At 42.1% G+C, this 142,052-nt stretch overlaps 12 protein-coding genes and 2 long non-coding RNA genes across 20 annotated transcripts in view; 8 read left to right on the top strand and 6 right to left on the bottom strand.

The window, feature by feature from the left end:
• The window catches only part of susd6 (sushi domain containing 6), a 41,520-nt gene extending 29,406 nt beyond the window's left edge, over window positions 1–12,114 (top strand). Inside the window, exons 3-7 of the mRNA XM_083790988.1 lie at window positions 4,732–4,926; window positions 7,212–7,406; window positions 7,632–7,770; window positions 8,648–9,111; window positions 9,446–12,114. Coding sequence (XP_083647114.1) covers window positions 4,732–4,926; window positions 7,212–7,406; window positions 7,632–7,770; window positions 8,648–9,111; window positions 9,446–9,471 — 1,019 coding nt within the window. The 3' untranslated portion in view covers window positions 9,472–12,114. The remainder of the gene's footprint in view (window positions 1–4,731; window positions 4,927–7,211; window positions 7,407–7,631; window positions 7,771–8,647; window positions 9,112–9,445) is intronic.
• The window catches only part of srsf5b (serine and arginine rich splicing factor 5b), a 327,173-nt gene extending 307,362 nt beyond the window's left edge, over window positions 1–19,811 (top strand). Inside the window, exons 2-9 of the mRNA XM_083790989.1 lie at window positions 13,098–13,163; window positions 13,480–13,611; window positions 15,389–15,459; window positions 15,747–15,902; window positions 16,312–16,384; window positions 17,933–18,006; window positions 18,271–18,378; window positions 18,529–19,811. Coding sequence (XP_083647115.1) covers window positions 13,480–13,611; window positions 15,389–15,459; window positions 15,747–15,902; window positions 16,312–16,384; window positions 17,933–18,006; window positions 18,271–18,378; window positions 18,529–19,027 — 1,113 coding nt within the window. The 5' untranslated portion in view covers window positions 13,098–13,163 and the 3' untranslated portion in view covers window positions 19,028–19,811. The remainder of the gene's footprint in view (window positions 1–13,097; window positions 13,164–13,479; window positions 13,612–15,388; window positions 15,460–15,746; window positions 15,903–16,311; window positions 16,385–17,932; window positions 18,007–18,270; window positions 18,379–18,528) is intronic.
• Window positions 19,812–21,810: 1,999 nt separating this feature from the next.
• slc10a1 (solute carrier family 10 member 1) lies at window positions 21,811–29,445 on the bottom strand (the record flags this gene model as incomplete). Its single annotated transcript, XM_083790561.1, has 7 exons — window positions 29,350–29,445; window positions 28,394–28,480; window positions 27,918–28,030; window positions 23,051–23,255; window positions 22,595–22,773; window positions 22,167–22,360; window positions 21,811–21,881 (listed from the first exon to the last, which is right to left on the bottom strand). Exons 1-7 carry the CDS (start codon window positions 29,437–29,439, stop codon window positions 21,811–21,813), a joined length of 939 nt encoding a protein of 312 aa, XP_083646687.1. The 5' UTR covers window positions 29,440–29,445.
• A 4,689-nt stretch (window positions 29,446–34,134) lies between these two features.
• On the top strand, window positions 34,135–48,862 carry max (myc associated factor X). 4 transcript variants are annotated; one of them, XM_083790993.1, is made up of 5 exons: window positions 34,136–34,302; window positions 34,625–34,651; window positions 44,462–44,569; window positions 47,014–47,152; window positions 47,355–48,862. In XM_083790993.1, the coding sequence occupies exons 1-5, from the start codon at window positions 34,267–34,269 to the stop codon at window positions 47,540–47,542; spliced, it is 498 nt and encodes a 165-aa protein (XP_083647119.1). In that variant the 5' UTR covers window positions 34,136–34,266; the 3' UTR covers window positions 47,543–48,862. The 4 variants fall into 4 exon arrangements, with proteins under 4 accessions (XP_083647121.1, XP_083647119.1, XP_083647120.1 ...); XM_083790992.1 differs by having other exon boundaries at window positions 34,137–34,302; window positions 47,014–47,164; XM_083790995.1 differs by lacking the exon at window positions 34,625–34,651 and having other exon boundaries at window positions 34,135–34,302.
• Window positions 48,863–51,320: 2,458 nt separating this feature from the next.
• Window positions 51,321–67,949, bottom strand: fntb (farnesyltransferase, CAAX box, subunit beta). 2 transcript variants are annotated; one of them, XM_083790362.1, is made up of 12 exons: window positions 67,693–67,949; window positions 66,790–66,854; window positions 64,690–64,762; window positions 63,649–63,740; window positions 59,858–60,004; window positions 57,403–57,486; window positions 56,324–56,410; window positions 56,086–56,215; window positions 53,815–53,950; window positions 53,382–53,493; window positions 52,769–52,883; window positions 51,321–51,825 (listed from the first exon to the last, which is right to left on the bottom strand). In XM_083790362.1, exons 1-12 carry the CDS (start codon window positions 67,786–67,788, stop codon window positions 51,658–51,660), a joined length of 1,305 nt encoding a protein of 434 aa, XP_083646488.1. In that variant the 5' UTR covers window positions 67,789–67,949; the 3' UTR covers window positions 51,321–51,657. The 2 variants fall into 2 exon arrangements, 1 of the variants encoding a protein (XP_083646488.1); XR_014570765.1 differs by having other exon boundaries at window positions 51,686–51,825; window positions 53,386–53,493.
• A 907-nt stretch (window positions 67,950–68,856) lies between these two features.
• On the top strand, window positions 68,857–79,969 carry rab15 (RAB15, member RAS oncogene family). 2 transcript variants are annotated; one of them, XM_083790364.1, is made up of 8 exons: window positions 68,857–69,036; window positions 75,065–75,125; window positions 76,434–76,494; window positions 77,764–77,841; window positions 77,990–78,079; window positions 78,277–78,342; window positions 78,849–79,013; window positions 79,126–79,969. In XM_083790364.1, the coding sequence occupies exons 1-7, from the start codon at window positions 68,913–68,915 to the stop codon at window positions 79,008–79,010; spliced, it is 642 nt and encodes a 213-aa protein (XP_083646490.1). In that variant the 5' UTR covers window positions 68,857–68,912; the 3' UTR covers window positions 79,011–79,013; window positions 79,126–79,969. The 2 variants fall into 2 exon arrangements, with proteins under 2 accessions (XP_083646490.1, XP_083646489.1); XM_083790363.1 differs by having other exon boundaries at window positions 78,849–79,969.
• Window positions 79,970–82,575: 2,606 nt separating this feature from the next.
• Window positions 82,576–88,809, bottom strand: LOC310876636 (uncharacterized protein). The gene is made up of 10 exons (XM_083790222.1): window positions 88,740–88,809; window positions 86,461–86,540; window positions 86,242–86,291; window positions 85,980–86,149; window positions 84,713–84,930; window positions 84,438–84,583; window positions 83,821–83,962; window positions 83,319–83,454; window positions 82,805–82,886; window positions 82,576–82,708 (listed from the first exon to the last, which is right to left on the bottom strand). The coding sequence occupies exons 2-10, from the start codon at window positions 86,537–86,539 to the stop codon at window positions 82,634–82,636; spliced, it is 1,098 nt and encodes a 365-aa protein (XP_083646348.1). The 5' UTR covers window position 86,540; window positions 88,740–88,809; the 3' UTR covers window positions 82,576–82,633.
• Window positions 88,810–92,171: 3,362 nt separating this feature from the next.
• On the top strand, window positions 92,172–96,539 carry LOC310876770 (akirin-2-like). Its single transcript, XM_083790420.1, has 5 exons — window positions 92,172–92,721; window positions 93,134–93,277; window positions 94,020–94,169; window positions 94,276–94,347; window positions 95,477–96,539. The coding sequence occupies exons 1-5, from the start codon at window positions 92,529–92,531 to the stop codon at window positions 95,485–95,487; spliced, it is 570 nt and encodes a 189-aa protein (XP_083646546.1). The 5' UTR covers window positions 92,172–92,528; the 3' UTR covers window positions 95,488–96,539.
• Window positions 96,540–97,070: 531 nt separating this feature from the next.
• LOC310877082 (putative arginine--tRNA ligase, mitochondrial) lies at window positions 97,071–115,179 on the top strand. Of its 2 annotated transcripts, XM_083790767.1 has the most exons (20): window positions 97,071–97,168; window positions 97,344–97,417; window positions 97,509–97,611; window positions 99,497–99,580; window positions 99,703–99,791; window positions 99,882–99,937; window positions 100,353–100,436; window positions 100,717–100,793; window positions 100,971–101,129; window positions 101,561–101,667; window positions 102,045–102,140; window positions 107,769–107,829; window positions 108,080–108,156; window positions 108,589–108,713; window positions 112,093–112,160; window positions 112,681–112,790; window positions 112,875–112,970; window positions 113,312–113,386; window positions 114,146–114,209; window positions 114,693–115,179. In XM_083790767.1, exons 1-20 carry the CDS (start codon window positions 97,133–97,135, stop codon window positions 114,777–114,779), a joined length of 1,728 nt encoding a protein of 575 aa, XP_083646893.1. In that variant the 5' UTR covers window positions 97,071–97,132; the 3' UTR covers window positions 114,780–115,179. The 2 variants fall into 2 exon arrangements, with proteins under 2 accessions (XP_083646893.1, XP_083646894.1); XM_083790768.1 differs by lacking the exon at window positions 112,875–112,970.
• Window positions 114,310–114,760, bottom strand: LOC310877084. Its single transcript, XR_014570780.1, has 2 exons — window positions 114,653–114,760; window positions 114,310–114,611 (listed from the first exon to the last, which is right to left on the bottom strand). It is a non-coding gene; the product is annotated as an uncharacterized lncRNA (long non-coding RNA).
• Window positions 115,180–115,256: 77 nt separating the features above from the next.
• On the bottom strand, window positions 115,257–122,490 carry slc35a1 (solute carrier family 35 member A1). The gene is made up of 8 exons (XM_083790769.1): window positions 122,323–122,490; window positions 121,070–121,247; window positions 118,562–118,721; window positions 117,792–117,944; window positions 117,312–117,378; window positions 116,990–117,166; window positions 116,762–116,896; window positions 115,257–116,363 (listed from the first exon to the last, which is right to left on the bottom strand). The coding sequence occupies exons 1-8, from the start codon at window positions 122,330–122,332 to the stop codon at window positions 116,230–116,232; spliced, it is 1,014 nt and encodes a 337-aa protein (XP_083646895.1). The 5' UTR covers window positions 122,333–122,490; the 3' UTR covers window positions 115,257–116,229.
• A 3,001-nt stretch (window positions 122,491–125,491) lies between these two features.
• Window positions 125,492–126,682, top strand: LOC310876911 (regulator of microtubule dynamics protein 2-like; the record flags this gene model as incomplete). Its single annotated transcript, XM_083790560.1, has 1 exon — window positions 125,492–126,682. One exon carries the CDS (start codon window positions 125,492–125,494, stop codon window positions 126,680–126,682), a length of 1,191 nt encoding a protein of 396 aa, XP_083646686.1.
• A 4,486-nt stretch (window positions 126,683–131,168) lies between these two features.
• On the top strand, window positions 131,169–132,798 carry LOC310877288. The gene is made up of 3 exons (XR_014570795.1): window positions 131,169–131,252; window positions 132,199–132,318; window positions 132,734–132,798. It is a non-coding gene; the product is annotated as an uncharacterized lncRNA (long non-coding RNA).
• Window positions 132,799–136,890: 4,092 nt separating this feature from the next.
• Window positions 136,891–142,052, bottom strand: part of kif3ca (kinesin family member 3Ca) — a 24,196-nt gene continuing 19,034 nt past the window's right edge. Inside the window, exon 8 of the mRNA XM_083790187.1 lies at window positions 136,891–139,834. Coding sequence (XP_083646313.1) covers window positions 139,747–139,834 — 88 coding nt within the window. The 3' untranslated portion in view covers window positions 136,891–139,746. The remainder of the gene's footprint in view (window positions 139,835–142,052) is intronic.

Raw genomic sequence — 142,052 nt, 5'->3', positions numbered from 1 at the left:
GTGTGTGCTTGAAAACGGGCAATTGTTGCTGTAACTTCAAATACTGCACACACTACAAAAAATACTTAATAACTTCACACATACAATCCTACAAAACAAGATAGAAACAGACACAACCAAACAGAACAAACCTATGGCAATTAAAGGATTTATCTTCCAGTTCACCTCACTAACTGACACAAGAGCAGTCTTGACATGTCATCTGTTCTGATTGTTTTCCCACGCACATAACTGTTTTTTTGTACTTAGCAATTCCTTCTCCACCCTCAGTTTTTGGTCTTATTAATCATCAGAGGAATCAGTGAGTTTTCAGCTTGTGTTGAACAGTGACTCATTCCAGGCCTCATACTCGACACAGGCACAGGCATGTGCCAACTCCACTGCACACCAATCCACATGTAGATTAGTGCTCCAATAATAAAAGTGCACCCTCTTATTTGCATAAGCATAACACATAGATAGACAGTACATTACAATCCTCTCAGTGTTTATTTAAATCCATTTGTAAATCGGGAGTGTGTACAAATGTACCCGTGTGGGTCCATGTGGTTACATTTGTACACACTCTTTTTCTTTTTTTTTTAAGATATTTTTTTGCGGCTTACGCCTTTTTATTGATTTTTGAAGGGACAGACAGTAGGCTGACAGGAAACGGGAGAGAGATGGGGGGATGACATGCAGTAAAGGCCGTGTCGGGTCCGGGAGTCGAACCCGCGGCACACCGCGACTGGATCACCAGTCCGGTGCCCAGACCGTTACGCTACGGCCTGGGCCATTTGTACACACTCTTGAGTTAACTGTACTCTTCCCTCCCTCCCCCCAGTGTGGTATGTGCTGTGGCTGGCTGCCGCCTTCTCCCACCATTGTTATTGTACCGAGTGTTTCCCTCACTTCTGATCTATCGGTGGGCCTGCCACAGCATGCTGCTTCCCTTCGCTCAGGGCCACAGGGCTGTGCCAGGCCGTCTTTTACCTACTCTCTCTCTCTCTCTCTCTCTCTCTCTCTCTCTCTCTCTCTCTCTCTCTCTCTCTCTCTCTCTCTCTCTCTCTCTCTCTCTGTCCTCTTTGTTTGCCGTTTCTCTTCTCTCCCTGTCTGTCTCTCATTCTGTCTCTATCACACACTCTCACTGCTGCTGCTTTCCCTCTGTGCATTTGTGGTTTTTTAAATCTCTTTGTTTCTTAAGACACGTCATGTGCAACACACACACACACACACACACACACACACACACACACACACACACACACACACACACACACACACACACACACACAACTTTGGTTATACACTTTTAGTTCTCATTCACACTCTTCATTAGGTGTTAAAGATTGGATAAGACTAAGATAACAGTTGTAAAAATCCCCTTTGCACACACACACACACACACACACACACACACACACACACACACACACACACACACACACACACACACACACATTGATTAAAGTTCTCAGTCGCCATGACTAATTTCAGTCATTTGGATTCCATAGAAGCCATGTCTTCTATGAAACCATGCCATGCACCTGAATTTTCGGTTATTATTATTTTAAGATGAAAGAGTATTTGTACTTGGAGTGGTCAAACTAGCAGTGTTGTTAGAATATGAATGGTCTCATAAATTCCATACAAGCAAAAGTGAACTCAATCTGTGAGTTGATCTCAATTGTCTTTCTTTTATTCATTTTTTTGGGGATTTCCACAGTTGCCAAGTAACAACACCCCCATTTATCCTCAGTCTGTTTTACTTTTCTGTGAAATCACTGGAGGGTTGCCACCTCTCCTGTTGACATTTAAAAGGACAGATCGTCCCCAAAAGATTGCCAACTCACTGTTGGCAGATATGATATGGATTGCTCATCCTCTCTGACACACCACCTCTCACTCTTAGTCGACTTGTGGTACCTTTTCACAAGTGTGTTTTTTACATTTCATTTCATTTTTTTGCTGAGCTGAACAGATGTTGAATTTGTGCCTCATGGCCTCGATCATCATTAGTGTCTACCCAGACTCTTACTTCCATTACTGCCATTTCCCCATGGAAGTGTCATCCCACACAGGGAAGTGGTTTGATGTCGAAATTCTGCGCTGCTCGCAACTTTCCCACTGCAGTCTTTTCTCTGACATCACGCTATCAATGTTACGCTCCGTCTCTGCCGTTCTTGCTGTGAGGTTGTCATGGATTTTGAGTTGTGAAGGTCTTCTTGGATGTGTAGCCATGCATGCGTGCAAGCATGTGTGCATGTGTGTGTGTGTGTGTACAGATCGGCTTATTATATTATACTAAGGATTTTTATAGGAAAGACCATTCAAATCCTGCGTTAATATAACTCTGAGAGTGTACACATGTAACCAAATGGACCACTGAGAATTTCACCATGTATACTCACCCCTCCATCAGAGTGGTGCATATGCATGCCTTTCTCGTATGTGCACATGGTGTGCATTTATCCCCATGGCAACCCCATCGGTTGAGTGAGAAAGCTCCACGATAGCGCAGCGGTTTCCATTAGCACCCATCTGTCACCTATACAGTTCTATTAACCACAATACATCAATGGAAAGGCCCACAGCTAAAGGCTATTGTCCCCTTCCTGTTCTAAACTGTCCCCGAGGCCTGTTTGTCCCTCTGCTACCTTGCAGCCGGAGGCATCAATTCATCAGCATGTCCATTATCACCAGGGGGTGGGGGTGGGGGGGATGGGGTCATGGTGATTATGGCCTGAAGCATCTTAAATGAAGGCCACTTGGGTCATGGTGTCAGATGTCATTCATGGCCAGAAATGGCGCACGTGCGAGTGTGTGTCCAAGTGCATTAACCACTTAAACCCTATATACTTTGTTGGTCCCCCAGGCGACTGTGCACTTGGCCCCCCTCCTTTCCCCTCTACAACAAACGTTGTTGCCAAAAAGGCCAATGTCCAAGCTCACAATGTGCCTCTTGCCTATTTTTGCAGAATGTTCGCCTGTTATGCTGCACCGAAGAGAGTGTGTGTGTGACCTTTGCAGTCACACACACACTTGTGTTGCTTGTAATGGTTTCCAGTGTGGCCACACACCTGCGTGTGTGTGTGCGTGCGTGAGTGAGTGAGAGAGTTAAAGACCTTTGCTGTAACCTTGCAATGGTTTCCAGTGTGGCCACACTGAACATCTGTTCCAAACACTGGTGTCACACCAGTCCTTGCTGGCAGTGACGACGACTCTGTGGGGGCGGCGGGGCTCGAGCCCCCATGATGAATTGGACCTGAATATGTAGGCCTACAGTATATTCGCCTAGTCTGTTCGTCCCGTTTGTACCACGCCAGGTCGCGCCGCGCCCGTTCGTGCAATTCTCGTCTTTGCATTGACTTCGTATGTAATCGCGCAGCTCTAACCATCCAAGTCTGAACGCACGTTAACACTTATTTTGTCCGGGGGAGGGTGGGCCACGTTGCCTGTCCCCTTGTACACATGCAGATCAGGCATTCAAATGCTAATCTTGTTTTTACCTGCCAGGTAGGGTACAGTACTGTACTCTGCTTAGGCTACTTGTTCACAATGAAAAGGACTAGCCTACCAGATGACTTGGGGGCTTAGCGGCGGGAGGAGGGGCGCCCACATGGCGATTATAAAAACATTTCGTCTCTGCTTGCTGGGCAGGTTTTTGTTACCAACTGTTGGTTTTAGAATGTGGGTGCACACGCAGGCAAACCAGATTTCACATCAAATGAAACAGTGAAATGAACAGGATAGGGTGGAAATCATAGGATTGTTTTGCGATGGAATAGAATTCGACCATTCTGAAGGATGAACTCTACTCTAGCACCAATGGTTTCATTACCAACTGTACCCTTTTTTTTGGCGCTCCAAATAATCTGGGTCAGTCTGTAAAATCAGTAGCACTGACAATATATTCAGCCACCTGCATGGTCTTGTCTCTGCGCAGGTGGTGTAACATTACCTCAGACATGCAGGATTTAGGTTGTGCTGTTCATGCCAGATTGTAGCTCTGAGGGAAATTAAGGCCTAGCCTAGCCACCACCACATGCATGTATGTGGCTAGGCACTGTGATAGTTTCCTGGCATGAATTCCTACAGATAATTTGTCCTTCCATACATGAAACAAACAAGCACGCACGCACAAACACACACACACACACACGCACGGCATGGGAAAATGAATCGAAACACAATTAACTTTGCGACGCCGAGCTTTGTCCCGTTCCTACAGTATTGGCTCAGTAGAGCTTCGGCTTCTAAAACTACTGTCCTCCTCGCCGTCGGAAACAAATCTTGGCACATGATGAAGAGCGCTCAATGAGCAGAAGAGAATGGAGAGGCTTAGTTAATTGAGACCTGGATGGTATAAGTTTTGACACTTTAATGCACCATAGTCATTCCTGGAGCCAGTGCTGATAAGCATGACTGCGTACGTTTCCTGGGGACGTGCATTTGTGCCAGCTAATTTGGTTTGCATTCTTGTGTGAAGTATGCACCAGGCTCCAGCCTTCACACTCCAAAAAATGTTTGGTTATAGAATTTACAGTACAATTGTCTAGATTGACTATGAGCTTGCCTTCAAGTAAGGTCCCACATGACAGGAGTTAAATTTGGTTAAATTGGCCCCGGAGTCAGAGAGACATTATATCAATAATAATTTAATCAAAAATAAAGATACAGTCTACCCCACTTCACATTTAGCCTGCTGGTCAGAAGACACCCACTAACCGTGCCCCTTAACTCTGTCTGCAGGTTGTCCGCAGCCACCCGGCATCCAGCATGGAGACCTGGTTAACCAGACGGAAGCTAACCGGGGCTCCTTCCCCCTGGGGACACTGTTGATGTACAGCTGTGACCCTGGCTACACCCCAGAAGGAGCCACCTCCATCACCTGTGTCGGCTCTGGAGAATGGTCCCACCAGTCTCTGCGCTGCATCCGCAGCAACGGTGAGGAAAAACACATCCATACTGTATACCTCAGTGTTTATTCAACTCTGAGAGTGTGCAAATGTAACGAAATGGACCTGTTAGGGTATGCTTTGTTACATTTGTACCCTCTCAGAGTCACAAAGTGATGAATTAACACAGCTTCAGGATACAAGGAATACGTAACATTGCCTTATTATGAGAAAACACTTTAGCTTTGTTTGAATTTAGGGTTTTGTACTGAAAGTTCAGATTCGCTTTTGTGGTCTTGTTATCCTTCCATGATCCTTAAAGTACCACATAAATATAATTTGTGTTGTGCTTATTTGAAAATACTAAAGGCCCACTGAAATTTTGTAGTTTTAGTTATGTCAAATGTTCATACTCATTACTGGTAATGTAAACCTTCCCCAATCCTAAACAAGTCATGAGGTTGAGAATATGCACTCTCGTCTCTCATACCTGTACTTTGCCTGAACTCCCTGAACCCACCCAATGTAGAAATACACCCTCACAAACACACAAACAGTGAGGATACACTTATATTAGTCTCGCCTAGTCAGACATTCAGAGATCTCTGCCTACTGATACGTCGGGGAGAATCTAAATTCAACTAGCACTGCACTCTGTCGAGTGCATACTTGCTTGTTGCACACTAGTAGGCCATAAATGGCCAACTAGTGCGCAAGCAGAGCGTGCAAGTACTTTCGACCGCTACAAACTGTCAAATCTCAGTTTCTCTGTGAAGGAACGTTTGAAATGTTGATTAGGTTTAACTATTTGCTACCTACCTACATTATGCATGTTACGTAATGACTACTTGTGCCTGATATGGCAGTGGTGCCGAATTACATACATGTATACATAAGAGCATTACCTTGTCTTTTAATTCTCCCAACACTAAAACATATCGTCATTACGTCACCATCGAAAACCAATTACACTCTGGCATTGGGTCCTTTAATCCACATCTTTATTACGTCATCATTGAGAGCTAGTTATACATATACTATGTATATGTATGTATATGTAATTTGTAAGTTGATTAGCGGTATATTTTATGTTTACGTCATCATTGAGAGCTAGTTATACATATATATGTAATTTGTAAGTTGATTAGCGGTATACTGTGGTTACTTTGCGCCAAAAACCATCCCAGCCAGCCCGCCACTTTTGATGCGTATGCAAATAAAACAGCAAGTTGTGCCTGATTTGCTGGGACCAGATTACATACATGACCATATTTCTTACGTCATCATTGAGAGCTAGTCATACATATACTATATATATGTAATTTGTAAGTTGATTAGCGGTATACTGTGGTTACTTTGCGCCAAAAACCGTCCCAGCCAACCCGCCACTTTTGATGCGTATGCAAATAAAATAGCAAATTGTGCCTGATTTGCTGGGACCAGATTACATACATGACCATATTTCTTACGTCATCATTGAGAGCTAGTCATACACATACTATATATATGTAATTTGTAAGTTGATTAGCGGTAGCGGTATACTGTGGTTACTTTGCGCCAAAATCCGTCCCAGCCAACCCGCCACTTTTGATGCGTATGCAAATAAAACCTGTGCCTGATTTGCTGGGACCAGGTTACATACATGTATACACAGGACATTACCTTTAATCCTCCCAACACTAAAACATATCGTCATTACGTCACAATCGAAGACCAATTACACTCTGGCATTGGGTACTTTAATCCACATATTTCTTACGTCATCATTGAGAGCTAGTTATACATATACACACCATGTACTCTTGTCCCAGCAAATCAGGCACAATTTGCTATTTTATTTTACAAATTACATATATATATGAATGACTGTATGACTAGCTCTCAATGATGACGTAAGACATATGGTCATGTATGTAATCTGGTCCCAGCAAATCAGGCACAATTTGCTGTTTTATTTGCATATGCATCAAAAGTGCCGGGTTGGCTGGGACGGTGCATACGGACCGGGCGAAACTATTACTTGCGCGCTCTGCTTGCGCAAGTAATGAATGGACTTGGAGTAACCAGTGCTAACAAACGCCCACTGCTCTGAAAACCAATCCTGATACCACCCATATGAAGCACCACCCTTAAGTCTTTGTATTGTTTCTGTAAAACTGTTATTTTTGAAAATTACAACGTCTTTTGCCCAGTTTTAGACCCGTTTTTGGTTCTTGGGTGCTCTGATTCTGAGACAGTACTGTATGTCACAGTTGCATAGTACAGTAATAGTGTACAACAACACAACAACTCTCCTCCTTAAAGCGATTGTCCTAACACTCTCTCTCTCCTCAGTGTGTATGCCCCCCACGGAGCCAGAGAACGGGGGGTACCGGTGTCACCCGACACCCTGCCACCGCCTCACCCAGAAGACGGTCATCGAGTACTTCTGTGACGAGGGCTACGCGCTGAAGGGAGACTATAAGTTCCTCACCTGTGAGAACGGAGAGTGGGACGCCCCCATGCAGATCAGCTGCAGGCTCAGCCAAGGTGTGTGTGTGTGTGTGTGTGTGTGTGTGTGTGAGCTTTGTGCAATGGCAGGCGGGTAGTTTTGGACAGTTTTATTCAAGGTGTGATTCAACAGATTTTTCAATGTCAGGACTGTCCTCGCATAAGCTAATCATTTTAATCTCTCTCTCTCACCCTATCTCTCTCTCTCTCTGTTTTTCTGCCTCTTTCTCACAAACTCTTTTTCTTTGTTGTTGCGTCCCTCAGACAAAGAGCCCAGCTCGCCGCTAGGCATGCCAGCTCTGTCTATTGTGGCATCCACAGCCAGCTCTGTGGCACTCATCCTGCTGCTGGTGGTGCTGTTTGTACTGCTGCAGCCAAAACTCAAGTCCTTCCATCACAGCAGGTAAGCTAGTGATAACCAACCAAATCTGCCATTGTCAACATTTTTGCTGTATTGGCTCCTCCACCCGCAAATCAACAGTGCTAACTATGGCATGAAGACTTTGAGTGGATGACATGTCTTATATTTATAATTACAGCACTTTAGGACATACATTACCTCCATAGTAACTAATACACTCAGAAGCCTAGCAAACCCTTGAATCATTAATTTTCCTGGAGGTCAGTTGAGTGGCTGTATCCCAGACAAGATAAGAAAGCTTCACATCAGGGGACCGATTTATTTGAGAAGAGTACTGCCGAAGCAGACTGATTTATTTCAAACACAGTCCCAATGGGTCCCATTTCAAAGTGAGGACTGACAGTATCTCTGTTCTTTTGTAAAACATGGCTCATCTTTCTTTTATTTTGAGAACATTCAGTTGTGAGAACACAAGAAAGCATATTGTCTCTGTCGGGTGGAAACCTCAAAACCTAAAAAAAAACAGTTTTCAGGTTCAAATTCTAAAATAGAATCACGGCTCTAAAATAGAATCGTTGAGCTTGTAGATCTGCTACTTTTGGATGCTGTAGTATGATCAAATAGTGTGTCAATTTATGAAATAACACAAATGGTTTAAATATGGAGATAAGGTTTCTGCCCGACATCAATGATATGTAGTACTCCAGATATAGTAGACAAGCTAATCTATGGCTAGTTCCATAATTGCACACAGCTCAACTATTGTAAAAGTATTACTGTAGTTAAATAATTATTTCAGTCATATAGCACTATAATTAGGGCTCCTGTCCTAGAGGAGATTGAACAATCAAACCTTGATCACTTGCATAGAGACACGACACACAACTGGCTTACACTGCTGTTTTTGTGTCCCCTGCAGAAGAGAGCAGGGTGTATCGGGCCAGTCCAGCTCCATAATGGTGGAGGGTGTCCAGGTGGCCCTGCCCTCCTACGAGGAGGCAGTTTACGGCAGCAGTGGAGCACAAGTCGGTACCGTGGCTCCCCCCCCACCCCCTCCCGCCACCTTAGAGTCCCGTGTCCCCATTGTGCTCTCCGAGGGCCTCCCCCGGGGGGCGGAGGGTGGCGCTGGTCCCAGTGGAAGCCGAGGCCATTGTGGAGATTTGGACTTCTGCCTCCCTTCCACTTCCTCTTCCTCCCGACGTCATGCAGAAACGGCACTGGTTCATCAGGCCCCCTCCACATTGTCCTCGTCGTCCTTATCGTCATGGGCCAGGGAACACCACAGGGGTGCGTGTGCGGCCCCCATTCCCCTCCGTAGAGACTCTGATAGCAGCGACCAGCACAGTCTGCTCTCAGTCACCTCTGTGGATGAGTTCTCTGACGGTAAGGCAGACTCCATAAGACATTAAGATCAGGTTATTTATGTGGAATTGCCAATAAAACGGTTTCTCTTGTGCCTGGGCCATGGCTCAGCGGTCCAGTCACCTTGGCTGGGGACCATATATATAAAATAAAGGCGAAAGCTGCAAAAAAACATTTAAAAAAAAAAATAAAAAATCTCTTGTATGGATTTAGAAATCATTCTCAGCTACAACACAGCATTTGTATTAATGTTCTAGGCTATTACCTGAAATGGATTTAAGGATTCTGAGATCCCATAATACTGAGCTGTCTAGTTCTCTGTGTCTAATAAGTCTTGTGTTGTGGTCTGCCGCAGATATTCCTCTGTTGAAGGAAGCATGAAGCCTGCCAGCAGCTGTCCAGGATGGACTGTGGCCGCTCCCGTCATCCCTCAGCCCACCTTCCTAATCTTCCTCCTCCCAGCCTGTAGAGCAAAGACAAGAACTATGCCCATTCCCCATCCGACACTCCTATGCCATTGATCCGCCCCACACCCCCCTGCACAACGATGATGGCCACCAAAACCGTTCTTGCATCCCTGTTCTCCGCACCCGCTTAATCGATGGGATGGAGGCACTGGAGCCGCTGTGCTCCAAGATACCGGACCGAACACAAGACGGACATGCGAACATTAAAGTGGGAGTTGAGCTCACAATGAATCCTGTAGATGTAATGTACATGAGCAAAATACATATTGAGTCAAGGTTTTGTATTTAAGTAGGCTACCATGTAATACTATGTGCACTCTACTCTGCCCAAGCGTACTTCTCAGGCAGTAGCCCACTTTACTGGACACGGCTACAGCAATTGAGACCTATCAAAGCCTGCTTTATACTTCATTGTACAGCGGCATTGAACATATTTCCTTCTTCAAAAACAAAAAAATCTGCGAGTGACACTGTCGTACGGCTAAGTATAAACCAGGTTTGACCAGGAGTACTGCAAATAGAACATAATGTGTGCGTTGAGCTTCCCTTAACTCCTACTGTGGTATACAGAGACTGTTCTTAAAAAGTGACAAGATGCCCGGGCTTGTGGCGCTCTTTGTGAATGCTGCATGTTGTTAGTAGTTACCACTGGCACAGGCACACAGTGACACACTTGGTTCTCTCTCTCTCTCCCTCTTGTCATTCTGTCTCTCTGGGCATTTCTCTCTCTCACTCTCTCCTTGACTATCCTGGCGCATGTATAATGAGAAGGACAACCACATCACAAGATCAAACAGCAGGGCTCAGGCTTTTTACACTGCACCAAATCTGTGACAAAAAATAAGAAAAACGACCTTGCCTTTTCTGTTTCTGTCGGCCACCAGTATCTTCACCTTTTCTCTCGCATTAAATGGTGTTTTTTAACCACATGCAGTGTCCCTATTATGGGGGCGAACATTCAGCTCATTTATAAACTCATAACATCACATTGCAACGGGTTGTGAGCTTGTAGATTGACTATTTTTGGCAAAGAGTTTTGGTGTTAAGGGAAATACTAGCAGAGCTAGTATAGAGCCCTGTGGGATCCCGGTCAACTAAGTATACTATGGGGTCTAAGTGTTTTAACTAAAGCACATCATGTGTAGCCATTTTTTGTGTTTCGAATCATGTAAAAGGGGGTGAAATGTGGTTTTGTTTGAGAGCCAGTCGAACAGGGTCATCTTTGAAACTGTTGGTTAAGCGTGGGACTGAACTTTGGGGTTGCTTTGTAACTTTTTGGTTTTTATTCTTAATTTTCCCCCTCACTCTTACGGTATTTATTGTTTGCCGTGTGGCAAAATGTGGTCTGCTGAGATGCTAAATCTGGCTTTGCAACATGGTGTCTGTGTGTCTGTTGATCAGTTAGGTGTGAGAGAGTACACATGCAGTGTACCAGCCCCCCAGTAGAGAAATATGCTTTACCAGATGGCTTAACAAAGACCTGCTGTCTTGCAACACTGGGGAAATCTCCCTTCTCTGCTTTGAATAAGTCACACGAATAAACCAGCATTTAGGTAAGCAATGAAACGAGTACACAATATGTGTATTATTAGTCTGCTTCACAGACAGAGACTAGAACAAGTATCATTTCTGCTGAGTGGCTGGAAAACAAGCATTGTTAGTGTAACTGGGTCACATCCACCTTCACTGAGCTCTTGGAAAATGTCCTCTTCTGAGCATGTATGTTGTTGACACTACTGCAACTGGTTGCAGTGAAAGAAAGTAATGTTTTATGTATTGCCACCCACCCACATACACATTTTCTCTATTGTCAGGTAAACACAGTTTAGTCTCACCTTCCAGTTATAATCTCTTGATAATATGCATTAATTGTGGTCACCCCCAGAAACACACAACTCTGATGAGGACCGATGAATCTATTATCATTTTATCATTTATTTTCATCAACTGTGGCCATCCGTCATTGTCAACAGTTACATGGAAGCAAACAGAAAATGGTTGCCTTAGACTCGCATGTACATTTACTTATTTTAGTTTGATACTTTTTGAGCCTCCACATTTGTTGCTTTACAATGTTGCGATGTCTTCTGTATTCCCAAATGGCCTTACTCTATTTCTTTTCTATTCTCTATGCATACAACTGTTTTTTATTTTATTTTTTCAGTGAGTTTACTTTTTGTTTTGGACACGGATACAAAAAATGTCCATCCTTCTCTGTCCTCCCTAAGGCTTTTCCAGCTACTGTGACGGTGAAAAGCCCTATCGGCCCAAATGGCCAAATATATTTCACTATCTTTGCTTCTCTTATGCTAAAAAGCATTAAAATGGGGGATTGAAAAAAAGAAAAAACGTCCAGAACTATGGTCCAGAAGCACTGTTGTACAGTGTTGCTTCCCTCTTCACATCTTGACTCTTATGTTTTATTTCTTTCAGCTTTGGTTTTTCCTCTGTACATGGCAGTGGGTGTGAAGATAGTAATTTAATATTTGTATAAAGTTTATTTAATTCTACATTGTGTATATAACTTTCTAATTAAAGCTTTCTTTTGAAGTGTGAATGATGATCAAGTCTGTTTGTCTATAGCCTACCCAATTTTGATCATTCACAATCAAACAAAGTGTAGACAGCTGATTCATAGCTTTCATACATTGCCCCCAATTTGGGAATCCAATAGGCCTATGCCTTAATTACACTCCAGAAACAAATAACATGGATTGCGATATTAAAGTCATGTTGATAAAGTGAAGTCAAATATTTGCAATCCCAAAGTCAACAACGCCCTTTAAATTTGCATGTAAATTACATGCAACTTTAAAGGGCGTTGTTGACTTTGGGATTGCAAAGGTTGCATTACATGATGTAATGCAACTTTCGCAGATAAGTAAGCCTGGGCCTGCTAGTCATGGTAGTGTTATGGTAGAGTTTACAACCCATAGTCCATGGGAATGGTCGGAATGTACAACCACTCACGACTCAGTAACGACTAGTACAATCATATGCCTACTGTGTAAACTTAGCTGTTAAACAAACGCAACAACAAAATCGTTCATGACGTATGCCTTTGACGAAGACAAAATATTGCGAGCCTTGCTAGGAGTCGAGGACACGTCCTCGGGACACAATCCATGCTCTCGTCTGGCACTGAAGAGCAATGAAATCAAGAAAATAAACTAAAGTGTAGTTTTATATACAGTGACTATGGCTTGCCGCTTTAGATGTTCATGTAAAGTCTGAGAGAGTGTTTGTATAGGCAAGCTACTCACGTTTGTGTGTAAGTGTAAAGTAGTTAAACTTTACTCTAGTAACTATTTAATAGTCTTTATTACGAGGTATATAAATCAGACATCCCTCCGGGCTATGGGATGTGAACTCCGAAGGACCACAGGAAAGGCCTGTATATGAGCGACACCAAGTGGTCATAAAAAGAAAACGCATCCTTGTTTTTTCTTTTTTGGTTTCTTCCCCCAGGCATTGGTCCCGCCTCTCCTCAGTGAGAAGAAAACAGGCTCCATTTTGTGATTGTACTTGCTTGTAGCTACACACACACACACCTTGCCAGTGATACACCAAGAACAAGAACGTAATTTCGCCTGGACAACAGAAAAGGTATGCTTTCACACAATAAATTCACGATAGGACGAGAATATAAGTTATATAACCGTTGCGTTTGGCTGTTTATTTATCGTCAGTATTCCATTGTGAGAAATGTTGTGTCGCGTGGATATATCTTAAGACTGCTGTAGGGGAGAAGGCCCGACTTGCGACCTGACTCTTTTGTTCAAGCGAGAAAGTAAAGATCGTGTTATAACTGATTTTGCAAATGAAATGCATTTCTCCTTGTCTGTATTGAATTCCATCGGCAGCCAGTGAAACAATTAGCGTTTGTTTTTTAACGCATTTAACGTTCCCATGATGTCGACAGATGAGTGGTGGTGGCTCTCGTATCTTCATCGGCCGACTGAACCCGTCGGCACGGGAGAGGGATGTGGAGAAATTCTTCAAAGGCTACGGTCGCATCCGTGATATCGACTTGAAGAGAGGATTCGGCTTTGTGGTGAGCGTTCATTTAAGGCCACAATCAGTTGGTTTCATGTTCTACTTTACCCTGGATTGGATTCGATGAGATGAACCACTGTAACCCAGGCGCGAGGCCAGCCCCCTTCGCAGGGCTCCATACAGTTCACTGATTTTGTCCTCTCCAGAGTCCACACCAAATGTTTTCGCCGAAAATAACAAATCTAGCAGCTCTGAGTTTACTTGCAGATGTTCTATTTTCACCCTAGTCCGTATTCTTCTGTACGACCAAGAATAGGGGTTAAATGTATCAAGAATGAACGACCCCCTCCCCCATCCATTGATTCAATCAAAGATGGTGCCCAGTAGCCACTAGAGTCGAAATGGGCCATGTTTACTAGATCCCACGAGTGTTGCTGGCACAGAAAGTTCCATAATAAAGTTGATTTTATCCTGAAAAGTGTCAACATATTCTACATAGGCCTATATCATAGATTTATTTGATCAAGTCTCACTTTTGCTTGGTTTCACTTTCTACCCCTAAAAGCAAAAGTCAGACTCACTATGTATATTAATAATAATAATATTGTCAATAAAAGGAATTGAAATCTGAAATGGGTAGCACATCCAAAATTACAAATGGAGGACGCATTTCACATTTCCACTTTTTATTTATTTATTGGCACACACAAATAAAGGAACATCATGTACGCGTTATGGCTAAGAGCCTTGATCAGAACAATTGCTCTGATACGTCACACACAATACTATATTTTTATGTATATTGGATTTTGTGTCTACTCCACTGAGGCCCCTTTTCCACCGGTTGGTTCCCGGTTCAGTTCTTTTTGGTTCTTAGTCCATGAGCCAGAGCTCCAAAATTGGAACGTTAATTATGAATAGAGTGCAAAACCACATCTATTAGATTGTTATCGCCATGAAACTTCCCCAATTGAGTACTTGCACGAAGACAATGATTTATTGTATTACACTTTACATTTTTAAATATGTAAATGAGGCATTATGTAGGAAAATATGCAAAATAATCTGAAAATATGAGAAGGCTACTACTGTGGAAGGGTAGGATTATCATTTATTAATTTATTTGTATTGATCCTATAAACAATTAGAAAAAATAACTGAACCGGTTCCCATTGGGGACCAACCGGTGGAAAGGGGGTCTGAGAGAACCCATTGTGCACGACCTCTTGTTCTTATTTAGCTATGTATATTTTGTGGCGAGTGGGTACAATATGTAGTTCAGTCACCATGGGGTAAAGACTCGTTCAGAAGCTCACCTTCATTTCTCCCATTAGAATGAATAAACTCGTGCTTAATGGCTTCCCAAACAGGAAGCCACCTACAGATAAGGAAGTAAACTGGTGATGTTGCATGTCTTTTTTTGTTGTCTTGGGTTCAGTGGACAGGTGGTGCCATCTTGTGAGCTTTTCAGCTATTACATGGTGTGACCTCAAGTTCTCTTTCTATTATATGGCTCATCCAATAATTGAGGAGGGAATCCCTGCTTGGCCAGGGAGGGGATAGATATTATACTTGTATTCTGAGCTTCACATACTAATTGTCAACTAGCACCAAACACTGACTGCTTACATTTCTAGTAGCATGTAGGGAGACCACCACCAACCACTGCATGTCAGGTGTGCTATTTATATTGTATGAACATACTCTACCATACACATTGGTTAGCAGTGTTGCCGACACCAGAATCCGTCTTAAGAGATTACAAATGCACAAACCAACACTGAGGACCGTATTCAGTGTTTGTACTGAGGTAGGTTTGTTGGTTCTTTCTGCAGGAGTTTGATGACCACAGAGATGCTGAAGATGCTGTGTATGAACTTGACGGCAAGGAGCTTTGCAACGAGAGGTAGGTAGTCTGCCATAGACCACGTAGGCATGTATGGTACAAACATAATGGGACCTCACTTACAATATGGTTAAGGTGTTACAATACAGTGAACTGAATACAATGTTAATTATAATTATTTGTAACTGAGTGCACTCACAGATGGACCGGTTTCATTTGTACACTGTGTTAGATCGCCGTGTAGACTACTGCTTTTTGATCTCTGTATTCAGCATTTTGGGCCTATAGTGTGATTAGAGTTATTGAGCTGATGAGCGTTTCTGAGTTTAGTACTCTGTCCTTCCCAGAGTGACCATTGAGCACGCACGTGTGCGTCTGCGTGGCGGCAGAGGTAGAGATGGCGGAGGAGGAAGAGGTGGTGGAGGAGGAGGAGGTGGTGGAGGTGGTGGAGGAGGAGGCCGTTTCTCCGACCGCTACGGACGAGGTTCTCAGGATGGACGCAGGTTGGTACCCTTTTCACCATTTCTACATTTTGAGCTGACGTACGACATTTTGAGGCGATCGGAGCCCACTTAAATGTATTGTCTGTGTTTTGCCCCCTCCTTTTTCCCAAGGGTTAGCCAAAATTCTTTGGTGAAGGTATCAGATCTTCAAGCACACTAGGGGCCCTTTTCCACCAAAAGCTTTGGTTGTAAAACTGGTTCCTTTCTGTTTTCACTGAAAACACCCTGAACTGGTTCAATATTGGGTGGGGAAAAAATAACCAAACCGGTTCAACCCCAGTGGAAAAGGGGCCTTTGTCGTTTTTGCATAATGTTTGTCTATTATGACACCTGCAATAGGGACACTAGGATTCATCCTATGCTGAGATGTCTATCCTTTATGTGATGGAGCCATAATTCTGTATTTCAGTCGGAACCCGCCCCCCATGCGCACAGAGAACCGTCTGATCGTGGAGAACCTGTCCTCTCGTGTTAGCTGGCAGGTGAGTTTTCCCCTCATGTCTCGGAACCCCTACATGACTGTTCAACATAGAGCAGCCTCTCTGCTGCTGCAACAACAGCAAATCTTGTGTCCACTCAACAGAATATAGTTCTTAATGCCAAAATATCAATTCTTATTTGCAATCAAAACAGTGATCTCATGTAGAGCTAATATGATCAAGAAAATCTATTATGATGTGGCCCAGTGTGTTCTTTTAAAAATCTGCAGATGCTCTATTAAATCCACATTTACACAATTAATTGATGTAAGAAGTAAACAAAGACAAAAAAAACGTAATTTGTTCGTGTTTTTTAATTTTAACCAATTCTTCACCCCTTTATTTGCCAGCCTCACTGTTGTGTCGTATGGAAGAGTTGCCTTATGGTGGAGCAAACCCCCTCAGGGTCCGTCTGTCTGGGTTGAGCCCATGGCGTCAGCCAGTGTGTCCCCTACTACCCCACTCCTAGTTGACACCTGATGGTCACGGGAGCGCTCGCTCGCCCCTCTAGAGGCGCTGGTGACAACCTTCGCTCGCTCGCTCGCACGCACCGTCCCCCCCTTTCCACCTTCCTGAGGGTGGGGGAAGAGGCGCCAGGTGTGTGGGACGGCGGGCAGGCCTTGGCCCGAGAGCGAATGTGAGAGAGAGAGGGAAACGCAGAGAGTGGCAGAGAGAGGCAAGAGAGTCGATGGTGCTGGTGATGACGATGGTGGCAACGGCAACGACGGCGTATTGATCGATGGGTTTCGTTAATTTGAGAGGCTTCGATCGATATCTCTGCCCCGCCCAGCATCCAACCCACCCCTCCTCCCTCCCTTGACCCCCACCCTCTCCCTCCCTCCCCCACACTCTCCCTCCCTCCCCATGCCCCCCCCCCCCCCCCCCACTCATGGTGTGTTCCCGCAACGTCACAAACGAGAGAGAGACAGAGAGAGAGTGTGTTCCACCCAGGGTGATCGAGCGAGGATAAAAATGCTGCTGTTATCCTGAAGGGTACGGTCTTTCACAGGTAGTAGTTTCCTCTCTTCCACCCTGTTCACTCTCTTTACTGAGGCGGGGTGCCGAGGAAGGGGCGGACACGGGCTCGGAGTCCCGTGCCCTCCTCACCGCGGGACAGTGGGGCTTTTAGCGCCACACGCTGCCCGCGTGGCGCCTCTGCAACTCATGCAGACGGTATATTGACCTCTGTGTAGTTTTGTACAAGGAGAGGAAGGGCGCAAATACCCCAGAGCTGAGGCACACATTTGTAAACATGCCTTTAGCTTGGCACACATTTGAGGTGATTAATTCTAGGCACATGCGCTCCTCTTAACGCACCCACACACAGCCAGTCATTGACAAAACCCAGCCTAAATTTTCTGGTGTTGAATGGGGTCCTTCAGGTTCTTGCTCCCTTCCTCTTTCTGATCTGCAATAGCTTGCGTAGTAGCACCTCAGCATATCTAACCCATCTTTCTCTTTTGGATAAATTACAACATGTTTTAAATAATGATTCAGCCTGTGCTTGTGTCCTGAGCGCTGCTTTAACGTCAATGCTTTTCATGCGGGTAGGACCTGAAAGATTTCATGAGACAAGCTGGAGAGGTGACGTTTGCTGATGCCCATCGCCCTAAGCTCAACGAAGGGTAAGAAGATGAGACTTCTTTATCCTGCTAATGTTGCTGTTTCACTTGACTTCACTCATGTGTTTTAACCACTTAAATCCTACATACTTTGTTGACTGGGATCCCCCATGGCGCTATACTTTGTCATCTACCTTTTTCTCTCTTCACCAAAGTATTCAATTTAGAATAGGGTTCATGTGGTTAAAGTCGAGACGCATTCATTACTATGTCATGAAGCATCTTTCTCGTACTAAAGTACTGCACACCATGATTTTATTTCTGCAGAGTGGTTGAGTTTGCCTCTCACAGTGACCTGAAAAATGCCCTTGAGAAGCTGTCTGGAAAGGAAATCAATGGCAGGAAAATCAAGCTCATTGAGGCAGCCAAGAAGAGGTGAGGTTTTTCTCCACTTTCCCCTCAATCCACAGTGACTTATTGATGGTGTTTCAGAGAAATTAACCCGTTGATGCTGCTAAGCTAGCTCCTACGACTTACCATGGTTTGTCCCGGGGAGAGAATAAGTGATCTTTCTCTCTGCTCCAGGTCCTCCCGGAGTCGTTCCCGTTCCCGTAGCTCCTCTCGCTCCCGCTCCCGTTCCCGCTCCCGTGGGCGTTCCCAGTCTCGCTCACCAAGGCGGTCACGCTCCAGAAGCCCCAAGGCGTACAACCGCTCCCGGTCACGATCCCACAGCGGCACGCCGCCCGCCACCAAGTCTCCACCTCCGGGCCAGAGAGACAAGGAGCCTGCCGCCAGGCACTCCTCCAACGGCAACAAATCTCACACGCCCTCGCCTCCCCCTGCCCAGAGAGGCTCCCGATCCCCTCCGAGAGGCTCCCGATCCCCTCCGAGAGGCTCTCGCTCTCCCCCGAGAGGCTCCCGATCCCCCCCAAGAGGCTCTCGCTCCCCCCCAAGAGGCTCTCGCTCCCCCCCAAGAGGCTCTCGCTCTCCCCCAAGAGGCTCTCGCTCTCCCCCAAGAGGCTCCCGCTCCCCGAGAGGCTCCAGATCTCGCTCCCGCTCTCGGTCTGCTGATAGCCGCCACTAAAAGCAGGTGGGAGAGAATATCAGTCTGCGTGCCCACACACACACACACACACACATGTGCACACACTCACTCACACTCACACACATCTATACAGTTCATGGTATTTTTGTCAGTCATCTGTGAGAATTACTTATCTCATTGGCTGATAGTTAAAATCTGTAGTTTAGTAACACCAAGATGGCCAACTGATGTGATAGAATACTGTGAATTCACTCAGGCACACCTGTTCTATATAACATACATACGGTATATACCTATTCATATCTCCAAAGGAAGCGATGTGCTCCTGTAGTTCTGTTTGGGGTGTCAAATTGACACAACTGTCCTTTCCTTGTGGACACTTTTAGTGCATTGGTTCATATTTTGATGGCAAGTTAGGAAGTATTTTGGACTCATTCAAAAAAGGTTGCCACATTCTGCAAAAATCGTGTCTTCAGATCTCTTCGCATAAAATGTGCTAGTTAGCTTTTTTGTTTTTTCATTGATTTCTCTACAATGGATGTAATGAAGTCCAGCTAAGCAATGCTTGACTTTGCTTTGCTTTTGATTGTTTTTACTAGTAATGATGGGATAGTTTTTTTTATTCATCTTTCCAAGTACTATCGTGAATCCTCTTTGATAGCATGAGCTACTGAAATTGTGCTTAGTTGTGGTCGTATTTTTGCGAAGGGTTTTGGTTGCAGCTATTCTATAATAAAGGTTTTGCCGTTTGTTGCCCTTTGTGAAAACCTTGTATTGTGGGGGGGGAAAGGATAAATTTCAAGATTAAATAATGCTCTTCATTGACAGTCTACAATTGCAGTTATTTTTTCCCCCTTCTATACATTGCATTTAAGAATGTTTTGCTTGCTTTAGGGATGTTGTCTAAAGCATCATAGTTAATATATATCTCTCACTCACACACAGGATGTGCCGATGAGACATTTTGGCTGATATCGATATCCGATATAATTAATTGCTGTTATGGCCGTTAACTGATTACCAATGTCGGTATGATCTCATTCTGTATTGAAAATTTATAATTAATTTTGTCCATTCTGAAAAAACATGTAACAGGGTGTCTGCACTGCAGGCTTAAGCAAGTCAGGTTTAACTTAAATACCTTCATATTTAATATTGTGAGCTTGTAGATCTGTTCAAGCTGTTATACTTTGGGCTTGTTTATCTGTAAAGATAGACCGATTAATCAGACAGATTAATTCAGTCTGATTAATCAAACCGATGCCGATTTCTTTTTAAATCGGCCGATACCGATGTGTTTGCTGATTAATCTCTCATCACTAATATATATTAAAAAAAATATTCCATGTACGAACACTAAAGAGTGCTTAATGGTAAAGATGAGTAAGAACATGTAGAAAAAACAACTTTTTGTACTGCAGTACATTTGTTTTAATTATAGGTACTGTTGGAATGAAATGAGTTATCAGTTTGGCTGAACCTGTAGGCCTAGTTTAGAAACATCTTTTCCATACTGAGAAGGCCAAATGACAGTGATAGAGTACTGCTACTTCATGCAGGCATGTCAAAATACCTGCTATAATTTGAGTGTTGTAGCACTAAGAACATTTTGGAGAGAATATTTAGGTGAAAAATAATTTTATACTAGTTTTAACTACCATGAACCCTGGCATGTCAGTTGGCGAAACAAGGCAACCAATTGGTGGAAATTGCTCATCTACAATGGTGTGAGCTTGTATATGTAGGTCACAGTGTGTATGAACTGTACCATAAACATAATTTTTTTTTAACAATACTTGATAATTAATTCAACGGTCAACAAAAACTTTTTTGAAGTTCAAAGTAACTTATTTCAGAGTAGTAGCTGTGATTTGAAAAAGAAAATATATACATTACAAAATTGCACAGTTTGAAGCCATAGCTCTCACAAGGTCAGTTACAGCATGGGACAGTCATACAATATGGCAAAAAAACACTGAACCATGAAAGGAAGATGCACACAAGCAATGTTGGGCAATCTACATTAAAATGTTACTAGTCTAATGAAACTAGCAAGCTACACTACAAGTTACATTTAGTAAAAGTAGCTAGCTACAAGCTACTGTATACCTGCTTTTGTCAAGTTAGCTGATGCCCAACACTGCACAAAATAACTGTTTGTTGCCCAACTTAAGACATTGTTCTAGAACTGATGAAGGTTGAGATGACTGCAACGTTTGGGTGGAGGCTGAGTTAAGCAAAATCAGAACTCCCTCTTAATGCAAAACGGGTGTAGTCTCACCATGTTATGCATTGAGTTAATCAATGCATACCAGATAAACCAGCCATCCCAGTCTCACATTCAGAGTCATGACTCATGACATGTCTCTGTCATCATGACATGATTACAACTAAGGCAAGCATGTCTGTTACTTCGAAATAAATAACTTTTCTATCCAAGAACCTTAGCTACTGTCCGTGACAATTCGAGTCTGTCACAGTCGGTATTACAGTTCGGAATTGATTTCTGTGCGCCGTGGGAATTGTTTTATGTTTCTAATGTCAGCTTTTCAGACACTGCATACAGTACATAGTGATTTTTTCACATCAACAGTAATGCTGACAACTGTCAGTGACAGCCTATAATGGCTGCATTTATGCGGTCTCACAATGCTGTTCATTTTCCATTCCAAGTTCGTTGAACAATACACAGTAAAATCCTCAGTGTATTTTATGGTTTAGTACAACAGAAGGAACAGGTAACAGCTATTTCAGTATGCTTGGTTAGCAAAAGAGTTCACACAGCTGGAGAGAATGTTGAAAGGTTCTGTGAGATGCATCCATCATACAGAATGATCAGCGGGCTCCTTTACCTCCTCCGGAGTGGTGGAGGCTGGCTGGTACGTCTTCTTCTCTGTAGGAGGGCAGAGGAAAGAGAGTTCACTGTGGTCAGATTGTTCTGGAGAAGCCAACGGCGTAAACAAAATTACTCATGTGAAATTCAACTATTCAACAATTTAAATACCGGTATGCATGTGTGCTTTTTCAACTGGATTTTTGTTAAGTTGCAGTTTTTTGTGCTATCGATTATGTTTAGAACTAACTTTGACACTAGACTGACGTTTATTTCTCAATCCTCATGGCCGCCAATTTATCACAGTTTAGCTGTGATCTATGGTGTGCATAGTGGATGACCCACCTTTGACCTTGAACCTCTGGTGACATCTAAACAGCACAATGATCATGGCTGCTTCCATCAGCTGGAAAACTATGTAGACCATGGGAAAGATGTACAGAGGTCCAATCACGTCTGGTGGAAATGCTACCTTCAATACAGTGGTGCACAGCTGGATGTTCTGACAGCCAGTTTCCATGGCGATGGTCCTCCGGCCCCTGAGAGGAAAATAGGCTCATTCATAAGTCATAGAAACACAGAGAGAGGTACATGATTATTTCATGTGTTGTGGCATGATTAATGGGTACATAAATAACGGCTTTGGGCCAACCTGGAAAGCTATAGAAAAGTTGCACAAAACAGATTAATCTAAACGAAATAAATAAACGAAAAAAAAATTGTGAAAACGTGTTCTTTTCAATCTTCCACATCTACTGTAAATCACTACTCACGATCCATTGAGTCTGAAGATGGAGGAGAGGACGTAACCAAACGTATAACCTATGAAGGGCATTAGAGCAGCAATGGCCATGAGCGGAGGAGACAGCACTGTCAGGATGGAGCCACCGACCCCAACGCTGGCCATAATTCCCACAACCAAAGTAGCAACACACATTATAGACATTCCCACCTGAGGAAAGAGGAAAAATTAGACTGGTCTCATGTAACTAATACTTTGGGTGTTTTTGTCAGAATGTTCAAGGGACAAGGACATAAGACATGGCCGAGACATCATGTGATGGAACATGGCAGCTGGCAACCGGCGTTAGCTTAAGTAACAGACTGGGGTCAGTCAACATTTTGCCCTTTTGGGAAAACAAAAAGCAAATTTAAGGTCTTAAGCAAGGCTATGCATCACATCGCCATGTCCATCTTACTTCAGTCTCCCATGTTGTTAACGCTCTGACCTTGGTGATGGTCTTGGAGTACTGTGGTTTATAGTAGTTGATGAGGATTCCGATACCGCACGGTACGAGGGTCATGACCAGCGCCAAGATGATGCCACCGTAAGGCACAGCGTTCTCCAGACCAGAGAAGCCCTGGCAGTACAGGTATAGCAGCAGGGGCATCATTCCCAGAGCCAGCACAGTGGAGCAGGAGGTCATCACAATACTGAGACAAATACACACACAAAACAATGTTCTCACCTCATTTGCTTTTCAAATCGGTCACTTAATTGCTTCAGTCCTGGCTAGTGCAAACTACGGCTTGTTGGATATATTTTGAGTAGAGATAGTAGAGAGAACAGAAGCGAACACAGAGTGATGAGTGACTCACTAACCCCCCACCCACCCCCCACACACACACACACACACAGCAGGAAACCAACAAATCTATACTCCCATGGAAGTATATTGTGAAAGACATAAATACACATGGACCACTGGAATGTACACTACTACGGATCCCCTTAGGGGACATTGCTAGGTAGATTATTTAAGAGCTGGTGGTTTATGTTTTCTGGTATGGAAAAACATTTTAGATGTTGGCAGAAAAAAAACAAGGCTATAACATTTTTCTTTTAGGAGATGAAAATGTTTTGAAAGGGGAATTGTTTTTGGAGGGGGTGACAAAAATAAATCAAGGCTGTGACTTTTTTTTAGGAGATGAAAATGTTTTTAAAGTGGAAAGATATTGTTTTTGGAGGGGATGACAATTTTTTTTTAGGAGATGAAAATGTTTTTAAAGGGGAAAGATTTTTTTTGGAGGGGATGACAATTTTTTTTAGGAGATGAAAATGTTTTTAAAGGGGAAAGATATTTTTTTTGGAGGGGATGACAATTTTCTTTTAGGAGAGGAAAATGTTTTTAAAGGGGAAAGATATTTTTTTTGAGGGGATGACTTTATTTTTATTTTTATATATATATATTTTTTTTCACTTCCAAGTTTTCTTTTCAAACTTTGAAAAAAAAAAAACATTGTGCAGAAAAAGAAAAGAAAAATCACCTAATTTTTTTTTATTCATCTCCTAAAAAAAAACACCTCTTGTGCGCAGACTTTGAACCAAACAAAAGCACATGGCTACTTGTCATGCAACCAAACAAGCACATGGCTACTTAGGGACCAGGGACCCCCAAATGGTAACTCTGTCGTGTCGCCCCCCCAGGCCCCCCAGGCAAAACGGTAGAGAAATGACAGAGTTACCATTTGGGGGTCCCCGAACCTTGAGACCCCCAAAGACGCCCCCTGGGGGGCGACACGATTCAAATGAGCCCACCCCCATCCAAAACGGTAGAGGAATGACAGAGTTACCATTTGGGGGTCCCTGGGGGTCCCCGAACCTTGAGACCCCCAAAGACGCCCCCTGGGGGGCGACACGATTCAAATGAGCCCACCCCCGTCCAAAACGGTAGAACTGGTAAGGATAACTGCTGTAAACGTTTCTTGTCAAAAGATGGTTCTTTTACTCAACATATTACTGTGCTAATTATCCAAATACTCACTGTTGTAGGCTGGCTGACACTGAATATCTCTGCTGTCGGGCAGAAACCAGCTCAGTCCAAAATGTAAATTTTCAGGAAATTAAAAATAATAATAAAAGAAAACCGTATATTTTTAAAACAAAGCAATACTGCCTCATACAAGTTTGTATTGTGACTTTATATTGTCAAGTGCTTGCATGAGCAGGGGGGAGATTGTGGAGTTAGTTGCTTTAGCTTCAGCAGACAGTTTTGAGGGTCAAATGGATTTAGCTGGTTTAGTCAGAAGCACCTTTTAATAATTTTCATTGGTTCAATATTTTTTCAACCAACACACAGATTAATTGGGGGGAAATGGAGTTATAGCTGGTTTCTGCCAGACAGTGAGCAACAATATATTATAAATCTTCATTTACTGTAGATAGTCTGTACATATATCCATTCATAAATTTATGATTTATGTTCAAATGATAGATTATACATATTTATGTTAAGGGATAGAATATACGTGCAAATGGCTAGGGTCATACTTCAAAAGTATCTTCGTGACCTACATCCAGGCTACTTGTTCATTTTCACACATTTTGAGTAAATGGATGCCTAACATTTGTTAGTTCAGTATTTTGAGTGATTTATTAAGTACATAATCCCATCTCCCATAATCGCATCTCCCATCTGTTTTTTTTTGCCATTATAAAATAATTTACAGGCAATTTAATTTCATATTACAGAACATGTTCCTTTTCTCTGAGTTCATTTGTTTTAAGTGTAAAAGTAAAATAAATGACATTACAAGAAAAAGAAAGAGAAAACAAAACAAAGTACATAGTAATATATAGTATTGTTTGCCTTGCGAGTGCCTTGGGGGTAAACCTTTACTTTTCACTGTGATATGGGAGGTTTTAATTTAGGGTACCTGGGCAACGTCTCTACCCATTTGTAGAATCTGCTTCCAGATATTCTGCCATCTGTCTTAAACAACAATCTTACAGTATGCCTGAATATTCTGTGCTACAAGGACATGGCTCAAGGCCAGTTCTTTATAATGTTTATGGGAGCCATTCTGTTGCCTAACTGTGACCCTGACATTCCTAAAATGGACTTAATGTAATTAAGTGCTAGCATGCAGCGACATCAGAAGATAGGAACCAGAAGAAGGTCGATTTATTAAGTAGAACTATATTTCTTGCAATATTTCCAACTATTCATCTGGATGTAAGTTAACATATTAATCTATCAATGTCAATACTACTAATACAAGTGATCACTGCATTTAACTCGTTAGTCAGTGGCTGTATTAATGGATACAGTTCTTTCTGACCTAATCAGATTAGAACCATAGAGATCTGATAGAAATGGAATGTACGTGTGCCACTGTGTCCTGACGTGTTGTACCATAAAGTATGTGTCTAGGAACTCAAATCAACCAGGAACCTAATGGGGTGACTGACCTGACGGTTAAAGTTAAAAAGCATTATCCTATGGCATTATTATGATAATTTCACGGCTTGATGGCCAGGTGGGCGATTGTGGGTGTCCAGCAGTTCATTCAACTCTGATAATAAAATGAGAGCTGCCGGTGATTAGTGGTACATGACATACACATTTTATTTACAAACGGCATTAGGGCTGCAACTATGATTATCTTTCTAATTGTTTTATTTTTATTTTTATTTTTTAATAATGAACTAAATCGATTTGTCTGATTAAGCACTTAGTCTCTATTTCATATACCATACAGCAGTGTCATACACATCGCAACTTTTGTAGTGTTGTTATAATTATGGAGTAATGTCTAGTAATCTTATAGAGCTTTTTTGTGTGCTATTTTTGCTACTATACCTAAAAACAAATAAATAATTTCTATTTAAATTAAATGTTGCATCCCTATGAAACAGCATTTTGGATGGTTGCTCCTAATATGATAATTTCATGGCTTAATGATCAGGTGGGCGATGAGATGTCCAGCAGGTCATTCAACTCTGATAATACGATGATTAGTGGTACATGACGACATGCACAGGATTGACGCAAGGCGTCTTTGCTTCTTGTGATGTCAGAAATGAAAAACAATCCCACAGGCCAAGGCTACTGAACATCGCCATAACAGAGATGGCCAGGAAAGCACATGATGTGCAACTAATTATCAGCCTGGCCTTTTATGAAGTGATAATGCATGTCTGGTGGGGATGTGAGAGTGATAAATGCTATAATACATAATGTCTGGCTCCCTCCTTGGCATGCAGCCTACTATTACATTGTTTAATGGTCTGGCAGGAACCAGCCAATTATAGTTATTATCATATTCATCTCTTTCATCAGACAGCCACCCCAGCCCACATATAGAATGCCCACAACCGGAAGGTCAAAAACTATTCTAGACTTTCATAATGTACTGTTAGCAAATAAATTCTCCACATATTCTTAGCTGTTTTTTATTGTCTCCACCAGGCCGAAGGCATGGGGAGAGAGTATATTTGCACTTCGTCCGTCCGTGTGTGTGTGTGTGTGTGTGTGTGTGTGTGTGTGTGTGTGTGTGTGTGTGTGTGTGTGTGTGTGTGTGTGTGTGTCCGTCCATGTGTGTGTCCGTCCGTCTGTGTACAGCTAATCTCCGGCACCGTTAACCTGGTCGATGCCAAATTTGCCAAAACACACACACTCCCTGGATGCCAACAATGAACCTCTGCCCCAAAACTTCCAGAACGGCCTGTTATAGCGACTTTTGAAAAATTTCTTTTTTTTATATTGCTCCTCCAGATTCTGTCCAAATATCCCGCAAATCGTTACACACTATCTCTATAGTCATGAACGCAGCGTGCAATTTACTTGAAATCTTTCACTGACTTTCCTACTAGGCTGAGAAATATATCCCACCCTTTTCACATTGGTCTATTATAGCGCCACCAGGAGGCCACAACCTGACCTGCCCTGGTGGAGACCTGTGCCCCGAGGGGCACTTTATTTAGTTCCATTCTCTTACTTTATCCAACCAACTCAGGTTGACTGATATACAGTACTGATATTAGAAGACACATGATGACATTATGGGGATATGGGTACATTTCCTAATAATGATGATACAATCAGGCAAGCTGATGGTACACTTCTAACTCCCTTTTCTGTCTGAAATTTCTTAATCTCAGACTTCCCAGTAACTGACAACATTGTCGCACTTCCACTGAACAGAAAATACAACATCTTCACTTTGCTTCATTAGGGACCACATGCAATACCTTCACGGACCACCAGTGGTCCACGGACCACCTGTTGAAAACCCCTGCTCAGGACCATTCGCAGCAAATAACCTCTATAACAAAATCACACATCAGAGATGGAGCGCATGCACTGTATATACCTGAGGTTCATGTCTCCTTGCAGAGCCAGGGCCAGGATGTTGGAGAGGTTTCCTCCTGGACAGCATCCACAGATCAGCACTGCTACAGCGGCCATTGGTTCTAACTGGAACACCTGGAGCACAGGAACAGTACATGTAAGGGTCAGTAGCAGTCAGCCACTGACATATTGATAAAGGGGTCGATAAATGAGATGGCAGCTCGCACACAGAAGTTCAAAGCTTCAGGTCCTCTTAACGAGGCCGGGCTGCCATGATCATGATATGATCATCAACATACAATGTCCACATTACAGTTCCTTACCTTAACTGACGTTTCACCTTATCAATCCATTTTTCAACAGATGAATTTGTACATTATGCATTTGTACAGATGAATGGAGACGATTAAGCAAATAATATTTGCGATTATCTCGAATAGTTGCTACCAGCTGATTATGTAATATAATTGTGACAGGCCTATCAGTGTATATACTAACCTTAGCCAGGCAGAAGGACGTGAGAGGCATGACTCCATACTGGGCCACCACAGCTATAGCCACACCCTTGGGTCTCACTATGTGGGCCTGAAGGGAGAAGAGATGGTTCATCATACCAACACCATGTCTTTCTTTTTTTTTTTTTTTTTAGATTTTTTTTTGCGGCTTACGCCTTTTTATTGATTTTTGAAGGGACAGACAGTAGGCTGACAGGAAACGGGAGAGAGATGGGGGGATGACATGCAGTAAAGGCCGTGTCGGGCTCGGGAGTCGAACCCGCGGCACACTGCGACTGGATTACCAGTCAGGTGCCCAGACCGTTACGCCACGGCCTGGGCACCACCATGTCTTTCTTAACCTCATCCATGCAATGTACATGTACAAAAGTACAAAAATATCATCATCGAGATACAAAAGTAAAAGTACTGATTGTGCACAATGTCCTATTTCCTTAAGTTCAAAATGTATGAAAAGATCTGTAGTGGTTAGTATGTTTTGTAATAATAATCTAAATCTATAAAGTGTTACTTTATTTCAAAAACAAAACAAATTGCAGAGCTACAAGCTCACAACGTTTCACGATACGATGTATTGTGATCTTGAGCTATTTTCGCTATGCATCATACAAAATATGACAAATACCGTTAAATATACTGTCTTTACATTACTTTTGTACCCTCTCTGAGCTACAAATGGATTAATTTACACTGAGGGATTTTATTGTGTATCAGTTAAATTTGTCTATGAGAATCATTATGACACTTTAGTGCACTGGCCAAAACAAAACATGAAATCATAAAATGAAAATTGTCTTGTCACACACTTTATGTACTGTATGTTAGTGTAGCTACATCCTCCCACATTTCATGTATATTTTGTTTTGTTTTGTGAACTTTTCCCCCTATAATGACATGACAAAATAGGGACACGAGGTTGAAAGTAGGGGGCAAGATTACCTTGATTTTGCCAACCTCCATGGTGCAACCCAGTGATATCATAGTAATGAACAGGATGACCACAGTGATGAGGCTGATAGCCTGGTCCATGGCTGCTGATATGAGCCGAGGCTCTAACAAAACACTACTGGTATTAGCAGCTGTGATGTTATACGAGAAGCTGTCATTCTGCCACAGATCTGAGTCGTCATATAGCAGCTCCATTGAGTAGTCCTCCATGATGGGTCGTTTCTTGGTAGCATCGGTTCTTGGGGTATCCTGAGAAAGGTGGACATACAGGTAGACGGGCACGCACACATAGATGGGGGTGCATACTTAGTTTTAGGTTAGGTTTAGGTGTGCTGCCCCGTGGGAGGTTAGGTTTAGGGGATTGGACACACATTCATAGCAAGGGAGAGAGGAGAGATCAGTAAATTGTTCTTAGAGTTTGAAAGTGTAATTACATCATCCACTGTAATGATTACACAGGCACATGTAATGCCTCTACTGTTCTCTGTACAATTAAATATTTAGAACAAGACATGAATTCTTAAATATGGCTTGGATCCCCTTTTTCTTAATTTTCACAAGGCATTGCTTTCTCGCTTTCATTTCATCATGGCAGCATTGACAAGCTGCTATGACAAGCTAAAGATTGAACAAGAGATCATACTGTATGTCTCATCTCATCCTTATTAGAGAGAAAGATTTGCAGTTGGTCAGCCCACTGAGCCCAGCATGCATCTAATTTCATGGTCTTTCATCTAAGAAGACAATCATTTTGCTTTGGTCACCCCTGATATATATATTTTTTAACAATTTATATTTTAATTGAACAAATATATCTAAGCATTTATTCCTTCAGTTTATGCCTTGAATATGTAGTTTTGAATACACTTTGATGCAGTTAACTCAGCTGACTGTTTAATCTGTGAATGAAGAAGATAAGCTACAGTTTTCTTAAATTTTCCTTTTTCAAAAGATGAGGATAACAACCATCTGTTGCCGGATTAACCCTCCCTAGGGCCCCCGGGCTAGAAAAAAGTCAGGGGCCAGACAGACAGAGACTTTTTGTGTAATTTTGGGGTACCCAGCCCCCCGCCCCAAAAAAGAGAGGGAGGCAGGCAGGCAGACATACTGGTCGCTGTCCATGGTGCTGAATGTATGCAGCCACTAGTAGCCAGTAGTGCACTAATGCAGTTTTACAGCAAAATATTTCACAATGTGCTCTGAATCTGATATACGGAAGTGGTGGTGTCACTGCTGGTGTGTGTGTGTGTGTGTGTGTGTGTGTGTGTGTGTGTGTGTGTGCGTGCGTGCGTGCGTGCGTGCGTGCGTGCGTGCGTGCGTGCGTGCGTGCGTGCGTGCGTGCGTGACAAACATTGCATTATATAAAGCTGATATAACCTAGAAAACCTCAGTGAAAATGCTGATAAGAAACCTATTTGGAGGGACTATTTTATGTGTGCAAACATAGAATGAGTAAACAGAAACAAATGCAACATTTATCACAAACTTCAAAGATTGTCTTACCTGGTAGGACAGAGCACCTTCTTTCCTCTGATCACTAAGACAAATGTGCTCCTCTGTGAGGTTTCACGGTTTATTACTTTTGAAATTTGGTTAATTATTATCAACAAAGCCTATAGCCTATCACACAGGTAGTACTAGGGTCCACTCACCTATTCATCTTATCTATGCTCTTCCTGCAGATAATGACACCCAGGGCAGCTGCAGACAGCCAAAAGCATACCTATTGTTTACCTCTGGTGACACATTCTCAACAGTCACTCACAGGAAGTTGGTAAACATGAATATATGCTAAAACAGAAAACTCGATGATGATTCCAAGTCAATAAATCGAACAGTTGCTGTTGTTTGCAGTGCCTTGCAAGTAATCAGATTGCTGCTTTAGCTTCTGCAGTGCTAAACTTGAGGTTGCTTTATGTGTGTATATACTGTATATATATGTTAGCATGTAGTGAACAAATTTGCGATGGTATAATATATTCTTTACTTTCTTGGTGTCAAAAATGTTTGAACAACATTTCCCCACAGCGGTAATCGCTAATCCAGTTGGTGTTGACTTTGAGGTGTAAACATGGATGAAGCCAAAGCCTCTCAAACTTTTGCGAGTTTATGGCTTAGAGATTATGCCATTGAAGTTTGTGAGATGCGGTATTGCACAGTAGCCACAGTAAGCCACTACAGTGGTAAAACATACTCTCTCCCCATGCCTTCGGCCTGGTGGAGACAATTACAGTACACCCATCAACCTTATGATAATTATGCTTGGAAGCACCATCTAGTGGACACTTAATTTAAACATGTTGCTTAAAGTAGTTTTGAGCAGGCTAAAAAAAAAGGAATATGAAATATCCAAAAATGAAATATGTCATATACATGGCTGTTTTGAACATCTTCTTTTTGAAACATTCTATCTATGCTATGTGTATACTTTTTACATGGTAAAAACAATTTAAAAGAACATTACAATAAAATACATTGAATGGTCAGCAAGATGGAACGATGGATGATATATAAAATCAAAGCATTTGACATGCACGACCACAAGAACTTGTCACTAATTTGATGCTGTGAATAATGTTGGATGGATTCCCACCACATCCCCTATACTCTCTCCTCCCCCTTCCATAAGTCATCCATAGAAAACAATAGCAAGGGCAAAAACATCCAGGCCTAACATTGACTTAAGGCTGGGGGGTGAAAAGCCACAAAAGAAACTGCATTTTATAGGTTTATCAGGCCAGCCCCATATGGGGGGAGGGGAGGGCGACTCCATGTGGCCTGGACTGATCAGTAATTACAGGCCTGCACTGGACATGCCCACATGCCTCCTCCAGTCACTGCCCGTGTCAGCCACAGCTAATCAATGTCTGCTCCTTACTTGCCCTGTGCAGGCAGGCGATTATGAACTGAAGGGCTGATCAAATGCAATATAACTCACTGTGGCCTGTGTGTGTGGCGTGCGTGTGTGCGTGCGTGAGCATACCGGTCTAGTTTCCGTCAGAAAGGTGTCATGATTGATCCCACAAGGGAGAATCAGTTGTCACACAGCACACAAATAGAGGTAAAGAGACATATCTGCTTCAAGAATAAATAGAAATTTGAAATAATGTACCAAAAACTAAAGGGAGTCTCAGAATTTACTTGGTGTATGAAATCAAAATTGGTTTAAAAACAAAAAAGAAACATGTCATTGCAAGCAAAAGATGATGCTAATCTCTTTTATTATGCAAGTAGACCTTGGTTCAAGTCCACAAGTTTCAAGTGACCACCCTCTGGTAAAGCTCAAAGAAGAGAGGTGGGGGGCGTCATGTCATGATGACAGTAGATGCATTATTGAGGCCCAACCTTATTGTGTTGTCATGCCTTAAATAGGCTATACTGTTACAGACCTAATTTCTGGGTGACCCTGTTTGTCTGCACTGCTGCAGGACATAGCTAATATGATAAAGGGAATGAGAGAGGGGTGGACCAGAGGAATGGAGAAGGAGGCGAGGGAGAAAAGGGGGATGATAAAGACAGAATGAGAGAGGGAGACCGAGGGAGGAAAAGCTAATAGGAGGAGGAGGGTCATAGTAGGTTGCTATTATGTACTGGCAGTAAGGGTGTCAGCAGCATCTGCTGTGGCCTGCTGACCTGCCAGGGGAAGGGTTGAGGCTGCTCTAGGCTTTGTTTTTACACATTTGTTGATCCACTGTTGCAGGGCAAATAATCCACTATGTAAGCTCCTTATGTACAGCATGAATTTTGAGGAGAAAAAAAGAGAGAAAATAAAACAGATTATCTGCAATTTGGTCCAACACATAGACTGTAGAAGGTCCAACACCACCCCCGACCCCCACATGCTGTTGAGCTACTAGCAAAAGGAGAAATAGTAGTGAATAGCAGAGCTCTACAACAAGCAAGCGTATAGATCTGATATCAGTGTGCAACATGTCATATGACAGAATACATTAGGCATCTTGTGAAGGCTGGGTTGAAGAATAATGGGAAAACAAAGATATACAAAATTACTAATCAAAAAGAAAGAAAGAAAGAAAGAAAGAAAGAAAGAAAGAAAGAACAGAAGGGCACCCATAGCTGAAGGGGTTTGACAATTTATTGTGTGTGTGTGTGTGTGTGTGTGTGTGTGTGTGTGTGTGTGTGTGTGTGTGTGTGTGTGTGTGTGTGTGTGTGTGTGTGTGTGTGTGTGTGTGAGAGAGAGAGAGAGGGGGAGAGAGAGAGAGAGAGAGAGAGAGAGAGATCTCTATCAGAAAAAACATATATTATATACATATCGTATAGCCCCTGGCCCCCTATCCATCATCAGCATTCAGCAGCCTAATTGACCAAATTAACAATAGAAGGAGCAGCTACGTGAGACACGTGGATAACGTAGCCTGACACAGCGACGAACTTGAACTACAATTTCCGTGGTGCAGCGGGTAGTACAACTCATCTCAACGATGCCTACAGCGTATAGGCTCCTGGGTCTTGTAGTTTATCAAATTAAAAATATATGTTAAGTAAATAAAATACACCATTTCTGGAGTCGGCCATCTCTCCATTTTTATCCGCACTTCACCTGTGGCTAAATAAAAGACGAACGCAACTATGTTATACTAATGCAGAGTTACGTCCCAGGGTTAGAAGTTGAGAACTACAGCGCAGCGAAATGAAACTAGTGTCCCGTGACTCCGTCGACGCGTCGATCGGGACGCACAGGCGTGTCGCCGGAACAGTGTGTGTCCGTGTGGAGTGAAGTCACGTGTAATCCATCCAGCTCGCAGCTCACTGACTCAGTGCTGTCTAAACAGAACGCTCTGCCTCCTCTAGTCTGGCTGCGGGTCTGGAGCGCCTGATCGGTGTTAACGTTGATCCATGTTGTTTTTCACTCGCCCGTTCTTTTAAAATAGACCCTTTCGCCGAAGAATGAGTGATAATGAAGATATCGATGTTGATAGTGACGTGAGTATATTCGGCAATAGTTTATTTTTCTCCCCCTCCCTCTGAATATCATTTTTTTGCTAACCTAGCTGGCTAGCTGGCGTTAGCCAGCCTTTAAGCAGACTAGCTTTGCTGTTGTTTTCTGTGTGAGAGAAGTATTTCTGCGAGGTTCTCTGGGAACCTCGGTTCGTAATTTTGGGAGGTAATGCTTCTTTTGTTGTTGCCTCATTCCTTTTGCTAAACTGCTAAACTGTTTTAGAACCTAGTTACTGTAGGCAATTGGTCAAGTGTGGAGAAAAAAATGTGGCTACAATTGCACTTTTTTGTTCTGTTTTCTTTGCAGGAAGACTCACCGAGATATCATGGTGTGGTGCGTAATGCCGGGGGAATTTAATGCCCCAACGCCGACATTCTTTTTACTGTACATTTGATCATGTTGCATTTATCATTCTGTTAATTCAGTTGAATTGAATCTGCTGTTTGTTGGTTGGTAGAAATGTGACTTTACACTAAAGAATGGGAGACCGGAGACGTGCAAAACTACTGCTGCGTCTGATTAAGAGTAACTAAATTCTTTAATGAAATCAATATCAATACTATATTAACTGCATGCCAAGTTAATGTGTGTGTTTGCTTTCAATTGGGGGGGACTATACAATTCTGCCGCGATTTGAACACGGTGCAAAGCTATAACCTTAGTGCAATGCAGGGTATCCCCCACGATCCATCCGTATGTTTACGCGGGCATAGGGAGTTGGTGACACGACATCTATATTTAGACCAAAGCTTTATAATACTGAATAGCTGCATTGGTTTAGGAATGCACAATAAAGCATGCTGTGTGAGTAGCTGTTCCGATCAGCGTTCCCTTCGTTTCACGGGGATTCCGTTCATGATCAGATGCGCCAAGCACATTACACATCTAGGTCATCTCGGTACAGAGTCACCATTTGCATTCATGTTCCATCGATGATTTGTTTGGTTCTACTGAAAATGAACGTGTGTAGAGCTGCAGCCGAGCCTGCTACTCGTATACAAAGTGTCGTGTCAGGAAGGGTGCTGCAGGATGTTTTCCTGTGTTGCAGCCAGTGATTAGAGCCATCTTCTCTCGACAGGCCATTGAGTCCTGGCAGGCTAAATGAATGACGTAGCCGCATCGCATACCGGCGAGAAAAACACCCTGCACGACATTTCTTTTGCACAGCAGAACATAAAGGCATAACCCCGCTCAAATAGATAAATCATATGCAAACTGTGAATGCAAAGGGGCATATAGGGCAGGCCATCACCTGTGTGTTGCTTTCAACTGATACTATTGTGTTGTTATAATCAAACCTGTTATTTTATTGCCCTCCAAAAAGCATGAGGTCATTCTGTCAGCAATGTTGGCTTTTGCATTCATGGGTTTGAATGAAAGCACATTTAGAGCACATTAATTAACATTAATACAAATACAAGAACTGTACCTGCTTTCAGTCTAACAAATATGTCACAAATGCTTTATAATTTAATTTGTGAACACATGACTAAATTGACTATATGCAACGTGAGACCCACCACTACAGTATACTTGAAAGTCAGGCAATTGCATCTAGCTTGGCCCACCTAGTCCCTTAGGAATGTTGCTGTGGAATAAACACTTGGCTTACACACAATTGAGATGAGAGGAACCATTAGTACACAATTGAGATGAGAGGAACCATTAGTACAAACAGTGGACAGAGAATTGCAAACATGGGTGGATGGGCATCTAAAATGGCAATTGGTGTGTGCTATATATATATATATATATATATATATATATATAGAGAGAGAGAGAAATTTAAACTGTCAGTGCACCATGGCATAGATTGTACAAGTCTCGAACACTGGTCCAACAAAATATATTCCCTCATTTGGTGTTTTAATGATGGAGGTGAAGACGAGAGCGCTGTCTAAGGTGCTATTTACACGAGGATGGTGTTCATAAAAAACGGCAAAAGAAAGTATCGTTTGCTGCTGTCATTTAGACGAGAACCGTGTTCACAGGAGGTGAAAACGCAACGAAGTGAAACCACCTCCCAGAGTGGAAATCTTTTAGAACGCCGTTTCCTATGGTCTCCATATAAACAGGCAAAACGGTGGATCCGCAAAACTTGTGACATCATGGCTTACGTCAGCTCTGGTCGGCTCGCCCCGTGTCCTACGTTTTTACATGGTGTCATAGGCATGCGTCAGTTGCTAGGGGAAACGAACAACAACAACCATGTCGGATAGTCCGGTTTGCTGGAGGTGTGATGAGGACGCAACGTTTGTTTGCTTTCTGTGTAGAAGAAGAATGGAAGTAGTTCTACGCATGCGTGACTTATGTCTATGGTTTATATAAGCGCTGCGTCACATGGACCCCACAAGGACACGCGCCACCTAGCGACGTGGCATATATATGCATGCACTTTGTAGCGTGTTCATTCAAGTGTGCGTTCTCATGTAAATGGTCCAAAGAAATGAGAACGCAACGGGACTTTGACGTGTTATATGGAGATGGTCGCCGTCTAAAAGAGGCCTAACATGTCAGTTCAAAATCTGTAGGTGTTCAAGTGAGTTGAGATCTGGTGACTGTGAAGGCCATAGCATATGATTCACATTTTCGTATGACCATTCAGTGACCCCCACAGCATGTACCGTTCTCTACGTGTATACAGTGTACAGTAAAGTTTATTCACTGCAACACAACCATACTTTTAATGTAGTTGTCATTGGACTTTTTTTTGTTTTTACTAAAACAGTCTGATGCATCCTGCATTGACGTCTTTGTCACCTGAGGAAGCGTTTCTCTTCTGTTTTTCGTTACATATCGCACAAGCATGATCATCCAATGTGTGCCTTTGGCCACAATTTCTGACCCCATTTACTCGTATCTTTCCCATAGATTAAATTGCAGACGCCACATTCCTATTGAGATACTACTAGTTGAGCAGTCTTTGTGAGTCTCCTGCCAGCTGTGCCTCAATCACGAACTACTGTAGCTTGTCCGATATCTTTACCTTACCATCATGAGGGATGGTGATAATTGCGTCATGCGGTACACCTGTATGGAAACATCTACATTTCTACACTCAATTATGCAGACTTTTACTTAATTTGACACATGGCCTGTCTGTACTTCAGTTATCCATCTGTGTACAGTAAAATATACAATTCATTTATCTGTGTTTATACATTTTAGTGTAATCATATTGGTCAGAGATAAGTTATCTATATGCACATCGGAAAAAATATAAATGTATCCGTCTACACAAGACACTTAATGTATCTTTTGTCAAAGAGAGAATTCATTTATGCAAATCTAAGATATGCATTAATCTGAGATACATAAATTAAGTGGTCTCAACTCCATTAAAATGTTATGCTAATTTGTTGTTTTCTCCTGTTCAATGGGCTATATCTGAGATTGAAGTGTTTCTGCTGTATGATTTATCATGCTTTAGTGCTCAAAGAAATCCCTGCAAGGGAAAAACAAAAGAACATCTTTAATATTTCACTTACTAAACTGAATGGCAAAAGCTTTCAAGATTGCAAGGAGACCACTGGTCTCAACAGTAGCTATGAGCTCTTCCATTCAGCACCTGGAGTAGTAGTTATATAATGTCTTTCAGCCAAGTATGAATAGAATGGGAAGGCAGGTTGGCTGCCATGCCCTCTGAGACAGCCAGCAACAGGGATCAGTTATATGATGACAGGCATGATAATGGTTGCACTTAGGAAATTTGACACCTGTTTTCGAGGTGCTTAATGACCCAGATACCATATCCCACTCACAACCTAGGTAGCATGAAGTGACACCTGTAGTAAAGTTAACCTGACAGAGTAGCAATATACAAAATTGAATGTGGTGTGTTTGCCCAGGCTGTCGAATACGGCACCTCGAGCAAATGTTTGTGTACTCATTTTGACGTTTGAGTATAACATTGAGATTCGAAATATAACCTCATATGTTGCAAACAAGAAAGGCACATTATTCAATTGCTAACAATTGTATTTGATAATTGTTCTGATGGTAAATTGATTATAATGAATTGTCTCCACCAGGCCGATGGCATGGGGAAAGAGTATGTATTGCACTCCATCCGTGTCTGTTTGTGGACAGCTAATCTCACACACATACACTCCCTGACATTTTGCATGCACATTCCCAGTAGACAGAGGAAGAAATACCACTTGAAAATTTTCTACTCAGCCTCATGGTGGCGCTATAACTGTCCGATTAGTGTTTTTACCTATAACTGCACCGATCTGTGTAAAACCTTGTATGCATACTCCCTAGAGGCCAAGGAAAAACATTTGCCTGGAATTTTCACATCTGCTCTTTATAGCGCCACCAGGCCCGACATATGTAAAACAATTTTTTTTATATTACTATATTTTATCCAAATTTCACGCTAATCGGTACACATGATCTCCATAGTCATGTGATCAAGACGGGTTTGTTTGATTTCTCATATTCCATCCTGATTGGCTAAGATTGGCTTCCAAAGTTTTCAGGAGTAGCCCGTTTTGTACCCGTTCTGTACAAAATGCTGTGTCAATGCAGTGTCCGATTGCGATGAAACTGTACGCATATTCCCACTAGGCTGATGAAGAAATGTCACTTGACAGTTTTCAAATCAGCCACATGGTGGCACTAGAACAGGCCAAGTCGCGTCTTCACATAACTGCACCGATCTGCGTAAAACGTTGTATGCACAGTGTTGCACACTCCCTACAGGCACAGCCCAAGGAAAAAAATCTGGCCTGCATTTTTGTATTCTGCCTTTTCGAGCACCACCCATTTATGTGCAACACTTTTTTTAGTGTCTTTCAGATTTGATCCAAATGTCAATCCTGGTGGAGACCTGTGCCCCGAGGGGCACTTCTTCTAGTTGTATATTGTCTACGCTAAAGTAGAAACATGACAGGGCAGTTCTGGTTTATGGTGGATTGTTTGTTTTACATATTTCCACCTGATACTAGTTGGATGTCACGTGAGAAACCATCTACCCTGCCTCATATCAAAATGGCTGCCAGACTCATAATTGTGCATTCCATCGATACCAGTCATCTGCTTGTTTACAGTAGGGTTAATGGAGGGAGAGCTGTCACGCCTCATGGTTGAATTTGTGTATATTATGAAGTAGTGGCACATGGCTCTCATAGTGGAAACGCCTATCCTAAACGGTTTTTACTGTTGTGCAATAGGCAGCAGCAGCTGTCTCCATACTTGCATTCCACACTCTAGTGCCTTGTCATGAAATGGGCATGGTGGCTGGGTATTGCAGATCAGCAATTTTTTTTTTGTATACAGTCCACAGTGGGTTGTAAATGGCTAAATTAGCCAGCCGATGGCAGCCACTTTATTGAAATAGGATTGTTTTTCAAGTCCTCAGGTCTCAACTCTTATCCTAGGCGCCCAGAGTATACTGTAGCTGTTTTCAGTACTGCCCTCTAATGAAGGAGTAAAGCTTAATTTATAGTGCGATTGTTTGCATTAAAGTCAGGTTAGAGACACATCATACAAGGAAGTATAAATAGACGTAATAGTGTCTTTGGGTAACCAGGTGAATCACTCACTTTAATCATAATAGATGCTGAAGTCCTGCATCCATCCTCCACGACTGCATATAGGGCTGCATATATTTAGATATAAAGCCCTCAGTCTTATGTGAACTGTGAATCTGCATAGACGCTGTTTAAAATATTCTTAACTGACTGTCCTTAGCCTGAGCTAACGTGTTAGGTTTTTGGTCTAGAGGGGGCGGGTCGTGGCAGAGATTTGTGCCCTGATGAAAATGAAAGCCTGGGTACCGAGGCTAGACTCCTTGACATCGGACACGGTGATGATGTTGTCAAATGCCCATACCTAACTGTGCAAAAATGTCAGCATGTTTACTTTTCCTGGCATTAGTTGTGCTCGTAGAGTTGCGAGAATATATACGTCCACGCCCACCATTTGCCATTAAGCGCGTTCTGATGAGCTGTCACGTTCTGATGAGCTGTCAGCTTTTTGTCAGGTGAAACCTGACTTATGAACGCTCATGAAATGTAAGCGATCAATTTGCGACCTAGTCATACTGATCTGATTGGCTCCTCTGGCAAATGGGACACCAAGCAAGCAACGGCAAAGCTGCCCTCTGGCCAATGGGAAGGGGATATCCCTGGCAGCCACACGGTGTTGTTGGGTGAAATCAACCCCTCCCCTACTGGGTGGGGTTTTGCATTACTGGGCGGGGTTTTTCCTTTTCTTTTACATGCCTTGGGCGTGTTATAATGAAGTAGTCTCTAGAAAAGCATTCCAGCAGCCAGCTCGTAGCATGCCTCGTTAGGCAATAGACTTTCAATGAATCCATACCTCCTGGGTTGAGTGGGTTCGAATGCTCCCAAATTTTTTTGCGGATAAAGTGCAGTTAGCTTTGGTCCGACATGTGTTGCAACGTGCTTGTGGGTTATGTCTAGGTTTGGGGTAGGGTTAGTTTTATTTTTTATATATATTTTTATCCCACGATTTTGTAACCCATTATTCACCCCTGTGTCAATTATCTAATGTGATCCTGGGCTCTACACACCCTCCACCAACCTGGGGAGAGCAACGGACTTGAACTCATGCTTCCTTCATGCCTGAGTGTCCAAGTTGCTCCTTTACAACTGACAGGGGGGAGTTTCCCTGGTTGGACATAGCGTGTGGAAGGAACACGTTATTCCAACCAGTTCCTTTCCCCTCCATCAGGCGCCCCGGCTGGCCATGGGGTAGGGTTAGTAATAGTAATGCTTGACATACAGTACATGTTCACCCACATGCGTTGTGACGTGCTTGCGGTTATATTTAGGTTTGGGATAGGGTTAGTAATAGTAATGCTTGACACATGCATTGCAACGTGCATTAAAAAGCATTAAAAAATAAGGCTTTAATTGACGGAGATCTATGGCAAATGGCAATTAGGGTTGGGTGACTATACCAATCTATTGTCAATCGTGATTTTACGAGTCCAATCGCAGATTATTTTTATTAGGCGATTTGTCGTGGCAATTATTTCTTTTGCGAAATGATATTAACCTACAGCGAGTAGTGTGAGCAAAATGCGAATCAATTTGGGCCAGCAAAGTCGTAACAGCGGCCGGGTGGAAAGTGGAAACCCCCTCCTTTATAATGGTATGCTCCCAGAGAACAGCTCACACACTCACTCTGGGCTGGCTGCATAGAGTAGGCTGGCTTCCTGGCTGGGACCAAGGCGAATGTACTAGTGTAGCCTACATGTTGTTGCTCCGGAGTCCGCAGTTTAATAATATACAGTCACACCAGAATGCACACTGCTGTCTTGTGTCTCATCACAACCCAATGTGCGACCTGTGAAGTAAAAAAAAAGACGGGAGTGACAAATCATTAGCAAAGAGCTAACAGGCTGGTGGTGGTGTTAGCTCGCTTGTTGCTGCTGATTCAACGCACTGATTGAACTTCACTTCATCTCCGCCTGTACACCAGCGCTGCAAAAACAGACAGATCTACAAGCTCTCAACGCGTTGCAAACGGGGCTGCAGAGATGCTATATCGCCCAACCTTAATGGCAATGGCGCGGAAACGGTTAACGTGCGGATATTCACTATTATACTGATAATGGAATTATTGAATAATTGTCACAATCCATAGCATTATCTTGAGTGTTTTTATGGCTATAAAAGATGGAATCTTATATCCTCCCATACCCATCCCTAATTTTGCCATCCTGCACAATGTAATAACTCATAACCGAACTTCGTTATGGGGAGTGTGGAATGAGGAAAGGTGGTTTTAAATTGGCAGTTAAATATGAATGCAACCAAAGCACAATTTTAGCATGTCCCGTGACTTTAAAAAAGTTACTTTGACACCATAATTTGAAAATGATTTATGATGGCACAGAGATACTATTAGCAGCTCATCAGCTCTATTCTTTGGGGAGAGTCCTGCTGGAATAGGAATGAATTTTAACTTCCTGCCTTATGAAAAATGAACAAACATAGATATATAGATAAAGATAGCCTGATGAAGGCTATTTCACTGCATTTGAAGACAGTGTATTGTCGGGCACCGTACCCTCTCCTACACACCTGTCGCCTGTAGGTGTGCAAAAGCTTTGCTTTTTATTTATAACTTCCTGCCTTAACCTTCTTGTTAGTCAGAATGTAATACAAACGTTTAAGAGGTGACACAGCAGATTTCTTTTCTTTTTATCTCTTCTACTTGTGGTTAGTTTGGTTTTGTGATGAAAGGAAAGTCATAAAGCATGAGAAATGAAATTGCCACCAGCTGTTATGCTATTATACCAGCAGCTTGGTAAAATAACAAAACGTTCCTAATGCACACACACGATCCTAATGATGGTCACGTGACTTCTACCACGTCTCAAGATAATGACTTGAACACATTACAATAGTTGGCTGACTAACCTTGTCTTTTTTGGGAGTGTATTATCATTTTGATTAGACAAAACATCATTGGGCCCTTGACTTCTGTCTCAAACTAGAGAAGGCTGGATTGGTTAGTGCAAAACTGTATCTTACTGGGTGCTAGTAAAGAACTGAGATAGGGTATTATTGTGACATTTTTTGTGGGTCAGCCACTAGCGCTCCAATGCATGGCTTTTTAAGATTAGGTCATATGGCAGCCAAGTCTATGGGATTTGTAAGGTTTGTGCCACTTATGACGTAACCCGTTAGCCAAGTCTATGGACTCTATGGCCAAGTAGAATGTTTAGAAGTTTTAAGTTTAAGGGCACTTTGTTTAGGGCACTAAATGACGAGTAACACGTCATGTGGCCGATATAAATGCAGTGGGCACCCATCACTTCACACAAGTGTGATTTTTTTTTTCCTAAAAGCTTGGACTGCAGTAATAAGTGAAAATTGTTGAAGCAAAAATAGCCGATCTGCAAGTCATAGTTCCTTGTACATCGGCAATTTTCTTTTATGAACAAAGTATATATATATATCAAAAGTTATACTTTGCACTAAAAACTGTACTTATTTGCATGTAATTGTCAAAAATAGCACTATAGGTTTTCACAGGAATGTATGAAACTGCTGAAAAATGGAAAAAAAATACTAAAAATGGGTGTTTGAAGAACATTGCAAGTGTTTATTCCATGTGCAACAGTCTGCAGCTAGCCAACAGGCTTGCTGGTTTATTCAGTTGATGTAATCCTCAACCAGGATCTGGCAGCCTCCAATTCCTCGTCTCAATAGCTTTAGTGTCTTCACTTTGACTTGATCATGACTTAGTGCAGACACTCCTGTATGGCACACGTAATGAAGGGCAGTGGTGGTGGGTAGAGACAGTGATTCCAGAAAGTAGGCCAACATTGACAATAGTCAATTTAAATTATATTAAACGAAACAAGACTAGTACATGGATGTCTCTCTTGATTACATTGTCTTACATTATTTGACTAAATATTTCAGTATAAAATATACATGCTTCTGTGGCCTACTGGCAGTGTGCACAAGATATTTGGCAATGACAATGATTGGTCCAGCGTTTTGCAAGATTAGATCCGGACACACATGCATGCAGGCCCAACAATCCTAAAGACGGCTAATTCTTTATTCACACCCGTGTTGTGAAGTGAGGGGCGCTAATATATTAAAGTCTAACTCGTGTTGATTAGGTGATGTAATGGTGAAACAAACATTAAATGCCATTTACAATAAAGAGACAATATGACGTAAATGACATATTATGACATAAATTTTCTCTTCATTGTCAATGGCGTTTACAAAACATACATTGAACTAAAGACAAACATTAAACCTGTGTATAGGAGGAAATCATTAATAAACGTTAACAAAAAAAAGACTCCTAGACTACTTAAAATAATTTGGGTATAGGTTGCTTGGACTTTTCAACATTGCTGTCACATTTCTGATTTCTTAACCTTTGAACAAGCTTCCTGCAAGTTCCTAGTTAGCCCATCTATATTGATGTAATGGCTTCACATTGGTAATCATGAATTAGTTAAATGCTGACTGTAAACAGAAATGTAGACTGCAGGTATATGGTGTTTAATCTACCTTGAGGGTCTCTGTTTTGAGCCAGTGCAGGGGACTGGGGGGCAGTAGGGAGTCCTAACCCCCCCCCTCCCCACACTGGTCTGCTGCCAGGCTGAAGGACCCCCTTGTGACTTTCTCATTGCAGGCAGACAAACGGGCACACCACAATGCACTGGAGCGCAAGCGTAGGGACCACATCAAAGACAGCTTTCACAGCCTACGGGACTCCGTGCCTGCCTTACAAGGGGAAAAGGTTGGTAAAGCCTGCACTGGGCAGCTGTAGCCCTGCAGGAGGTCAACCCAACCCGTTTTGGAGCAAACTTTGAGCGGTTTGGGATTTGTATAAGATTATTTGTCAATTGTGTTTTGCTTATTATTGTTGACTGCTTAATCTTTGCTAGATTATTTAACCTGCACGTTTAGTTACAAAACGTAATGCATTATCTAAGTCAGTGGTTTTCGAGGTCGAGGTCCATTATTTATTCGACATTTGAGCCACGGACCTCCATTTGATGAGATTTAGCCTCTCAGACTCTAATCTTAGGATTTTGTTCACAATTACATGCTGTATTGATGTGGTACCAATACGAGAAATAACAGGCAAACATTGATCAAAATAACAATTCTTCTACATTCTCTAATTGTACAGATGTTTAACAATAATTCCACTCTTGAGAGCGTAAAATGAAACCAAATGGACTATTACGGGTCCATTTGGTTTTATTTTACTCTCTCGAGTTAAAGATCTATAAGGCTCAACTCCATCATTTAGCTGGGGACCACCTGGAACCCTCTGAAGGATCACTGGTTGAAAACCACTGACTAACACATTTTATCAATGTAATTCTTCTGGTGTTAACTGCTGTTGTTTCTGAACCTGTATGCTAAAGCTTGAGTTATCATTACTTGAGCTCTGGTGTCGCGTACCGAAAATTGCGGGACTACAAGCTCAGAGCGCAACACGTTGTGAGCTTGTAGATTAGCTGTTTTTCAACACCAGCACGCAAAAAAAGGCATATAACGCAGAGAGACCCACCCAGCTGCTTGTTGCTGGGTACACTTGTGCTCGTCCATGGAGAATAGGAGATGGAAACCAGAGACTAGGATGAGGGCAGATGGTAGTAGAGTACAGAATGGCAGCCAGAGACACAGTGATGTGGTCTAAATACTTGGCCCAGCATCAGGAAGTTATTATGAGGACATTTTGTTGGTCTTTTCCTGTTTTGACATCCCCGACATTGAGAGCATTTAGATCTTTCCCTCCACCGCACCCCCCCAAGTGCTACGCCTCCCTTCAGTACAGTAGACGGATGTGCTGAGATATATAGGGTGTTTCTCAATAGTGTTGTTGCATTAACAATATATATATTATATGGAGTTCATCTGCCTTCCCCGTTCCAAGTTAATTTCTAGTGTATTGTCCAATTGTCTGAGAAATTCCTCACATTTAATGTAGCAGACATCTACATATTCCATCAAAAAGCAGTAGAGAATGTATTATATTTGATGGAGATTAAAAAATGTCATACTGTATATAAATATATTAATGAACATTGCAAGTGGCAAAATCAATAAAAATGCTTATATTCTAATAAAGGTTGATGGGAGTGTTTCCACCTTTTTATTTCCACCACAGAATTATGGGAATTATGGGTTTCCCACAATTTGAACTTCATGGGACGTTGGGGTGTGGCAGGGGTAAAGTACCAGCCCACTGGTTCGAATCCACTGCGGTGCAACCGGCTTGGCCGACTATGTCTATACAAACACAATTGGGCCATTCCTAGGGGAAGGGAAGCTGGGAGGGTGATATCTGTCACAGTTCCTATGGGCTGTGTTGGTGCCTGTCGGCGGGGAATGTTGACCGGGAGGAGCAGGACGAAGGGTCTACGCGTCCTCTCTCTCTGGGTTCCTCACTGTCCAAGCAGTAGGAGGAATTCATTGCCATAATGACTACAAATTGGGGAGAAAATAAAATTGTTTAAAAAAATAATGGGCTGCAGCGCTGCTCAATTAAAAAGAAAAACATATTCCTACCTCAGCATTCTGGGAATAAGTGAGTCTTGGTGATAAAAGATAGGTCACATATATGGACAATATCATGGTACAGATGTGTTTGATTGGCATTGATTAGAGATCTTGCAAGTGTTCTAGCCATCAATCAAACCCAAGGCCTTGACCTTGTAGTTCTAGCCAGCATTTCCTAGTTGATTGTTTAGGCATGAGTAAGTAAGCCAGCCTATAGGTTTTGTTCACCAAAGTGGCTTAAGCAGTATTTGGTTAATGTGATACGTAAACACAGGCATTCATAACGGTTGCCAGAGTCAGACCGAATGCCCCCGTCATGTCATATTATGCCCAATTCATACTTGAAAATGGGCAATCTACAAGTTAACGGGTTGCAAATGTGGCACACAGTGAGCTTATAGATCTATTTTCAGTCTATGAAGCATAAATTAGGCTCTGAACTGTTCAGAGGAGTTGTGTACAACTTGCCTCTGAACAGCTGGATTATTGTTGTCCTAGATTTTCTGCACTCTGCTGCAGTAAAGTTGTCCCACCAGGCGGACTGCAGCTTTGAAGCCTGTGGTTCTGTCTTATGTTGTGGTATGGCAGAAACAAGGGCTTTGTGTTAGAAATGTGATAAGGACACTGCAACCTTGCGTCATGCTTTAGGTTTTCATTTGTCGCTGACAGCAATCTATCAAACAGGCGTCCCGAGCTCAAATCCTAGACAAAGCCACAGAGTACATCCAGTACATGAGGCGGAAAAACCACACGCACCAGCAGGACATCGACGACCTGAAGAGGCAGAATGCCCTGCTGGAACAGCAAGGTAAGACCATAAGTAAGTTGCGCTTCTATGAATACCATGCACATACACCCTAATGTTCAGTTGTTCACCACTTGTCGGTCTGCTTGATGGAAGCATCTCTATGACCTACCTCTTCCCCCACCTTGGGTGGTTGTTTTTCCTCTCTCCTTTGATGGTCTCACCAGTCATCACTGCATCCTTCCTCTTGTTTTGTCCTGTGCAGTGCGTGCTCTGGAGAAGGTGAAGGGCTCCACCCAGCTCCAGGCCAGCTACTCGTCGTCCGACAGCAGCCTCTACACCAACCCCAAGGGCAGCGCCGTGTCTGCCTTCGACGGAGGCTCTGACTCCAGCTCCGAGTCTGAGTCAGAGGAGAGGCCCAACAGGAAGAAGCTGCGTGGGGAGACCAGCTAGAGAGCACAGCTGACCCCCGACCCCGTCCTTTTCTCTCTCTCCTTCCATCTCTCGTCTGGGGTGGACTCGCTCTGGAGACTCAATGAGAACGGTCTGTCCGACCCCCACCCCCCCAGCCCTCCACACAATCTCAAAGAGAGGAGGGGGGAGCCAGCAGGGTGGTAGACGACTGCAGAAATCCACATACAGTACAGTAGAGCTTTGAGTTTTGTCTTGATTATCGCCCCTTCCTCTTATCTCTCTTGTTTTCCCTTGGTCTCTCGTTGACCCTCCAGCATTGGTACCTCTCCCCAAACAACATCAACAATCCAAAACCCCAAATGAGGCAGCTTGGCTACTTAAGGACTTGATGCTTTTTGTACCCTTGATTCACTCCCCTTTTTCCCAATGAGGGAGAGAGGGCGAGCCAGGCAGGCGTACCCCTCCAAGCACTGCTATATATATATATATATATATTTATATATATATATATAATTTTTGTTGATTATTCTTGATAAGAAACCAGTTTAGAATTTACACACACACCTAGATGACATGTCCTGGAGAAGTTTACCTTTTTAAAAATGATTTAAAAAAAACATTTTTAGCCTACTTTTCCACTAAAGAATGTGAAGATGCTTTGAAGCAAATGTTGATGTTAAAAGTGACAACCCACCTCAGGCCCACTGGATTGCAGATGTTTTCCATTTTGACACGTTTGTTAACAGATGACAAAAAGGACATATAGCTCCTTTGTTAAAATTGATGTTTTGGAAAAAGAGGAGAAACTCCTCAACTTGTATTGTATTTTGTCCTTTAGCTTGAACTAGTGAATGACTTTAGATGGCTGAATACGTTAGGCAATATCGGTTTTATATACTCTACGGCATTAATTGGATGTTTTCAAGTTCTCTAAAAGTATGTTATGCATTTTGTAGTATTCTCACAAATAATGGGGAAAATACCAATTTGTCACGTGTTGTTTTCCTTAAGGGTATAAAATAGGTATTTGAATGTCAAAAAGTAGTTCCCATTTTTCAGTACGAGAAGAAAAGTCTGTTAATGTGTTGTGCTTTACAAAGTCAAATCTGTAATGTTGCTGAATCTCCCCCTCCCACCTGAGGAAAAAAGGAAGCATTTTTGCTTGTCTAGGAAATGTGTGTGTATGTATATCGTTTCAATTTTATTTCCATTTAGGAGGATATAATTAGTGTTATAGTCTGTTTGTCCGATTCCATTCCATGGAAATTACAGGTATGTTGTACATACTGCCAACAATTGTCTTGCAAGTTAAGGCCTACCTTACTATGAGACTATAAAATAAACTATTTTATCCTTTAAGACGATTCGTGTAATTATTATGGTATTTTTAGCTAAGCATTAAACTGTTCCAAAACTAAGGTTAATTTGGGTTAGTGGGAATGCTTTTTAGTCTCCTATTGCCTCATGAAAATTGTGACATAATAGAAAACACCCCTCAAAACCAGTAGCTTGCCACCGTTTTGCGGCTTTGCCCCATTGCTTACTCTTGAGCACAGTAGGACTTTACGAGGCTACCTGAAATGTGATCACCTGCGTGCTACAGTGTTGTGTAACTACGGCGCACAGACAGCGTCAGGTTTTTCTGGTTTATGTCGAAGCCGACACGTCTGGTGTGGAGAACTAAGGTAGACCCATGTACTTTGCTGCATGATAGTGTAAAGAAAAACGCCAGTTTGATTCAGGTCACCTCTCCACTCTTAGCATTTCTATGCTGGATAGAAACAAATGCCATAATCATATAATTTCATTCTATGTTTGACCTTTCATCCTTGGAACGTGGCATTACCATGGCAGTTATTTTACTTGTCTCAAAACATCCCTGTCAATTCAAATTCTGTCCGGAGCAGAATCATGGTCTGCATCTCCACATGCAGTCTAGTGGCCTCCTGGTCATTCATGACATGTAGGGCTAAAGATTTAATTCAGATTTAATTTCAGAACATATTGAGGACACGGGTGCAGGTATTTGTTCCCACATACCAAGAGTCTGACAGTCATTAGTCCGACACCCTACCCAGACACTAACCTAACCGCAGGCGGATGCCATTGATGATATGCACACGGCTGCCAGCTTGCCAGCATCAACTTCCCATAGACGGCCCATTCATTCAAACAGAACAGTCCTATCTAATTGTATTAAATAACAAACTCACCAACATTGCAGCTGTACGGAAAGCTTGAATTATCCTCTTTCTATCTGCAATGTTTGTTTAATAAAAATCCACTGTAGACATGTTATGAGCTACTCCCTGTCAAGAAATTCCTCGCAGATTTGGAAGTGCTCGTTGACTATCACTCAACAGCCCATGTGTACCACCTGTTTAGAATTTGCAAATGATGCAGGAGGCAGCAGGAGGTTACTTTACTGATGAGTGCTTCCAAACTCTGACACTTAGAAAAATAATCATCTGCAAGGAATTTCTTGACAGGAAGTAGCTCATGTCTATGGTGGATTTTTATGAAACAAACACTTTGCAGATGGATGATAATTCAAGCTTTTCGTAGAGCTGCAATGTTGGTGAGTTTGACGTTATTTAATACAATTAAATAGGACTTTTCTGTGTTTGGATGAATGGGCTGTCTATGCCTATGGGAAGTTGCAAATAGGTAGCACCTTGCTGGCAAGATGGCAGCCGTGTGCATATCATCAAAGGGTGATTTTAACTGGCAACGCATGTCTGAAGCCATGGGTGATTTGTAAGCCGCAGTGCATGTCAGACTTTTGGTATGTTGAGCAAACGTCTGCACCCCGAGGACACAAGGTCCATTCACCATATTCGCACGGTGGCCATTTTGCTATTAAGTTAATATATTCCCAACACGCAAATATGACGTGAGAAGAGTCAGTTTTTGTTACAATTGATTCACATTTAGGCCTAAAAAGGGATATTTTATTTAAACATCTTTAGTCTACTCAGGCCTTTGTGAACACCCCAGACAGTTTTGCTCAATTCAGTATTTAGATATCTATTTTACCGCCCCCTTCCTATTACAAATACAACTCTATTTTAACCATGATGGATTCATACTGCCCTCCGTGGTGATTCATACTGCCCATGTGAGTGGGCTGTATTTTACTTAATTTTTTGAGGGGGAAATAAATCGCTCCCAACTATAATTCTTTTTAACAGTCCCCTCACGACCTGTCAGGACAGTATGCTTCAAGAGAACCAAGGAGGTGTTTTCAATGAATCAATCGAACATAGTTAAAATGGAGTTTGAAGTTACACTGGGTTTGTAACTTTGTATAGGAAAGGGCGGGGCAGCTAAAATACTGAATTGAGCAACTTATAAATTGTCTCGGGTGTTTACAAAAGCCTGAGTAGACGATGAAATATCCCTTTAAAATGACTGGACCTTCCTGTCACTCTAATCCATTTAGTTCAACCTTTGATGTGTATATGCAGCAATAGGCTACAATGATTCAATACTATAATCTAATCACAATGCAGGGCTGTGAAATTAAATAGACCTCAGTCTTACTAACCATCTGACGTGTTTAAGGTCAAGTTCAATTATGAACCATTCATAGGATTCACAAGACCGACTGCATACAATTTCAAGCGCTCAATACACACCTAGGTTGGCTTTGCTATCCCCTCCTATATTCAGCTATTGGTGTACGGTAGATGTTCGTCTTACAAACATTAAATTCCCATTGACAATGAATGGAGAATTTACGTCATGTCTGAGCAATAAGAGCGCCCCTCACTTGTGATTATTCATGCTCAGTTTGATAATTTACCTTCTCACACCATTCTGAAAAAGCACATAGTTTATTACTACCATTGTTAGACTGAAACTCTTTACAGGTACTGTACATTTTACTTAACACGACCTTACAAAAGAGGCCCTTGAGGAAACCTTATGGCTTTACAAACAAATGCAGTCAAACAGAGCTTCCCACACGATTCTACTCCTTTATTCAGACCGCCCACCACCACCCTACAATCCTGACCCTCAGTCTGTTGAGCGCCATCTGAACATTTACTGGAGCCTTGTCTACACCTAGGCCTGACCGCTGTAGGTGGCTTCAGGTGCACTTCCCAGAGCTAGCTGGCTAACGGCATGGTCTGTGACACATCCACTGGTCCCTAGGGCTGTCCTTCTGCAGAGCCACAGGCAGCTTCAGTCTCTGATGGAGTGTGAGTGTTCGAGGCTCCTCGTCTCTGGTCCTTGTCAGGGACAGGCAACTGGTGAAAGTGCTGCAGGGCCTGCGCCACCTTTTCCGGGCAGATGTTGTAGACCGGATGGGATGGGGCCTTACATCAGGAACCAAGGTAGAAAAGAGACACTCATTTACCAGTTTGCTGTGTTTAAATCACTTAAGACCTATATGCACACTTCAATGACAGTACCTAGTTTCAGTTTTTCCTCAGCAGTTCTACAGTACAAGGTCACATGTAACTTTCATTTTTTAAAGATTTTACATCATATTTGATTTGGCTTTTGTTCTAGATTATTTTGAGACCGATACGGCATTTGTATGTATGTATGTAATCTGAAACCTACATTTATTACGTCACCATCGAAAGCTGGTTATATCCCGTCATTGATACCTTCATTACGTCACACTCAATCAGTATATATACCACGGCATACGCATAGAACAATCCAAGTGACCACAATATACTACTTTTCAACTTACATATACATGCATACGTTACCTGTTGGCTAACCAATATTGAAACATATCGTAATTACGTCATCATTGACGGCCAGTTATAACCCGACTTTAGTATTTCATTCTAATGTTTTACAGAGAGGCTGAGATTTGAAAGTTCGTAGCTATCGACACGACAGTAATTGCGCCCTGCTTGCGCACTAGTACTAGTGTGCATCACGCAAATAGGCACTCGACAGAGTGCAGTTCTAGTTATTTTATTAGAATCAAGACCTTTCAGCTCATTTGCACTACATAAGCCTAACTTTATTGACAGCAGATATTAATCATGTATAAAATGTTGAGGTATTCCATCACTAAAGGTGCACACGTGATAAAAAAAACATACATATGTTTGTAAAAGAGGGAAGAGATCATGAGTGGATAACTACTGAATCTTTAGACACAGTGCTGCGCCAAGTCGGACTGAAACCCAGGCCTCTTATCTTGAAACTCGATCGACCATCCCTATCAATCCATGCCTTCATCCAGCTATTCTCTACTGCTCCATCCCTCCAACCCAATCCCTGCTGGAACCTCACCAGTCTGTTCTCCTCTTTGCCAAGGATCATCTCATGGTGGAGGTCCATGTTCCCAAAGTGTTGCGCCACAGAGAGGCCACTCAGGCAATAACAGGTGTGATAAAAATCCCTGGACCTGGACAGAGGAAGACGAAGCGCAAAACACTTTTAAGAGAGACCATTTACACCATCACTACTGATTGTCTGAGTTGCTGACAGCCAGAGTGAAAAAAGTATGTGTTGGTGCCTTCCATGTGTTTATAGGAGGATTTTACCAAAAATAGAGCGAAACTGATATTTAGAATCTATAAATGGATAATCGAGAAGCAAGATTTTTTTGTTCACATATTTCAACAACTCGACACAAAATCATTTTAATAGATTATTTATAATTGTCTAAATTGATTAGTCTGATTAACCACTTAACCTTGTACTTTGTTTTTCTATGGTGGCATACATTAGCCGATCTACAAGCTCACAATGCATTGCATGTGCTATTTTTGCAATTCATTTTTATGTATAAATTGTTTATTAGTCGTAATCAAGGCAAACATTTGATACTAATCTTAATACTGATTTGAAGTCCTATCGGCCAACTCTAGTCTATAGTGTGTCCAGATGGCGTGGTACTGACTTGCCAGGTTTATCCAGAAGGCCTCCTGCTGGGTTCTGACAGCACAGGAGGATGTACTCCTGCAAAGCCTGCTGCTCAAACATCCATTTCTCTCGGCTCAGATCAGACCCGCCTGCAGAGGGATAGTTCCATAAAGCATTGACCTGTGATATAGGGCTGCAACTACGCATCCATTAGATAGATTACTTCATCTATAGATTTTTATTTTTTTCATATAACAAATTAACGTGATTTGTCCGATCACGTTATTGTTCTAAAAGACAGTCACTCTCACTGTATGGCGAAACAGGGCTCAGGATCAAACTTTTAGCACATAAATGAACACAGACAAAACAGATTCATGGTTGGTGTGGACTGACTGTATTAATGTTGTACTACTTAATGGAAGTTCTTGCAACATCAGTGAGTTATGTTTTAGTCAACATAGAAGTACCTTTTTCTTTGAAGAAGGCTCTGTGGAGCAGAGGCAGGAGTCCAGCCTGCCAGAAGGAATAACAGCCATCCACCAGTTTGTTACAACGGCCCTGGAAGCCTCCCTCAAAGCGCATCTGTCTACTGACCACCCACCCCTGAGGAGACAGGGCAGTCACACAAATACCATTTAATGAGAGTACTATGCTAAATCACAGTCACCATCCCTCTGCCATGGAGGGATGGTGACTGATTTTGGATGCAGGCCTGTCGTTGGCATTCGACAGAATCGTAATGATGTCGTTATACACTTAACATATCGCCGCCTATTTGTGCATGGGTATCAGACAGCTACTGATATCACACCTGTCCAATAACGTAATCCTACAAGCTCAGGACGTGTCACATTCTGAGCCTCTAGATCTGCTACAAACACCATAGAATGACGGTGAAACAACGTTTTATTTTCAGCTCATAATATCACTATGATTACGATTGTATGCAACCCCTCAGGCTGCCATTACAACAGGGCTTATCTGTTAACCCATTCTGACCTGAGATCAGATTCTAAAAATGTCTATTACATCCTGACAGTTTCATTATTAACCCATTCTGACCTGAGATCAGATTCTAAAAGTGTCTTTGATTTTTCAAAAATAGCAGACCTACAAGCTCGTATCGCGCCACTCGGTGGCGCGATATGAGCTTGTAGATCTGCTATTTTTCAATAGCTAAAGCATAACATGATGCCAACACCAAAATGGGTGCCCGGTCAGAATGGGTTAAACAAGGTAGTTGAAATCCCATGAGGTCACACAGCACCAGGGATACAGACACGATGGAAGGAGGAGGAAAAGGGGGAATTCATTATTAGCAAAATAGCTGGGAATCTGTCATATTGTCACCATAGAAACCGGTAATTGGAGCCCTCCCAGTCTGTGTGGAATAGACGGTCATTATGGGATTGGGTTTTAAATTTTAATACCAGCTGGGGTCCTAACTGTCTGTTGGGAGGGGGGGGTGAATGTTTAGATAGCTAGCCCATGAAGTCATTTTAGCACAAAACTACTGTAGTAATGGAAAAATCATAGTGAAAGATTCCACACCAAGCAAAGTCAGTCAGTGAACACTGGGCGCTTGCCGTTATCTCGTGTCTCTCATGGAGCCCAAGTTCAGTGTGTCAGTACAGTTACCTGCCTCATGCACTTTACTGGATGTGGTGGATTCTAGTGTATTTTTGTTAGTCATATCGGAGTGCATAAAGGTACGTAATTTGACCAGAGTTCCTCAGTAAATCTTCATGCATGTGGACTGTTGAGCTTAGGGCAGTTCTTGGGTGACGTGACCAGGTGCTGTATATTTCGACTACTGACTGCAAGACTGGTCAATTGCATTATATTGCTACCCTTTCACTGCAGCAAAGATGTATTAGCAGCTTCTGCGCAGTTCCTCGTTGATGTGTTTTGTCATCAGTTTGTTGATGTGACTTTCTTTGCGCAAGCTGTTTGAAGACTACCTGTGGGTGTTGGTTGTTTATTTTTGATCAGGTCAAAAACGTAATGGAAGTCATGCCAGTAGCCAGGATTCTAAAATGGTACGTCATGACAAGTTTAACTTTAGCCGTCTCTAGTGAACATGCTGTGCTGAACACCAGATACACAGCTAAATGAACGCACACCGTTCCCCTTTAATCATATCTACTTCAGTACGAGCTTTCTTCTCTGATGGCTGATAGGGATAGCATCTCTGATGGCTGATAGGGATAGCATCTCTGTGGCTGATAGGGATAGCATCTCTGATGGCTGATAGGGATAGCATCTCTGATGGCTGATAGGGATAGCATCTCTGATGGCTGATAGGGATAGCATCTCTGATGGCTGATAGGGATAGCATCTCTGATGGCTGATAGGGATAGCATCTCTGATGGCTGATAGGGATAGCATCTCTGTGGCTGATAGGGATAGCATCTCTGATGGCTGATAGGGATAGCATCTCTGATGGCTGATAGGGATAGCATCTCTGATGGCTGATAGGGATAGCATCTCTGATGGCTGATAGGGATAGCATCTCTGTGCCTAACCGCTGACACAGGGAGTATTATGGGATTGGCGTGTTTCCTATCAACCCAACAAATTAGTCTTCCTTTCATTATCCACTTAGTATTGCAACTATACTTTGTGTGCTCTTTTCCCTCTATACACCAAATGTCTTTGCTGAAATTAGCCGATCTACAAGCTCACAAGTGCTGAGACGTGTTTTTCTTATTATTTTGAAACTACACAAGGACCCTCACCAGCAGGGATTTGAGATCCAGCATGTGCTCCTTGCCCAGGATGACCATGGCAGCTGTACCACAGAAGGTGTAGCCTCCGTGGGCTTCTAAGCCCGGTACTCCTCCAAGACCACCCTCCCAGTTCTGACACCTAGTCACACAAAGAGTCAAATGAGAACCACGTCACTTGTATTTATTTGACAGTAGTATTCGGGTTGACTGTAGAATGGGACAGTCACGATGGCGTTGTTAGTGTTACCTGACGATCCAACTCGGTGTGTCTTCAAAGAGTTTGGACGAGAGAATGTTGGTAAGTGATGCCACCGATGCCGCACAATAGGCGCTCCTGTGGAAACACGTAAACCCAGACATAAATTATGGCCATTTGTCATTCAGTACCACGTCTTTACAAATATTTAGTTAGCCTGTAGGTAGTGTTTGGCCATGTCAATCTCTAATGTCCAACAGACGGACATTACTAGTAACTTAGTAATGCATGTATGTAGGCATAGAGAGGCAAGTGGCATGCCAATGCCTGCAAATTCCTGGGATGCTCCTGTCTACGTACTGTACAGTACATCGCTGGACAACAAGTGCTGTCCCAGTGGGACACTGGCGATTTTAATTAAGATAATGATGGGTAATTGAAGATACTTTCAGTGAAAACATTTAACTAATTTATTGCGACTGTTAGCATAATCCCCAGTTCCAGGTGCCACCATACGCGTTTACTTTAAAAGACCTCCCTGCCCCCCACACACACTAGCTACAGACACTCAAGTATCATTGGAACAAGCACACACTGTTTACCTTTCGTCAGAAGCTTTTACATGGCGGGAGCGTCGCGGTACAAAGGCACAAATTAAATCCGAAATTTGGATGGCAGAAAATCTGTCAAGGACAACTCTCCTGGAATCCGATTTATGGAGTTTGAAATTTTTCCTTTTGCTTTACACCGTGATTATATTTTCAATCCCCTAGCTGGAACGGTGGGGCGTTGCCATAAGAACCGGACCAATGTTAAACACTGCAGTGGGACTCAACCATTATATAGACGGGAGTATTATGTTGGTGTTACGTATACTGTAGATACGGACCTGGGATATGATGCCCCCTAGCGTCAGGGTACGTATATATACAGACTTAAGAATTAATTTAACATTTCTTTGAGGGTGAAACTGATTCATGTCCTATCTGCAATTCTGCATATCTGCAATATGATTTCAATCTCATCTCAGAGAGACATCTGGTGTATCTCTTGAGAGAGAGAGAGAGAGAGAGAATTGAAAAAAAAAGAGTAGTGTTATCTCCCAGTGAAACCATGGCGATGGCCCTCACCTGACATCCACCTCCCCTCCTATGTGCATCACAAAGGAACCATCTGGCTGCTTCACTGACCACAGGAAGTCTAGCAGCCTCTCCCTGGAGACGGAACACATCAAATGTAGAGTAAGGAGAAGAGGGGAGATGACCACGTCAAACAGGTTGAGCGGGGTGTCAAACAAAAGTGATATGTAGAAAAGGAATAAATATAAATACAGGACAAAACAGGACAAACGGGAAGGAAGGTGGGTGGAATAGAGGAAGACTGAGCGAGGAACAGAGGAGAGGTGCGGAAGCAGGGAACGAAGAGAGATGATACAGACAGATGGCGGTGGAAGGGTGAATTAGCATCAAAATACACAGTAAAATCCCCTGTAGGAATCAGGGCAGGAATTTCACGGCGGCCATGGCAGTCGTTGCCCCTCTCTTTGGCTGTGTGCCCCTCGAAAAAGTATATGCCCAGATAGCCACAGTGGCCGTGGTGCCCTGACCAGCGCCCACAGCAGTTCATTTTACCGTTTTTCCTCTGCGCAATTTTCCTGTCATTACGGTAACCAATGTTCCCCTCACGTCCCGCGCAGAACAAATCTGTGTTGTAGTTGTGTTGCCATTTGCCAAGTGGTTTGAATATTTTGCGTTACTTTGCTTTAATAACTACCCCCGCTGGTCGCCATGACACACACACGCACGCACGCCTCCTCCTCCGTGCCACACATACACGCGTAAGAGAGTAAACAGAGGGCATTTAGCCCACACGCTGCCTACTAGTGTAGCTAATCTAGCTATCCGGTCAAACTACAACTATCACTCAAAACTTCCACACGCTACGTCCAACCAGGGAAACTCCCCCCTGTCAGGTGTAAAGGAGCAACTTGGACACTCAGGCATGAAGGAAGCATGAGTTCAAGTCCGTTGGGTGTGTAGAGCCCAGGATCACATTAAATGATTGACACAGGGGTGAAAAATGGGTTACAAAATCGTGGGATAAAAATATATATATTAAAAAAAAATGAAACAATTGTTCCCCTCTGCACAGCACACATTACTCCAGGTAAGAATAAAAAACTGATCTGAAGCTGCACTTTCACATTTCACTTTGTGTTTATCTCAGTCCTGCAGCCCCACAATGGAGAAATAATCTCATCTGTCACTAACCTCGATCTCTACAATGCCATGTTATTCAGCTTTTCTAAACCAAGCCCTTATTCAAAAGTTATGTAGGCTGTCATTGTATTTTCTGTGAATTAACTCAGTTTAACCCAGTGATCCTCAGCCATTAAAATTTCAAGGACCCCCAAATTAAATGTACCGGTATATGAATTAGCCTAGGGTGACGGGGTCCTAGGCCATTTCATTATGATTTTCATCTCTGGACTGGGACCCCAAAACATGTTTACAATATAACAGTAGCTACTTATATTTTGTTATTTAAAGCTGTGATTATTTATTTAAGAAGCACTGTTCTGAACCAATGTTCGCATTGAAAAAAAAAAGTAATCATCCTTAACCATTAAGCTAAAAATAATTATGACAGGTGACATAAAATCATGGTTTTAATTGATGGCCTTCATGCCCTGGCACTTGGCCTTGTGCCCTCAAAAAGTTGACCACACTAAAGGCCAAGTGGCCTTGCCCCTAAAATGATGAAATTCCAGGCCTGGTAGGAATACACAACCCCACCTGCTTCCGTTTACACCTGGCTCATACTGAAAAAAACAGATCAATAAGATATGAGTGTATATCCTGGCTCACACTAAATAAATCAATATCCCATGTACAACCGCCGGGAGTCCAGAACATCTTCTCATGCAACCCACCATCTTAGATGTAATCTATGATGCAAAAACTGTTTATGTCTCAAACTCTACTAATGTGATAGTATCATATTTGGATGATTAATGCTCTCTGCAGGTAATCCACAGCACAATCCTGACACTATCTCAGTCTCAGTCAAACTTGTAGCATTTCCCTGCTAGCCAGGAATGCTCTACATCAGGGTCGGGGTGTGCAACCTTTATCCGCCACATGATCACTTAGTCGTTATCCTATGCCAGACAGTGAAAACCACCATTGTCTTATTTTATGCTTAAAACTAATGCACTGAATAATTAAATGAATAATTTAGTAATAAAATCTAACAACGAATGAGCCAATAATGTAATAATAATAATGTAATAATAGTACATTCCCGGCTTTCCATCGACGCTTCACTTGATATTGTCCAATAAGAATTTAGAATCTCATCCTCAACCACAGACAGTGCTGAGGAGTAAACGGTGAAATCAAGTAGGGCAGTGCAGGCAGGGATCAAGGCCTCTGTGGCCGTGGGGCACCCATTTCTTCGAGGGGCACACGGCCAAACAGAAGGGCAACGAGATGGCCATCGCCATCGTGGCTGCCGTGAAATTCCTGCCCTGGTCGTCGACGTGTTACGCAGTCAGAGTAAAATGCAGATGGTGTTGTACAGTACCTGTTGATGACATTGTAGGCCTCCTCTGTGCCGATAATGCAGAGGGCGTTAACAGCGGCGTAGGTGGGAGCCAGGTGGGCGTGCTGACCAGGTCCCCCGGCAAACCCCCCCGTCGGGCTCTGGCAGCGTGCCAGGAACTGGCACACGCTAGAGAGAGACACAACCAAAGACATAGACCACAACATGGTTAGAGAGAGAGAGACAAATACACACATGTTGTGTAGTATCTTCATGGTTAGAGAAGGCCTGATTTAAAACCCTACAATCTGAGCAGGGGGAAAAGGGGTATAGTTATATACTGTATATTGGGCAGAAACCTTGTATCGCCATATTTAATCTTTTAGTGTAATTTATGTATTACTTGCGCAAGTACTGCGATCGGCTGGGTATGTATGTATGTATGTACAGTATGCATGTATGTATGTCGGTGTCCTCCAATGGTACGTTTCAAGGTTGATATGAGGTCAATAACGGGTCTAAAGGATTTAGAATAGCAGAGAGCTCTAGGACTCAGAGCAGCAGTCGTACCTGGTCCCAGACAGAGAGCTCTATAGGGACTCAGAGCAGCAGTCGTACCTGGTCCCAGACAGAGAGCTCTATAGGGATTCAGAGCAGCAGTCGTACCTGGTCCCAGACAGAGAGCTCTATAGGGATTCAGAGCAGCAGTCGTACCTGGTCCCAGACAGAGAGCTCTAGGACTCAGAGCAGCAGTCGTACCTGGTCCCAGACAGAGAGCTCTATAGGGATTCAGAGCAGCAGTCGTACCTGGTCCCAGACAGAGAGCTCTATAGGGACTCAGAGCAGCAGTCGTACCAGCAGTGGTGCTACTGCAAGCGCTCTGCAAGACGCAAGTTGTCATCTCGACAGAGATGACAGTTAATTAATGCAACTATTTGAATTTATACTACATCATATGACACTGTTAAAAAAGCAGCAAATACTTTTTGAACATCTTTTACATTTTTCATCTATAACTACATACCCAAAATGGGGATGGGAGGTTGAAAAGTCTTGTGACTAAATAATAACTACACTAGATCCATTGGAACACAGGTGCATTTGGTTTCCACCCGATAGCGACGATAGCCACCCTCATTCAGTGACTTACTGACTTTGCACTGAGAGACCGTTGAGCTAGAACAATAGAATAACACATACTGTAGTGATGTTGGAAATCTCCTGGGGGTTAATTTGCAACTGAATGAGAGTAATGAGACGAGTTGTTGAACAAGAACAAGCATGCTCAGCAAACCTCTGCAAAGATCGAGTTAAAAGTACTTTATTTTGCTTAGGGAGATTATTTTAAAACTGAATTTATGTTTGTTACTTCGTTCCCTTTGTTCTCTTTCTTTCAGAGGCAATTCTGCTACTCATTATCTCAAAAACATTCACTTGCAAATCGGAGGTCAGAGCTTCTCTGAGGGCTGGCGCCTCTCTAGCTGACGTGGCAGCGAACAGAGACCATCTGAACCACAGTTTCCTGTCAACGTGGCGCTGGTCTCCATGCACCAGTCTGCTGCCCTACTTTAAAGTGCAATGGTCATTTAAACCCCAGTGCAGTGTTAACATTGACATGCCTCGGCAATACTGATCCAGTGACGGGCTTCAAGTCAATGCACAGTGGGAGGAGGTGAAATGACTGACGGTGGGGGGTTTCGGTGACAATTCGAACAGAGCCTCTGTGTGCAGTTCATCCGAGTGCAAGGGCCTAACCCTGGCACAGGGTAGTGCCAACCGGTGGGTTGGCATGCTTCACGGTTACTGAAAGAGCAGAAGCCAGTGGGTTGGGCAACCTGGCATGGCTGTGCTCCCTTCTCTGCTTGCTGCTATACTTTCTAGAGGCTGCCGTTCAAACAGATGGGTGACATTATGGTGGCAATAGTGCCTTTTGACATGCTTATGTTTTGACCAGATTTGATTAAATAAAACTAGACTTTAAAACTGCACCTAGAATCATGGCTGCTTTCAAATACGGTCAGTAGTGAGTCAGAGTGCATATGGGCTTTTACGTGTGTGCGTGCGTGTGTTTGTGTCGTGTGTGTACAGAGTGTGTTTCTATGTAATTTGTAGGCATGTAAACATATATCGATATTAATCCAGACGATATGAATCGATTTAATAAAATAAAATAAACGATTTTCAAATGTATTTATCATAAAGAAAATTAGGGGGGCTAGTGAAATATGGTGTGTGTGAAATATGAGCTTTAATCATATTCAAGTGCTTTTGGAGAGAAATTAGACTTTCAGTAGTAGAGCACTGTAGAGGGAAGCTGTGTGTCTGTGCCCAGGTCAGGTGATGGTCATTGATGCTCATTAATACATCAAGGAAGGCAATTATGTTTCTGCACTGTCAAATATATCTATCTATCTATTCTATCCTAAGATGCCATTAAAGAAAGCTTTTTTTACATGTTAACTCGAGCTAGGTTCTAAACAAGAAAGCATGTTTACAGTTGTTGCACAGAATTTAAGTAATTTTACAGAAATGAGACAGACTCCATGCAGTCACTTTCAGTAGTAGAGTTCTGTAGAGGGGAGCTGTGTCTGTGCCCAGGTGATGGTAGTTGATGCTCTTTTTTTTGGTGTTGATTGAAACCTTTATTTCAGGGGAATTAATACATCAAGGAAGGAAATTATGTTTCTGCACTGGCAAAAGTAATGCTATTACTTTTGCAGTTTCCTTACTTAAATTAAAAATGTGAAAAAAGGAAGGGATAAATTATATTAACCGTTTCCGCGCCATTGCCGAAGCCCTTCGGCAATTGAAGCCTAATTTTGATACTGACGCTTAACGCCATTGCCGAAGCCCTTCGGCAATTGCGCTTTTATAGTGCATTCGATCGAGCGACCCATAATGCTACTCACGTTAGCCGGTTAGCTAGCTGTGTTGTTAGCACAGCACTGGATCGTTCATCTTAGATCGTCGTCGCCATAATAATCCATTCTATCCGTTTCTTTCAATCGCCTGCATCTCCTATTCCTTGTCCCAGATGGCATTTTGGTCAAAACAGCGTTTCTTTGACGGCACAGAGACAGCGATGTGGAGCTCTCCAGTGCTCCGGCATAGATCGATCATGTAAACAAAGGTTGTCTTGGCAACGTCTAGCTGGGAGGGATAATCCACTTCCGGTCGAGTGAAAATGTGACTTTTCTAAATAAGAGCTCGACTGGAAAGAATGCTGGCGTGAATTATGGTAATTTAAAATGGTACTTTTTCTGGAAAATATTTTGTTTAAAATATCGTGAAAAATCGTATCGTGAACATCATATCGAGTTGAGTGAATCATTACATGCCTAGTAATTTGGTTTCAATTATGATTTGCTTTCTTATTTTCCATTAATCTGCTGATCTATCTTCTAGAAGAAGCCATTGAGGACTAAATTGCTTTATTTAGTTTCTCAACTGATTCAATCCACTAAGCGACTCAAAGCAACAATTTGTGGGTACAACCACACCCACACGGTGCAACCCACTCGTTTAGCAGTGTTGCTCATTCCACAAACGCCTGGTTCTTACAAGCTGTACCTCGTTGTAAAGGTGACTAATCAACGATTACAATGAATGATATAAAATATAATATGGTATTATTAAAGTGGAGAAATAATGGACCAAAGTTATGTTTCTGAACTTTTTGTGCCGAGTTCTCACACACACACGACTATCTGTGACAATCTGTGGCAGTAATTTTAAGTTGTTAGCATGAAGCATGAAAGTACTGCAGAGGCGTTGTGTGGGCACCATATTATTAACATGTTACATTTTTCAGAGAGAGAGAGAGAATGACTCACTCGGAGGCCACAGCAGTGGGGATGGGCTCTTCCAGCAGTTCTAGACTGTGCAGGATCCAATAGCACAACCACGGTCTGCTAGCATCCAGACACTACACACACACACACACACACACACACACAAAAGATGACCAATTACAATGGAATGAATTACATTTCATCGTTAAGATCACTCAATCAGAAAAAAGATGGACTGACATGGGGGAAAAAACACATACCGTCTGCCAGAGGCAGAGGAGAAGCTGAGCTTACAGGAGGAAAATTAATGGGTCTGCACTGTAAATAACCATCACATAATGGTTTGGAGTGGTGAGATTCACCATGGCACACCTTCAGTACCAGAACTACTAAAGAGGTGGCGGTCAATCCACTATATTAAGATGGAAACTGCGGTCAAATCAAGAACTCAACAACTACATTTCGTAACACAAACTACCATCAACGATATTTAAAATACATACAGTATGACCAAGAGCTCAGTATGTATGTCATTACTCATTGTAGGTCTGTAATGATATCACGCAAACCTATGTCTCCCATTTCTGGCTAGAGGGAATGTCAGGCACTCACACAATTGACTGAACTGCCCTTAGGGTAGGACATAGGAAACACAGTAACAAACTTGAGTGCTAAGAAGATTCCATGTAATGTTCATTTAATGGAGTGTATAGCAGACACACACTTACCAGTGAGCAGTAGTTTTACAGGCCCATCATTAGTAAATTAGTAATAATTACTATCACCAAAGGACTGAGGTAACTGTATGCCATAATGTAGCGTGAGATCTTAGGCAAACTGGCTGGGATTTTAAAGGGCTTGATAAACATCGCTACGCATGGTGTTCGTACCGAACATAGCCAATCTACAAGCTCACAACACATCACGATGCTACGTGTTGTGTGGTAAGCTTGTAGATCTGCTACATTCAGTACCCAACACTGGCGCACACCTACGTACAAATCTGGCTTAAGGATTGGGATGTAGGTATGTCACCGACCGGACACCGCAGAGCTAACCCTGATGTGAAGTGTGCTTCTGTACCTCATAAGCGTCTGACAGATGACGTAAGCCCTTCTTGAGATATTGGTAGTGTTGTTCTCGCAACAGAGTTGGCCTAAGGAGATAAAAACATTATTATTATTATAAGATGCCTAGCAGGCATCTTATGTCATAATGGTCAAAGGCAAAGAATTCTAGGCACACATTAGGGAAAGTCATAGTTTTATAAACATTCTTTGAAACTAATTTGAACCGTCTTTGGAAATACTGTTCTTTGGCTTTATGGAGGGCACATTTTCATACAGGGGCTTGATCGATAGCATGGGATGAGAGATCACGGGACTCATCCTGATAAGTTGTTAGAAGTCCTTGTGTGCAAAAATAACACCATGGAACACTGACTCATAAGCTTGTAGATAGCACCAAATTAAACTGTATATCTTTCAAAATGATCAACCCTCCCCTCCCCCAAAACGACTGCTCGCCCATGCCCAAGGATCAGACATATATTAGGTATATCATATTTGAGTTTATCATTCCATTGTGGTGTGACAATTTGTGAGTGCATTTGGGCTCCGAGATGCAGCAGGCGCTAGTTCTGGCTGTTTGTATAAGCGAAGGGAGGTTCAGATCTCCATGAGTCACCCACAGCAGAGATGATACTCCCCCTACTCCTAACATCTGCTGTTTGCCCTTTTCAATCTGTGGTGTGCCAAGTCTCCTGTAATTAGTGTCTACCTACTATGCTGGGCTAGTCACAGATCATTGCCCCAAAGGATTCATAGCAGCAGGACCACGCTGTGGCAACAACAAACAAACAAAGACGACAGGAGGACACCTCATCCGTGTCACCAGCCCAGCTTTTACTTCAGCTTATCCACCCGTTTCCCAAAGAGCTTACTGGGGCTTCATTTTGTGTGCTTCACTTCCTCCACACTTCCTATTCAGTTGTCACAGCCAGTGTTGCCATGTCTGTTTATTTTTGGCTTGTTTCTAAAGTGTACAGTAGTTTTGAGCTTGCCTTGACCAGTGGAACCAAACCATTCAGTTCACCACATTATTTCACGTCAAGGAACCCCAGATTAATATGTAATTGTCCTCTCCTCTCCTCCTGTGTTGTAAAAATCTTTCAAAAATACTCAAAATATTTCTATTTATTCTCAATATGTTTTTAAACAACAGATGTACAACCTCCCAATGTGTCGCTGTGAGCTTGTAGATCTGCTATTTTCAAATAGCCAATGTAAAGTAAAACATTTGGGCTTATTTTCATAGACCTGGCCACTTGTTTCTCTTGCAAAATTTGGCAACACTGGTCACAGCAGCAAGAGGAAGGCTTTCCGCTCAGAGCTGGTGGATGGAAAATGAAGCTCGAAAGCTCTTCAATTTGCCGCGGGGGCAAGCGTTTCCGGGAATCTGGCCGTCGCTGCATTCAGCCGCGTGGGTGGAGCTTAATTTCCATCCACCAGCTGACTAAAAATCCGGAAGAGGTGCCTTGCAAGGTGCCTTGCGATAGGTGCTGGGTAATTAATCACACCACCTGCCAATTGTGTGAACCAAACTTTTGTGTTTCCCTGGTCAATTGGTGATGACTTTTGCGGTAAACAGGACGTATTCATAAAATCAGTCCAGCGATCATTCCGGCCCCCCCTCGCCCGGAGAGAAAGACATCCGTGTGCATCTCGTGAAAAAGTGGAGTTAATTGACTAAATACACGTTTTATGCCAGAACTTTCGCATGGATATAAAACTAGAGGACCATCTTTCACTCCACGTCTTTGGAATTATTTAATGGGTGAGTACAAACGGGAGTATTTATCACATTTAGGCCGCCATTTTACAACCCGAATAGAAGTTAGGCAGACTTTTCTATGGCTCTGTATGTGAAATACTGTACATACTGTATGTAACAACAAGAGCCATTCTAGGGCTAATTGATTGATTGAATACCCTGTACTTAGTCAAAATTCAAAAATGTAAACAGCACAGAGGTGCAGTAAAACACTTTAAAGAATGGGTGGTGTTCACTGCATGAATATACCATATAATATGGCCAATGCAACAATTTCATCAGTCCTTATTTTGTTCATAAGGTAGAGGACAACATTCATAAAACAATTGAATTCAACAATGCCGTACTTACTGTGGTAAACTGTGCATTTGCTTGTAAACACTGATGACTTCATCGATGTTGGTTTCAACTTTTCTCTATTCAATGAATGTACAGACATGGAAGAGAAAGTGAAGACAGTGAACAGTTTGTGTGTGTGGTAGCAAAAGAGCAGAACACACATGGGCATTTCCCACATCAACCTCGCTTTAGATTTTAATCCCTACATTTAGAGCTGCAAGCAACAGTTAATTAAAGTAATCGATTTGCCTCTATTCATTGATATATAAAAAGTTAATCAAGCAATCATGCTTAATTATTCGGTTAATTTGAAAAATACATGACAGTTGTAGGCAGCTCTATCTACTCTAGATGATTAACAAGCATCCTCCAATGCCACAGATGTTGCCTGAGCCTGACTCAGACAGCGAGTCTCACCCCCAGGACTTCTGCTATAGTCTTCTTTTTGGCCAGTGTTCTTTTGTCACTAGCCGTGTGGATGCAATTATTTATATATAAATCTGGTCTGGTGCCATTATTTGAGTACGTAGAGATACTGAGGTATAGCAACAACAGCTAACAAAAGGGGTCTTTCTTGTCCTTTGTTGCATTCATTAACAACACCTCTCCAAATTAAATGAACATGTACACCTGCTACGTGGGAACCGCAGCGCCCAATCTTGATTCCTCATTAATCTTGTTAAATGCTGGCAAAGCTCTAGCTTGCTATGGTTAAAGTTAGCAAGCTAACGCTCGAAAAACGACTCGCCCATTCACTAGTTGTTCTTACAACCGTGCCAGCCAGGGACGCGCGCTCTGCCCCAGGATCTGTGTGATGCGTTTATTACATCCTTATTACATTTATTTATCAGACAAGCCTATCCCTTCATTCCTCGCGTCTCCGTTAGCCACACGGCGGCTGGCTAGGCTAAGCACCTGCTCCACAGAAGTCACTGTTTCCACGCCGTCGTCGGTGAGCAGTTCCGCGGGGTGACATTCTCTGAAGCAGCGGAGAGGCGGCGGACTGTCCATGGCGCTCTGACTGGTGGTCGCTGGACGCAGAGCAGATGTTTCTGCTTTGTGTGTGTAGCGAGGCTGAGCTGTAGAGTTATATTTCTTTGACACACCGGTGACACCGCGGTATGTATGTTGTTGCTGCTACCATAGAGCCTGCTACTGCCGTGCCGCCTACTTCCTGCTGACTGTGCACAGTGTGCAGTGGTGGGCGGAGACTGCGCGCGCAAACATCACGCACTATACACACTTGGACGTGTACGCACGCCGTACGCGTGATTTCTTTCTACGTCCGAGCATGGTCCTTTATTATAGTTATTTAAACATATCAGCGTGCTTTTAGATCACATTTTAACGCACTGATGTTATTATATACCTTTATCTTCTGGATGATTGAACCTCAATGGAAACGGTGCCACTTGTGTGTGTGTGTGTGTGTGTGTGTGTGTGTGTGTGTGTGTGTGTGTGTGTGTGTGTGTGTGTGTGTGTGTGAGACGCAACTTGGCCTGTTGTAGCGCCACCATGAGGCTGATTTGAAAACTGTCAAGTGGCATTTCTTCCTCAGCCTATAGTCGGAATATGCACTTGTATTGATCCTATAAACAATTTATATATGTCTAGTTTTTCCCACCAATTTTGGAGCTCTGGCTCACACACACACACACACACACACACACACACACACACACACACACACACACACACACACACACACACTGTACACATGCTATTTGGCCATATTTTATTTTGGGGACTATTAATTGTTGGTGTATGAACCCATGTAGCCTAGTAGCCTTTTCCTATATCATTCCAGCAATATCCATGTAAATAATAATAATAATGGTCGTATATTGTCCTCCCATTGCTGTGTGTCACTCAGTGTTGCTGAGGAGCGCATCTCCCCACCGCGCCCACTGGAGACAGTGGATGCTGGAGGAGCACTTCTGCTTTGTTATCCACTGCCGTCACCGACAACTGGCAGCGTCACTGATGATGATCATTGATCAAAGGAAACTGTCTGGGTGTAGAAGAACGAGCACTCACAGTCATTTGTATTTCGAGCAGACATGGCATTTGTGTGGGGAAGGTTCAGTAATTCGTCGCTGAGTTAGCTGGCCGTGCCGTGCGTATTTCTTAACACTATGGCTAAGCAGTATGATGTGCTCTTTAGACTCCTGCTCCTCGGGGATTCCGGCGTTGGGAAAACATGTTTATTATGCAGATTTACCGACAACGAATTTCATCCGTCTCACATCTCTACAATCGGTAAGAAGATCGCCCGCGTCTGCATATGTCAGCATGATCGTTTTCGTAAATAATTATTCAGCAGTGTGTTGATCAACACATTTCATCCATCTGATCTGACTGATGAAGCTTCTCCAATCTCCACAGACCACAACTCGCATTGGTGCCCCGTCACACGTATTGATAGGCTAAGGCTACCTACCTCACTAACAAATTAATGTCGTAGCCTACAAATTAAATTAGCTTTGCAGTGTATTGCAGTGTATTCTCGTGATCAAAATTTCTAAATTAACGTCACATTCAGGATTATTTTGCATGAATTCCTTCAGGATAATGATCAAACACATGCAGGTGTACAGGGTAGCCTATATGATGATGTTACATAGGCTATTGTTTCAAACCCAAGCTAGTATAGTGTGTTTATTGTACAGTAGCCTAATTAAGTAGGCTACAAATGTGGGATTATTTATTTGTTAGATTTTTTTGAGTGATTCAAATTGTCTTTTTACTTATTTATTTAAAAAAGAAGGTTGCCCGACCACCACCATCATTAAGATTGCCAGAGCAGAACTAATTGATAGTAATACTACCTGTGCACCTGGATTAGCCCCCTCTATGAAGGATGCATTAATGCAGCAGAACTATTCTCAATTTCTCATAGCTAATATGGACTGATATCTCTGACCATTGTATGACTCAAAGCATGAGCCACAAAAACACTGTAGCCTACTGCATGCACAGGTAGGCTACTATGACTGTGGAAGCCATCATTTGCAGTAATTGGCCTTTCCTTGTATCGCTTTTAATCACCAATTTGATAGATGCTAGTTACTATTACAGATATGTTGGTTACTTGTTCACACACCTGTACTTTGGCATACAGTTAGCTTGACCACAAATTATAAAATAGCATTTTATTATCAATATGCTATTTTCTTTTAAGCATTATGCATTTATTCGCTCAGTATAAGGATGTTCTAAATGAAGACCAGGGGTCACGGTCGGTAGTGCTGTCGCCTCACAGAAGGTCCTGGGTTCGATTCCCGCTGGGTACGCTGTGGGCGTGTTCCTTCCTCCGTGTCATCAGTGCCCATACCCGAGGGGGGTTTGGCAAAAGGGCCCTTCTGTGTGGAGTTTGCATGTTCTCCCCGTGTCCCTTAGGGTAGGTATACCCTCACAAAAACATGCAGTAATCCTGGTCTCTAAACTACCTCCCCCTGGCCAGCCGGGGCGCCTGATGGAGGGGAAAGGAACTGGTCGGAATAACGTGTTCCTTCCATGCGCTACGTCCGGCCGGGGAAACTCTCCCCTGTCAGGTGAAAAGAAGCCGATTGGACTCCTCATGCATAGAAGGAAGCATGAGGTCAGTCCGCTGCCCCCCCAGTTTGGCAGAGGAAGTGTAGCGCCCAGGATTACATTAGATAATTGACACTGGGTGAAAAAATGGGTTACAAAATCGTGGGATAAAAAAATAAAAAAATAAAAAATAAATGAAGACCAGACAGAGATTTGTGCAGCAGATGATCCCTGAAAACATCTGCTCCTTTAAATATAATGGGTTCACCAAAAGCAAAGTGTTTGGTGCTGTTGTTTGTTTCCATCTCTGTTGTTAGCATACAAGCTTTACCAGAGAAACCCCACAGCTTTCATGAAATTGGTGAGATGAGACCGAACCAACACACCTATAATATTAAGTTAACACCCTGCCCTTAATCAACACACTTAAAAATCTGACTGTATACTAATTAAGTTCAAACTTACCATACTGTGAGGTGAGCCTCCCGTTTTACAACTTGTTAATTGTAGCTGCTTAAACATACCTTGTGAGGATTTAGGGAAAGGCTCACTGGCACCATTGTGTTCTCCTCGCAGTATGTACTGTGTATTAATCCATTTGTAACTCAGGGAGTGTACAAATAACCAAATGGACCCATCACCCATCTCAGAGTTAAATTAAAATGTACATTTACAGTGCTCCGGGTGATGTAAATAGGCCACTTGTGCAGGCAGCTTGGCTAGGATATTGTTGTTGTACTTTAGGGTTCTATTCAACAGCATCCGTTCATAAGCCATAAGAAATACTCCCAGTGTCATTTTCATGACCTGGCACTATTTCAGGGACCTCTCCTCTAGCAAAGCTAAACAAAACCCAAGAAGGTCCACAGAGGGAAGATGACCAACATCAGTACAGCCCCTAGTACACCCCCGATCAATAAATAATTTCCCAACCTTCAGGGAGACAGAGAGATATACTGTACATTTTCTTCCATGTCCTCCTCGTGGCTACCTCTATAATTCATGGATTAATAAAGCCCATCGCCTCTGATGTTCATCTCAACTCTCTTGAAAACTGCTGCAATATCTCAATAGTTGTGCTTGTTTCCCCATAAATGGTCTCGGGTAAAAAGCTGATGCACATCTTATTCAGCAGACATACTAAAGACTTTATGTCATGCTGTAACTGTGTTTTTGTGGAATTGCCCAAGGCATTAAAGGTTGCAGTGGCAGGTCAGGGCCAAATCGATGCTCTTTTTCTTTTCCTTTTTTCTTTGGCTACTACTACTACTACTACTGGCTAGTGGCTACATCAAATAAATATATAACTGTAGTGTATTCCCACCAAAACATTCCAATATGCAGTATGTTATATGTTATTGGAGGCAGGGGAGTCTTTTTCGATGTCCACAATATTTTATCACAACTGAATGTTGGCCTACTATGAGCTAAAATAACACCACATTTGTCTAGGTACCATATGTGTACATGAAGACATCACTCCAAATGAAACACCCTAATGACAAATACAATTTACACAATGTAAGATGTGTGAGACATTCAAACGTGTGTCCTTGCTATTACTACTACTTAATTCATGGCCTGTCATACGATGGTGTTGTGCGCTGACACCGTTGCACAACAAAGGATGAATCGGGCCTCACAAGGAGTTACTTTTAATACTGTCATCCAACAACATTCTGTACTTCAAGACCATCTGCTCCTAGTGGTGCGTACTTCCTTGACAGTAGCTGGAGAGATGATTTAGTGATGGTATTCAGTCACACTGCTGATTTTAATCTCCTCCCTCACCTAGGCAGTCTTTTAACTGTTCTCTTTGGAGCTTGTGGCTGTCACACTGGCTATGAGGGATGGCCTCAGGCCTTGCCCTAGATCATGGCTCAATAAGCACCTGTCCGCATTCTGTTGATCTTTGCTCTCCCAGAGTCCCACGCCACAATTTAACTATTTATCAGACGCTGTTATCCAGACCGACCTACAACTTCCTAAATCGGGCCCCACTGCCCCAGGTTGAGGAGTTCATTAGCTTTGAGGAGATGGCCTTCATATTGGCATGGATCATAGCCACACAGACCTATCCAGTGCCAAGGTTAATAGCCGGTGTTTCCAATGGTCTAACTGGGGCTCTTCTCTATAGCATGCTGTATGGTGACTGGTGAGATCAGGACTACACACAACACCAGAGAGAACACCAGCACAAACAGAGAGATGGAGCAACGGTGCAAAGTTATAAAGGACTTGGAGTTAAAAGCATACCAAGCAGCACACCCAGCAGGGCTGGGCTGCACGTAGCCTATACTGTGTAGGCCTATAACTTGAGGAACCGAATATAACAGGGTGCCACTTCATTGAACTCAATGGATACGGCCGCCATGTTATTTTCTGTCGCCCTATTATTGTGACTGCAGGTCGCAGTTACTATGAAAACCAGCAGGAAGCTGTCACGCACTTCCTCCTGTTGGCAGGAAGCAGTCACGCTTTCCTGTTACTCTCTTGCTCACACACACAGCATTGGGCCAAACACATGAACGCGGTCTAGGCTCCACCCACTCCAGAAAGTTTCAGCTCCGGAGTAACAGCAGGGCGCTAAGCGACCACCCGCATTAAACCAGGAAATGTCGCATCCTGACTTTTGCTTATTCCTTATTAATCTGTGTATATCAAATATAGCTAACTCGTCGAATCTCTTAATTACATCAATATTGTTCTTATAAAATTGTTGGTTTGTGCCTAAGTATTAAGATTATAAAGATCGCTTTTGTCATTTTGACTGCCAGGGACTTCCCATTCACTTCCCATAGGCTTCTGTAGAACTCAGAGAGTCAGAATTCATAAAAACCTTTTTTAAATAGCTGCAGGTTGCGTTACAGGCGTGCGTCTCTGTTCTTTCTACTCTGCTCCATGATTCTCAATTATGCTCAACTGCAAGAAAACATTATCGTCATTTAATGTCTGCCCCCACCATGTCTCATATGTACGGCTGTTTGTATTTATGTTGACAACCCCCCACCCCACTTCCACTTGCTCCTGCGGTCGCTGCTCGCCCTTAAGGCGTCTTACTGGTTACTTTGAATGGTGTGCATGTTCTTGATGTTCTTGGGCAATGGTATCTGTAGTGTAGTTGCAGTCTCAAGGGTGCACATAGTTTGGGTGTAACCCAAACTAGGGTCTAGTGATGATTTCAAAGAAGAGAGAACAGCACACAATGAAGCTAGGGTGTGATACATTGCTTTAAAGTTGCAAAATTCACTAGTACTGCATGTAGTTAATGGAGCTCATATCTGAAGTTCAGGAGCAGGACCACACTTCCAACGAAGCTACCTCCACCTCCTATCAAGCCACCTCCAATCGGGTCACCGTCCTTCACCTGTGTATATAAAGCCCATCCAACCCCCGGTTCTCCCTCTGTTCTCGCTTTCATCACCCCTACCCCCACCCACCCTAATTCTCATCCTACTCCCTCTTAACATCTCCTAACAGATCCCTAAGGAGGGTTCGTTGTGCCCGGGAGCACGGCGGATCCCCGAAGCCTCCCTACCTCGGCTTAAATTACCCGACGTCGACGTCGAGCGGGTCATCTTCGTTCTGTTCATCGTTCGTTCCTTCATCGTGTCATGCATCTTTCGTTAATAAAATCTGTCTAAATGTCTTCATTGGTGGTGTGGTCCTTGATAGTGAAAAGTGTGCTAACATCAAAACTAAGTAGGCCATTGTGACACTAAATACAAATGATGCACCATATTGGCCTGGATTCAAATAAGCTCAGCCAAAGAAGCAGGAATAGCTATTGTACCATTCTTCATTTCAAAGGGAATTGTGCAGCACACTGTCGTGGCTATTTTCAAACTGCTGTTTATCCAGACTTGCCCTAAAGTCAAAAGTTGTTGACAAATGTGAGTGTGTAATGATAATTGCCGATGACAGGCCTGTTGCCCTGTTCCCATCACTGGTGACTTTTCGTCAGTGTCAGGGCATCCATTAGAGAGATTGTCACACAGCTGAACACATCATCGTCATGGTAATTAAACAAGTCACTTTTGGGTGTGTACCCATTAGTGTTGACATGGCTTTCCCACTGTCTGATTGTGAAACAATGTTGTGTCAAATTAACTGCTATCTTGTGCTTGTCTGTGCACTGTCAAGTCTGTCATGGTTCACTATCTGAAACACAGTAGCTCTTCTTGCAAAATGCAACAATGGCTTTGCCTCATGCATGTTGCTGGTCAGGTTAATTGTATTGAACTGCTTAATATTGATTTGCCTAAAGAGAGTTTTCAGTTAACCATGTTCTGCAGAGAAGATAGTCATGTAAAACAAAATGTTCCCTTATTTCATCTCCATCTGATCAATACAGACAGAGATCAGAGAGAATGAGGATTGAACTAAACGGAGCAAACATATATCTTCTAATACGGTGATTTATTATACAGGGGTGAAATGTCTCTTATACTTCAAAATGTAAAAAAGGGAAAAAAGCACACTAGAAAAGCTTTTACTGCTAGTAAAGACTTAAATCCACATGTCAATCCATTTCAGAGTTGCTTTAATTGTAAATTCATTGGAAGCTAGCTGCTTCTAATTTCAGACAGCTTTGAGCTTGAACACTATTATTGTTGCAGGTTTGCACAGTCAAATCCTTTCACTCTGGAATGTGGTTATTATTATCAAATAAGACTTTATCTGCCACCAAAGCTGTCATCTATAAATGTAAATAATATTGTTGTTCCTCAACTGTTATCTTTTTTTCTTGCAGGAATTGATTTCAAAATGAAGACACTCATAATAGATGGCATCAAAGTCCGAATACAGATATGGTAAGATGGCAGAGCTCTCTCATCTAGGATGCTTCAGAAACTGTTTACCAAATCAGCATTGTTTAAAGTCTGAGAGTCTGTCTACACCAGGGGGGCAGTCAGACAGATATTTTGTGAAGCCTGAAACTCCTGAAAGTTCATATAATGGCCTGTTGTGGCGCTGTCACTGGACCCAAAAAAACCCATAGCCCCATAGAAGTCCATGTATTTGGGCCCAACTTCACCTAGACTGTATTACCTTAATAAACATGGTCATGAATACTTTCTGCTTCCAGTCACTAGTTTAAAGTCTCATTTCTAATGCCATAATATTCTTTTTGGAAAATTATGGTCCCATTTATAAAATAAATGACCATAAAGTCGCGTATGTTCTGAGGGGCGTGGCTACCGTTACAGTCTATGATCGGGAGTCCCCACCCACCAAAATAAAAACCAACGGAGAAGAAGGGGGGAAGTCCCGCCTCGTTGTCTGGGCAGCCAGCTGGGCCCAAACGGATCTAGAAAGATGGCGACTTACAGTGCAGGAATAACAGGCTTCATTTTACGTCCATGTTAGACGCTTTGTCCATATTCTTTACAGTCTATGGTCTACACAGTACACACACATCAAAATGTCACCATGCACTCCATGGTCCCACAATGGCCTACGCTTCTTATATACTTGGCCGGCCCCCTATACCTTTTTCCCTATATACCAAAACTCTATGTCGAAAATAGCCGATATACAAGCTCACAACGATTTGCAATGCCACATGACGTGTAGATCTGTTTTGCAGTTTTGCAGATACATTTTGCATTGATCTACAAACTCTCAAGCTTGTAGATCAGATATTTTCAATTTATAGTTTTCCCTAAAAGTGTCCCTTATGGGAATTTCAGCCACTGCCTCAAGCGCGCGCGCGTGTGTGTGTGTGTGTGTGTGTGTGTGTGTGTGTGTGTGTGTGTGTGTGTGTGTGTGTGTGTGTGTGTGTGTGTGTGTGTGTGTGTGTGTGTGTGTGTGTGTGTGTGTGTGTGTGTGTGTGTGTGTGTGTGTGTGCGTGCGTGCGTGCGTGCGTGCGTGCGTGCGTGCGTGCTTGCGTGCTTGCGTGTGTGTGTGTAGTACATGCGCACATATCCTCACAATGACAAAGAAAGTCTTTGTCAGGACATTTTGTTCCTTTTTTAAAGGGTCTATTTTTAGTTTTTAAAGTTAGTGGCTGACATTAGGGTTAGGTAATTGATACATTTAGGCCTGTGTTGTTGATGTGTGTGTGTGTGTGTGTGTGTGTGTGTGTGTGTGTGTGTGTGTGTGTGTGTGTGTTCTTATAGGGACACAGCTGGCCAGGAGAGATACCAGACCATCACTAAACAATACTACAGACGAGCACAGGTACACTTTCGTTCCATTTTTCTCCTCAATGGTTTGAGACCAATTGATCTGGAATTGAACATGGACATTGACCATGGGCATACAGTATGCAGGGACTATAGTTAGGCAGATTTTTCTTATATTAGCATTCGTCTGTAGTCACAGTCAAGGTCCCAATCTCAAGCCTGCACGTACAGCAGTTAGGGCACATGCAGTGAAAGGTTAAATAATTAGAGTTAAACTATAACATTTCTAATAACAAGCCAGATCATAATTTCTGTGATCATTAATCTCTTTAGGTAGGCTATTATTCCCTCGATAAGGATTGGAACAATCCAAAAGTAATTTTCTCTGACGTTGCCCCAAATACCTAAACTGACTCCGCCAGATGGTGGCGGTATTGATTCACAAGTTCACAACACAGCCTTCATCTGGGATCACTCGTGGGGTAACCTCGCCTCACCAGGCTTTCCACCACCTCAGAGGAAAGCCTGGTCTCTGTTTCAAAAGTCTGTATGATCCTGTCGGGAGCGGATGATATCGTTACGTCATGTTGTAGTATTGTTTTGTAGTCGACAGGCAGGAACAACAGGCGGCGGCAACGTCCTTTTCCCTCTCAATAAAAGCTCTCGTAGCCTGTAGCTTTTATTGAGAAAAATATTTTTGAGGGAAAAGGAAGTTGCCGCCTGTTGTTCCTGCCTGTCGACTACAAAACAATACTACAACATGACGTAACGATATCATCCGCTCCCGACAGGATCATATACCCTAAATGAAATGGTGCCCAGGCTACTCGTGGAGTAGCGATGAACCGGCCACAGCTCGGACCAATCAGCGGCAGCTATGGGTGGGATCTGCCAATCACCTGCCAAGTAGCATGAAAAAAGGGCCCGCCTTCTTCAGCGATTGGGCTACAGTGATTCCAGTCGATTGTGAAACATGGCGTCTTCCATCTGGCGAAGTCAGGTTACAAAATATACCCATAAGTCACACAAGCACATGCCGGTCATAAATGTCAAAAGAGTTATTTTGCAAAGGGCGAAAACACCTTTCTAACACCATTGGTGATTTTGATGTGGGTTCATACATCAAGCCAATAAAACCCAACATTATCTTCTATAGGACAGCTTTGGCATAGTCAGCAGACTTCTAATGCCACATGGCAGATAATAATGCCACAACACCGTGAGATTACTCAAGATGCGCACTGTGAGCACAATTATAATATCAATGTAGGCCAAAGTCCACCTCTTTCAAGTGACTGGTGACGTCTGACTCTCAACCCAACAGGGGATTTTCCTGGTATATGACATCACAAGTGAGCGGTCCTTCCAGCACATTATGAAGTGGGCCAGTGACGTGGACGAGGTGAGCTCCCAGCTGTCATTTCCTTCATGGCTCTGTCTGTTTCTGGGATCTGTCTTGGCATGCTTCCCATTAATTGTAATCTTGGTTTCATTTCCTGAAGGCCGCCTTTCTCATTTTCCTTCCCTAAATGTGTGTCACTTCCATGCAGTATGCCCCTGACAAGGTCCAGAAGATCTTAGTGGGGAACAAGTCAGATGAGGTGGACAAGAGGCAAGTGGCTACAGAACAGGGCAACAAGGTGCGTCCCCCTCCCTATTGGTTGTATAGCTTAACCCAGTGTATTTTGAGTTGAATAGCAATGCTCATTTAGTTTGAGTTAGTATTAGGTTCTGTAAACCAGTGGTTCTCAAAGTGGGTCCCCAGCAAAATGAGGACACTTTAATTTCCCTATTATTTCTCTGGCTAGAATTTTGTTTTTATTGTCTTGTCCTCCAGCTGGCCAAGTCTTACGGAATGGACTTCTTCGAGACAAGTGCCTTCACCAACCACAACATCACAGAGGTGCATTATGCAGAATGTCCCATTTCACAAGTTTTCAAATGTATAAAAATCTAATGTATCATTAATGTATCAAAATCTTATAGAAAGAATATATATATAGCTTCTTCAAGTAAGAAATATTCCATAATGTGGAGTCAGTTCAAACTCAGTTCAAGCCATCCATTAATTTATTCCAAATGTATAGCTGTCTGATTCTGACTAAATTGGATACCAAAAAAGGTGTTTTGAGGCAGGTGGGACATTTTGGCAACTTTTTAACATAGCTCATCATTTCCAGCACATTTCGACCAATAAGAAAACACTGATTAGAAATATATTTCCGGGGGGGGTGCATGATAACCCCCTCCAGTGACTCTACTAGAAATGTCTGCATGGTCGCTTGAGTCTCGTCTGTTTACTGTCTCCAAGCTGTGTTTGTTGCCCCCCTCACACCACTGTGGTGTCTTCACTCACACCACTGTGGTGTCTTCACTCACACCACTGTGGTGTACTGTCTTCCCTCCCAGTCCTTCACAAGACTGGCGGAGCAGGTGCTTGCGGCCAATAAGAAGGACCTGGACCTTCTGCGCACATCCATCACTGATGAGCTCAACCTCACCGCCCTGGAGGAGGAGGAGGGCATCTGCGACGATGCAATGGCCGACACGCCCAAGGGCTGCTGGTGCTGAAGGGTTAATAACAGCATCCGTTCTTCTCCTTCAGACACTTTGTCACATTCCACGTTTTTCTGAATTCACATGATGAAAGGTTGTTGGCGTTCTTGGCATTTCTTTCCATAATAAGGCTAGCAGCTATACCTGTCCCTGGGCTTCAAAGGTTTACGCCGTTTGTGCTAAACTAAGGAGCTGAAGAAGCTGCGTCTGGGGAAGAAAGTGACAATATTTCAGATAAGTGAACATTTTCTCTGTAAGGAACAGGATCTTCACCCACAAAGGCCCTAGTCACTGAACCAGTTCCAAAAATGGACAAACCAGATCCCTATCTCGTGCCAGTTGTTAGGCGACGTCTGATATTGGATTGGAACATGAGGCAATGTGGGAGAGCTAGATTTATCACGCAATGGCAGATGGCTTTCCTATACCTGTTCCATTGCCTCAGGCTAGACTAGAGGATATATTTTTAATTGTCCACCACTGTCTGGCAAAATTCTCTCATGTATTTCGAGGCTGATTTTCCAAGCGCTGTGTCCAGAATTGACAATGAGGTTGACCACAAGGCTAGGTGCCTTGCAAACCAATAACACAATTAAATGTATTTGCTATGGTACTATAATGTAGCTGTGGTTACTGTGTTGCCTTTCTCTTCTTGTATGTGCACATGTGATCTCAAACCCTCACACCAGAGGGTTCTATATGCATTAAAAATACAGCAGACATACAGTATACAGTACCTGTACATGCCGGTTAGCTGTTCCCACAGTACACACTGTTCTACGACCAGTTACACAGCTGACTGCAGTTGTGATGGCTGTCCATATCCATGACACTATTATGAAACATTATGCAGCCATTTTCTTTTGAAATTGTCATGCAAAGTTGGATATCACAGGCAGTTGTGCAGTTTATAATTTCTTACTCGTTAATTTAAGACTAGATGTATCATGTATTATGGCCTGTGTTAGAATAGGTTTCCCACTGACCAGTTTACAGAATTGAAGGTATTTCATTCTAGTTTGTTTATAGATGATGGTAGTACCCTATACTTACAACTGTCCAGAATATTGTACATACAAGATTTTCAAGCATCATAGTCATCATGAGCATAAGAGATCAAGTTAATGAATTACAATCAGGGGGCTGTATACAAATAAATGTTGACAGTGATATAGATGGTCTAAAAACTATTGGCTCTGTAATTATGTTTTTTAAATTATTCAGCTGTTTCTTGCTCTTTTTTGTTTTGTTTTCTTTACCACTGTGGACATTCCTTTTAAATCAGATTTTCCAGAATTATCAAGGGACCAGCGAGTCAACACTGATTCTTAATTCTGTTCCCCTTAATTTATTTTCTTCTGCACAACTTCAGTGAAGTTAATGAATAGAATCATAATGCAAGAGAATGGTATTTGACCAGAGTTGCCTGTTGGAGATTTCTACAGACTGATCATCATAGGACTAAACCCTAATTTATGCTCTGTTTGTGCGGCGCAGTCATACAGTACGACGTCATATTGCTAAATGCTACTAAAAAGGCGGAGTTGTATTGAATATCCTGGACTATGCTCTAGATACGTAAATGTATCTTTATAGTGTTTGATGATGAAGTGTTTTGTTTGTTCATTTTTGTTTCTTTTGGATTAGACTACTTAAATTGTGAATTTGTGGAAACATATGTGCGACATGTTATTAAAAAAGAAGAGAGAGCTGTCAGATGGTTTAGACTCTACACCATCTGACAGCTCTCTCTTCTTTTTTAATACGGCTCTGACGCCTCGCTGTTGGCCTTCAATGATTGACAGAGTGGTGTAGGCTTATGAAGAACTCTCATTAGAATCCACCCTCCTGAGACATGCAGGTTGGCTTCCACCTGGCCTGATTGGAACCTAACCTTTTTTGTTACATCTTTTTCTATAATACTCTCACACTGCACATTAAACACTTTCCACACACTGTAGTGAACACACTGACTATTGAAGGAATACTGACTTATTGACACCTCATAACAATTTCTTTCATTGCCATCTTTCTTTAATTTGAGTTAAAAAAAATTTAGTAAATATGAGTTAAAACACTTGACTCGTGTGGGCTCCCTTATTTTGCCATGTATTCCCCTAGTAGTCTACAATGTAGACTACTAGGGGAATACATGGCAAAATGTAGACTCTACATGACAAAACGGGGGCTCGTTATAGCTATTCAGTTGGTTTAGATTTTAGATTTTGTTTTGTTGGGGCAATACCTGGTACCAAACCACCTGAACCTGACACTTAACTATAGAACTAGAATAAATGTGTAAACAGCTGTGTAGCACAGAAACGTCAAATATAAAGTTAGAAAAACTTTAAATTAATACAAAAACATAAATACAAATAGCAAGCTTTCAAATTTACAGGTAGCATGTTAATGTGCAGTAGGTCTATGTACAGAGATCAGTATGTTGCATATAGATAGTGCAGGAATACACATGATTGACAGTTTATGATGCTTGTATTGTATTGAATGTCCTTTTCCTGTTACAATGCCCCACAAATCTTATACTGTGTCATACTGGCTCATTAGTTGTAGCCATAGGCCTATGCATCTGTGAAACTTTGTGAGCTTGCAGCTATGGTACAAGACAGTGTTGCATTGTATGACTGAGCATAAATCAGGTGTTATTGGAGTCTTTATGAAGCAGGAGTTGAGCCAGATAGTTGAAACAATCGCCCATGCTGACATTCAGAGATGCGGGGAGGTGGTGCACACTGGCCCAGCCAGGAGGATATAATGTCACTCTCACCTCTTGGGCCAGTCTGTCTGTGCACCACCCCCATGATAAAATGTCACGGGTCACTTCAATTACAAGTCACACATGTCTTGAGGTAGTTGAAACAGCTTTTTTGCCACAATATTCTAAAGCGATTTAGTCTCATCACAAATCTTTGGTCTGAATGTTATAGCTTAAAGCCTTCGTACTAATAAATAATAAATAAATACATTTAAAAATGTCCAGTGCAATCACAGTGTACCCAGTGGTTCCCAAACCTTTTAGCCCGTGACCCTAAGATGTTTGCCTGGGACCCAAACTAGTGAAAGTAGCAGATCTACCAGCTCACAAAGCATCGCTTGTTGATCGGCTATTTTCACTACTTCTTAAACATTTGCTTTCTAATTTATGGAATTTATTTGATTTCATCATGAAATTACAAAATTGATTGAATTGTGTTTTCATGATTAATTTGAAATTATAATATTTTTTTTATAAACTGTAGGAAACTAAAGAAATAAAGGGACCCATGAAAATGTGTCTGCGACCCACAAAGGGGTTGCGAACCACTGCCCTACTACACATCCTCTGTGTCGGTGCTTTATGTTGTTATGAAGGCATTTGTTCCGACATACCAAGAGTCCGACAGTCATTAGTCCGACACCCTACCCAAACTAACCTAACCCTAATGACTTTGGTTTCCAAGGCCAACCTAACCCTAACCGCACGCAGACGCCACGGGTGATTTGTAACCTGCAGCACGGGTGATTTGTAACTGGCAACACATGTCAGGAGCCACGGGTGATTTGTAACCGGCCACGGGTGATTTGTAACCCGCAGCGCATGTCAGACTTTTGGTGTGTTGGATAAACGTCTGCACCCCTCTTTAGAGGGAGGCCTCTGTCTCTTCCACCTCACTGATCTGTTCCACAGAATCAGGTGACTGGACAGCAGGAGGAAACTGGAGGGGGAAAAACACATACAGCACCCTTCAGTATTTGGGGTTTGATGATGATAATGAAGATGATGATGAAGATAGTGTGTGCGTGTTATTTACATGCAGTGCAGCATCATTTTCCAAGAAGGCTTTGTACTTTATGGGAGGCTGAGGAACACGGGGAAATAAAACATTGGACACCCTGAAACCAAAACGAAAAAGACAAAAACACACAAATTGCATACAATGATAGAGAAGAGAAAAGAGCATATCCTTCCTGTAACGTGGTGGTTTGGTGTCTTTCCTCTTTTCAGCCGTCGTTGAAGGCGCATGTTTGTTTTTTTAAGTGTCTCTATGCAGTTTCACGTTACTTATTTTTACATTACCTGCCTGCCTGCCTGCTATGTGTATCAATTATTTTATTTGCGATAATTCTATTCTATATTCTATTTTATAATAGATTAGCTTGCTTGACTATTGCACCACTAATCCTTTACAAAATAATCTACATCTAGGGTTATTTTAACAAAACATGTGGGAGGGGAGAAGGAAAGAAAGACAGATGAGAAAGTGCCCGTGTGTGCGTGCGTGTGTGTGTGTGTGTGTGTGTGAGAGAGAGAGAGAGAGCAGTTACCTGATCTTGCAGTACCTGCAAGATCTGACCAGCAACAGCACAGAAAGGAGGACCATGGGTATTCCAAGGGAAATAGCTAGAATAACCCAGTTGAAGCTTGTATTGGATCTCGCCCTCGGTGTACCTGGATCCAGAGCTACACACGCACGCACACACACACACACACACACACACACACACACACACACACACAGAAAAGCATATTACTTGCAGGAAAGAAACTGCCTCTGGTTATTCATTTGTAAATGGCAGTCCACACCAGTGCAACTAACTTGCATTGGTGTTGCAACCGTTTTGCAAGGAGTTGCGACTATAGTTGCATTGGTGCGGTCTGTCCTTAAGGTTCCCTGAATGGCATAGTTTTTTTTAATATTTTTCTCTGTGTTCTGAAGCGCAGTGATCTACATTCTATGTATTTTTCCTTTCTAATTCCAACCAACTAACATATAAGCTACAAATGGTTTGAACTGAACTGTTGCTTCTGGCAACTATAAAGACTCACTGATGGTATCACTCCATTCACTCCAGTGTTCTTCCACAGGTCCGGAGCAGTATATCTTCTTTGTCCGTATCTTCACTTTGTAAGAAAGTGTGGGATCTACATTGTCTTCTTCATACAGCTGCTTGCCTTTAACACGACGTTCCTATTTTGGGCATGTCATAGGTGAACATTTTCAAACAAATACATAATTTTTCTTTTTATAAAATAGGGTGATAACAGTTTACTATATCATAGCTACACAATTGTACAAAGTAGGCAAACAAACAACACTAACAAAGTTATTAACAACATGTGACAGTCAGATAAGATAATACCAAACAATAATACCAAACACAAATATAATTTGTCTTCCAATTCCTAGTGTAGCACCCAGCCAAGACCCGGCCCACAACAGCCCTGCCAGTCAGGTTTAGCCCTGTTGGCACGACGGGTTGTTTGTCGGTCTAGCAAGTGGGAGACATGGGGTTCAATCCCCGCTCCTGCACATCAATACAGCATGTTATTGTAAAAATAATAATGAGAAGGGAAGTAACATGCATTTACAGTATACATTTGAATAATGTCATGGGATTTGTTTAGCAGGGCCAGGAAGTGTACATTCAATGTACTCTACACACCTTTTTATCCCCATTGATGTCCAGCTCGTATTTAAAGCAGGGTGCTTTAGGTTCTCCTGACCGAGGAACGGGCAAATCCCACCTCACAACCAGAATACTTCGACTTGTCATGGAAATATTGATGTTAGCTGGAGGAGATAGAACTTCTACACACACACACACACACACACACACACATGCGCGTGCATGAGCACCTAGTAAAACAACCATTGTTGTGAACAAATAATGTGTGTGATAAGGCTTAATTAGTGATTGTCTGCCTTTGGATATATTACCAATTTCAGCAATGTCCAATTTATTATAGTAGATCGTCCATGTGTCAGGTGTCAGAGACATTGATGATTGATTGGTGATGTTGATGCGTAGGATTATAGAGGACATGTTATCCTTTACTGTGTGGACAAGACTCGCAGAAGTAATTCCTGTCTCCAATGTTTCTGCCGCCTTGAGAGTCCAGTTCTCATAGGAAATGGTCTTGTTACCATCACAAATACTGAGGATGGGGCACAAAAACACAAATTAACAGTTGCGTTGAGTCAAGACATCTGCGGGTGCATGAGTTCTGAGTCGACAGTATGTACTGAGACCGCCCATCAGAAGTTTGGACGTAGGAAGGAGCATATACTGGCGTTTAGTTGGACACCTTAGTGAACATGCACTATTGTATCTCATTGTCGCCAGAAATAAGAGCATTTACCTGTTTAATGAAGAACTTGGAAAATGTGACTGAGACAATATCCAGAGGCAAGAAAACAACCAGGTGCTCAAGGGAGATGTGTAGGTAGATACAAGATGTAAAATATAATTAAAAAGTGCTCCTGCATCAATCGGGATAAGACATCAATTGAAAAAATATTCATAAGAGAAGAAGAATCTTTATTATACCAACATGTTTCGACCTATACCGGTCTTCATCAGCCCTGATGAAGACGGTATAGGTCGAAACAACTCTGTCTTTTTTCAATTTCCAATTGGTATCTTTTTTCGATAGGTTTATCCAAACATTGTATGCGTCCACAAAGTCTGCCTCACATTCAGTGTCACTGCTCTGCTTTGGACGTTACAACAAAACACCACAAATTAGAACCCCAGTTGTCTGGTTGTTCACAAGATGTGTCCATTCTCACAACTATTGATCTTGGCATCCTAATGGCACTGAATTTGTGGAGTGTAGTCTACAGTTCTCTTTAACGGCATCTCTACTGTTAAAAGGAAGCGAACTATTGATGAAGGAGAGTGAAGGAGCCATTCTTCTTGTGTGCCTCTGGTTGTGGGCGGGTTCACCCTTGAGGGATGTGCATAGGTGAATAGATAGATGCAACAAGTCAGTTGATTGCAGGTATGAGCACAGGGGGAGAGGATCACACAGTTTTACCGTTAGGTTTGATTTGCAATAGCAAAAGTGTGCTATTATTCATTCTACTCTAATAAGCGGAAACAACGCCCAACAGCAATTAACAGGTTAAAAACAGTTTTGCTGTGCCCAGCCAAGTAGCTTAATTGTTGTTAAAAATGGTTACTACAAAGAGGTTCAGAGTGTACCTGATGGAGGCGAAGGCTTGTGTGCTGTTTTGGAAAGAGGCTATGGTGCAGTTGAGCATGTTTGTTGGATAGAGGAGGCACGCGGGTTCATGCAAATATGCATGACACTCCTGATCCGGAGGGATCTGCTGCATCTGTCCTGATGTATCTCTGTGATAGCAGCTGGTCTCCTGGTTTAACAAACAGGGATATGAAAGACATACGACACAGAGGGCAGAAAGTCTAAAATGAAAGTGATAATTTACACAATAGGCCAGCTCACCATTCTATAATTCAAAGACTCTCCATAGAGGCATAGATCTGATTCAGAATCTGTTAACAGAGAAACAGCAAGTATTATAGAGAATAGAGTGCAAGACAATTGAATAATAAAACTCTGCATTGACGCACGCACGCACGCACGCACGCACGCACGCACGCACGCACGCACGCACACACATACACACACACACGCACACACGCACACATTTTTTTCACTCACCACTCTGCAAACCCCAGCAGGCATGCAGAACCAACCAAAAGTTCCAAAATACATGGACAGGAGAGTGTTTCATAGCCATCCTAATACACACACCCGCACACACGCACACACACACACACACATGCACACACACACACACACACACACACACACACACACACACACACACACACACACACACACACACACACAAACACACACAGAGAGAGTTAAAAGTCTGACTAAACGTTTTTTTCCACACATCACTGCAGATGTAAGAGCTGTCAGCTTGTCTTGTACAGCATGCCATTTCCTGCATTTCACAACTCCAATCAGAAGTTCTCAAATTTAGAAAGATTGGCAAATGCTACATATCTGGTGTTTCCAGTGTAATGATAATCATTGGCTTTTCTCTAATAGCAAGACTAGGCCACAACCTAGGGGCGGCGGTGGCTCAGTGTGTGTGAATGGGTGAATGCAATGCACAATCTATGTAAAGCCATAATATATATGTGTAAAGTGCCTTGGATAAAGGCGTTATATTAATGACCATTTACAACCTATATAGCTGAACCGTGTATATGGAATGCCATAGGGCTTCTAGTTTGACAGGACTGGGGCTGTGCAAGTCCACTTAAACTCGGCTCAAAACTCGCTAACCAGCATAACAGTATGTCAGTCAAAATGTTGGTTATTAATAATGAATTGCATTTTTATAGCGCTTTTATAGTGCTCAAAGCGCTTTACAATGGTTCATTCATTCATACATTGGGAGGTGAAGCGGCGAACAGTCGACGCCAGCGTCCTCACTTCCCACATTCACACACCAATGGTGGCAAGCTCACACCAACCGACTCATTGGAGGCTTAATATTAAAGCGCAAATAACATGCATTTTAAAACTGCTTTTAATATTTAATAATCATATTGTCTATGTCCCTCAAAGTTATTTCTAATGGTTTGAGCCTCAATCACCACTCTGATATAACCAGGCCTTGTCAATTCTTTCTGGACTTTGAAAGCAGTTTTAGCTGCAGTACCACACTGTCCTGAGGTGGAGAGGGTGCTGATATGCAGATTATTTAATATTTGAGTCATTATAATACTCATGCTAGATAAAACCAGGCTTGTTTCCATTCCATGCCAGCTTGGAAAATCAACAATGGTGGACATTGTAAACAAAGTGGAAATGCAAATTTGCAACTGAAGACTGAAGAAATGGAGGAATTATACAAAGTAGGGTGACATTGATGACATCACGATGAGGCCAAAATCAGTCGAGCTGTTTCTGAGAGCAATTTCCATTAAAACACCCATATGACATGAAGGCCCGATTGTTCAAAATTGGTTATTTGTGGGGATAGAAAACACACATGGGAGCCCCAAAAACACAAAAGAAATTGAAAAATATTAAGACTGATCACATTGATCACAATGTTATCCTTTTAGCTTTAATGTCTTACTGTACCATGTGCTGTTTTATATTCTTGACAAATTTTCAATCAATCAATCAATCAATAAATCAATCAATCAATACTACTACTTCTTCTACTACTACTAACAACAACTACAACAACAATAATAGTGCCTACTGTAGCTTTGCTATTTCACTAACAAACTAAAACGTACAAACAAATAAACAAACAAAAAACAACTAATATCATCCATGTCCATTATGTCAACTTTAACGAACATGAAGCAGCATCCAGAGTTTGTTATAGGAGCGGAGACAGTAAATGGACACCAAGTGTCACAAATTCTCATAAAGTGTCATATATAGGCTAAAGTAAGGCCTATATCGTGGATCTCACTTTTCAGCTTTTCCAGTGCACTGTTTGAATTACCCATTACCCATATACCCATGTATTTGTGAAGTCACTGCACTTTTTACTAATACTACGGATATATTTTTACATCACCAAGTTCGCATTGGTCTGCTTTTGTTACGCATTATGAGCTTGTAGATCTGCTATTTTCTATTAATTTTAGTAGCCTACTATATTTTGATGCTAAAACCTTTGTACATTTCAAGCTCCAAAACAGGTGCTCCCAATCTGATAAAGTCAACAGTACACCCTCATTTATAACTCTTAATGGTACACCCACACGTACATAACACACCGATAGAGAGATACCAATTAAAGTCAAACCGAATTTGTACTTTTTAAACTACTATGTTTTGGCTTGAAGTGAGCCCACATAGTTTAGGAACAATATTTTCAAGTTGTAATTAGTTCCTGCATTTTGCAGTGACATCTTTGTTAATAAAGTATTCCAAAATATGTTATTCACAATGGTTACCGTCTAGCTGTCTTCTGTGTGCTGACAGTCTCTGGTCCACAGAAGTATATGACACAGCTATAAGCTGTGAGCCACTACTAGGTCTGAGAACAGTGACACAACAATGCCCACTTCCTCCCATACACACATGGACGCACCGTCGCACGCACACCCGCTGAAACCACACACATCCACCCTTCCCTTTCTTTGAATATACCGGTATAGATATTGTTCCTCTGAAATACACTGACGTTCATAAGGACATTACCAAAGACTCTAGAGAAATTAAACCCAAGTGTGTTTACTAGAACTGGTGATATGTATACAGGGATAGGAAAGCTATTAAGATGGAAACATAGAGTATATCATTATATAGGGTGATGCCCTCTGGACACCCGTTGTACACTTGGGGGCCTTGCAAGTTGAATATAAAGTATAGCATAATAAATCACCTATTAATTACCATGGCCTACCATTAGACAGTAGCAAAAAAAACTATAACTATCTAAATTCAGTCAAGCATAGGATTAAAGCAAACAGACATTTTAATTATGTTATTTTGGTTCCTCACACATTTAGATATTTAATATTTTAGTTACTTATTAACTAGAGATAGATTATTATTATTATTGGATCTAAGTGACAATAAAGTTAATCTAAATCTCTCTCTTTAAAAAAAAAGAAAAAAACACCTGTCTTTCTGGCCTATGTATCAGCTCGATCCCTGACAGAATGTATGATTCTGAATGACCACGAACATCATTGTTGTCAATCATTTAATGGAACATTTCTAGCCTGGGAGCATTCCTTTTTACTTGCGCAAGCAGAGCACGCAAGTCATATTTTCGCCCGGTCCGTATGCACCGTCCCAGCCAACCCGCCACTTTTGATGCGTATGCAAATAAAACAGCTAATTTGTGCCTGATTTGCTGGCACCAGATTACATGCATGATCATATTTCTTACGTCATCATTGAGAGCTAGTCATACATATACTATAATATAATCAACTTACAAATTATATATATAGTATATGCATGACTAGCTCTCAATGATGACGTAAGAAATATGGTCATGTATGTAATCTGGTCCCAGCAAATCAGGCACAAATTAGCTGTTTTATTTTCATACGCATCAAAAGTGGCGGGTTGGCTGAGACGGTTTTTGGCCCAAAGTAACCACAGTATACCGCTAATCAACTTACAAATTATATATAGTGTATGATGACGTAAGAAATATGGTCATGTATGACATACATAACCATATTTCTTATGTTGACCAGATTACATACATTGTATGTAATCTGGTCCCAGGAAATCAGGCACATTTTGCTGTTTCAGAGTGTAATTGGTTTTCAATGGTGACGTAATGACGATATGTTTTAGTGTTGGGAGTCACTGATTGACATATACGTCACAATCCAAAGTCGTCACTTACGTATTCATTACAACATTATGTTTACATGCATAAAGTAGGTAGGTAGCAAATAGTTACACCTAGTTTACAGCGGTCGAAAGTACTTGCGTGTTCTGCTTGCGCACTAGTTGGCCATTTATGGCCTACTAGTGTGCAACAAGCAAGTTGGTTTTATATCTACTCCTGGGCTTTTTGATCAAAATGCACAAAACCTTCTACATGAGAATTTAGGACCAATATCTAATGAAAATGTTGGGCTTTTGTTTTAAAGTTAAAATTTTAAGCTTTGATGAGCCAATGAATATTGCAGTTTTATGAAAATGTTTTGCCCCTAACAACACATACACATGCACTTTGTTGTACGAACATCTGTGATACCTGCAATACCGCTGGGTTACCTAAAGTGGCACTGTTGAGCAGCCTAAAAGAGCCATTCACAATGAGCACTACATGCAGCAAGCTAGCGTGTTGTTGAGCAGCCTGCACAGCTGATTGATTGATTGATTGAAGTATTTATTAACAGTTTGGAGAATTACAGTACATTTCAAGCACAACTCAATACAAAGACTGTTAAAGGTATATTCAGTGATTTCACTTAATTCAAATATCACTTATTTCTTTGTTTTGTTGTGATAATCCTCTCTACTATAGAGTGTGCTGACCATATAAGGAGTAGTTCCTCCCTGTCCCCAGTTAACCCCTGGGGGTCAAAAAACCTTTCGTTTTTGGCTCTCTATCCTGATTGGATGAAAGGCTTAGGTCCCAGCCAAAAACGAAACCTAAGGTTTTTTTGAGTGAAATCACTGAATATACCTTTAAAGGTATATTCAGTGATTTCACTCAACAAACCTTAGGTTTAGTTTTTGGCTGTGGGACCCAGCCTTTCGTCCAATCAGGATAGAGAGTCAAAAACGAAACCTAAGGTTTTTTGACCCGTAGGGGTTAACTGGGGACAGGGAGGAACTCCTTATATGGTCAGCAGTGCACACTCTATAGTAGGGAGGATTATCACAACAAAACAAAAAAATAAGTGATATTTGAATTAAGTGAAATCACTGAATATACCTTTAACTGTGGACGACACCAAAATTACACTTGTTTACAATAGGGTCCCGATCCACCCTTTTCAAATCATCAGAACATGTAGAGAGATGTACAAATATACACTAGGCCTACTATATAACCAAAAATCACACCTGTGTGAAGTGAGTGGTGCAACTCCGTGTGGGGGTCCCAGCCCCAGGGGGGTCCCAGGAAGTTCCAGACTCACAGGAATGCGGGTTACCGTGTGGGAGTCCGTGCGGGTTACCGTGTGGGAGTCCCCGGAACATCCAGACTCCCAGGAACGTGCCCAGGGGGCCGGCCTGGTGCAGGCGAGCTGCCCTGTGTCCGAAATGGTTGAGAAAATGATTGAATGAATGTACTACTGTACTGTAACACCCCAAATCATATATACAGTTAATATGTGTGTGTGTGTGTGTGTGTGTGTGTGTGTGAGTGACGTGTGTGTGTGTGTGTGTGTGTGTGTGTGTGTGTGTGTGTGTGTGTGTGTGTGTGTGTGTGTGTGTGTGTGTGTGTGTGTGTGTGTGTGTGTGTGTGTGCGTGTGGGGGGGGGGGGGGGGGGGTCTTTCTGTTCTTGTATTCGATTTTCTTGCACTGTGCATATCGAGAAAATAATCAGGATAAGTTAATTGAACCTACAGTTCATTCACTTTTTTCCATTTTCAAAGTTCAAACTATAAATAAGAGCAGCCTCCCAAGTTTTTTATATTTGTTGCTTGCTTGTTCTTTTTTCTTTATTATTATTTTTTTATTATTTTTTTTAAAAGAAACACATTTGAAAATATGGGATCTATTGTTTGTGGGATATGTAGTTCCACATTTCACCAAACAAAGTACATTAATGTGAAAGAAACATGTAACAAAAACTACAAGTACCAGAATAACGGCACATTTCTTGCGCATGCGCCGAGACACAATGAACTGAAAGGGGAGTTAAAGGAAACGTTAACCGAATCCGATCATAGGAATAGATAGAGCTCTGAGCCAGCAGCGACTAGCGAGTACAGTGAGTAGATTGCATGAAATAGTAGGGAATGAATCTGCTATCATCTTGTTTCAGGCGATAGTTCACACAAACTGTCGTAGTCATTTCGTTACGAGTGGCATTCAGAAAATACAACCGTACTGGATTGAGAAGCAGACAGATAGGAGAGGCGACAACATTTAAGCTATTCGTCTAGGTCTCTACTAGGAGGACACCGGAATCTCCGCCGCTAGTAAGCTAACGTTAGCTATAACTCTAGCAGAGTCCGTGCTGCTGGGCCCAGGACAGCGAAAGACCCTTTCATTTGTCTTTGTTACAATTAGTTTGCTGCCGTGTCCACACCACAGCATGGCTTGTGGGGCTACTCTGAAACGGACCATGGACTTTGATCCACTAATGAGCCCCTGTGCTTCTCCCAAGAGGAGGAGGTGCGCCCCGATCATCTCGTCTGCAGGAGGTTCCTCCACTTCTTCACCACAGAAGTACCTGCGTATGGAGCCCTCACCATTCGGACAGGTCGCCTCTTCTCGACTCACTACGGGTAAGCTGCGTTCTCAACCGCCTGTTGAGTGTCCAGTCAGTCCAGAATGTTATGTCAGTCTAGCTTATCTTGAGGTGCACGGTAAAATCCACTGTTCATTTAACTCTTGAGAGAGTAATATAAATGCAACCATTTGTAAACAATGAGTTTCACTCAAGAGTCCATTTGCTTCCACAGTTGCACATTTTGTAAAGGCCCATTTGTGTACACACAGAGTTAATTGTACTCTGATATTTTGTCAGAAGTGTAGTGTTTATTAAGAGAGCCAAACATGGAGTCTTGTGTACATACATAGTGTTTTCACGTGATGGTTATCTCACGTAGGTCACTAGAGACGATGCATGCCAAACTATTTGAAAGTGAACAGATGAGTCATTTACGTTGCAAATGTTTTTCCCAACTTTAATTTCAGAGCAAATTCTTCAAAACATAAAACAGGAGTACAAACGGTTGCAGAAACGAAGGCACCTGGACAGTGCATTCCATCAGGTAGACGGCTGCTGTCCTTTGGACCTCCAAACCAACAACGCTGTACAGACTGGATCTACCCTGCCAGGTAGCTGTATAGACTGATTATCTGTCTGGTGAATTGTGACAGCCCCTTTCAAGGTCACATAAAAAACCAGTCTGTATGGTAGAATTGTAATAAGCAGAGTAAAATATCCACTTTTCCATGAGCTGCACATGGACAACATTCACCCTGGGCGAGTGGCCCGGTATGACTGATGGACTGAATTGACCAAAATTTCCTCTGATCACTACAAACGTGCGTCATCACACATTGACCAGAGAAGCACAAATTTATGGGCTCACAATTGCCAGTGCCAGAGTTGAACTGGGTTTTAATAAGTTGACAACAACATTGCCCTGGTCCAGTGCGTTAGCGAACTCACTAACGCACTGGACCACGGCTAACAACAATGCAAAGTTGTGGTTAGTGTCCAACCTGAGATTGGGAGGTCGGGTGATTGATCAAGTCATACCAAAAACTGTAAAATGGTACCCATTGCTCAACACTTAATTGAATTGGGCAATGGCACAAGTCCCTGCGACATACTAGGAGGTGTACTTGTATATCAAGCTGCCTCACACTAAGGAAGTAGGAATTGGCCTCATGAGCTATGAGCCAGAGCCACAAGCTACTAAAAATAAAAAATAAATCCAAATAACTTCCGACCCTCTTTGACAAAATAATGGGCAAGCAAATTACTTGTCTTTGGGTCATAAAAAATATTTTGGTCATTAAGTGTGACTGTGTGATGTTTGTTAATAGTGATGATGTGAATTGCTCCATACAGGTACGTCCTCTGGTGCCTCATCTCCAACCAAAAAAGAGCAGCCTTTATTTTCCCTTCGACAAGTCGGAATGATCTGTGAACGACTACTGAAGGAGCGTGAGGAGAAAATCCGTGAGGAATACAATGAGATATTGACTGCCAAGCTTGCAGGTAAGTCTTGGAGGAGGTGATGCAGAAAGCAGGTGTTGATGATGTAGGGTTGGTCTGTTTTTTACGCTTGTGCCAAGAGTCAAGAAATATTCTCTCTTTTCAACAGAGCAATATGATGCCTTTGTCAAGTTCACTCATGATCAGCTAATGCGAAGGTTTGGAGAGCAGCCTGCTAGCTGTGAGTATATTTGCGTCATTGATTGTTGTTTCTTTCTTCTAGTTTGTTTTCTTTAGAAGGTGACAGTTGAAATACTTCATCTTCAGCCTCATTATTAATCTTCCATACAGGAAAGACAGTTTTTTTTTTTTAATCTCTGAAGAAAATAATTCACTTTACTATAGCAAGTTTAAGAGCAACTTAAACCCTATATACTTATCTGCCTGGGGTACCTGGTCTATCCTTGGCCCTCATTATTTCAGTACTCTATACCAGAGGTTCCCAACCACCTGTGCCGGTCCACGGGACATGTTCCAACAGTATGTATACACGAGAAGGGAATCCCAAGTTTTCCCGACTGTGAATCTATGTGCCACCAGGATTTTCCAAACCGGTGAAACGTTGGTTGAATGAAGATACTAAGGATTTGTCTGTGGTTTATAAACGGCTTTGAGTGCGTGTTATTTCCGCGTTGCATAGCACTGTCGAATCCTTGGTATCTTTGCCATTCACATGTGTTCAGCGAGCAGCTGCAGCAGCGTAACAAGCTGTACCCTATTTTGTCACGCTTGCGCTAATGAAACAAAACACTACACGGTATGGGATTATTATTTCATGTCAAAACATGTCAGAAGATGATGTAACCCAGGTAAAGTAATGTGTCACCCTGCATGTTTAAAGTTTTCCACATGTCCAAAGTTATTTCTGAAAAAGACGAACCTTTTTTAACTAGTTGATCTAACACCATTTAGGTCAATGATATAACAAACATTATATTGTGATATAATAATATAGCAGTGGGTAGGCTACTTGAGGCCAGCCAACTGTCTTCTGTGTTTTGGTACGATGATACGCGACCGCAACGAATCCACCGTAGACATGTTATGAGCTACTTTCTGTCAAGAACTTCTGTACAACTTTTTTAACTTTGGAGTTTGGAAGCGCTCGTCGAAGTCACTGAACGGTCCTGCGTACCACCTGTTTTGAATTTGCACATAATGCAGGAAGCAACAGCACGACCCGTTAATAAAAACGAGTGCTTCCAAACGCCAACAAGGATATTTCTTAGTGATGCAGAAGCTTGCTTTTTAAGACTTAATTTAGTTATGCACTCATGCCATTCCGGTGTTTATTTTTTATTCCTCCACAGATGTTTCCTGAGTGGGACCACATGCCATTGGAGAATAATACCATTTTTGCTGCGAGCTGCTCCACAGGCCCTTTGGTCTCATTGGAAACATCTCCTACCTGTGCCATATCGCCTTTCTGTGGACACACTGTCTCAAGCCTCAGTGGCATCCACGATCGCTGTTGCAAATAGTGTTTAGGGCAGGGGTCTTCAACAGGGCGTCCGGGACCCCTAGGAGGTCCTCAGAATTACATTAGGGTGTCCATCAAATGTTTGTTTTTACATTAACCACTTTAACCATACAATTCCTTTTCTGAGTGGAACATTATCCGAAAATAGCCGACTACAAGTTCACAACCACGCCTCACACTACAGAGAGAGCTTATAGTCGGCTATTTTCAGCAATGAGACCTGGTGTAGGGAGAGAATAAAAGAGCAGATCAATATCAACATGCATCCAACACTGACAGTGCTGTCAAACAAGTCTATGAAGCCAGAAAAGGTTGAATCTGCAACACAGTGTTATACAATATGTATTATGTAGTGGGGGTCCCTGCTTCGTCGCTCACTCTGTCTTATGTTCCTTGGCCTGAAAATCGTTGAAGACTCCTGCTTTAGGGGTCTTCCTGCTGTTAACATGTGCGATGGACCTCTGTGAATTTACCAGTGGCCTCTTTTAACTGCCATGTCTTATTTATTTGGCTTTGTTTTGATGTTGCCTTTGTGAAGGTACACTGCCATTACACATACTGGGGTTTTTCCCATGTTAATTTGTTTTGCAGAGGTGATGATGTGTATACTCTTGTGTATAGTTAATCAATTACATTGCTGAAGAAAGGGATTGTTCACACAGATGTTATAAACTGAAGCAGGTCAGGAACAGGTATCTTGGCATTGTTCAACAATGTTTGAAGTTGTACTGGTAATTACATTTGTACACACTGTATTTTTATTTTGTCTAAACTTGTATCTTTTTTTTTTTTTTGCTTGATTGTGTTCCTTCTACAATATTTCATTTTTTTTATTTGATTTGCAATAGGTGTAACAGGGCTTTGGTTTAGAACTATTAAATAAAGTGTTTACAAAACAAGTGTACCTTTTTTAATTTGTCATATGAAATTAAGCATTTTCATACTGTAGGCTACCATGAATTTAAGACAGCTGTGAAGATATGTATAATTCATTTAGGATTATTTGATATCAATTTTAATCTTGGGGACCCTATTTTGGGAATTTATTTAATATACAAACTCATACCGGTGGATTATAGATCGGCTATTGTTTATTCAAGTGTTTAGTTTTGAACTTTTGATGCGAGGCAAATAAAAGCAAAAATGCTTGTTTCCACTGCGGTGCATTTACCGCTGGTCCATAGCCCTAATGCCCTTTGCCCCCGTTAGAGCCAGAGCTAGGATCAATTCAAAATTAAAACAATAAAAATACAGATTAAAACAATTGATGATCAACTCGACTCATACAGTCAGTGTGGAAGAGGAGTAAATCAAACAGACCCCTTCAGGGCGGTGACGTTGTGAATGGTGTGTTTCGATTGGATCCTCCGAAAGAAAGGGGCGGTTGAGGAAGTGTTTTGTCCACATTGTTGACGTTGGGTCTATATGAGCGAGATAACTACATTAGCTCCCATTGTTTAATGTCCTGTTTAAGTAATACAACAACATGGCTTGTTTCTTTAGGAGAAGCATTGCAGCGAAGGTAAGAACATGAAAAGACTGTTTGAGGGGGCTAATGCATGTGGAACAGTTCAGAGTTGCAAGGTTAAAATGCGTGTCTGTCTCCTCTGGAGCACACTGGACCATGGGGTGATTAGAAGGCTTAGAGGGAAACGTGTTCACATGTTATTGAAAGATTATGGGTATTTTCTTCCTAGCTTTCCAGGATTTTGCAGCAACCTGAAGATGCTTTTATATCAGCTCTCTCAGCAGTTCCAGCTTCAAAGAAACAGTTAAGTTTGTGTGTGTGTGTGACTGAGTGAGAGAGATCCAATCCATTCATAATTATACTGATCTCATGTCCCTGATCTTGTGCTTTTCAGACAGAATGCTGACTTCCGACTGCCAATCAACACACTATTTAAGGATGGGATTGTACCATCCAAAGGAGACCTCCAGTCACAGGCAGAAGCCTTAATTAATGAGGTGCGAGTCATCACTGAGCAAACAAATATGTTTCCCACATTAAGACCGTGTCTCATAGAGTGAACGTTTGTAGAGCTTTAAAAATATGCTTATGTAGTATTACACAGAGGCCTGGATTGAACCCGGGACTCCCACTCGCCAGACCAACGCGCAACCTACCGTGCCAATAGGGCTGAGCCCCGGGGGCCGGGTAACCTCGCCTCACCAGGCTTTCCACCACCTCGGAGGAAAGCCTGGTCTCTGTTTCAAAAGTCTGTATGATCCGGTCGGGAGCGGATGATATCGTTATGTCATGTTGTAGTATTGTTTTGTAGTCAGGCAGGAACAACAGGGCGGCAACTTCCTTTTTCTCTCAAACCGATTTTTCTCAATAAAAGCTCTCGTAGCATGTAGCTTTTATTGAGAAAAATCGGTTTGAGTGAAAAGGAAGTTGCCGCCCCGTTGTTCCTGCCTGTCGACTACAAAACAATACTACAACATGATGTAACGATATCATCCGCTCCCGACCGGATCATATACCCTAAATGAAATGGTGCCCAGGTTGCGCGTTGGTCTGGCGAGTGGGAGCCCCGGGTTCAATCCCCACTTCCACGCAATGCTACACTTATGTTTGCACCGTAATATCACATCTATAGACGGGGCCGTGCAGAGAGCATTGAGAGGGCCCAAACCCAAGAAAAGGGCACATTTGTGCGTGCGCAGTGTGCACCGATTTTTGGGGGTGGTCATGGTGGTACCCATGGCACCCTCATTTGCAAAATCTGCCCTCTCAGTTAAGAGTTTTAGTTTTATGTACATATTGTTTTACTATATAAAAATGAGATGTGCCCCCCTTGCCATTTTCAACTGCAGAATAACTTGGCCCATGTCATTGGACAGTAATATAAGCAATATGTTCTCATTGCAATGTAAACATTATAAATATAATAAGGCACTAGCTGGTTCTCAAACGTTTTCATGCCAAGAACCCCCAAATTGATAAGATGTTGTGCCATAAGAGTAGATTTGTGCTTGGCAAAGTGTGAGATAGGGTTCACATGGTTACAGAGATTTTATGCTATATTAACAAATGTTGGTGACCTCCTCAAACCCAATTCGGGTCCCCGGGACCCCACTTTGAGAACCACTGTTTCATTCTGCTAGTTTTAAATCCAAAAAGGCACGATAAACTCTTCCCAAGTCAATTTATTAATTGCTGCGATTTGGGGGCCAGCCCATGTCATCTATTATGAAATTGTAATGTTTAGCACCCTGTCTCTCACATCCCTCGCGCAAGGCCACACTCCAGGGGTCCTCATCCCACTTCTGACACCTATGTAACATTTAGCACCCTGAGCTGGAGTCGAACCCGGCCTCCAACTCAGTAGACAAGGCAAGCAACAAGCCGCACCAAGAGAGCTAGCTCACTTGGAGGAGGAAGTTACGGCCGGGTCTTTCGCAGGGTTGTTGCACTACCCCCTCCTTTCTGAAGCGCGCCCCGCTTCACTCCTCGAGTTCCTCACGTCAGGGCACACTCCAGGGGTCCTCATCCCACTTCTGACACCAATGTAACATTTAGCACCCTGAGCTGGAGTCGAATCCCAGCCTCCAACTCAATAGACAAGGCAGGCAAGCAACAAGCCGCACCAAGAGAGCTAGCTCACTTGGAGGAGCAAGTTACGGCCGGGTCTTTCGCAAGATTGTTGTTACACTATCCATTTGAAACTTCTGGCAAAACCATTTATTTCGTAAAATATGTAACATTTCCCTCACGATTCACACAGACGCATTAGAATGCCTCCAAGATGAATTCCTCCACAAACATGCATTGTTGGTGGGTATTCTTTGGCTTTAGATTCTACAATATCAAAATTCTAGGTTCATTGTCCTCACTGTGTCTCATTAGTTGAAGCCGGACAGTGTTGTAGAGGACATATCTGCTGGACGTGGAGTGATCAACTTCAGAGTTCATAGGAAGATCCTCGTGCAGGTATAATTTGTATTTAATTATATATTTTTCACTATGGAGAGGAAAATGCACTAGTGTGAATGAAGTATTATAACTAACTTCACAGAAGCATTACAATGTTTTCATGGTGATCTCTGTTCTAGAAAATGTTGGAGACCCCTGATGAAAGATTTGGGTTAAATAGTGAGCTTTTGAACAGACTGGAGAAAGGACGGACATTGGTTGAATACAGGTATGTCTGATAATGCATTTGTAGAGTTTCAAAAGACCAGGTCTCACACACACTCACACATATAAATATTTATATGGTTTTATGTTGCAGTTCTCCAAATATTGCGAAAAAGTTTCATGCTGGACACCTGCGGTCCACAATCATCGGTGAGTCTCATGTAGTTCATATATTCATCAGCAGAGGGCAGGGCAGATTAAATTATGCACTTGAAACAAGGATAAAGTCCCTAAATAAATTGAAGCAGAAAAATACATATTTACTTATTTATTTAGTTTGTTTGTTTATTTATTCCCCTCCCATGCTTTTTATTATTTGTCCTGTGTTTGATTCTCAAATGTTTGAATGCTGTATAATGTCCCTATATTCACAGAAAACGATAAGGTACATAACTAGGATCTGTAGGATTGGGATGTTTTTTCTTTCAATCCATTTAAGACTTGGAAGGTCTTATAAGTGCACAGACATTTTAACAGTTTTCCATGGAGACTTTCCATGGAGACTTTACTAAAATATGATTTAAATGATTTGGCCCTGATTTCTCTGAATGGTCATCATTTTCAGGTAATTTCATCGCTAACCTTAAGCAGTGTCTGGGAAATGAGGTTATTCGGGTCAACTACCTTGGAGATTGGGGCATGCAGTTTGGTGAGTGAATAAAAAGGATGTTAAATATTAGCAGATTCACCCACAACCTTTATTATACAAAGTAGGGAGATGCCTATCACATCACGAGTAGCACCAAATCAGTTGGCCTGTTAGACCACTATACATAAAACCCCAAATATGATTGTTCAAAATTGGGTATTTGTGGCTTTAGAAGAGACGTAGGGGAGCCCAAAAAAACACACACAAAATCGTAAAAGTTGAATTTCATGTTGTAAGACCTTTAATGTTGTCAGTCCGGAAATAATACATTGGATTGCAGGAATACTGGGAGCCGGCTTTGAGAAGTATGGAAGCCAGGAGAAGCTGAAAGAGAATCCTCTGCAGCATTTATTTGATGTGAGTTTGCATATTTTCATGAAGGGGTTTTAGACATTTTACCATTGTGTGTCTGCCCTGTATTCTGAGCTATCAATCTATCGTATATCAAAAACCAGTTTGACAGACGGGTTTGTGGTCTTCTGTCTGATCTTGCTGATACAATGTGAATTTATTTTTGTGATTTTTGTCTTTCAGGTCTACGTGCAAGTCAACAGGGAGGCAGAAATCAATGAGGGCTTATGGCACGCTGCCAGAGAATTCTTTAGACAGCTGGAGCATCACGAAGACAAAGCTATGTCACTGTGGCAACAGTTCAGGGAAATCACTGTGAAGGAGTATGAACAGGTTTATAAGGTAAAACTAACCACAGTGATTAAACACTTAAATACTTCAACCTGGCATCCCTATTTTAGATTTTTTTAGATTTTTTAATTTTTTTTTAAACAAACAAAAAACAACTGATCTAAAAACTCACATCATGACACATTGGGAGCTAGTAGATTGGCTATTTCTTCTATTTGTGTTTAACCACTTGAATGGCTATTCTGGGGGGATCTGCTATTTTTGGAAATGAGATTTGGTGTACTGTAGACGGAAAAAAGTGATCCAAGTACAGTTGTAAGTAACTCAAGTCACTCAGTCAGAATAGAGGGTTCAAGTGGGTAAATCTTAGAATGTCATGAAGCTTGCAGATCAAATTAAGAAGTATTGTACAAATAACATGGCAGTTTACAGACTTAGTAAAGTGTCCGATGGTTTAACTTTGTGTCGTCTCTGTTTCTCAGCGCTTAGGAGTCCGCTTCGACATTTACTCTGGGGAGTCCTTTCACGAGGGACAAACCCAGGAGGTGGTACAGCGACTACAAAACCTGGGGCTGCTGAAAACCACAGAGTGTGTATTCTTACACAATCAGTTATAATCAGTACACACTACACAGAATGACATGTACCAATGACAGCTGTGCATGGTTTCTGAGAAGGAAAAAAGGCTTAAATCTGTGAAAAGTGTGAATTTTAAAGTTAACTGTAGGAACTCTAGTTTGTCACAACTTCACATTGTGAAATGAAAAGCCTTAACAGAGTCAGAGTTGGTGAACACTGCCTCGAGGCTATTCATCATTTTGTTCTATAAATCTTGACACGAGATTAAAAATAATGCTTGAATTATTATGTAAATTACAATTTCCATACCATGGATATACATTTGATTGGAATGACTCAATCCATGCCTCTATCACCGTTATCTCTCAATGTCTGTTCTGTTGACAGAAAGGGAACTGGAGTTGTTGACCTTTCTCCCACCGGAGACATGTCCAGGTATTCTACAGTACTCCGCAGTGATGGTACGTCTCTCTACATCACCAGGTCAGTACTAATAATAAAGTAAAAAGAAAATAAATGAAGACAAGCTGATATATTGGTCTGGCCAATATATCAGCCATTATTGGGGTTGGTATGCGGTATCAACAATTAAGCACCCGATGCGTCTGGATTTTTAAGTGGTGCAACCACTTCATTAAGTAGCTTTGTGTGTGCCTGGCTGCCTGCCTGCCTGCCTGGCTGGCTGTGTCTGAGCATGAAAATAGCATTTGGTTGGTTTTCAAAACCAAGTCTCACTGTTGTGCAGCCTAACACACACACATACATATTAACTGTATATATGATAATTTCAGGTGTATCAGTACAGTACAGTACAGTACAGTAGAGGGACCCCCACACGGTAACTCTGTCATTTCTCAACCGTTTCGGACACGGGGCGGCTTGCCGGAACCTGCCCTCCACCCTGGCCTGGGGGTCTGGATGTTCCGGGGACTTTATGCCCAATAATCTGGCATTGGTCGAGTTCTATATAGAACCATCATAGTCTTGATGGCAGTGTAGAAAATAGGTTATTAGAGCTACTAGTCCTTACCCGTACGGATATATGAACACCAAATTATGTAAAGTGTCGGTAATGCGATTTAATAGATCATAGTATTGATGTAGGTAATTTGAGTTGTTTGATTTGGGATGAGCTTGGGAAGTTGGGATGGGCACAAAATTATTATTTTTAGGCAGGTGACAGACACACACGCATGCACATACTGTACACAGCACAGACACACACACTAGTCAAGGCAGCATTTCAGAATATGTGCTTATTTAAAGTCCTGAAGGCAAATCGTGTTAATTTATGGCATACAAGCTTTCTAGGGGTATTAAGGTCTGCTGAATCCAAATCTGCTGTATGCCAAACTCAAAAATGGCCGCTAAGCCCTCAAAATGGACCATTTAAAGATGGCGGCCACCACTATGCTGAAACATAATAAAACGCCTATATGTTATATATATTTAGGTAGAAAATAGACTGAAGTGACATTCTTTGTGTTTTCATATATGGGGAATCCAATTAAATAATCAGAATTGAAATCAAGTGTGAGGAAACTGCTTAAAATGTATATTTATTGTGAAAATTGTCATTTATTAAATGGTAAATGGTGCATTTATATATCGCTTTTATCCAAGGCGCTTTCAGAGATTGTGCATTACATTCACACACACATTCATACACCGATGGCAGCAGAAACCATGCAAGGCACCAACCAGCACATCAGGAGGTTATAAAGGTAACCAACTCCAAAATAATTGTGAAGAAATTGCTTAAATAGCATATTGAATGCCTGTGGCATAAACTGATGGCCTAACTCAAATATCAGCCACAAACATCAATTGCAATAGAGTCATTCCTTCATTCCAACATGAGGAACAGGATATGTTCCTGAACATGGTTCATGTTGCATTGAATATCCATGGTGACATGCTGTCACATCCCAAACCAAAAGGGATTGATATCAGTGATGAGAGAGCAATAGACAGCCTCTACATGTTCCTTAACTTATTGCTAGGTGGTCAGCGTCTACTTGATGGTGATGAACTGGACAATGATAAGAATGCAGCAAGACGGAAGTTGAGAATTATTAGCATTGCTCAGGACCTCATGTACACAGCCAGTGGAGACAAATTCCTCACTCCAAAGCATATAGGAATGGCCAGTACCCTACACCAAACTACAAGATCAAAAGAGTTGGTTAACATGTTTCACCAGGCAGGTCACGTCATGAGTTATCGTGAGGTAATCCAGCTTGACACTGAACTGGCTAAAAGGACATTGGAGACCATGGAGGATGATGGTGCTGTCATTCCGCAAAATTTAGTTAAGGGTCGATTTGTCCATTTCTCAACTGACAACATAGACATTAATGAGTGTACCCTAGACGAAAAGGGCACATTCCATGCAACTCAAGTGGCTGCCTGGCAACGCGGTCCACCTGAAGGTGATCTTCTCAATGGAATTGACCTTTATTCTAAGACAGAAAGCTTAGATATCCCCAAGGCAATGAATGACATCATACCTGCATCCACAAGAGGAATCACAGAGCGCCCATTTAGTGGTGTGATGGCAGCTGACTGCTTCACACAATCACCTGAAGAATGTCCTGCAGCGCAGAAAGCACATGCTGCTGACATGGCCTTCATCGTGTCTAGGACATCTCACACACCAATGCCATCCTGGACATTTTACAACCAAGAGGCAAGCACAGTTGACCCTGAGAAAACTATAGTTGGGTACCTACCTATCATACAGGCTCCTGCATCTGAACTAGATACACTGAACACAGTCGTAAAGCGAGTGGAAATTGCCAAAGCAATGGAACAGCAGCATGTTGTTCTGACTGTGGACGAGGCACTGTATCCAAAATTGATGGAGCTGAAGTGGTCAGTAGAGGAATACAAGGATGTGCTTATACCTTGCCTTGGGGGCCTTCATATTGCCATGAGCCATGAGGGCGACACATGGCTGATTCTGGCCTGAGTGAGCTATGGGTAGGGAGTGATCTATTGGGAGCTAATGCTGCACAACATGCCATGGCAGGAAAGGGGTATGCACGTGCCATGAGGGCGCACAAAATTACTCTACAGGCTCTTTGGCAAGTATTACTCCCACGGCTCTATACTTATCTGGATGAGAATTATGTTACACTGAGAGCCGAACTGTCAGATGTCTGTACATCCATAGATGCTGACCACATTGCACAGATGATCGACAAACTGAATAGCAACAGATTTCAGCAGCCCTTGAAAGAGTTTGTTGCAGCGCTTGTAGTTGATGATCCAAATGCTGAGTTCTGGTGGAACTATATGACTATGGTTAGCATCCTACTTTGCTTTACAAGAGCACAACGTGATGGATTATGGGATCTCCACCTATATGCATTCTTCTTCAGGTATGATCATATTAATTATGCCAGATGGGGTACTGTATACCTGGCTGAGATGTCAGTTCTTCCACCAGAGTTCCAGGAAGGAAACTTTGTGGTAAAACGTACTGATCGACACTTCAATCAGGTATCAGCTGACCAAAGTACAGAATGGCTAAATGCTACAGGAAAGAAGAGTGGAGGCATAGTAGGTATTACCAGAATAGCATCTGCACTGAGTAGATGGACATTGTCCTATAATCTGAGGACAGACATAGTTTCTCAGACAAAAGCATTGCTAGGAATGACAGACAATGAAGATGATGAGTACACACACAGAAAGACGACTCTGATGAAGGCAGAATAGTTGTGTTATTGAAACAGCATGGTGTGTTTCAAGATGGTGGCAACACATTGAAAAACATGATCAACAAGGATGTAGTCACCTGAGTCATCTGAGATTCAGGAATCTCTGCTTAATGCAGAAGAACTTGGACAAGCACAAATGAAAGTGTTTGTCGAAAAACGTCTGTGTGAGCCTCCAGATAGTGACCAGCACCTGACTTTGAAATCACCTATTCGAAAGAATAAGGCCAAGACATTTGCCTCTTTATATGAAGTTGTGCAACTTTCCAAGGGCAAGCAAAACACTATCAAAGTGGATAGGAACATTCTACAAAGGCTCATTACAGCTTACAGAGCAGGGCGTGAGGTAAATCTTGAACACAAGCTTACACATGAACTCATGACCGTCCCACTGTCTTTGGCCACAACTAATGGTAGTCTACATTCCACCAACAAATCTGTGTTAGTGAACATACTCACAGAACAAGTCCAAACCCCGGCAAACGTTACACTTGGTCATTCCAGCTGCCTGCTCATTGATGGCCAAGCACTCGTGATGGCACTAGGAAAGCCACCTGCAATTAGAACATTTGGTGAATATGCCAACATGTTTGCTACATTTGTGTTTAAAATGGGTGAAAACTGGCAGAGGATTGATATAGTCTTTGACAGGTATCAAAAGGAAACGATAAAAGCAGGCACAAGGATAAAACGCAAGCAGCGCCACAGAGCAATACGTCGTAAAATCGAGAATGAGTCAGTTCCTCTTCCACCAGACTGGTCTAGCTTCATGGCACTTGAGGAAAATAAAGCAGACCTTGCTCTCTTCCTTTCAAACCATCTGATTAAACACAGTCCGAATAATCCGGTAATTGTTGTATCAGGACAGGCCGAAGCGACCACTGTCAAGTCATCTGATCCAGATCTTGAAGTATCTTCTTTAAGTGCTGACCATGAGGAAGCTGACACACGACTGATTTTGCACTGCATCCATGCTCAAATGGACACACTAGTTGTGTCAGCACGTGATACAGATGTGCTTCTTTTACTTGTGGCACACTATGACAGAATGCAATGTAAGCGTCTCTACATGAAAGCTGGGACATCAAAGGCTCCCAAGTATCTTCCAGTGCATGAAATTTGCAAGTTGTCTTCTGCTGATCAAGTTGACACACTAATTGCCTTCCATGCTGTCACTGGCTGTGACAGCGTGTCTCAGTTCAGTGGCCACGGTAAGAAAACAGCCTGGAAGGTGTTCCAGCAACATCAAACGGATCTCATTGGGCTTGGAAAAGGTCCTCTGACAGTAGACATAGCATAGTCAACAGAGAAATTCATCTGTAAGATGTACAGTGTTCCTGAAGTTGACACTTGTAATGAAGCAAGAGTCAAGTTGTTTTGTATGGGTCGTGCACAAGAGACTCTGCCGCCAACCTCAGATGCAGCGAAGTTTCACATCATGCGTTCACACTATCAGGCTCTAGTCTGGAACCAAGCTCACTTGCCACATCCTGATCTTCCTCCAGTGACCGAAATGGGATGGATGCTTCTGAATGGTCAGTTGGTGCCACGGCTGCTTTCCCTGCCACCTATGCCAAAAGCATGCAGCGAGATCACGTCATGCAGTTGCACAAAGGGGTGTCTCAGCCAACGCTGTGGCTGCAGGAAAGGACGCATGCAGTGCATTGAAGCGTGCAATTGCAAAAAAATTGGCAACACCTGCCAGAACACTGAGGATGACTGGGACTAAGTCCATGTGTCACGCTGCATGCAAGTACAAGTCAAACACGCCCACCCCTCAAAAACAAAAACAAAAAAAACGTTGCCAAACAGGCCAATTTTCACCATACAAACTATATAAAAGTTGTTCCTTCACAATTTATCTTAAATCTGAATATTTCATTGTAATCCCCATATATGAAAACATAAAAAAGGACATTTCAGTCTATTTTCTACCTTGTTTAGTAAAACATATAGGCGTTTTATTATGTTTCAGCATAGTGGTGGCCGCCATCTTTAAATTGTCCATTTTGAGGGCTTAGCGGCCATTTTTGAGCTTGGCATACAGCAGATTTGGATTCAGCAGACCTTAATACCCCTAGAAAGCTTGTATGCCATAAATTAACACGATTTGCCTTCGGGGTTCATATTTTTGGAAATATCACCCTGACTACACACACACAGTGCCCCGTCGTTGCCACAGAGTTATGTTATTTGTCCCGGCCGGCTCGTGTGGACTGACATGCACAAGCGCAATAAAAGGGAAACTGTAACTGCCATTGACCAGAAAATGTATTTATGTCCTGGAATATTACAACAATTCTAAGTTGTCAGTTGAAACAGTGCATGGGAACGAGCTGTTGAGTAGGTGGTGATGATAACACCAGATTTGTGTGTGTGTGTGTTTCAGAGATATTGCTGCAGCCATAGACCGAAAAGAAAAGCATAATTTCCATGAGATGATTTATGTGGTAAGGATACTATATATATAGTCACATTTGACATATTGGCTCGCCACACACACACATTTTTTCAGTCAATGTCAAATGTCGGGTCACTTCCCGGTGTAAATCACGGCAAATAAACTCAAACCTTACACTTTTATCTAATTATTTTAGTTTTGTTTTAAACTATAGTGATTCAACTTAACTGTCTAATGGCTTGTGCTGTGGGTGTATCATTTATCATTGACCCTTTCCCCCCCCCCCCCCCCCTACCAAGACGGACAAAAGTCAGCAGAATCACTTCGGGCAGTTGTTCCAGATCCTCCTGGCAATGGGACATTCTTGGGCTCAGAGGTAGCTCGAAATTCAAAGCAGTGTGACCAGTGAACTGAATAATCTGATTGCATGACAAATTGGATAGTATCACGGTTTTGAAGAAATGCACACATTTTGGTACATTTGAGCAGAGGTTGAATCGAATCCCTTAATGAATGTACTACATGAGGACAACTGGCACCAACACTGACTGTATATAGCTACAGTAGTAAGCTTATAGCTTACAACTTAGACATGGTGCCGTGCTATGATCTTGTAGATCTGCAATTTTTTGAAGAATAATGCAAATTTGTGCAAATCTTAGAAAGTTTTAAAGTGATAATTGTTAACTCAAATCTTTGAACAAAATATTTTGAGATGGTCTGATATAAGCGTATATTTGTAAAAACAACTGTTGAAGGTATTTGTAGAACCGGCCTCATGCCTTAATGTCCCATCTGTCCGCTGCAGGTGCCGGCATGTGTCCTTTGGCCTGGTACAGGGCATGAAGACCAGGCGTGGTGAAGTGATTTTTCTGGAGGACATACTGGATGAGGCTCGTGCCAGGATGCTGCACAACATGAGCCAGGCAAAAAGTAACAAGCTCCCAAAACATTTACCACATGAATAATAGCATCCCTATTTAATTCTGAGCATGTCATGATAGATTAACTTGCTTCACTGAAGTAGGGTACCTAGTATAGACCTCTGGGGGAACCGGTCAGCAAAGTATATAGAGTTTTAGTGGTTAAGCACTTACTAGCAGTTCAAGTTGCCAAATATGTAGTGAAAGCCAACAATGCTTTATCAGCCTTTTCCAGCCCTAAATACTGTATCACCTTTTCACGTTATGATACATATTATCCTTAATATTACTGTTGGCACTTGGCAGGCATGTAGTAGTCTGCGCTCCGTGATTTGTTTTGTCACTCCGCTAGTCAGTCTGGAAAGGGTCCTATCTCCAAGGTAGGCAGGACATCGACCTGTGGATTCTGATTGGTCTGTTGGGGAAGAAAACACCAGTTTGACGTATCAATTGCACAGTGCGTAGCTACTGCTGTTGCCCTGCAACATATGTATCATTTAGTCCGGGAGCTAGGCCCAGCCCTCATAATGTTTTCTGCTACCTTTTTTTCCACTATTATTTCCTGTTGGCATATACCTTGGGCCATCTCAAAATGAAGGGAACACCCCCAACTCAGGCTGCTTGGTTTCAAGGGCCCCAAAACCCATTTTTGTCTCCACCAGGCCGAAGGCATGTGGGGAGAGTATGTTTTGCACTCCGTCCGTCCGTGTGTGTGTCCGTGTGTGTGTGTGTGTCCGTGTGTGTGTCCGTGAACAGCTAATCTCGGCCACCGTTAACCCGGTCGATGCCATATTTTGCACACACACTCCCTGGATGCCAACCATGAACCTCTGCCCCAAACTTTCCAGAACGGCCTGTTATAGCGCCACCAGGAGGCCGCTTTGTGCAAAACAAGTTTTTCAATGCCATATTTTGCACACACACTCCCTGGATGCCAACCATGAACCTCTGCCCCAAACTTTCCAGAACGGCCTGTTATAGCGCCACCAGGAGGCCGCTTTGTGCAAAACACGTTTTTGCACAGTACACCTACAGATTTTGTCCAAACATCACGCAAATTGGTACACAGTCTCTCTAGAGCCATTCAACGAAACGGGTCTTTCAGATTTATCAGACTCCATCCTGATTGGTTAAGATTGGCTTCCAAAGTTCACAGGAGTGCTCAGTTTCAAACAAAATGCTGCAAATCATGAACACATCGCGTGATTTCCGTGAAATTGTGCACCCACATTCCCACTAGGCCCAGGACGAAATGCCACATGAACAATTTCAACTCAGCCTCAAGGTGGCGCTATAACTGGCCGAAAAGTGTTTTTACCTCTAACTGCACGGATCTGTGGATAACCTGGTGGAGACCTGTGCCCGGAAGGGCACTTTTTCTAGTTTTGGTATATGTCTCTGGCAAAATTGTGTAATGGTACTTCATAGTACTGTACAGTACTGTACTGTGCTGTACAGTACTGTACTGTGCTGTAGTTGTTGAGCACCACTTTGTCATGTGGCGTGCACGGCAACACGTTGTGAGCTTGTAGATCTGAGAAGAAATGCTGTACTGTACCGCGTGTGTGTATGCACTCTACTGGCCACTTTAAACATGCATACACGTACGTACATACGCATACATACACACATAGCTCCACATAGGAGTCAAAAACGATTTTCACTATATCGAACTTATCACAATATTGCACAAATAAGGTGTCTAGACCTATGTTTTGATGGTCAAGGATCTCAGTGAAACTATTCTTAAACATTAATGTTAACTTATATACAAGTGAGCTGATGAAGCTATTGTGGAAAAACCAAACCCCTATGATGAAGGGCAGGGATGGTTGAAAACCAAAGGGGGTTGAATTCAGTGTTGTCCTGCAGTCCAGTCCTACCAACCTGACTGGTTGATCTCCTTGTCACGGGAGAGCATGGACAAGAAGACAAAGAAGCGAGTTCTATGAACACGATGACTGATTAACGTGACTGTGCATTTGGTTCTGCATGGTGTAGACACACTGGGTGTGACTGTGTGTATTTTGTAGTGCATAGTGCAGGCCATTCTATAATGTGTATACTGCTGTTTAGCCTACTATTGTTCAGACTGAGGATGTTTTTTGTATCATATTACGCTATATGCTATAAAGCAGTGGTTTTCAACCAGTGGTCCGGGAACCACCAGTGGTCCTTGAGGGCGTTCCAGGTGGTCCCAAGCTGTCCCAATGATGGAGAGTTGGTAACCAAATGGACCCTTTTATTAGATCTTTAACTCTTGAGAGTGTAAAATGAAACCAAATGGACCAAGAGTTAAATTATTGTTAAACATCTGCATTACTTAATTTACAAGAAATCTACACAATTTGAGTAATGGACAATAGTATACACATTATAAAATGGCCTGCACTATGCAGAACTAAATGCAAACAGTCACACAATCCATTACAGTATCCTGCCCGGTACACACTCGCAGGCAAATATATAACCAACAGTAGGCTTACACAGTAGAATAATTGTTAACGACTGTTATCTCTCCTATAGTACCACTACCAACATCAATACAGCATGGAATTGTGGACAAAATCCATTTTGACGACAAAAGATTGTACGTTTTCGGTCTGGCAAAAGTTTATCAACCGGTGGTCCGTGGCTCAAATGCCCAACAAATAATGGACCCTGATATGAAAAGGGTTGAAAACCACTGCTATAATGCTCGCTTTAAATATAGTATCTAGACTAATGTCTAGATACCATTATTTGTAAAGATATGTGGTCACTTTAAGAACTGAGATCCATGACCCTCTAAACATAGGACACCTTATTTGTTCATTTACATAGAGAGACATATAAAAAGGGGGGTTTTCGGGCCCCTGAAGTTGGCCCCGAGTTGGGGGTGTTCCCTTCATTTTGAGATGGCCCAAGGTATATGCTAACAGGAAATAATAGTGAAAAAATGTAGCAGAAAACATGAGGGCTGGGCTTACTAGCTCCTGGACTAATTCACTAAACTCACCCCACACAGCCATCATCAGTTTGTTTTGTACTACTGAATCTGACATAGTGGACTACTGAATCAAATTAGTGTTTACTTTTTACCGTAGGTTTTACTCTTGAGTCTCGAACTGGCGCAATTTATTTCAACACTTATGGAGAAAAGAATGGACAGAGTGGCACTGGCTGATCAGCAACAACGTGGCTATGTAATGGGTGATTTGTGACAAAACAAATCACGGAACGCAGCTGGAAAACCAGGCTAGGCATGTAGGGGTGATGTCAGAGATGAAGCCTAGGTACTAGGTAGCTATGGGAGAGTGGGATGTGCATGGATTTTTAGAAGTTGCTCTTAAGCAACATATTAGTGGAAGCTAGTTGTGTAATTGCCTCTTTCCAAATCATACCAACAGCAACAAAAGAAATGGAGAACCCTGAGGACACCGCTGAGAAAGTGGGAATCAGTGCACTCATCATTCAAGTGAGTGAACTCAACAGAAAGAGTAATTTTTTTATGCATTGAGGGGCAGAATTTATAGTAATAATAATGACAAGAACATGCTCGGAAGGTAACCAGAAACCTCGCCCCAAAACACACTTGCACACATTTTATGAAAAGACCGCTCGCCCCAGCAGAACCCTCACCCCACAACGATGGTCCACCCGCCACGCCAGTAATAAACCATCACCCCGAACACGCTTAAATTGGTTCACTCAACACCCCTTTTAATTCACACACATCCTGCGAAGGTTTTAACAACAAATGCGTGAGTGGGCCATCAGGCGATTGAGAGCCCACGTTCAGCAGCCAACGGCACCACACAGTCCAAATAAGCAAGCCGTGGTGGACAGAATAGGTCATCAGCTGAACCAAAACAAGCACTTCCTTCCCCCTGTCACAGCCAATCACAAGGTACCTGAGTTCAAGGTGTCCCCTGCCACCCTAGGAAAAACAACGCCCCATTGTAGTTTCACACTCTTGTTTACTTCATTCTTTCCAGGATTTCAAAGGTCCCCTGGAGTCAGATTATAAATTTGAATGGGACAGGATGCTGCAGGCGAAGGGAGACACAGGGGTCTTCCTGCAGTACACGCACGCCCGCCTCTGCAGGTGGGTAATCGTCAACAGTTGGTTCTCAAACCTTTTCTTTTCAAGAACCCCCATAACTCATATGTTGAATTTTCATGTTTACAGTCTGATAGAGATGCAAGGTAATGGTCAGGAGCTTGAATTGGATCCTTCTGTTCTTCTTGAGCCGAGTAGTATATGCATTCTACAGCACCTCCTTTGGTAAGTTATTTAAGCACTCTTTAACCACTCAAACCCTATAATACTTGTATTTGAAATGGGTCCCCAGGATAATTGGTCCACTCCGCTTCTACATCAATTCTCTTCACTGAAAATAGCTGATCTACAAGCTCACATGTCATGTTGTGAGGCATTGAGAGCTTGTAGACGCTAGGCTTCATGTTGTTAATATAGCCTCAATGTCTTCTCATTATTGTCAATGAGTAGCTGAGAAAAGTAAAGGATATCCATTTGAGTTAGAAGGCGATGTTACAAATACTGTCATATGATCCTTCTCTACTTCTTTGCATTGTATCAACCAAAACACCTGCTTTTTGTTGTAGCTATGATGAGGTGTTATACCACTCCGCCCAGGATTTGCAACCCAAACATCTGGTCAACTTCCTGTTGAAGCTGAGGTAAGGGGCAGGATGTTAGATCTATCGGTTTGTCCAGCAAATATTTGTTTAAACAATATGAATGAATAATAAAAAGATAAAAAAGTGGTCCAAGGCACTCTGTTCCAGTCATGTGAAAAAGCTTTTATTTTATGGCATGGCAAAGATCATTAAAAATTGACCAACGCGTTTCGGCTACAAGCCTTCGTCAGGGTCCCATAGTTATGATGTCGTTATATAGCGACCAAAGTTAAATCATCATTTCATTGAATACAATCAGTGTCAGTATAATCAATGTCAGAACAATAAATGTCAGCACATTCAATATTTACCTCATAACATAATTATGTCCACACAGTTTAAAAGTACATGGATACCAATACGTCTAGGAGACTGTAGAAAATAAAAAGACAGAAACCCAAAGATGGAACACCAATCTTTGGGTTTCTGTCTTTTTATTTTCTACAATCTCCTAGACGTATTGGTATCCATGTACTTTTAAACTGTGTGAACATAATTCTGATTTAACTTTGGTCGCTATATAACGTCATGTTGCACTGTCATAACTATGGGACCCTGTAGCCGAAACGCATTGGTCCATTTTTAATGATCTTTGCCATGCCATAAAATTTAATAAAGGCTTTTTCACTTGACTGGAACAGAGTGCCTTGGACCCCTTTTTTATCTTTTCATGTTTGAACCCTCGCCCACGAGCACCTGTTTTCAGTTCACAACTACAAAGGACCACGGCATTATTTTAAATAAGTTACTGTGTTTCAGCCACCTGGTTGCCTCAGCACTCAGGGAGTTGCCAGTGAAAGGAAGCCCTCACAATGTTGCACAGGTAGGAACTTCAGAAGCCCTGGGCTGTGACTTAGTTTAAGCAATCAATTATGTGCCAACTGAGCTTTGAAGAATTTAAAATGCACCAAACAGACGTGATGAATTATATTTCAGACATTTTCATCTTTAATCACTTGAACACTTAAACATTCTGCCTAAGTAAGAAGAAGTTCTGATATTTTTGGCGAAGATATTTGGTGTATGGGTAAAAAGACGTAGGGGGCCTAATCACCGGTTAGCAAAGTATATAGGTACATTTGGTTAAGCATGTAAACCTCAAATAGTTAATGAAAAGATTGTAGTAATATTACTTTTCGTTCTATTACATTTCTCCAATTAGTCATGGGTCCATATTTCAAAGCTTTAAATTATTGATCACTAGCTGGGGAAAACATGTGGGCTTCTTATTACTTTTATGGCTTGCTAACAAGAGCTGTTATAAACGTAAATGTCATATTTTGACACCCATTTTGTTGCTTGTCAGGCAAGGCTGCGACTATTCAGCAGGACCCGCTCTGTTTTGGCCAACGGGATGAGAATTCTGGGCATCACACCTGTTTACAAGATGTAAATCTCTGTCTATTAAATGCATTTTCACTGCTGCTAATGCTATACAGTTGTGTAAATAAAAGAAACTGTTTTTTAGTGAAACATCCATCTCTGACCAGTCTCTTCTACAGATACCAGCAATTATCGTAGAAATGTATTCGGATAGCACTTCAAAACAGTGCTATTAGGTGAAATGTCAGGTGAGATATCAGCGGGTCGGTGACAGAATGGGGTCGGCAAGATGACAAATGAATCCTAGTTGAAAGGCATGTACAGGTTTGTTACAATGTAGTCTTGATCGTTTCATGTAATTTTAACATTACAGAATGCTCCTGGAAAAACAACCTGGCTGCATAAGATTTTAAATACCAGCATTCTAGTTGATGCCTCTAGTTGCAGCCTTGTGGAAAAGAAAAAGGCCTAGAAAAGGCCATCTCTACAGCATGTTTAAATTACAGTATATTATAATTAATTACTGAGCAGAACTGACACACTGCACTTATACACTATCCATCATTGTTTAATAAACAGTGAAATAATTATTTCAAACAAATGGACATGGTAAAAACACGATAAAACATAATCACAAAAGATTGAAGTGATTCACTATGAGCCAGGTTCTGGCTTAAAAACTTGTGATCAGCAAATTAGGAAAAAAAAGACTGACCTTGTAGGGCTGGGTGATATGGATAAATCGAATATCACAATTATTTTTAATAAATATCGATATTGTGATTTGTCATTGTGACTATCAGGCTATTTTAGATATTTCCGAAATGTCAAACTTTGAAAGTATAAACTATAAAATAAGGTGTAAGTCTTTAAAACCAAGGAAAGACGACACTTTTGCAACAATATCCCAAATCCCAGATTATATCTAGTCTCATATCAATATAATATCGATATATTGCCCAGCCATAGTAACGTGCCTCAACAAAAAAAGACTGAGGCCTTCCATGTTGAGCAGTGCAAGTGAGAGTTCCGTTATCCACAGTATGACATACTTGGCAGCCATTGACATCTGCGTATCAGTCTCTATACTCCAGCATCCAGATAATGATTGATTTCAGTGACTGTGTAGTCTTTTCGAACTATGAACAACTACCGGTAATTGAAAGGGACAGCTTTCTAGCATCAATTGCAAAAAAATATATAAAATCTTGAAAATGAATAACAATTAAAAAAGAGACAGAATTAAATAACTGACATAAAAAGACCCAACTCTTCTTAAAATAAACTAAATATTGATCTCGTCACTCCCACGTGGGGGGATTTAGGTGATTAGTCGTGATGGTGTGGATAAACCTACATGCAAACACAGGCTGTCCTCTGTAAAGTACTGAATTCAGAGTCAATCCCAATGGAAATTTGTTTGAAAGTAAAAGTTGGAGAGTGGCTCAGCAATGCTCCATTGCTCTTGCATGGAGCTTGTCCTCCAATAAAAAAAAGCTGTTCTCGCACAGCTCGTGTATTCAAACCGTGATGAGTTTCTGTTTGGATTCCTTGTCTGCGTCCAACCTGGACAACTTGGATGTGTCCTGCTTTGGAAGGCCATACAGATAGATGGACACACACACCAGCGAGGCTCCAGAAGCAAATGTGACCGCTGTGAAATATGAGACAACTACTTAATACATTATCCAAAGCCATAATTTTATTAATGCATGACATCTTGTAGTTGAATACTTGATTGTGATTGGTCAATCAAGGCACCGTTGAAACGATGGTCTGTTATGTCTGAATAAGAGACCACAATTCTGCCTCTTACATCACTGGGGAAGCTTTTCTGCCTCTTACATCACTGGGGAAGCTTGTAAGCAAACAAATCTTACTGGGGCCAAATTAGTAAGTCGGTAAACGTGTAATAAGCAGGATAATGTAGGAGATGGTCATCATTGCAAAGTAAACCCCAACGGGGTGAGGTAGAACCTTTGCTTCGGTTCTGCACCTGAACCTAGGAATGCATGACAACATTTAATTACAAAGTGTGAAAGCCTGACTCACTTATCTGTAGGCCAAACAACAGGACCGAAGCCACAGTGGAGAGAACGATGGCGGCCGCGGCAGAGAAGCCCTTCATGATGTTGTCCGTGTACTTGACTACCACCGACGTATAGAGACCCCCCACGCTGGCCAGGACTGGATGGAAGAGAACAATCAATTGCAGCATGTGAGATAAATACTACAATGAAGGGGAGAAATGTGAACAGTTACTGGCTTCATTTGACTTACATACTACGAAGCACACCCATGGTGTGTAACCAAAGAAGAAGCCTTTCGTGATGACCTTGTCACCCTCTGTCATGTAAACGCCAGCGAGGGTGACCACGATGCCAGACAGGTACATCTGGATGTTCCTCACCCACAGGGACGTGTCTGAGCTCTTCAGTACCTTCTCAAAGTACACACCTTCACCAGAGCCAACACACAAGACATAACCACATTAACCCTGGCCTCCCTATGTTGGGCATGTCATTATAGGCTTACATTTTCTAAATGTCTACTAAGTTGGGTTAAGATACTTTATGAGCACATTAAGCTGTAAGAACACTACCTGCAAATCCAGAGCACAGGACAGCAACAGCAATGGCTACGAACCCGACAAAGGGGTTTTGCTCAATCTGAAAAAGAAAACGGATGCACAGACAGGGACAACAAAGGTATATGAGCAAATTACACATCCAATCAGTTTTACAGGAGGACAATTATATAGTGGGACAGGATCCTACAGACAAATAAGGGAAGACATGTAATTGTGGGTCAATTGTGTGGACGACAGGGCAATATACTGTAATATTGACTTTGTGATATGAGACTAGATATCAACTGCGATTTTGGATATATTCTAATATGATGAAACTTATCTCAAATAAAATATGTGGCAAAAGTGTTTTTGAAAATAGCTCGTAGATCGGCTATATTTGGAAAATATAAAAATAGTAATATTTGATTTTATCCATATCACCCATCCCTAAAAACACATCCACTCATCTGTAACCAGCGCACCCCACAAGACTAACTTTTTAAACACTACCTGGACCCCAGTGACTTCTGCAGGTTTCCACTGGACAAGGGTCACACCCCCGCAGAGCATGAAGACAGAGAACCACTGCAGCCGGCTGAGGGAGCGGCCCAGCATGAGGACTGTACACAAGGCTGTGCATGGGATCTTCAACTGGTACGTCACCTACACACACACAGAGCCAGGAAACCACAGGGAAACCAGTCAGACAAGGTGCCATCCAAAGTCCAAACGCTTTTAGGATGAGGGAAGTTTGTACATTTGCCCTCGTTAAGTCCTTGGCTTTGTGGCATCCTTATTATGGCCTCCCATATTCATAATAATAATAAATAAAACAAAGCAGAACAACGTCGTGTTGTGTTTATAGCGAACTAAGACGGTTGTATCCACACTCAAAATGCACACTTGCCCGATCGGGCAACCCGGTAGCAACCTTCACCTGCCCGACCATTTTTTTTACTTGCCCCGGGCAACCGTTAGTGTCAAGCCCTGAACATGCATAGGTTTAGAAATAGATGCACAACACTGCTACCTTGGCTTAGGGGATCAAAAATGCATTTTAAAATATACAAATGGCGGTTTAAAAGACATTTTAAAGGCAAAATATATACATTTGTGAAAATAGCAGATCTATAAGTTCGCCAACACATTTTTAAGTATAATAGAGCTTAAGAATTTATGTTATCAACAATTCATAATAGAAACTAGGTGAACATTTTTTTTTATCACTAATTATGTCAATGTGACTCCTCTGAAAGACGCATGGGGATTAGCCACATTACCTGATACACAGCTGCATCAAGGTTGCTCAGGGCCAGAAAGGCCATGTTATTCTGAACTGCATACACTACGGAAGGAATGCTCAGTTTCAGCAACTCTCTGGGACTTCTAATTACATGTTCCACAAGGGAGTTCTTCAGCCTGCTAGGACTACCCGTTTCCCTGTAGAAAGACAAATGGGGACAAACTTGTTCAAACAAAGGAATGCCATGGTGATATACTGTATAATGTATATTTGTATAGTTTTGTATACCAACTGAACACGTGTTATGTAAGCCCCTTTACTGTATGTTGGCGCTTGGCAGGACTTCCTTTAACCCGGTCATTCAGCAGTATTGGTGTGACCCACAAGAGTAAGACCGGCAGTTTGTGATGAGCTAAAGAATCTTTTCATTGCTAATGTAGGAGGCTTATATAGAACACCACCCACTTTACACTGGAACAATATATCTGGGCTGGATTTCCCTAAACAAAAGTATCCTAAACCAGGTTCATCTCAGTTCAACTGTCTGTTAAGTTTAAACATAGATGTTGAAAACACAGGCCACAAATAATTTCATATAATTTCATACCAGATGTTTGTTGTGCAGAAATAGAAATACAGTATCTCACATGGCAACAATGACAGTTGTTGAATAATACCCTATTAAATACAATAGCTCTGTAAAGATCATCTCAAGGCCACAGTAGAATGCCATGCAGATATCACTGGATCATGTTCACTGTGGGCTTGTTTATGGGGGGGGGGGTCATATCATATCTCTATAATGCAATTATCATACTTCTGAATTTATTCTGCTTGAGGTGCATATATTTTGTCAAACCTGCCTTTTCAATGATACACTTGACACTAGTAATATAAATCACGTAGTTATTCAATGTAGTTATTTTAGTTACGAGCTCTTGTTAATAACTTTTCATTGTTTCAATATTTATATAAAATCCACAGACACACTTACAACACATAGTAAGTAGCCTTGCCGAGCCATGAGGCCCATAGGGCAGGAGCCTATCTCCTGTTTCTGTAGCGTGAGGCAGCTTGATGTACAAGTACACCCCCTGGACATGACGCTAGTATGTCGCAGGGACTTACACCCCAATCAATTTACAATTTACAATTTAGGCATTTAGCAGACGCTCTTAATCCAGAGCGATTTACATTAAGCAAGAACAAAAGCATGGGAATACATCACATAAAAGCATTTATCATGAAACATGCGTAAGCTAAGAAAGTAACAGTGGCATATCTATATAATGAAACTATACATACACTATACATATAAACTATACATATTTACTACTATGCTATACATATGTACTATGGCGTGCTATGACTATATACAATGCAATTATAGTGCTGTCTACATAACATGCTATAAGTCTGTGTCAAATGCTATCTAAGTCAACAGAAATGCTATCTAAGGGGTTAGGGTAAGTGCTATGGGCCATGATGGAGTCTGAAAAGGTGGGTTTTCAGGCTACGGCGGAAGATTGGGAGTGATGCTGCAGTTCTGACTGCAATGGGAAGTGCATTCCACAGTTTTGGAGCCAGAAGGGAGAAGAGTTTGGGACGTGTGGAGCGTTGTCCCGGCGTTTTTAGTGAGGGTACTTCCAGCTTCCCTGCGTTGGCTGATCTGAGTGCGCGGGAGGGTTTGTAGGGTTCAATCATACTTGCAAGATATGGGGGAGCCATACCTTTGGTTGCTTTGAATGCCAGCATCAGAGTTTTGTATTCTGTGTGGGCAGAGACCGGGAGCCAGTGGAGGGAGCGGAGCAGGGGGGAGACATGTGAGAATTTTGGCTGGTTGAAGACCAAGCGAGCTGCTGGAGAGGCTTAAGTGCACATGCTGGTAGGCCAGTAAGGAGGGAGTTACAATAGTCGAGTTTTGACAAGACTGTTGTCCAACCCTTGATGCTGAGTGTCAAGCAGGGAGGCATTGGGTCCCATTTTTAGAGTCTTTGGTATGACCCGGCCGGGGATCGAACCCCAACCTCCCAGTCTCAGGGCGGACACTCTAACCACAAGGCCACTGAGCTGGTACAAACACATACACTTCTTTATTTATTTTTAATTGAATAAATCTACATGCTTATAACATGTTACGATGCATAACATCATGTTACGATGCATTGTGAGCTATTTACTACGCCGTAGTATGAAGAGGTCTGTATATGTACGGGAAAAATGTGTGCATATTACATAAGACATTGATTTATTTTTAGAACTTGGGAGGAACTGTTTCCCCCACCCACCCCTTTTCCCCCTCACTGTATATATTTTTGTCCCTTTTTACCTCTATGATGATTTCCTGTTTTTGGCTATATAGTAGTGTATATTTTTGTCTCTAAGTGTTATGATGAATTGAACATGGTGGACCCTATTGTAAACAAGCATAATGCTTTATGGTGTCGTTAACAGTCTTGTATTTGTACTGTAATTCTCCAATCAATCAATTTCATATATACAGTATATGCCATACACAGATTGCTTCCATTTGTTTCATACTCACTTTGCCAACATCCCAAGACTCAGTATTAACTTAATGACTTCCGTGATGCACACTGCAGTAGTGGAGAAGTACAGCTCTGATGAGATCGTCCTTGTGTATCGCAGTGCCACTGTGTAAGTTGCTGCCACTACTGTCATTACTGACAAGCAGTATAATTTGAACACAACACTTACAGGTTCTGAAAGGAAAAGATAAATATGAATGTAAAAGTAAATGATACCAGAGCTACAAATTATCAGTTTGTAATTCTGAGATTGTACACTCCTAGTAAGAGAAATCTATGAAAATCTGGGAACTAAATCGTTACCAAGAAATTTCTTCATCAATGTGTTTCTAAATGTGTCTAATAACATGTACTAAAAGTTTGAAATTCAACTCCTGTGGGAAATTGAGTTATTAGCATAATATGTGACCATACCCATAACATCCTATATAAGGCCAAAAGGTCAAAATTTCATCATTCTTTAAGTAGCATGTGACATATGAAACTAGGGGTTTTTCATGATTCTGAATCCATTCCAAGCATTAGTTTTGCACAAAAAAACACTCCTTGGGCTAAATTAGGCCATATCCACTTCGGCTTGTGATTGATTGATTGAAATATTTATTAACAGTTTGTAGAATTGACAGTACATTTTAAGCACAAACTCAATACAAAGACTGTTAACTGTGAGTGGACGACCCAATTAAGCATTACACTTGTTTACAACAGGGTCCACATTGTTCAATGTGGTGATGACGGCTATGGCCGTTTTCCTCCCAAGGAGTGTTTTTTGTGCAAAACTAATGCTTGGAATGGATTCAGAATCATGAAAACCCCCTAGTTTCATATGTCACATGCTACTGAAATAATTATGAAATTTGGACATTTTTTCTTTATATAGGATGTTATGGGTATGATTGGTCACATATTATGCTAATAACTCAATTTCCCCCGGGAGTTGAATTTCAAACTTTTAGTACAGGTTATTAGACACATTTAGAAACACATTGGTGAAGAAATGTCTTGGTAACGATTTAGTTCCCAGATTGGTCAAATACCTGATAAAATGCCCTTTCTAGGCAGATAATAATATATATATATATAATATATAATATAACACAGCATAGCAAACAACACAACCTAATGACTCGTGTGGCTGGCAAAAGGCAGACGTCTATTCATGTTTCCCCTAGATAGCTACCATTTTCGCTCTGGCTGTTAGGCAATAACTAAATGCTAAACCATCTCCACTGTGATCGATAAAACTCACCGTTAGCCATTGTTGTTTTTTGTTGTGCGTCTGAGTGGCGAATGATAAGGTCGTCCCGCTACATATTCTTGGATGATTGTGTGTGGAATGTGAATTATATTATATCCTGATCACATCCTCATCTGTAGCTGTACTGCTTCGCTCTGTGTTGTTGGTCCGACCGCTGGCTCCCACAATGCAATGCATACTTGCATAGAGCGAGAGCGACATCTACGACTTCGGTGGGCTCAGACTGGGATTGATTCGCCTTCAGATTCTAGATCCGGTCTAGAGCGGATATGGGAACGGTCTTTGAGCGTGCACGGTGTGCATGAAAATGACCGGATGCACGAGGTGGTCTCTAGGTCGGATCTGAGCACTGACATGTAAATAGACAACAGGCTTTCCATCGTTATACGCCTGGGGAGTCGTGACGCAGGGTTAGATGGGTTTGTTTCTTTGTCTTACTTGTGCCGGCTGTTCTTCTGCGCCTCGAACGATCAACGGCAAAGGGTTTTAGGAATTAGTTCCTAAAAGAAGAAGGTTAGAAGAACCTAACTCGTTATTTTCATTGTCTTCATCCAATTGGTCCGATTGATTGATTGATTGAATACTTTATTAACAGTTTGCAAAAAAGTACAGAAAGTACAGTTCTATACAAAATTATGATAAAAGCATTAAACCCAAGAAGAAGAAGGCATGTTTCTATTGGGACACTAAATGCCCAGAGGTCTCATCATTTCCATTGTGTTTTCAAAGAGAAATTGTTGGAATAATGATCTGAATTGTATATATATTTTTTATTATTGATAACTCTTATTGTGAAGTACACCAGACAGGAAGTGCTTGTTACTATGTGTATATAAACCGGTGTAAATTAATCTGTCAGTGACGTGTGTCGTACTGATCCAGCAGCTGATGCCTCCTGGTGTGTTATTTTACTCTTCAGTGTTATTCCTCCGTCAAGTATATTTCTTCACTACTATATTTCTGGTACAACACGCTATTACAGCTGTGAAACTCAACAGAAATGCCTTCAAAGTATTTAGAATACAAAATAAATAATACTTTGGAAAATGGAAATGGCCACAGGCCCAGGGCATTAGGCTCTGCTGATTGTGTCCATTCATTCCACTCCGTGCATGGGAGCTTTTCTGGGTCTAGATTTTTTTTTCTTTTTTCAGAGATCTGCAGTTAGCACTGGTCCAGTGTTAGCGAGTTTATACACTGGACCATGGGCTACCACTCTGTTTGATTGATTGATTGAAATATTTATTAACAGTTTGCAGAATTACAGTACATTTCAAGCACAAACTCAATACAAAGACTGTTAACTGTGAGTGGACGACCCAATTAAGCATTACACTTGTTTACAACAGGGTCCACCATGTTCAATTCATCAAAACATTTAGAGACGTACAAATAGACACTTCTATATAGTTAAAGAACAGAACAGGAATTCATCATAAAGGAAGCAAAAAGGTAAAAGAAACATACAGTGAGGGGAAAGGGGGGGGGGGGTGGGGGGGATTCAGATTTTACGGGGCCAGTTTCGAATTGCAGCCGTCCGTAGGTGCCCTTTGAGAGCGGTTTTGAAGGAGTCAAGGGATTCACATGTCTTAATGACTGTTGGTAGGGCGTTCCACATTTTGGTGGCATAGGAGCGAAAATAATTTAGTCCCTTGTTTGTGCCGAATCTGGGTTGTACATGGTTTGTTGCACTCCCTCTGGTGTTGTGGGTGTGGACTTCGTTTACATTAAGGAAGTATTTAGACAGGTACATGGGTATCTTGGTGGTGTATCGAATCTTGTGGACCAGACCCATTGCAAGATGCTGTACTCTGTCGTCGACCCTAAGCCATTCCAGCCTGTCAAAGTGGGCAGGGGTGAGGTGGGTTCGGGGGGTTCAAGTAGGAGCCTGACCAGTTTGTTTTGGGAGGTCTGGAGCCTTGTTTTAAGGGCCTTTGAGGTGCTGTGGTACCAAGAGGTGCATGCATAGTCAAAGAAACCTTGTACGAGGGCTCCTGTTAAGGTCTTCAAGGTGTTTTTGTTGACCAGTGAGGAGATTGATTGACTTTTTTGATTACTGTCACGGGGCAACCCGTGCCCTATATACAAAGACACTTGCAAAGAAACTGCTTTCTATAACATGCAGTGTCACTGATTGTTTGCTAATTGTCTCTCCTGCACTGCTGGTGGCATTGCCCTTGATTTAGGAAGGGGCCAAGTGCTATGCAGGGGAGGGGTGTTCCTCCTTATGCTTTGAGTATTTGTCATTGAGTTCATGCTTATTTATACTTGTTTAATTGTAACACATTATTGAGAATGTTTAGGTTACTGTTTATTCAAGGTGTTGTTGATGGAAGTATTTATATTAGTGAAGTATTTGAGAAGAAATGTGCTAATTGAGTCTGTGCCCAGTGGTAGGATCCACTCCTATTTAAAGGAGGCTGCAGGGACAGGTTAGTTAGTTAGATGTGGGCAATGACACAGCCTAGGTAACATCCCTGAGGGAGAGCTACAGGGCCTTGTGTGATCAAGGTACAGCCTGAAGAAAGCTCTTATCCATTTGGGATTTGTTCAGTAGTGTTTGCTCAAGTGTTTATTTCGTTTTGTCATTTTTCAGTATTATTGTTATTGTCCTGTTGAACCTGTACTGGACTTTTTGGGGGAGAAATAAATACCCTGAAACGGCATTTCGGACTGTTCTTGGAGCCTTGGCCGTTCGGGCAACTTTACAATTACTTTGGTGGCCATTTTATCACCGAAAAGATTAGCCTCCAGGATGGAACCTAGGTAGGTAATTTCATCTTTTCGTGTGATAATATTGCCACCCACTCTAACCAAGAAGCCATCTGCCTTGCTGATATTACTATTTGATCCGAAGAGAATGGATTCAGTTTTTCCCAGGTGTAAGGATCAACCTATTGGGTGATGGATAGTACTACTGCCTGAAGCTCGAGATTTAGGTGAGCCCTTACACATGCTTCTGATACAAACAGTCCTTGATTCTATACAATGCATCGAATACAACGCTAACAGAAGAAGAACGGCTTGATTGACCAATCAGAATGAACGCCAATGTGACGTCAGAGCACTGGCTATATTTATAATATTCCCCAAAATGTTTTCCCCAAATTGGTCTCTGCCTGCATACCTGAAAGTATATGGCATGACCCGACAATACAAGATGATTCTGGGAGCATTGGCCGGTGTGGCCGGCATCAGCTTTGCTATAATCTGGTCCAGACCAAATGCTTTCTGTCCATCAGTGTACCTCCAGAGTAATGACGAATGGCCTGCTGGCATGATTATGGTGGATGGCCAGGCTGAACTATCGACCCGCATTGAAGCCCTTACTCTGTGCATGTCAGAGCTGAAGGAAGAGATGAAGGCACTGAAGAATGCTCTACTCACAATTCAGGACCATGTGACTAATGAGCTGAGAGGACAAAGTGTAGCCGTAGCGCTCAGGCCATCTAGAACCAGACTCCTCCAAAGGAGCATGCGTACACGCAGGAAAATGGCTTCAAGGACCATATCTGGATCCAGAGCTGTTTCTCAGAGTTCAGACGAAGAAAGCGACAGTGGTTATATTACTGCCGTAACAGACTTCGAGCAAGAAGAGTCATCACTTGATGAGGGTCATAGTGGGGAGGAAGAGCGTGCGGACAATCTATCCATAATTCTCCAAGGGATTGACACTTTGCATCAAGGCACTGAATTTGACAAAAGAGAAAGCCTCAACATTTTGCTAGCAAAGCGAGAGGAGCTTGGACAGAATTCAACATTTCTATGGCGACTACTACGTGCCTATTGTGATATACACGACATCAGCTCCAGCCTGGAGGAAAAGAAGACCCACGGAGAGAGCGGGAAACAAGTAGGAGAAGAAGCCATGAGGCTGGATCCATCTTGTGCTGAAATTCATCAGTGGTATGCCATCATGTGTGGTTTGATTGCAGAATATGACACGGTGCAGAACAAGATGAAGAATGGCTGGTTATTCAAGGACCATGTAGATAAAGCCATTGAGCTTAAGCCACAAGACCCCTTTTCCTACTACCTAATGGGACGTTGGTGCTATGTGGTGGCTCAGTTATCGTGGATTGAGAAGAAAATTGCCGCTATGTTATTTGGAGAGACTCCAAGTGCCACGATCCAAGATGCACTGACACATTTTCTTAAGGTCGAGGATATTCATCCTAGATATTCCAAAGCAAACTATGTGTTTTTAGCCAAGTGCTATAGTGACCTGGGTCAGACAAGGGAGGCTAGAAAGATGTGCGAAGCTGCTTGTTCAATGGATCCTGTTTCTAGAGATGATGAAGGAGCACAGAGGGATCTAGACCTGCTTTGCCCATCGCTTGGTGTCCAATAGTTCAATGTTTTGATGACCATTGTTCCACAGATTAGAAAGCTGATATTTTATCTACTATATAGGGATTGCAAATGGAACCTTTGTGCTACATGAAACTCGTGTAATCATTAGATGATTTGTATGCTGCATTAGGGACAGAGTTACAACCATCTTGTGAGACTATGTTTTACTAAATTTCAGACATAGGTTATACTGTATCGGATCATACTGTATATGTGAGTGATTATTTGTGCACAGCATCTCACAGTGTACAGGATATTGTTGACAGGACAAGAGTGACATTTAAACAGAATTTAAGTGAATTGTTCCTTATAGGTGCAGTACGTGATTTTCTTTTTTCAAATAAGTGTTAAATAGCTCTATATTCTGATATATATTCTGAATCATTGGTCTCACTGTCTCTCCAGCTATTAAGTAAACAGAAAATGCATTTTCCAGGGTGGAAATGGAGAACTCGTACATGATACAGGATAAACAAGTACATTTGGAAGTGATGATACATAAATGAGCAGACAAAATTGATACCGGAACACTATACATTTTAAGTTGAAAAATGCGTTCTCCCTCCTGATTGTCTGAAACTGGAAACACACCACCTAAAAATGTATTTAATGTTTATTAAAGACACAGAGACAGGGAGACAGACCCCTGTTACTGAACAAACACAAATAGCAATGATTACTATAAAAAATATAACCCAAAGACACTTGAATTAATCAGTGTTAGCTTTAGGCTTAAGGTAGCTTAAGGAGTCCAGTCATTTCTCCAATAATGTAACAAATACCACAATTCAGTATGAAAACGACAAACGTGACTTTCATCTAAGTTTCATAGTAGTGTTTGTCATCCACACTTTCATCATGTCACTCTGAAAAAGGGAGAGATCTTGCAAACCGCTGCATTGAGAAGCGTCACATTTCTTAATAAATGTAAACCAAGGCAGTACCTCCACATTTTTGTTCGATGTGCATGTAATGGAGTCATGGGCCTATTCATGAGAAAAATCCCACCCCACCGACTTCTGGCCTGTTCTGACCTCACAACACTCCATATTTGGGCATGCCTGACACAGAACTCCATAAGCTGGCCTGTTCTGACATCCCAACACTCCATATTTGGGCATGGCTGACACAGAACTCCATACTGTAGGAATAAAGGGACACAGAGAGAGAGACACATACAGAAATGCAATCATTCCAAGTAGGCCATAGCCCAACTGAACGGCACCGCCGTAGAGGCCCACAGGCACCTCTCTAGTACATCATAATACATCATCTCATTCCGGCCAATGAGATGAGATGTCCAGCTTTTAATGTTTGTGTTTACACAAACACTCAAAACTGGCCATTCATTATCAATGGCATTTAATGTTTGTGTTGGGACAATGATGTAAAACTGGCCATTCATTATCAATGGCATTTAATGTTTATGTTTGGACAAAGTTTGTGTTTACACACACACACTAAAAGCTGGACCCCCTCAAAAATAAGAATATTAATAATGAATGAGGCCCATTGACTGGGAAGAGCACTTGCCTGGAAGAGTGTAGAAATCAGACATGGGACTGTGGAGTCAGTACTGCTGTATGGGGCTGAGACATGGACCCTCATAGCACAACAGGAAAGAGCCCTGGATGGAGTCTACACAGGAATGCTACGAATGACACTAGGTGTCACATAGACAGACCGCATCAGAAATGTGGACTTCTATGGAGATCTACCACGGGTCAGAAAGGGAAGCATGAGGCTGGAATGGCACTGTGTCAGGCACCCAGAACTTGAGGCAAGTAGATCGACTCTGTGGGATCCAACCCAGGGCAAAGCGAGGAGGGGAAAGAAGTGCACCACCTATGTAGACACACTGCAGTGTGACAGCTTAGCTAACAACACTGTAGAGCTCAAGAACCTGATGTTAGGACTCAGCAGAGTGTGGAGGGCAGCGATCCAGGAGTCCCCAGTTAGTGTTGGCTAGACTTCACTCTCGCAGTAACTGATGTGGTCGCTCAAATAGAGGAGGGGTCGCTCAGAGCCCAGAGTGGGAGGGCAGTTTGTTAACCAGAGTTGTGGCTATGTTTGTAAAGAAGATGTTTAAGTAATTTGCCACATTGATGTTTGTAAACCTGGTTTTCAGTTTCTGACTGCAGCCTAGTTGGTTGTTCAGCATCCAAAGCTGCCATGGTTTGTTTTTGTTTTCCTCTGCTTCATCATTGATAAAGTTTATTTTTGCAAATTTGGTCATGGCAGTTACAATGTTTTTTTTTAGCTTGTTACAGTTTTCAATTGTTTTACTAAACCAAATTATACCTCAGCAAAAGGAAAGCTATCCGACACATTGAAGAAACAACCCAAAAGCAGAGCAAACTAGTATTTTGCTATTGGCTCTAAAGTCTAAACAGAGAATACACTGTGGCAGAATACCTGAGCACTACATGTGACCGACCGGAAACAAAAAAAAGTCTTGACTAGGTACAGACTCGGTGAGCACAGTCGGCCCGGCCGTCATAGTCAGACCTGGCTCCCTAGAGAAGACAGACTATGCACCCACTATGATTGCGCACAAAATTAAGTGGAAACTGTCTGAGCTACATAACACTTCTTAAATGCCTACCCACTGTATAAAGACATTAGAGACATACTTCCCACAGATTACAATCATCACTCATGGAGAGTTTGAAAACAAAAAACTCCTTCTGGGCAAAGTACAACAATGTGCAAACACAGCAACAAGACTTGAGCTGCTGTGAGAGGAGAAGGATATCCTTCTGGAACAGACAACCAATAAAGACTTTTAATCATTGTGTGTATTCCTGCACTGTATGCATGTAGTGACCTCGGTACATAGACATTGATTTATTGGATACAGTATTCTACTGTTCAAACTGACGATCAAATCTAATCTAATTTATTTATATAGCACATTTAAAAACAATTCTCATTGTACCAAAATGCTTTACAAGGCAGAATATAGTACAGTGCAATACAATACAGTACAGTAAAATTAGGTTCTTAGTTTACCTATATGATCCTAGATTACTATATTTACTGTAAAGTTGCTCTGGATCAAGAGCTAAATGCTAAATGGGTATAGTTTCGGAGCAATTCACACAGTAACGCTGAGTAACGACAATGCGGTTTGGAGCGGTTATTTCATTCGGTGACCACACACACGCATGCCGTGGCAGTGGGAGGGAATAATTATAGGATGACCTACAAAAAAATACTAGAACACACCACTGGCTACTTCCTTAGCCTACTGGCAACTAACACAAGAAAAGGTGTGCTCATCATTGGTCCAGTTGTTTGTAAGGTGTGCTGTATTCTTCTAATCTTAATATAATCTAAACTAATCAGTACGGAAAATGACCATGTATGCAGCCGAAATTGAGGACGGAAAAATGCAGAAATTGGTGGTATGATTGGCTGGAAGGTGTGCCCTTCTGCGCTGTGATTGTCTGAAAGCTTTTTTGATTGATTGATTGAAGTATTTATTAACAGTTTGCAGAATTACAGTACATTTCAAGCACAACTCAATACAAAAACTGTTAACTGTGGACGACGCCATAAAGCATTACACTTGTTTACATTAGGGCCCTGTGTCATTCTGTGCTGCGATTGGCTGGAAGGTGTGGAGAGTTGCGCCATTGAGGGGTCAGAAAACGGTGCTCGAGCGCCGCTCATATCGCCCTAGGGTGAGACAAGCTGGAGTTTGAAATACATTGTTTGTTTGTGGCGTTCGCCTTTATTTTATATTTTTTATAGAGGGACAAACAGTAGGCTGACAGGAGATGGGGGAGAGAGATGGAGATTACATGCAGTAAAGGCTGTCGGGATCGGGAGTCGAACCTGCTGCACACTGCCAGACTTGGGCTGCCGGCCAAGGTGCCTGGACCGCTGAGCCACGGCCCAGGCCATGACAACTGTTTTGAAGTATTGCACAGTGACAACTAAAGTCTCTGTAATGTTTATTTACTAAAAAACAATCTAAAATAAATGAATTTAAGGTTATTAAAGCTGGGCTGTTAAGTTGCCTGAGTCCAGTGCATTCTGCCAACTTCCGGGCCAGGACTTGTCACTCTTCGCCTAGCACTTCGCCATTGTACTGGCCCCATGAAGTCAACAGAGTTGTCGTAACTCCGGCTCTGACTATGACATCACATCAATTTGCATATAATAGACACAAACTGTTGTGCTCAACCTATCGGCCTCACGATTGGCCAAGCTATGCTGGTTAAATGTTTTGTGCTGATTAAATGCGTCAATACGAGCAGATTAGTTTAGAAAGTGTAGTCGTTGCCGAGAGAGAACCTGAAAGAGAAGATCCGTTTTCCAGAGAGAGAACCAGAGACAGAAGAGTCACCAGAATTGACTGCCTCGTGGAACTGCCAGCTCCTGGTAGAGACCACCACAGCACCACCAACCAACCAACCGATCAACCCAGTCTACAGACCAGCAGCAGGTTTTAAACTAACTGCCATTCTGCCATCATGGGTCAAAGTGTTTCTACAGAATCTACACGCAAACCCCGTCGTCCTGGTCCATACTTGCTGAGGGCCAGAGACTCCCTTGATCAGGTACGTGTCCGGTGTCATCATGATCCAACCTATTTAGTTTTATCAGGAAATTGACTGACTATTGACATAATGATGTAGAATAGATGACAGTTGAGGGTATTTTGGAGCTGTTTAAATTTGTAGTTGTTTTGATTTGAAAATAGACTGGACTTTTGGCCTAGCTCATACTGGTCCATTTGGTCCCTTGACTTCTGAACTTCTAATGGATTTTTTGTTCTGAACTTATTGAAGGCATCATCATATAGCCTACTGTAGGTTAGCTACTAGTAGTTTTGATTTGAAAATGGACTGTTAAAGAAAGGCAGTTTTATGATGTTGAAAGACTATTCTCTGCGGTGGGAAAAGAAACACAAAAGTGTTTGTACATATTACAAGACTAATACAATAAATGTAAGCTGAATATTGTGAGTAAACTAGATTCAGTTACTGTGAGTAAATCTGGAAAAAAAGAAAGAAAACAGGCATTATATACTCTCTAGGTCAGGGGTGCTCACACTTTCTTGGTCTACCAAAAGATAGCCTGATGAAGGCCGCATAGGCCGAAACGTTGCCGTTTCCCTATTTGTTTGTTCTTTTCCATTGTCGGGCACCTTACCCCCTCCTATGCACCTGTCGCCTGTAGGTGTGTTATTGATCTACCAACCCAAAAAATATCCCATTGCTGAAAATAGTTTTAAAATGTACTTAGCGTAGCGGCACTGGTGTTACATAATATGACAAACACACTTGGAATGGAATGCTACTGATTTGTTGTTTGTCCACACACTCTTGAAAACATTCCATTGTGGATTAATTGATTATCAATCAAGTCACCTTAAATCAAGTGTCAAAAAATGACAAAAATATTCTACATAGTCTATATAAGTATTATACTAAAATAAATCTGGTTTTAAATCAGGTTAATCTGAAAAGAATATGAAATAACAACTTTCTGTTTAATTTCCAGGTTGATTTGAAGTTGAAGGGTGCCCCTCTACCACTCCAAAATACCCTGGTCCACACATTGACCAGTGGTACAGTAGCCACAGTGGATCCCAACAACACACCCGGGAGCACCTTTGCTGAGGTAAGTGTTTCATGGGGAACCATAAACGTAATTTCCTCATAAATATATTTACTATAATGTTAAATGGACATGCTTCACACGTTAAAGAAGATGTACACTTTGGTAGTGGGTTGTATAGTTAACTCTTGGGAAAATGTCTAATCTCTCTTTTGGGTCTTGAGCTAAAAGGTTTGGGAACCACTGATTTAAAATGTTCTCTCCATTGACTTACATTGCATGATTTGTAACAGGTCTCAAAGTCTCTTTTTTGCACGCAAACACAAACAAAGTGGATCCTGATACTGCATAAAAAGTCCACTTCCCATTGATTTGTTGCAGAATCCATTTGGTTTGTGTTTGTGTGCTGAAATGGTGACTTTTAGGCCTGTTTCATCGTGCAATGTAAGTCAATGGGTTTCTAATTTCTAATCAACAGTGTAACTGCTGAAGATATCTCACCATTTATTTGATTTACATCATGGCAAATTAACTACACTACCCAAATCTCTACCAAAGGTTTGCTTTAACACTAGTGTATGTGCCAATCTATTGATAGTTATTTTTACAGATAATATACAGATAGTTTAAATTATATTTTTGTCTAAAAGTTAAAACATCTTTAAATGAAAAAGTTCTACATTCTGACAGTGTTGGTTCAGTAACTCCCTGTCTCTAGATCTTAATAAACAGCATTTTACAATTTAGGCATTTACCAGACACTCTTCATCCAGTGCGATTTACAGTAAGCAAGAACAAAGCATGTGGTAATACATCAAATACATAGCAATAGTCATCAAGAATCATACGTAAGCTAAGAACCTAAAAGTGGAATAGGCTATCTATACAATGAAACTATGCATTATACACTAGTGTGAGTGCTATGTCTATAAAAATGCTATCTATATTGCATAAGTTCAGCCTTTGCATACAGTATGCCTGAAAGGTCATCAAGGCTAGGGCAAGTGCTACTTTTTGTAACCATATCTTTTTATTAACTATACCTGCTCTATATTAAAATAAATAGTCTCAATGAATATGAAATAATGATTAACACTATTCTGTCCTGTCAGGTTGAGGTTGAAGCCTCTACATCTGGAGATGCTCTGCCTCCAGCATACAAATCCTCTACCCACCACCACCACACTGAAGACGAGGGTTATGGCACTATTGACAGAGTCCATGGGGGTACCACTGTATCCATCCTGAAGAAGGTTCGTGTCCCCTCCAATGAGGGCACCAAGGACAGAGACAATGGGCGTCATCCACAGAACACGCGGCGAGTCAGATTTCACAACTCTGTTCAGAGATTTGAGTACCCACCACCCGCTCCTCATACTCGGCACTCCAACACTCTGCAGTCAGACTCCTCATACAACAGCGGAAGGATGTCTACCCCCAGGGTTTATGCCTATGATGTACCTACAATGAGGTGGTGAAGACAGACAAAGAAACGTGGCACTGGAACAATCCCAGACTGTAAAATTGAAAAGTTGTCCAGCTTTGTGTCTGTGTGTACCTCATAGCGATGATTTAATTGGCCGAGAGCTTAAAAAGTGAGGACAGAAATGGGAGGATGTCAAAAGTGATTGGCCGGAATGTGATGATGTATGATGATAAGAGCGCCCCTCACTTTACACAAGTGTGATTTGTTTTTATTTGTACTGTATCACGAGCATCTTCAGAGTTACGCACAGCAAAGGCAAGGACAGCTTTCTGAAGGCTGCCAGCAGATGAGTACAGTAACCTGGGCCGTCCCTTCAATTAGCCCATGGTTGGCTGTAGGTTGAAAAGACAATCAATCATAGACTTTATACAGAAATAACCTACCTACCTATGACTGTTAATCATTAATCACTGTATATATACAATTTCATTAGCACTTCATTAAAATCTTAAGAATGACATACAAAAGGCATTTAGTGGCAAACGGAAATACATATGTTGATGTACTGGGGCGCCCGCTGGCCTAATGGTCCATGGGCACATGCCACATATACAGTAGGCTCTGACCTGACAGCGCGTCGCGTGTTCGAGTTCATGACGACCTTTGCTGGATGTCTCTCTTCCTCCCTCTTTCCTGTCTGACTTGACTGTAACTATCAATAGAGGCACAAAAGCCAAAAAAACGAATCTTTAAAAAAAACATGTTGATATACTGTAAGTTGGTAGAAGGGGGTGTGTCCATTCCAATGGATAGGGGCTCCTTCCCATTTTGGTCTCCTGTGAGGGCAACGTACATCTTCCCTGCATGTCTGCTCGCCTTGCCAAGCCTTCCAGTGATGGGAATGAGGATCTGCAAACATCACTGTTAACTTCTGCTTTTATCGTTGCTGTCGGCTGGACCAAAACTGTTCCTTTTTGAGTGGTGCAACCACTCCAAAGAACAGCAATGTCCCTATGTCCTAACGACCTATGTGACTATGTCCAAATGTTTAGATTACCAGTAGGGGCAAAAGTGGCGCTGTTGTGCTAGAAACAGAGAGAGAGAGAGAGAGATATATAAATGCTAATTCCCCCACACAGTAACTGTCATTTCTTGACCGTTTCGGACGTGGGACGGCTCGCCGAAACCGAGCTGGCAACCTGGGCGCGTTCATGTGGGTCTGGAGGTTCCGGGGACCCCCGGGGACCCCCGGGGACCCAAACACGGAATTGCACCACTCAGTCCACACGGGTATGATCTTTATTATTATTTAAAAACATTTAAAAATAGTGAATAGCCGATCTATGTACAAGCTCACAACCTGATGCATCGCACTCTTGTATGGTGAAGTATAGGGCATCAATTTAAAAAATATGGAGATACAAGGTTTCTGCCCGACAGCAACGAAACATTAGTACAGACCCTGGCCTGGGGGACTCTGCTTGTAAGTTCTACAAATGTATGCATACAATACAGGCACAAATATTACCACGGCAACCCTGAATATGCAATCATCTATGGCATTATTTTAAAGATTTACCGTATACCTCTAAAGGTGAGAAGATTTATAGAAATATTATGTTAAAAAACAACAACGATATGAAGTGGTCCTTTAAGGCATATTTTGAAACTATAATTATGGTAATGATGATATTCAAATTATTCACAGAAAGGCCCCATCAAGGAGCCCATGGGAACCACAGATCTAAAGTGAGAAACTATATTGATATTTTCAACTACCACAGCAGAGGGCAGCAGTAGCCCATGCAGCTGTCACTGTCTAGAGCAGTCTAGAATGCATTATACTGTAAATGTCAACAGTTACAGACTATATAGGGGAGCTAGCTGGGCATTAGTCCCTACCATTGATTTCCCAGATGGTCATTTGGTGTGCTGCAATCTGCAATGCACCAGTCTGTATGTGTGTTCGTTGATTCAAAGAAGAAGTATTGGGACACACAAAGATGGTCGGCCATGGTCTAAGAGTATATTTCGTTGCTGTTGGGAGGAAACCACCTAACTCCATTTTTTTCTACTCAGTCTGTGTCTCATAGGAGGGCTGTGGGCAGTTCAGAAACCGTCTTCCAGTGACATCATCGATGGGGAATACAAGCTAATAGAAACTGCAGGCTTTCTAGTCCTGAAAAGTTGCAATGCGAAAATGGAAGCCATCGTTCTCACGATAATGGAAATCTAAACATTTTTGTAAAAGAATATTGTATAAAAAAAAATCTGCCTAATGATGATGTCACTGGAAGACGGTTTCTAAACTGCCCACAGCCCTCCTATGAGACACAGACTGAGTAGAAAAAAATCGTGCCATTTTATCATCATTATTAGTGAGGACCTATTATATGAAGATAGGTTGAAAAGTGGTCCTTTAAGTGAAACTGCATCAGATCCTAAAAAATATATGTGGGCACTTTAAAGCACCATTCACACTGAACACTATAATGATATCATCCACCATTGCATTCTTTTTTAATAGTTGGTGTGACCGCTCTGTCTTGACTATAAAAAAAACATTCACAAATCATCATTATGGGACCTGAGTCACCTGATGTTTGTAGGCCTACTGTATGTGTGTGCGCCCAAAATGTTAACCATGCTGTCAGTGTGCCACCTACAGTATACTGGTGCAATGGTTCTCAAACATTTTCATGCCAAGGACCCCCAAATGGATACTGTGACAGTTCCCTGTAGTTACAGTTAGGCTATAAACAATAAACATTTTGCCTTAGTTTGTGCTTGTGCTTCATGATTTGTATTTGTTTTCTCTTTAATCTCTGGGAGGTAGTTCAGCCGGTGGAGGCGCTTCAGTTCGTTTAGATTTTGTGCCTTACCGTAATGTAGGCCTACCCTTTCCAACATTTTTGTTAACACACATACAGCTTCATTACAATAATTTTGCATCAGTTTGTGGCTCAACAACCCCGCTCCCCCTTCCACTCACACACACACACACACACACATTGATGGACATAAACAACTGAAAAAGCACGAGTTCAGTGTCTTTAATGGGTTTTATCTCTCAGCAGTCAGCCATAACAACCCCACTCTGTTACAGACGTCGACTGCTCCCCTCCCCCGTACTGGCACGTTACCTTGGAAACACGCTCCTACCCGCCTCCTCCATCTTCTGGTATACAGCCCTCCCACACGCACATCCGTGTTCCTCCTCCCATATCCCATCCTGAGATATCCTTACACAGATCTGTACAATATTTGACAACCCTAAAGGCTATGTGAGGCAAGCGCAGCTTTAGATGAGATGTGTGTAGATGGGTACCATTTTCAAACAATGAAGTGAAACAATTTCATGAGTAACATTCTAAAGTTGTGGATGGTTGGGACACAGTCTGCTTTTGAGGATACTTTTATCCCTTTCAGCTGGATTTTGTTCTTCATCGTAGGGCGGTATCTTGCGTCGAAAATAGCCGGTCTGCAACTTCACAACACTGCGAACATGCAACGTGTTGTGAGCTTGTAGATCACCCCATAGTTAGTGTCGAAGTGTCCTTGAGCAAGATACTGAACCCCTAATTGCTCCTGATGTGCTAGTTGGTGCCTTGTATGGTTTCCGCCACCATCGGTGTATGAATGTGTGTGTGAATGGGTGAATGTAATGCACAATCTATGTAAAGCGCCTTGGATAAAGGCGCTATATAAATGCACCATTTTTTTTTACCTATCTTCGACATGCGACACAGTTGTATGACAAAGCATAAATCAGGCTTAAGTCATCCTCACTGATTTGAACCAGCTGTTCCTGAAATTCTGAGCCTCATCAATGCTTCAGGTGTCACCGCCCACACCAGGATTCTAAACAGAGATAGTGCTGCACCCCCAAGGGAGTTGAAATATAGAATGTCTCCATAGAAATGCATAGTAGGCTACTGAATACATCTGTGTCTTTTAGCATGCCATTTCTATGTCAGTTACGCCAATACATTTCTATTTCCCATATCATTAAGGTATACTGGCACGTTCTTTAGCCTCCCATTATACAAAATAAAATGTAAGAAATGGTGTACATGCCAAACACATCAAGCCACAATTTGTTACCATTGGCAGAGATGACTATGGGCAGTTAATATGCACCATGCTCATTTGGTTCTGCCCAGAATGGCAAAGCAATCGATGTACTGTAGATCACTCAAAGCAACAGTTGATCATTATGTCCAAACAAGAGTTCAAAACAACAACCTAAATTTGACAACTGTAAACTGCAATAGATCTCTTAAAAACATTTTCTATTGTCACTACTTTTACTATTAGCGTTCACTTGGTGTCCAAGAAAGATGTTTCTTCCCACTGACACTATATGTTGTATATTTATTTTGTATTGGAGTGAAAGTTCCTTAACTTTCTCAGTAAAACCTTTTTTTTAAATAAATCCCCAGGCTGACAGATGGCGGCAGTATGTACGGCATACAGTGTTGGAATGGAATCATTCAGAGTAGAACTCCCAAAGCGTTCTGAACTTTTGGCTGCAATGTTAGATGTACCATTTTGTCGCTACCTTAAAGATATACCTCACATCAAAAAGTCAAGTACTTGTGAATATGAATATCTTGAGAATATCTTGACAGTGTTTAGCAACTACGTCTAAGACATGTTTATCATGTCTGTTGCTTGTTGTACAACAACGGGAGAAGGATTGTTCAGTGACACTACCAGCTTGAAGTATGCCTAAACAGGAGAGCTGCACTGGTGCCTGGCAGGGGACCTGCTGCAACTGGAGCTCTGGCATCAATAATATAGTGATGGATTAGTCAGCCTGACCCCTCCGTCTGCCCCTGTTAACCTGTGGGAAGTAAAGAACCCTATGACATTAAACTGTACACCACAGACAGGGCACTGTGCTACAAAACCTCCAGGCTGTACAGCTCTGCTTACACTTTCATGAATCTGGGTTTTAAAAGGGAATGTGTTCAATCCGCCTGGGGCTGGATTTCCTGGTTGCCCAGTTTTAGCATTCTCAAAACTATGGCTTATTTAGTTCATCTCATTGTGGCAAATGGAACTGATTGCTTGCTTGGGCTGGCTGGCTGGCTGATTTGGGCGTTGGCCTAGTCAGGAAACATTGTGGAGGTTCACGTCTCAATATGTCATTGTTTTGAACAATAATATTAAGGCAATAATGCTGCATTGGATGCAGCAGAGGGAGATATGTAGCAGAGAGAGACAGAAAAGATGGGAGTGATGACATGTGATCATGGTTGTGGGATCACGATGAATCTATGATATTGCATCTGCCTGCCTTATGTGATTAAACCAGTGGTTTTCAAAGCACATACTGACATCAGTGCACGATCGGACTGACAACAAATGCACCTTTAAAACCCTTTGACCGATTACTTCAATACCTCAAATACAAGAGATATGTGTACACTGACAAGGGAGTCTCTTTTGTGACCTTTCTCTTCTGCATGACACAATTAGAAAGCCACACACATAGACAAACCGACAATCCCACTTAATTATATGGACCCATGTGCACACTGCACACACAAGGAACTACAGAAACGTCTCAGACCCATGTGTACACACAAGGAGAATGTCTCCTGTGCACACAATACAGCAATTTAGTCTTTGCAGGATTCCGCACTCCAGTGAGTTAGATAAAACATTAGAAGGCGACTCAAGCCTCATACATGCAAGGAAGGAGGTTTGAGTTGTAGAAGGAAAAAAAAAAGAACCCTGCCCCATTTTCAGAGCATGGGAAATTGAGTCTTTCCATCAGAGGAGTGGGTGCATTCGGTATTACTGAGGTTAACAAGTTCAGCTCCCATCCCTGCGATTCACTCCGGCCATTAGTGTCCTTCAAGCAATCAAATAGTGGATATGTGTGGCAGCTGTAGGCTGAACCATGAGTTTTTTGAGAGCTTTACAGAGAGTCAAAGACACATCCAAAAAGTGATCACTGACAGAAAAGGAAGTGAGAGACACACAGAGAGAGAGAGAGAGAGAGAGAGAGAGAGAGAACAAAATAAATTAACATGAAAACAATGGCTGCCAAAGCCTCATTGTGCAGCGGTGGGCACGGCAGTGTGGCACGCCGCCAGGGAAAGGTTGGAAGAAGAAGAGGCGATGGTTTTCGGGGCCTGGCACCTGTATACAGGAAGAGGAAATTAAATCACACACTATATAAGGCCACTGCCTTAACTTGTTGGCTGTGGCGTGAGGATATTACAATTGGGCCCCAATTAAAAATCATATGGTATTATTATTATTTTAACCTTGACATTTTTGTTTTCATAGTGATACCAATAAATAAAAGCTGAGTATACTATGTAGTTCAACTCATCCAAGCTAGAATGGATTGATTGATCATAACGTGCTCTGAACATGCACGAGGGTCAGCTGCCGTGCTAAGTGGCCAGATGGGTATATAATCATGTCCCTCAAAACGAACTAGCACATACTGTACATACAACATACACATATGTTTGACCATGGAACAGGTTAATCAGATTAACCACTAGAGTTGGTATTACAGGCAGCGCTCGGCTCGCCTCTGTGGAGATCAGATTAAGACCACATAGACAGGACGTGGTTGATCCTACATAATCCATTTTAAAGATCCATTGACTCTAAACCTGTTAAGTCAGTTGTACCCAAGCTGAGAGGTAAATGCTGGTTTATCAGGCACACACACAAACACATTACTAAGAGGTTCCCTACATTAATGCATTGTGCTGAAAGGGACATATTGATGATATATATATATATATATGTTAGGGCTGTCAAATGATTAAAAAAATTAATCAGATTAATCACAGCTTCAAAATTAATTTAATCATGATAATCACCATTCGAACTATGTCCAAAATATGCCATGTTTTCCTGTTTATTGTTGTGGAAATGGAAATATAAATGACAGAAAGCGGATATACATTTGTTTTTGAATGATTTTTGTTTTCTAATGCATTTAGTATAGACATGATGTGATGTGAGCATTTGTAGGCCTAGCCTACACTTTGAGTTAAATCAACACTGGCTTTTGGCCATGTAGACTGCGGTCCCCCAGGAGGAAGTCACTAATGTTGCTCTGGAGAGGGAAGTCTGGAACACTCTGGTGGAGCTGTTGCCCCCGCGACCCGACTAGGGATAAGCGGTTGAAGATGGATGGATGGATGAATGGAGACTGGGGTCCCAGTCCAGAGATGAAAAACATAATAAAATGGCCTAGGCTACTTTCTATCAATTTAATTTGGGGGTCCTTGAAATTAAAATAGCTGAGAAGCAATGGGTTAAACTGTAGACTATAGTTAATTGAAATTCACAAAATACAATAATGGCACATAAGCATTTTTGGAAACAGGGCTTGGTTTAGAAAAACCTAAATTTTGCGCTAAAGTAATTATTGAATAACATATAAATGTAGGTTTTAAGGCTAGAATGGCATTGTAGTGGACTGTAGTGAGAGGCGAGATTGTCTCTCCTTCATTGCGGGACTGCAGGACTAGTCTGGAGATAGTTAGTCGTGAATCAGCTTCAGTCAGTGTTTTGGTTCGTACCTGGAGTTGCGCATTATCTCCGCGGTGCACAGCAGCACAGGAGAACTGTCTTTAATATATCCATGGTCGTTTCCAGTTGCTTTCCATGTGCGACACAAAAGTACCATGTGTTTGTTTTGGTAATAGCCTACTGCAGGCGCAGCCATGCTGATTCACGTAATCGCGTAGGACAACACGAAACCAGCCGGACAAACATTAATGGCATTTTCAAAATGTCCACAAGTTGCGACGGACCCGAGTGATTCTTGCAGCGCGCTGATAGCTAACACTAGTGTGTGTGTGTGTGTGTGTGTGTGTGTGTGTGTGTGTGTGTGTGCAGTGTAGCCTAATGGGGCTTTGCTAGGCAGACAAAGTAACGCAACAGAGTTACAGAATCAAACCACTTTGCAACCAAACTACAATACACAAGCTATCTCTCTGGTGTTGTTCAATCATGACTGTGTGCTACACAGTGACATTTGTTATGCTCTGGACGTTCCTGAGCCGGGCGCATGTTAGGGGGAACACTAACATGCGTTAATTGCGTTAAATATTTTAACGCAATTAATTAACGCAATTGATTAATGCCATTAACGCGTTATTTTTGACAGCCTTAATATATGTATATATCTTCAACACAGATTTGTCTTGTATGGTCTAAACTACAATTACAATACTATGTCTGTGTGATGTGAGTGTGGCAGCCTTTATTCTTTATTCATTCGGATCCCCATTAGCTGCCACCAAAGTAGCAGCTACTCTTCCTGCGGTCCACTACCCTAACCCTAGTACCCTTGTGTGATCATCCGAAAGAATGGAGACATCAGGTG

This window comes from Protomyctophum parallelum (assembly GCF_964188405.1).
Source record: "Protomyctophum parallelum genome assembly, chromosome: 19".
NCBI lineage: Eukaryota > Metazoa > Chordata > Actinopteri > Myctophiformes > Myctophidae > Protomyctophum > Protomyctophum parallelum.
The sequence above is the reverse complement of the archived record's forward strand: the minus strand, read 5'-3'. Positions and strand labels throughout refer to the sequence as shown.

What these genes read in the sequence shown, in the direction of transcription:
- max (XM_083790992.1), top strand. Translation starts at nt 34,267, where the DNA reads ATGAGTGATAATGAAGATATCGATGTTGATAGTGAC. An exon ending in CACCGAGATATCATGGTGTG is followed by an intron (nt 34,652 to 44,461) that starts GTGCGTAATGCC and finishes TTCTCATTGCAG; the next exon opens with GCAGACAAACGGGCACACCA. An exon ending in CTGCCTTACAAGGGGAAAAG is followed by an intron (nt 44,570 to 47,013) that starts GTTGGTAAAGCC and finishes TGTCGCTGACAG; the next exon opens with CAATCTATCAAACAGGCGTC.
- fntb (XM_083790362.1), bottom strand. Translation starts at nt 67,788, where the DNA reads ATGGACAGTCCGCCGCCTCTCCGCTGCTTCAGAGAATGTCACCCCGCG. An exon ending in AGCCTTCTTCAAAGAAAAAG is followed by an intron (nt 53,494 to 53,814) that starts GTACTTCTATGT and finishes ATCCCTCTGCAG; the next exon opens with GCGGGTCTGATCTGAGCCGA. An exon ending in GCAAAGAGGAGAACAGACTG is followed by an intron (nt 51,826 to 52,768) that starts GTGAGGTTCCAG and finishes TCCTGATGTAAG; the next exon opens with GCCCCATCCCATCCGGTCTA.
- rab15 (XM_083790364.1), top strand. Translation starts at nt 68,913, where the DNA reads ATGGCTAAGCAGTATGATGTGCTCTTTAGACTCCTGCTCCTCGGGGAT. An exon ending in AATACTACAGACGAGCACAG is followed by an intron (nt 76,495 to 77,763) that starts GTACACTTTCGT and finishes TCAACCCAACAG; the next exon opens with GGGATTTTCCTGGTATATGA. An exon ending in CTACAGAACAGGGCAACAAG is followed by an intron (nt 78,080 to 78,276) that starts GTGCGTCCCCCT and finishes CTTGTCCTCCAG; the next exon opens with CTGGCCAAGTCTTACGGAAT.
- LOC310876636 (XM_083790222.1), bottom strand. Translation starts at nt 86,539, where the DNA reads ATGGCTATGAAACACTCTCCTGTCCATGTATTTTGGAACTTTTGGTTG. An exon ending in TGAATGGAGTGATACCATCA is followed by an intron (nt 83,455 to 83,820) that starts GTGAGTCTTTAT and finishes GTGCGTGTGTAG; the next exon opens with CTCTGGATCCAGGTACACCG. An exon ending in AAAATGATGCTGCACTGCAT is followed by an intron (nt 82,709 to 82,804) that starts GTAAATAACACG and finishes TTCCCCCTCCAG; the next exon opens with TTTCCTCCTGCTGTCCAGTC.
- LOC310876770 (XM_083790420.1), top strand. Translation starts at nt 92,529, where the DNA reads ATGGCTTGTGGGGCTACTCTGAAACGGACCATGGACTTTGATCCACTA. An exon ending in GACTGGATCTACCCTGCCAG is followed by an intron (nt 93,278 to 94,019) that starts GTAGCTGTATAG and finishes TGCTCCATACAG; the next exon opens with GTACGTCCTCTGGTGCCTCA. An exon ending in ATTGACTGCCAAGCTTGCAG is followed by an intron (nt 94,170 to 94,275) that starts GTAAGTCTTGGA and finishes TCTTTTCAACAG; the next exon opens with AGCAATATGATGCCTTTGTC.
- LOC310877082 (XM_083790767.1), top strand. Translation starts at nt 97,133, where the DNA reads ATGGCTTGTTTCTTTAGGAGAAGCATTGCAGCGAAG. An exon ending in GGAGAAGCATTGCAGCGAAG is followed by an intron (nt 97,169 to 97,343) that starts GTAAGAACATGA and finishes TTTTCTTCCTAG; the next exon opens with CTTTCCAGGATTTTGCAGCA. An exon ending in TCCATGAGATGATTTATGTG is followed by an intron (nt 107,830 to 108,079) that starts GTAAGGATACTA and finishes CCCCCTACCAAG; the next exon opens with ACGGACAAAAGTCAGCAGAA.
- slc35a1 (XM_083790769.1), bottom strand. An exon ending in CCTGTGCTCTGGATTTGCAG is followed by an intron (nt 117,167 to 117,311) that starts GTAGTGTTCTTA and finishes GCTCTGGTGAAG; the next exon opens with GTGTGTACTTTGAGAAGGTA. An exon ending in GTTGTTTGGCCTACAGATAA is followed by an intron (nt 116,364 to 116,761) that starts GTGAGTCAGGCT and finishes CATATTTCACAG; the next exon opens with CGGTCACATTTGCTTCTGGA.